The 144,179-nt window shown below is 46.5% G+C and overlaps 1 protein-coding gene across 7 annotated transcripts; it reads left to right on the top strand.

The window, feature by feature from the left end:
• The first annotated feature begins 66,169 nt into the window (after positions 1-66,169).
• nlgn3a (neuroligin 3a) lies at positions 66,170-143,757 on the top strand. 7 transcript variants are annotated; one of them, XM_076162871.1, is made up of 7 exons: positions 66,170-66,620; positions 67,713-67,772; positions 75,099-75,158; positions 83,206-83,355; positions 109,759-109,944; positions 133,516-134,305; positions 142,899-143,757. In XM_076162871.1, the coding sequence occupies exons 1-7, from the start codon at positions 66,170-66,172 to the stop codon at positions 143,755-143,757; spliced, it is 2,556 nt and encodes an 851-aa protein (XP_076018986.1). The 7 variants fall into 7 exon arrangements, with proteins under 7 accessions (XP_076018986.1, XP_076018992.1, XP_076018990.1 ...); XM_076162875.1 differs by lacking the exon at positions 67,713-67,772 and adding an exon at positions 74,344-74,357 and having other exon boundaries at positions 66,230-66,620; positions 75,119-75,158; XM_076162876.1 differs by lacking the exon at positions 67,713-67,772 and adding an exon at positions 69,696-69,702 and having other exon boundaries at positions 66,230-66,624; positions 75,119-75,158.
• Positions 143,758-144,179: the final 422 nt, after the last annotated feature.

Genomic DNA, 144,179 nt, shown 5'->3' with positions numbered 1-144,179 from the left:
CAAAAAGCTTGTGGAGTGTGAGACAAAAAAAAGAGGCTCATACATTATTGCATGAACCTCCAGCGCTGCATTGAGCCGCACGCCCGGGTTCTTATCATCTTTGTGGCAGCGTGTGTCACTGTAATTGAAAGCAACTTGGACAGCGACTCACAGAGCGACTCACAGAGCGGCACTGCAGCTGTATAGAGCAGCCTTATAGTTGTTCTCGCCGATTGCGCGTATACGTCAAAGTGGACGGCCGCCAATAAGCGCAGCACCTTCTGGGAGAGTGAGTGAAGGCTGTGGGTGAGATGTGTTCTGCTCCACCTCCCCACAGGCACATATGCTGCAATATCACATACAAGCGTGGAGGAATAATACAGAATATTAACACTATTCCTCATGCATGGCACCTTGGGTAATTTAGCAGCCGCAGAGACAACAGGAGTCTTAATCACTGTGTTTGCGAGAATCCAAATGACGGCACCTGGAGGCACTTGGGGGAAACTCAAGCTGTCACTCTGTGTGCGACGTGTGTTCTTTGATCAAAGTGTGAAAGGTAAAGCAATAGATCAGAGGAAATCATTCTCTACTTTGCTGTTTTTGGCGGCAACAGCAGCAGCGGGCGTTTCGCACGGTTTCTATGGAAACTGTAATTGGGGTGGAAGTTTTGAGACCGCCGAGCTCCTCCCTGATAGCCACGGAGACGATCCCAAGGCAGCAATTAAACGCTAAAGTGACTCCAGCCGGAGTCGGAGTGAGACTAGAGTTTGAACTCTGCCGCGACGACTGACGCGAGGAGTTCGTTTAAGCTAAATGTCCAAAACATGCCTGTCTGTGCTTCAGTTGCCATCACCTCAGGCTTAAGTATAGGATGGGAGGGAGGGGGGTCACCGCACAGAGGGAGGGGAGAGATGGGGCTAGGGTTTGAATCCATCTCCTCCAGCTGGTGAAACGGTGAGGCGCAAACAACATGGGGTCTCTCTGCACTCCAAGAGAAAAGGGCTCCTATACATATTAAACGCAGCCCCGAAGAAGGCGGTGTTAATGTCAGGCGTTCCCCACGGCAACCGCAAAGTCAGGAGCATCTGGCTCATTTCAGCCTTAGAGGAGCAACGTTTGTTTTTTCTTTTAACGCAGAGGCGCAGAGCAGAGGCAGAAATGAAGAGGGAGAACATCTGCATTCTTACCTCAGGTGTGGCTGAGAGACGGAGAGAGAGAGAGAGAGAGAGAGGGAGGGAGGGAGAGGTTTTTGGGTGCCGGCATGCAGCAGTATTGATCCTGTTGACTGTATTTACATATAGTAGAGGTGAGAGTTGTTATGGTTGAGTATTTTCCACAGGAGGAGGAGTTTCACACCTTTAGTTTAATGTTCTAACCCTCCTCCTCTCTGCATGCACGGCAGATAGCAGATTAGAATGGGTGAACGTTTCTCACGTAAAGATGAAAAATGTAAGATGGCATAATGGAGATAATTATCAGGCTGCCCGCGCTTGTGAGCGTGCCACCATTTTGATTCATGCCGCCGCCAAACGTCTCCAACATCATTACCATATAGATTATAATGGGATATTTTGGAGAGATGTCGAGTGATTTGGAGACATGAGAAGAAATGGATGACGGAGGTTAAAATGGCTTTGCTTAAATCTCTGCAAATCCAAATCTTAAGACCCTCTTCTTTTAAAAAGAATATATTTTAATAATGTCCTCACAATCGCAACCCTTTATGTCCCTCGCGTCCGTCACCGTGACAATTGCCTAATCAGCTGATAGCAGCGTGTCAGAATGTCAGCGCGACACCAGAGCGGCCCAAGGATTTTATCAAACCACTTTTTTTAAAGTCAAATCTGTCTCTTTTTGCTTGCGTTTATTTATTTATTTGTCTTGATTGCAGCCGCCGCCAACAATCCCCAGCTTGGAGACGAAACAAAGCCATTCTTAATTTCCAGCGGTTACAAATGCCAGAACCCAAGGCACATGGAGGGAGCAGATAAAGTTGTTATTGGCGAATGTCCTTGGTAGGAGCGGAGTGAGCGCGGCGTAATCCTACTGTGTTATTAGTCTCCCAGGACCCCGGGACTGTACGTTACTATCACAGGCTGGTCCCATGTAGATAACACCGGCTCCATTCACGCTCACATCTACTCATGGCTAAATTGACTGCAATTATCAGGAGCAGGGAGCTTATTATTGCCCTCTTTTATTTGCACACAGACGCCCGCGCGAGGCCTAAAGTTTTTAATGGTGAGGAGATGTTAGCCAAATTGCTAACATGTCTTAATTCCCCGTTAAGTCCTCTGGAAATACAACATTGATCCCATCTGCTTCCCTCTAAGCCCTAATTGACCAGGAAACAATCAGGTATTGTACAGTTTGCACTTTAAATTCCGATATTGACTGGGAAAGTTAGTACGAACTTGAGAAGCACGGAGGGCATTTTTCACATGGTTTAGTCCGCTTCACTCAAGCTTAGGGTTTGCTTCCCACCCTTGTACGCTACATCGGGTCAAGTCACGCAGCAGTGGCTTCGGATTATGGACCAAACCATGCGTACTGAGGGGGGTTGATGATCCAAATTAGCCTTATTGATTGAACCATAGTGGCCTTGTGGTGTTTGATGATATATTTTGGTTTGCATAGAACTTTTTTTCATATGAAACCAAACCAAAGCGAGGGGAAGTTGGGATATTGTAACTATTTCGTCCTTGACTCATACCAGAGCCAACAACCTAAAGAATCGAACAAACAACCCCTTAGAATCATCTTGGTGATATTTAAACTTATAAACGATCAATCTAATGGTCAGTATCGGTGCAATGATCACCAACATCTGCCTCCACCTCTCTCGTTATTCACTGTGGCGACTGCGACTTCAAAGACAAACCGAAAGGAAGCGGCGTCCTCGTCCTGTGTGAGCCGCCAGATACAAGAAACAGACAATGACAGTGAACTCCCCAAAACAACAAGGCAAGTTGGCAAGAGGAGGCAGGGGAACACAGGAGGTACGGTGACCTCCTCCATCAAAAAGATATCACTGGCGGTCTTCTGCTGCGGGTCAGAGCCATAACCTCGCTGCACTCCCAATCTGAAAATATGAAGTGGCCTGTCAGTAATCTGGAGTCTGGAGGGGCACCTAGGAAGTGGAGAGGAGAAATATTATAACTTATCATTTCTGACACGGCTTGTGTCGAAGCATTCGCACTCTCATTTGTATTCCGGGTTCCGAGAGGCTTTTTCTTCTCATTCAGCCATGCGTGGAGGCTGAAAGGGGAAATAAAAATGGAGCTTATCTATAAGGGTGAATTGACAAACCATTGGAAGTCAAGTAACTGGGGTAGAAATGGTAATCGTCAATATCCTCTGGATCATATTACATAGCAAGAAAATCCATCACGGTGACTTTGTGTAATTGCAGGTCAACACTGATCTATTATGTCAATTGAAAGCATAGATCAGCCTCTGTGGTGTGTTCAGGTGCTTCATCCTGTTTTGTGTAAGTGCGAGTCGGAGCTGGCTGACTTGAGCGGTAGAGTCACAGCTCAAAAACAAATTATCTCACTTCTAATTCCAAATGCCGACGTTCAGCATGCATAAAGGGCTCCATCTCTATAATAGGATATTCATCAAAGACATTCCCCCTTTTTGGATATTTTCTATAATCAAGCGGCATGCAGTCATATATTATTGAACATAGACTCTCCTGAAACGGTGCGCCTCCGCTTTGCCTGGGGCTGTGTTATTCCGGCTGACCTTTTGAAAATTTAATCTCTGATTACTTTGAATGGGAGAAATATTGAAAACAGTGTATAGGTCTAATCTGGCAGACTTCTTATTTCATTCCAAAGCTTCACATGTTGGGCATAGAGATGTGAAATACTGCGTTTCTCATTTCTCCATGTTGCTGCTCCAGTCAAATAGGCAGAAGACTAATAGACGAATCTTCTACTGACCTTTGAAAGGAAATATTTATGCGTTTGTGGTCCCCTCTGTTCTGTTTGGTAAAGAGTTTAATTCTAACGTTGGCATATAAGTTAATGCTACAGTTGCTCTTTAAAGATTTCCACATAGCAGATTCTACATAACACATAGTGTAGATGGATGCAGTGCGGTGTGCTTAAAATGAATTATTCAAGCAGGTAAAAACTTGCAGTTTTGCTGATACAACATTTGCAGACTCACAGGAACTGTTTAAATATTCATGTAATTAAAACAACAGGCTGAGAGAACGTTAACCCATGTGAGCATCAATCACGCCGGTCCACCGAAACATTCTCCCTCAGAAGGTGAAACTGGGCGAAGAACACATTTATAAGCGTGACACATGTACTTTTGGGTGGATAATAAAGATAAATGGTGAAAAATTATTGCCGTGGGCATACAGAGGGCCTTAATTGCCCAGTATGAGAATAAATCGGACCATTCTGGTATCCAAGAGAAGCTCCCCATAGGTGTAATTAGACATGCAGCTGCCAAAGCATCCCCTATAGAGAGTCTGCCATGGGTAACGTTTCCTCCCTGTGGACGCCTGGAGAAAGATAATTGGTGTAATGTTCGTGCCCAGTGTTGTGAGCTAATTAAAGCTGGGGGCATCGGCTATCAGATCTCGCAAACTTCACAGCGAATGCCCGGCACTCTGCAAAATGTTTTTAAAATCACGTTTTTACTATTCGAATTTGTCTTCTCGCCGTCTCTCGGGGGACGATGCCTGGGCGGCGGAGGTCCAGCATGGTAATGACTCTGGCTGTGGACTTGTTATGCGTGTAGAATTTGTGTGAGAGACTTATGTATAATTCATATGTAACAAATTTAGTTTTTTGCTTTTTGTTCAGCCAAGCGTGACTCAACATAGACTGCATGTTTCCAACACGGCAGTTTGACCCTGGAAAGAGTCCTGTAGCTGTAAATGAGTCTCTGTCCATGGTGAGCTCACGTTAAACATACAGAAGAGCTTAAGTATCAGCGATACGTCCAACAGAGCAAAGCAGATTATTGGGACTGCTCACATTAATCTACCTGTAACCACAAGCAACGCTCCTAAATACACTCTCTGTGTGTGTGCGTGTGTGTGTGTGTGGGGGGGGGGGAACAATACTGGGCGGATGACAGATGTGTGCAGCTTTCAAATTAGATTGAATCAGATGTTGTCTGATTGGCAGAAACATAAACACAACACGTCTACATTTCTTGATGTTTACAATTCATGGATAACTGTGTGTGTGTGTGTGTGTTTGCATGTAACAAGCAGATGCCACGTTTTAGTAAGTGTTAATTGCTTGAAGGCTGAACACACCATACAATCAAACGGTCCATAATCGTCAATACCGATCAATAATGAATTATTAAAACTGATTGTCAGGGTCTGCAGCAGCACTGGTGGTTTTGAATGAGCTGCAGCGTCGTAGTGAGATGCCCTATGGAGTTTGATTAAAGGCTGTTACACGCTTGAGCTCTCCCATTTAGAAAATCCTCCATGTTCCTTTCACAGATAATTGAAACAGTCGTGACAAATAAAAACAATACGGCCGCGAGTGTCCAGTTTAACCTCGGCGGTAAATTTAGCAGACGCGCCGGCTTAAAAACAGGTCCCAGGCTATAATTGAGAGAGTGATTATAGCATTTATTTTCCAGCTATTGAGCGGGAATGAAAAGGAAACGCCATTACCTCGCCCGTGATTGGACTCATCTCGTCATCGGCGGGATAATTGTCCGTTAGTTGCCGGTGTTTCTAAAGCGCCGCCGACCGAATTCGCTCTAGAAATGAGAATTGCTGCAACTCCCACGTAACACAAACCTCCTAAACGGCCTCGCGATGAGCTCAACCACCCACCCGACCAGAAAGAGCTTCTCACCGAGTATGAAGTACGTTGATCAAACACATATTTGTTTCGCTGCATAAATGATAAATTGCCTCACAAGAGCATTGGAACGTTAAACACAAGAGAGAAAGTTGTTCCTGTGTGTTTTTTATAGTTTTTTTATTAAGATAGATTGGTCACTTCTCCTCTCCTCTCACATTACTGTGCCATGATTGTAAAGGGTCAGGCGGCGGGGGTGGGTCGGGAGGAGGAGGAGGTCTGGGTCTGATATGGGGGGGGGGGTCAGCTCCATAGCTCCACAGCTCCATCGTCCGCTGACCTGATAGCAGGACGACTGATGAGGACGGCAGACTGAGCGCCGCGGCAATCTGGCCTCCACCAGCCGGGGCTCCGTGGTCATCAGCAATGAGATCTCCATTACTTTGTTAAACTGTGCCTGAGAATGCAACCCCGCTATTATGTCAATGTCAGGGAGCTTTAATGCTGATTCATACGGGCCCCACGCAAATACCAGATTAACCTCCCCAGCTGGAAGAGGAGAGTCGAGGGTAGAGGAGGAGAGAGGACAGGAGGGCACAGAGGAGAGGAGGGGAGGAGAGAGGGGATGGATGCAACAATTTTCCATAAAGCAACAACATTCTGTATTTTCTAACATATTATTGATCATCTGAATTCACTGCTGCAGTGATCTAAGAGCTGCAGTGTTCCAAAACTAATCGCCATGTATCTGTTTTCAGGCACAAGCTTTAATTTATTGTTTTATTAGTGCATAATTTAGCATTTTTAAGGGATTTGACACCATGGTTTGGCACGTTATGGTTACTGTATCATGTTCTCTGGTGTCTAGTTGTTCTAGTTGTTTCTTTGAGATGTGTTGGACACCCGCTACAGGAAATTGCATCATACCTCTTGCGTGTGTGTGTGTGCGTCAACAGGCTTGCATGTTGATTGAAGGACTGTGTAAAGCCAGGGAGGGAGATCGTATACATCTAATCAGAAACATGAAGGGAGGAGATGAAAGTTTCTCGCTGGACAGTGACTAGGAGGGTTTATTCTGAGAAATTACCGCCGGGCGAATGAGGGATTCTCCTTGAAAGGCTTGGCTGCTACATCACAGTCGCTCGGCCGCTCAACACGGGGAACAGGATAAGCATCGGCTTAAGCTTTTGGAATTCATTATAAATCTGTGTAGGATGATTTGGGCGCTGGGTTGATTGCAGAGGCCGTCGAGCCGCTGCAGCTTTTATATCACCAACAGCTGCCACTGCTGGTCGTGCAGCAGATCTCTGTCTGTCCTCAGGGACCATTCGGGACCTAATCTTCTTTAAGACATTAATTTCATAAACATAGTCAGCTACTTGTCTGAGCCTGTGTTTCTGTTGCACCTTGAGGCCGTTGCCAAGCGGTCAAGTACCTGGCTGGGGCTTTAGACAAATGAGACAAATTTACACATCATGTTTCTAGCGTGATTATACTCCATTTGCACCATTTGAACATATTGTATCCATACCTGTGTGAGGACACCATTTGTCTTGCCTCCGGAAAGGACATCGGTTGACGTTAAAGGCAAATTCCGGTCATTGTCTTGCCATCGTAATGATTTATGGTGTTCATAAGACGCTACACTTCCCTCACTGTGAACGGCAACACCATCTTTACTGCTTCATCTGTTAGGATTCCCTTTCCTGCGCTTGCTTTGTTGACACGTACGTCGACCAGTTGGCGGCATTAAAACGGTGTAGGACTGTAGATCCTCTTATGCAGCCACAGCAGAGGTGAAGATGAAGCTGCCCTGAATGAGAAAGAGGAGGAGGGAGATGACACACGGCCTACGTTAGAGGAATCAGATGTTAACAGATTAATTATGAGGGGGAAAGGACCTCCTTGATGTTTTTTGGTTGTTTGCGTTTTACATTTGACTGTTTCTTGTGCCTGTGCCACTCAACCTGCCCCTACACATACGGTACCACTGATGTCTGCAACTTCCATATGTCAGTTCTGGCATGATGCAGTGACTTGGAGCAGCTAGAAAAGAACATATCCGACATCAGACGTTGCAGAGGAGAAGGCATATGAAGGAATTTCCTCAGTCAGCGGGTTTGATTTCATAAAAACTCTGATCCCATATCAACTTAGTATCAATGTTACACTCCACTAGTCTGCTGGCGTGTCCTTCCTCACGCTGCGGTATACATTTCAGACAGGGTGAAGCTGATATTGGCAGCGTCAAGTTGATGGAGCTCTTTAATCACTTTTTGAGTTCAGCTGTTGTACATTGATACGGCTCCATCAGCATCTTCTGCTCAGCTACTGGTTACTATAGTTACTGCCATGTTTTGAGTGTGTTTTACTAGCTATCGTAGTTTACATGTCAGACAGAGTTTGCTTTTCGTCGATCACTGCATCTCAATCTGCTTCTTCTGTCAGATTTCATGTTCCTGCCATGAGTGCATAAATCAGGATTGGATACAGTTTGGTGAATCCTGATCCTCTCCTAGAAAGTCTTTCCTCCCTAACACCTAATACTTGTGCTAGTCATTTCAAATTAATTACACATTTATTGGAAGGCTTTTCTTTCCCTGATAAGAGTTCAAGTACACAGTGTACAAAGCACGCCTGCTGCTCTTCCGCACAGAGAAATCTTCAAAGCTCCGATTCCACAATCAAACACAATGAGAGATGGCCTCCCCTGATAGCACCAGACGTGACTTGAACTAATCTGCTACCACAAGAGAAAAAAAAGAAGAAGAAAAAGATGGCTAATATTCCCCGACATGTATGTTGGCACATTTGAACCACTTCATCATTTCATCCTGGTGCTAAGCCGTGGTCGTGATTTATTGATCGCTCCTCTAAACAGATGTGCAGCTGTGTTGTGTTTCGCATTTGATCTGAGCACACTGCGACGTTCGGCCGCGAAGAGGAGCAGCTTCTCCTTCACCCGAGTGGAAAATGAGCCCATAAGAAACAACTCTGCAAACTGCAACTGGCATAAGGAAAGCAGAATGGAACAAAGGCACACACACACACACACAGAGAGAGGGAGAGAGAGTTAAAAAAGGAATTAACAGAAGGATGTGGCAGCAGCTTCTAAAAGCTCAGCAGTGACAATAGATGAAGTGAGGAGTAAAAAGAAGTGCCCGGGTAAATTCACAGGTGTTTTTATTGTAAATAGTGGACCGCTGTGCTGTTTGGCCTGCTGATGAATTTAACAGTTAAAAGGATCTTTAGATATCTGTGTTCAGATACACTCAACCTGTCAAAATCCCATTTACCAGTGAAGTGGAATACTGTGCAAAGTCCACAGCAAGTATGAGTGTGTGTATGTGAGTGTGTGTGTTCTGCAGAGATTTTTTAGCCATCTGGGAAAGAAAGAGGAGAAGTATGTGGTTGAAAAGCAAAAGTTGTTTGAGAATTCTATAGGTAAAAAAAGTTTTCAAACTCACGGTATTTCTCTCTGGCTATTCCCCTTGAAACAGACTGTGTGTGTGTGTGTGTGTGTGTGTGTGTGTGTGTGTGTGTGTGTGTGTGTGTGTGTGTGTGTGTGTGTGTGTGTGTGTGTGTGTGTGTGTGTGTGTGTGTGTGTGTGTGTGTGTGTGTGTGTGTGTGTGTGTGTTGTAGATTCAGTATTCCTCATTAAAGCTGCTCCATAAGTTTGTTGAGTGGAAATTCAGAACCACACTTGTGTAGGATGAATTATGTGTGTATACTGTGTGTACTGAATAAAATGCATTCGGGGCGAGGAAAGTCCTTAAAATAACATTAGTTTACAGAATAATGTATGCAACAATCAATCGGGTCTATAAGTGACATCAATGCACCGACAAATGTAACCTCCATTTCAAGATCTCCATCCAATGCTCTCCGAACACGACTAACTTCATTCCAGTCATGCGGCTTTAAGGTTTTCAGTATTTGACATTGTCCTTTTGGAACTCCTGGTGCGGCCGTATTATTTCAGAGCCGCTCCACTTACTGGGCGAGTCTGTCACAGAGGGTAAAATGCTGTTGCCGAGCGTTTGAGTTGGCTCTTTCCTGCCAGGAGGTCGGCTGACCCGCCGCTCTGTGATGGCTGCCACAGAGGCGTTTCTACACCGCTGAACAAAGAAGTCTCAAAGCGGCTGGATCAGCACTCGGAGTGGAGATTAACATTTTCATTGGTGCTGCATTTGAAAAAATCAGATTGGTGACCCTTTGAGCTCAGCGTGCGTCTGTGCTGAAGTTACTATTTTGATCCGCGCCGGGAACGAGGGCGGGGGAGTGGGCGGACGAGGGATTCAGGGACCTTTTTAGTTTCACTTCTCGTCCTTGTTTTCCCACAGCAATGTCGAGTCCGAAGTTCTCTGCATGTTTCCGTGCTTGATTAATGGAGGGGAAGTTAGCGTAGATTGTGCGTCATGTTAAATGTACACAGTCCTTCCTAGAATATTACCTTTTTAAGATGTTCGTCACAGCTATTAACTTAAACGATTCTTCTTGTTCATTGACCTCTTGGGAATCTGTGCAGGCAAAGAAAAAAACGTAATTATTTATTGATGTGGCTGCATTTATTTTTACGCCGCTGTTCCATAATGGGATGTAGGACGGGAGCGTCGCAGTATTTTGCTCTCTTACACTGTAAGCGTGTGAAGTTACGTGAGATTTCCATCAACGTTTCACGGGCCGTTGAAATCATTTCTTTAACGCACATGGCTGCACCGTAACATTTCCACCATGCTGGAAATGAAATGTTTATGTTTGAAATACAGTGGGGATTACAATGCTGCGGATTAGGCTTAACCAGCTAAGCTTGCCTAATCATGACATGTCAAACAGGATTGGTGAGTGTGCTCAGGTAAGCCTGTTTATTCACATCGCAGTACCTCCCACACACACGCACGCACGCACGCACGCACGCACACACACACACTCACACATACTAAGTTTTACCCGAGATGGCAGCACTATAGGGTTTGGCGAAGCTCGGCTGTTTATCCCTCGCCGCCTTTGCGATTGTGCTGCGTCACCGGCTGGATTGCAACAGAGGATTTTGGAATTTCTGTGTTTGGATCTGTGTTATTAAAAAGGCAAGGAGGTCACAATCAGGTATCTGTGGGGAGAATGAGAACACAGAAGAAGAAGAAGTTAGTGGAAGCTTATCAGATATACAGAATAGAAAGCAGGTGGATTATTTTGTTGAAGTGTTCTAGTCAGTGTCATCGGCGTAGAGTGTGAGTTATGCATAAGTGACGAGTATTATGTAACACACTAGATAATGTAATGGCTCAGATCTATAATCACCTGGAGTGTTTTCAGGCGCCTGATCCACTCAGGACACAGATGCAGAGGAACATTTATTGCTTTGTTATATAAGATGCAGTGAATGCGTCTCTTTCATAATAGCTGATTGTTCCGTCAAAGTTTGTGTGTAAATCCAATAGTAGTGAGGAGAATAAAACACTTTACTAATGTACAGTCAGTAAGATAAAATGGTTTACTTGGTGTAGCGCCCCAAATATTAAATGGTGTTGCGTTTGTGATGGAGCGTCCCATAATGCCTTGTGACAGCGACCAAATAAAAAAGTAAACCCAGCCACCGCCCGCCGTGAGCGTGGTATTTATCTCTACAAACCTCACGTTTTGATGGCACAAACATTCCCAAGTGATGACAAGCGCTCCCCTCCCTCCTCTCATCGCGAACAAAATATAATTTCATGCTGGATTAACTATATTGACCAGCAGTAAGGAAGAATAATCTATGGGCGCGACTCAAGCCCTCCCGGGTGTGGAGATCTTCATCAATTCGCCATGTTTCAACGCCTTTCTGAAGACGAGAGACAGGAGGGGGGGAGACAGAGATATAGATATGAGACGGAATACGAGGCCTGACTTTTGAGTCGTGACCCGAGGGCCGCCGCGTGCTTCGTGGAGAGACATATTATATCCGACATCGCTCTCTACGTTTCCTTACACATCTATGATTCAAATCCACTGTTTTACATTTTAATTGCTTTATTACCATGCTGGTGGTGGAGTACGAGCGCGGGAAAGAATTCCTCCCTTCATATCTGCGATGGTGAGACATCCTCCCGTAAGCTCCGGTTTAATAAGAGGCAGAGAATGTCCACGGCGACACGAAACAGAAACATCCAGCCGTGGTTTTTCAGTCCAAGATGAAATCTTGCAGGTAGCGGAAATGAAGCGTAATGGGCTTTGACTTGGTTCCACGAGATGTTTGGCAGCGGGGTTTGGCAGTTTTGAAGGCAAGGTGGCATTGTTTGGAGCTTCTCTGTCCTTGTTGTGGCTGCAGCTCTCTGGCTCTCGGCCCGGTGAGAGGATGCATAACCTGAGCCGCGTGCCGTTTGGGGCCCCGGACGGCGACTGATTGAGCGCAGACTGTGTTTATACAATGTCTATAGGAGGCGACGCGACAGCAGCTTCAGGAGAGATGGAGCAAATGAGATCATCTTTCATTGCTGGAGTCATTCTTACAACCCTGTGTTTCCTTAATGGGGGGAAATTTTGATAAGAAAGGTTGTTTAAGACATCAAAAGTTAAAGCTGGAGCCGTTTGAATGACTCGTGTTTGTAGTTTATGCCACAGGAGCAGCGTGGACTGTAAGTTACTGCAAAACGCTGTCACGCTTCCCCAGCTTCTGCATTTATTTGTCTGAAAACAGCTTGACTTTAATGGTCGCCTATTTTTAAACCGAAGCATATGTTCAGTGCCAAGTCAGTTTGTGGCTTACACGTAGTCTGGCTCTAACAGGACGAGCAGATGTCGGCGTTTGTCATCGCGAACCTCCAGGAAACGGCGAATTAATCGGCAAGTTACTTAAATAAGTTAAAGTAGCCAAACCAATACTGTTCTCCATATCAAAATCATCAAATCTTAACTTAACAAATCAAAACATGTTACTTGTTTGGTGATAAATCATGTTCATCGATGTTTCAGATCAGATGAAGTATTTTACATTTTTACCATCAAACCGTCTGAGTTTATGTCGCGTTCAATTTGAAATCTGCAAAGTAACAAGGAATTGCAGTGGGAGTAAAAAGCTCAATCTCTATCTCAAACGTAGCTGAGCAGAGTCCAATAATGGAAAATTATCTGGAAATTGCTCTTGAGTACCTGGGTAATTGTTCTTTGTTATCTTTCACCTCTGAGAGAGAGAGAATAACTTCAGCTGTGTTATTATGAAAACCTATGCATCATTTTCTGCTGGGGGATTCTCAGGTTGGTGTCTGCTGGTCCCGGCTGAATGATTGCAGCGAATGATACGATGTTATGATACGTTACGCCACGTAGAAGTTCATCATCATCGTTTCGCCGTGAAATCGTCAAACGGCTCGTCTTTGTCGACACGTTCGGTCATACGTCTCTTTATTCCGCCGCATGGGCGCTCGTGCAAAATCATGTTGATAGCTCGAAAGCAGCCGACTTCACACACCGTAATGGATCATGACCGTTAACTGGCAGAGGAGGCAGGACGGAGAATACGCGCAAATTAGCATCCCCTCTACCATCGCTGACGAACCATTTCCATGATCGCCAGCTGCTCCCTGTACACCTGTCGAGCTGAAGTCACAGGCGTGGTGTAAGCCGCGGTGGCAGTCCGTGGCTCCGTGCCCTCCCATCGCTCCTCGTTGTCCCTGGGTTTCTGCTGAGCTGACAGGCGGGGACACGCGGGCCAGATGGTTGGGCCCCAGGACCGGAGCTCGGGGTTTACAAGGCCACCTCAAGAGCTAATATACAATCATAATAAAAGGGGCGATTTAGTGAGAGACGTCCAATCAGTCTGAAATACACAAACAGCTCTCTGCATTAACAGCCTTGTCAAACTGAGCCTTTTATCGAGACACACCCGTTGTTCTTCAGGAAGCTATCTGATACATTTTTATAGACAATAAGATAAATAAACTTAGCTGGTATTGAGCCGTTATTCCGGTTCATAGTCACTCTGCTGTTGTAAACTCCAAATGGGTCATAACTGGTCCTGAGATGGTTTGTCCAATCAAATTTATGGCTGCATTACATGGAAGTGGAGTCGGTGTTCAAGCTGTAACGTGTTCATTAAAGTGCAGTTAAAGGTTGAGTCCTCTCTTGACTCCACCATGCATCACATCGCCCGGCTAATACCTGTGCTGTTCTCTGCAAAGACCTCATTGCCGGGAAAGCGAAGAAAAAGAAGGAGAAGAAGAATCTCTCGTAAATAGCTTTAAACGTGGTTAAAGGAGTTGTTTTGTTGTGTTAATTTCCTCCGGCAACGTTTACCAATGACAACAACGCGGATTGTGCAAACGAGCACTCGGCGTCGAGGGGATACTGATGGAAGCCTATTGTGTTCGCTGTATTTCAAGTAGGTGTAATTTGGCAAACTTCACCTCACTTGAAAACACACATTTTCTCTCCCATCTTCTGTATTAATAATAGAAGAACTGCAACTCTGTGGTCTGACTCTGGAGACTTGAGTCGGCTTTAGAAATGAAGGAAAACGCCAGCATCTGCCTGCCCCGGGTCAAACTCATCAACATGGTCCACCTTGATGAAGGGGGATCTGAATGCTAATGTAGATGTCCTTGAATCACTTAAATCTACTTAGGTTATCTCTAATGACGTTGTGTTAATGCAGTAAAGTAAATTTTGGGCTCCTTTTTCTCCTCATCTGCTTATTTAACCTGGTTTTCTTTGTTCCTTTGGATGTGTGTTGGTTTGTGTTCTGGATCCACTTCACGTAAGCGTTCAAGGTGGATTGTGAAGTATACGGAATACCGAAAACTGAAACGGTGTATTTTTTTGTCATCTATATGTGAGCTTTCTGCCTGACTGACACGTTTACTGCAGTTAAAGTCGCCGTCTGCGTGCTGATACTCTCTGTCATTTCTCTAAGTCGCGACTCGCTTCCTCTGGCTGCCTGTGCTGATGCACTCTGTTTCAAACCACAGCCGCCACGCGGAAGGTGATGTAATATCAGCTTTTTGTGGTTCCGTGCATTGGAACGGTATAATGGCAGCGCTGCATACATTTTTCAACTTTTACATTGGCTGATTCAGAGAAATGAAAGGAGGCTTTGACACTTTTTTTGCACACAATGCAGAAAAGGGATCATCAGTCTGAGGTAGTGGAGGACACAGCTTGGGAGGATTTCCAAAAGTAAGATGAAGGTTTGTGAACACCAGGGTTTAAAACATACCACAACAAGAGATATACAAGATACAAGATACAAGATGTGGGTTACATGGTGGCAAAGTTGAACCTGTGCAGACACTGGAGATAACGTTCCAGTCATGTCAGCTGGTCGCTCCTCTCTGTATTCCGGTCCATGTTTTACACTTGGCCTCCACTGATGGTTTTGCAGCCTACATGCGCTGGTTCATGGTTTCAGTTTAAAGCTGTTAAAACCCATGATAGCTCTACCTACCAAAGGCTCCGAGGCACAATAATAATAAATATCTTGGACAATCGATTCATCGGTTATTGATTGTTAAAGAGGTCCAGCAGTCTATTTAGGAAATTGCTTAAAATTCGACACAGGCTTCCCCTCAGGGTCCAGCTGATGTCCTTCATTTGGGTTTGCGTTTGCTGCCCGTCCATGAGGAAAGGCGTCTCCAGAGAGCCGCCCAGAGGAGACTCTGTGCACAAGGCCAGTAGAGCATGTGATAGATCCCCGAGGTGCTCTGTGGGAGAGCTATTCATAGGTTCATAGGACATCCCCCTACACTCCCACCGACCTACGCCCTATTAGCCACCATCCACACATGCGCGCACCTCTCAGGAGAAGACAGTCAGCGGTGATTTTGCATTTCAGGGAGGAACATTGAGTCATTCTGCTCATGCCTCCAGATCAGCCAGGATGACTAAAGTTTGCAGTCTAATATAAACGAACAGCGGAATCAATTCTAACCCTGTCGATGTAATTTAATATACATCTGAAGTTCAAGGTTCAATCTGACACTGATAATTAAACATTTGTGAATGTAATAACCTGTCTCTTTGATACATAGATGTCTAATAAAAACACATTCCATTACTTCTGTCTCAGAGGATCACAACTCACAAATCTGTATGCAGCACACATGTGCAAAGGCTAGGGGGGGAAATCTGATGACACATCTCATCCCCCTTTCTCTGTTTGTAGAGCTCCCCGAAGGCAGGCGATAGAGCATGCCAGGAGCCACTGGAAAATCTATAAGAGGTTGTGTGTCCCAAATGTTATTTATTGTATTTTCTTAGAGCCTAAAGTAGATTTTTTGCTAATAAATACGAGCCCCCTGTGTCGAATATCATATTGTCTAACACGCGACTGTGTTAAGTCGATAAGCAATTTGCATTCCTCGTATTTATCCATAACAGCAGCGAGGGTAGATAGTGCTTTGTAAGTGAATCTTTGCCCTTAATTTCCAGTGCTACTTAAGATCATTTTAGTTGTAAGCCAGTAAGCATAATTTCATTGCCATTTTCACACCAGCTATGCAAATGCATTTTCTCTCAGAATAGAAATGAAATTAAGTATGTGGGGTCTTTTTTTCAAACAACTACATTGAATAAACTGGTATGCATGTCAGAACAGAAAGGGCCATACGAGGAATAAAATGGTGCAAGAGAAATAAAGCTAGAGAGAGGAAGAGAGAGAGAGAGAGAAAGCAGGATTAATCACTGTTGCCCTGCAGTCCAAATGATGCGCTCGCTCTGCTTCTGTCCTCCTGAACCGGAGCCAAGGCGAGGAACGCTCTGTTTGCATTTTACTTAGCAAAACCCACACAACATGACTGCCTCTGTCTAAAGCACATCGAGGTCAATCTATGTAAAAGGCTTTTAGCGTCTCTTCAATGTCTTTTTCTTCCCTTTAACCTTCAAGCAGAAAATAGACTGTCTAACGTGACGTTAAGTATCATCGCCAAAGCCACCCTAAGGATCCCAGCTGGGCGGTGAAACTCTTTTAATAATCGCACCAAATGTCATCCGGTGCCATCGTCTTAGGAAGTTAATTTATTGACCTCAACATTTCTGTTCTAGAAATGTCTGTTGTGCTTTGTAAGAAAATTCTTTCATTAGGAAGGAATTGATTGGATGTCGCCTCCATTACCTTCTGGCCCTTCAGTTATCAGTGGACATAAGACTGATAATCAATGGAGCAGTATTCAGCCGTCTACTGACTCCTGTCTAGGTCTGTTACATTTGCTTAAAGAATCCAATTTATTTGAAAACGCCTATTAATGGAGTTTGGGGATTCTGTGTGATATAAAATTAACTTTGTATTGCTATAAGATTACAAACATGCCTGTGAATATGGAAAACATTAGTCATCTATCTTCTATAAAACCTGGGCTGTGTATTCCAAACTGCAGGACTGTCCGTTGGTCCATTAAACTGCAGATAGAGAGAGGCTGTAGCATTCAGCCATCACACATTTTGTGCAGCAGTATATTACTTTCTTTACTATGCGAAATGCAGGAACATATGTTGAGTTACTGTCTGATTCTTTCCTCGCCTGGAGCCCCTGTTAGATCTGTGCCAGCTCAAGTCCTTGAACTACCTTTGCCTGAATCCAAATTTAATTGAGCAGAATTCTGGCGCCACTTCACATGACATCACTCACTCTCATATGGTACACACCACTGTCTCCGTCTGCGTTAGAGCAGCTAACTGATTCTACTCGAAGGCATACTTCTTCATCAGGAAATCATAAAATTACTTGGTGGTGCTGAGCCAAGTAAGAGCAAAGGGTATAAAGTTATAATATAATATGTCTCTCCATGCAGCGTCAACATAAGTAGATATTATCAGAATACTAATAATAAATTATGATAAGATGAAGGAGCACAATAGGGAGCAGATCCTTTGGTGAGGTCAGCCCACACGGTGATGAAATCCAGCAACTCAATAATTAAATATATCATTAACACAATAAATCTCGGAATAGAATTATAACCGTGTATTGAAATACAACTTGTAGTTGATTATTACGCTGGCTAAGGTTAGAATAATTTGTCTGGGGAATCTGTTAGTAATGACAATCCTAACCTTGATGTACTCTTCTTGAAGTCCAATTAAGCCTGTGTGATTGCTCATATTGTTACCACATGGAAATCAGTCGCTGCTTTTTCTGCTTCCATTTCTCATCTTCATACTGCAGCTGTGATTACAAGCACACTAGGCTGCATCCTGTAGTATCATTGTCATTACAAAACCCAATATCAAATTTCATTTTTAGTACAGCCTACGGTAGAGTTTGCCAGAACATTCGCTAATGTGTTTCTGTGCCAGTGTTGTCTATATATCTACATCTACCCATATATGGTTGTATGGTAATTGAACTATTGGGAATTACATGGATTTCTGCATTAGTTACTCACCAAATAGGGTCTGCTCTTCATCTAAGCCACAAACAGACAAACACAATCTGCTAATGTGATGTCAGATGACATTGAGATTGCATGTGTGGGTTGCAGAGTTGCCCTGCTGTAGAAAAGCCACACAAAGTCTGTTCGCTGACAGACTCGGCTGTTTCCAAGAAAAAGCTGCCCGTATTAACCAGAAACCAACCAAAATGTGTTTCAGATGAGTAACAGACACAAAAGACAATGCTAAGGAATCATCTGTAAAGCCTGGATGTTCATCAATCCCCGGGAAAGCAAGTTGTCTGCAAATGGAGGATCTGCAGTATTGTTGTTACCCTCCCAAGGGGCGGTGGTTAGGTGGTGAAGCATTGAGGTTTGAGGTTGTTCAGCCTCCTCAGGCCCTGGACAGTGGACTCAAATGGGCCCAGTGAGGGTTGAAGTTGGTCTAATGGTGCTTAATGCAAGTGAAATAATGTACTACTACTTACCAAAGGAACTAATAATGTCACACAATATATTAATTTGACATTTTTTATCACAAACTCAAAGCTGCTGCTGAGAAAAATGGCGCCATTGCTGTCACACTGTGCTAGCTTAACAGCTGCATTGCTATGTAAACAATGGCATCAGGGTCGAGCCTACTAAGTAGTTTACATAGACTTTAAGTTAAATTGTACCTTTTCTTATAGTTGTGAAATGTGATATAGTGAATGGGACATCTTTTGAGATTTTTATATTGACGTCTTGTCACTTTTCAATAGGAAAACAAAGCTACATACACTCAAGGTATTGGTGTAGCTATACAAAGTGAAACAGCAGCAAATACTGTAGTTGCCTGGATGACCAGTCTGTTGTCAAGATCAGCTGTTGTATTTTCGAAGGTAATTTCTCATAGAATTCATTGAATCGTATATACCGTATAACACAAAGAAGAAAATTAGTGTTTCTGTATGTCCAAGTCTGAGTGCTGACCTTCAGCTGCTTCAGGAGCTGCTGACGGCTGTTTGTGCAAGAAACCACAGAAATATTGATGAACTGCGGAAGGTTTGTAGGCAGGAAGGGTCTTGAAATCCTCCTCACTGTTGTGCCAGTCAGATCACGAGCTCCAGGAGAAGTATGCTGGCAGTGATTCATCCTTCCTCTTCCCGCCGCGGTCTGGCTTCCCCTGCTCACAGCCACGTTGGCATCACAGGACACGCTTTTCCCCCCACAGTCCTCGGCGGGAGTTGGTCGCCTGGTACCTGTCTGCACATCAAACCGTGTCCCTGTAGCTATCAATCAATCACCAATCAAGTTACAGAGTAAGAGTGTATCTAAGGTAAGATTGAGTCAAGTCAAACCAGAGGCATTGACGGGCTTTATCGACTGGAACACTTTAAAAATCATTGGCCGTGCCGTGTTTTGTTATGTAAAACAGTTCAGTTTAAAGACTTATGTGAGCGAGAATACTAACAAAGATATGATGGATTTGATAGATTCCTCCATTCATACCGTTTATATCATGCAGAGCAAATCCAGCCGAGAAGACAAAACTAAGAGGAGACACACACACACACACACACACACACACACACACACACACACACACACACACACACACACACACACACACACACACACACACACACACACACACACACTTCAACACACACACACTTCATTCCTGACCACACAGAATTGGATGTACTCTAGCATAATCACCATTTTCCAGCTGGGTGTGACATAGAGGACCTTCAGCACGTGTGTGACCTTCACGTGAAGACGGATAGCTGACTCTCACACATCAGAATACCGAGCTGTGACAATCTCTATGACTTTCCTTTTGTAATCCAATGAATGGGAAGCACCCTATCAAGGAGAAAACCATGGGAGTATACGACACAAAAATGGTGAAATTGCAGGAGTGTTCTGGTGAATAACAGGGTTGACCAAGAGGCCAGGCGTCTCTGAGCAGGGCCGTGTTCCCTTCATTAATGCTTAAAAAGGACAGATTGGCGAGGGTGGAATGTGACGGCACGGCATATCCATTCCCATCACTCTGTCATGCTCGTTTCATGGCAGACTGGGGCTCAAACCCATCAGGACATTATCATTCAGGTGTAGCCGCTGTCTGCATCAAGGACACGGACATTATCATGAGAATGAGTTGTCAGCTGACATAAATTGAAACATTGATATCCGACCTCTCCCACTTCTCCTCATTCTGACTTTTCAGGCTTGATCTCGGTAAAACCGTCCAACAGATGACAAGCAGTAAGTGCGGAATACAGCAAAATTATTTACTCTCACGTACAGTACCATCAGTCATCCCATGCTGAGGTTGGGCACAGCTGTGCTAATGCTATATAACTCACATCCCATCATTGTGCTGCAGACAGACAGATATGAAATGTATATTGGGCACACAAGTATTCCAGCTCTGTGGGTGGGAAATGCTTTCAAGCAGTTTGGCTCTGACAGAAGGCGGCCTTGTGCTATTAGACCTAAATGTAAATTACAGGTAGGCGGTTATGCTTCTCTGCTTCTCTGCAGGCTACACACTCTCCACATTAGAAGCCAGTGCCATCTAGTGGTGGGATTCAAAAGACAATTCCTGCTTGTGTTTGAAGGGTCCACTTCATTAAAGATCACTAATGACATTCTGACACGGTTTTTAATGTGTTCTAAGTGATCCGTACTAATCTATGCTGTTCATCAGGTGCATCTATCTGTCTTGAGAGTGTGTGTAGTGGAGCATATGGAAGGTTTCTCCTCCTGCTGAGCTGTGAGATGTGTGTTGGTGTGATTCCAGACCCCTCTTGTAATGGCCGTAGTGCTGAGAAACAGCTTTTCACAGATGGTGCCGATGATGTTTTGGAAGTCTCAAACCCCGTCCGCCTTTCTCTTACTGAAGACGTGAACCGAACGCTTTGATGTGTTCGCGATTCTGCGGATTTGTGAACTCAGGAAACCACTCGGCCGTGCAGCGTTCATCAGAGCAATTATATTTTGTTTTCCACAGAAGTGAGTCACACGAAAACAGCTGCGTGTGTTGTTTGTTGCAAATTCACAAAAAAAAAGGAGGGAGACGGAGAGACATGACAGACGTGCACATCTGTGATCCATCCACAACATAAGATCAGCTGCAAAGTTGAAGATGAAGTTGTCCGTGAAAAGTTTAAAGGGATTTTAAGCCCTGTTTCGTTTTTGATTGAAATAAATATTAATTGTACAGAGATGCGGTTTGGGTTATGGGCAGCGAGTCACTCAAGACAGACAGACAGACGGTATCGCTTTGCAAATGGAAGGCTCAACTTGTTTCCTTTTATATTCAAACTACTATGTGGACACTTGACAAAGCACAGTTCCGATGAGGTGATTCAGTGGTCAAAGTCAAAACCATTTCCAACTGCTGAGCGCCGATCTGTAAAGTGCACCCAGATATGTGTCCAGAAAAAGCCTTATAATGGAAACTAAAAGTGCACGGTGCCCACTCGCTCACGTGTCTGCCGCTCTGCTTGAAGCTGGAATGAAGACTGTAAATGCGGGGATTGATGGAGCATTATGAGAAACTAGCACTCTTAATTTGCTTGTAGAAATGTGACAGAAAATAAATTTGCATATATATTACTATAGCGCCTGGATATAAGTGGCTTGGGCAGAATTCAAACCGGTTCAGCTACAGGATTGAATTACATACTAATTGAATCCATCAGTAATGTTTGAACGCATTACAGATTGAATGGTGATTCTTGAGTCCTGCGTTGCCTTTGGTTTCAGTTTGTGGTTCTAATATTTATGGCTTGGTTAAGTTGCTTCTGCTCTGTTGCCGTCAAGTTGACCTCTGCCAAAATCGCCGTAGCAACCTGTGAATGGATGGATACCATGTGGATTGTTCTGTATTCATGTATTCCCGCCTCAATACGGTGTCCTCATAATTGCCAGTTAAGTTGAATTAATCTTAAAAGCCTGGTGAGCATAATTAGTGTGATTTATTCTTTTTTTTCTCGTTGAAATATTGTCTTAGGTGAATTCTTATTTCTCTTCTGCTTTCTTTAATTTGTACTTCAGCATACCCTAATGAATTTGAGCAATGCGGTTAGAGTAGTCACTTAGACACAACAGCCTTCAAATAGAGGCAATTATAAACATGTAAGCTCTGTCTGTTGGTTGGTTAGATTCATCGCAGGATTACTGAAAAAGTCCACCAATTTCGACAAATCTTGGCCGAGAGATGAACCCATTAAATTGTTGGTATGGATCCAAATCCAGGGGTGGATCCAGGAATTCTTTAAAATGGTTGCTTATCACTGCAAACGTCTGGGCTTTTGGTTTTTGCAATTCCTTCAAATTAATCCAGCAATCTCGATGAAGGAAGCAGGCATATTCTGTCCCATGATACTGTATGTGAGTGTGAGTGAATGCAATTTGGTTGTTTGTTGTTGTTGTTCTCGTCATTATCATGGTCATTACTTTCTCTTGAGGCCAGTGTTTTATCAGAGCAAGACTAATTTTGTCTGGGCTCGCTCAGCTATGGGGGAGTTATGCGCTCTGATTACTTAAAGTTGCTCCTATTTCCTATTAAGGAGATTACAGTACACATTAGACCTGTAATTCCGGAGTTTTAATAGAAACCGCCCAGCATCTCCTCTCTCTCTCTCTCCCACGTCCCATGTCTCTTATCATGCTCTCCACAACGCCGCCTATTGTTCTGCTGATGATAAATGACCACAGGGGTGGAAGCCAAAATGAGCTCCTTCTGAGACCACACGGATGCCACACTTTCAATAGCTCTTCAGAAAGATTCATTACAGTAATTAAAGTTCTGTTTTCTCACATTCTTCCTCAAAAGTCACTCCTTGCAATCATTCCAGACTCGCCGCAAAAACAAAGCGATGCTGTAGTCCTGTCTGCATTGGAAGTGGGTGGCTGGACTGGTTGGCTATTTTTATCTAGGTGGACATCACCAGCTTGGATAATCAACTTCAACAGATTGCACTCTAGGAAACAAATTGCTTCATTTAAGCAGGAAAATGAATGAATGACAAACACAGCAGAGTGCATTTATCAAAGCTGTTTACATGAGACACAAATCACGGCTGTTGGATTCACTCGCAAAATAGCTTTGTTATATAACTTATCATTGACATGTTGTATTTACTCAAAAACAAATCTGTCAGATGTACTCCAGATAGATTCAATATGTCACTAAATTACAGCTGAATGAAATTAAACTCGCACTAGCAGTTCATGCATGACAAAGGTTCTTGCGTGTTATACCCTGAGATTGAAGGAGCAATAGATGTGATGGACAGTTGCACTGCAGCTGGATATCAGTTTAATGGCGTGCTCTGAATTAGCATACTTTTGAACATTAGAACAGGGGCTATGTTAGTCAAATGGGAGGGAAAAGGAGAGAGAAATTGCAGTTCTGCCTGCAGGTTATCAGAATTAATACATTCATTATTCTACCAAAGAGCTTATTTGCCTGTGAATTTATGTTGGAGATGAAGAAAGAAGAGAGGGAACCAAAAGTGAACATAATTTAAAATGTGGAAGGATAAAGCAGCGATTCTGCCAGCAAAGCAAATGAAAATCTGTAAGTAATACGTTTCAGTTACACCTGCAATCAAGCGGCAGTAAAGTTCAAATTCCTTATTTAATATCATGTAGTTTTGAGTCAATATCTCATATGCTAATGAAGCGTTTGTCACTGTTTGTGAACTCTTAGTAAAAGAAGGGCAGTGCTCTTCATCTCAAACTCCTCTGCTAATAATAACAGTAATTCAGGACAGTTAAAATTCAGAACGTGAAATTGAAGTAAATGAAATTAATTTGGCTTGAAGCACGACTGCTGGAACAAACAAATCCTCACAATAACACACTGAGGCTTCATCTGTCTTGTTGACACCTTTGTAGTACCAAAGTTGTGTCGTTCCAGTGCTGGCTGCATTCACCGCTCTCTCAGGCTCCCCGACGATCTGTTCTCATGGTGTGCGGTAACCATAACAATTACTGGGTACCATCACAAACCCTGTTGAGATGATGGTTTAATATGAGGAGCGTTGCTGCACCCCGTTTTTCATCCCCACTGACCCTCACTCAACACAGATTGTGTGTGTGTGTGTGTGTGTGTGTGTGTGTGTGTGTGTGTGTGTGTGTGTGTGTGTGTGTGTGTGTGTGTGTGTGTGTGTGTGTGTGTGTGTGTGTGTGTGTGTGTGTGTGTGTGTGTGTGTGTGTGTGTGTGTGTGAGAGAGAAGTTTCTTGATCTTCTTCCTGCCTTTGTCCTTGAGTTTTCTCCCCCCCCATTCCAACACACACACAAACTAGAGCCTGAATCCATAAGAACTTGAATGCTGGGTGTGTAGGTGCAATGGAGACGCTGATCAAAAGAGACTGAAGGTCAAATGAAAATTGTGCCGCAATAGATCTGCTTTCCAGTTCGTTCCAAACATTTCAAAGAACAACGAAATCTACAATTTCCAACAGGTGCACGATGCGAACTCGAGTAATTGCCGTCGGAGAAGCGAAGACTCGGATGATTAGTTTCTCCACTGGGACAGAAGATAGCGGCTGGGTGAGAGGAGTATGAGCATGTGTAAGCGGCTCCCATGCGGGGAAGAGAAGCGATGTGGGATCTGAACGTATAGCTCCCTAACCCTACAAATCTACACAGAATACACACCGCCATCATCTAACGTCTGTACTGTTCACTCGCTGAGACAAAGACATCAGTTCGACGCCGATTTCTTGGAGTTTGGCAGCGTTTTCTGCTCGAGCGAGAAAACCAGATTTTCCTGTTTTGAAAACAAAAGCTTATCACTTTGGCAAGGAGATGAAAGAATAAACTCTGTGAATTGGAGAGCGAGCGAGTACGCTTGGGAGAATTCAACAAAAGTCTCCTCACTTCCCTGGAAGGCAACACTAAATCCGATTCCGCCAGGACAGCCGTATTTCTTGGATTGTGGTCCAAACTGTAATTTGGAAGGAGCCCAGTTGTGTCCCTCACCAGGATGTCTTGGCTCCTTTCGGCACAGTTTCAAGGTGCAAAATGATAATCTTCTCATCAAAATTAGATTCATCCTTTAAGCCACCCCAGATGGCACTAAACTCACATACTGCTAGTTTCTTACAAATGCACAATATTTTTTCCTGCAGCCTGTTTGCTCTCCTGGGTCCTGAGGCTTTCCGGCTACTTTAGTGTGTGAAATGATTCATGAGATACCTGAACTTCTATCTACTCTGTGGTTTAACTAACTTTTTTGTTAAGCTTAGTGCGACTCTAGATCTTAGCGGTTATACTGTATGTCAGCAACCACTTCGTTATTTTGGTATTTTAAATCTAATATGACGTTGTCCTATGAAACGAATGATTGACCAGGTAGATAACTTGTTGCTCTGCCGTTTGCCTGCTTCGTGCCCCCTAAGCGGTTGAAGCTCTTTTATAAGCGGGGTGTTTTGGGCAGAAGGGGTTTTGAGCCTCAGGTAGAGCGCCACACACCTGACACAGCACATTTGCTTGAAAATATATCTGACACTGAGGGAGATTCTGTACTTTCAGCCGTAAGTTGGCTAGGCTATAAATTGCCTTTTGTGAGACAAGGCCCAAGCTCCATTACCCTCAGTGGAAAACCATCTCGTGGAAGCAGTTGTCACCTTGAGGCTAATCTGTTCTCACCACTGACAGCACTCCCTCTCTCTCTGACTCTGTCCCCCCCCGTCTCTCCTCTGCTGTCTCCCCTTTCTATCAGTCTGACCACTTGCTCTGCAGTCTGTTTAGATCAAACTGCTCCAGCAAGCATTTCTGATTTTCAATCAATTTCAGGAACAGCAACTTTCACTGTTGACTGCCCGTCTGTCAGGCGACACGGCACCCGCTGCTTGAGGAGATGAAAGCTGAATCCATCAGGGCCACAACCTGATAGAATTCTCCATTTACATACAAGTCTGAATTCCACTTCAACCCTCTGTCAGCGCTCTTCCCTCCCCCTCAATACTATTTTAAGTATTCAGCATATCCAACCTGGTTTAGGTTGGCCTAGATGATAGAAATTCCTCCTGCTGTATCCCCTGCTTGTATGCTAACTAAGCTTTGACAGCATTGTCCAGGTCGCATCACATCGCTCCATGTTTCAGTGCAGGCACCCTGAATAGACACCCTGGAGATGTGGCACAATATTGTTGCCCTTGATGTATTAGACAGACAGATATGCTGACCAGCAATGCCCGAAGAGATAGTTTTCTTATATAGCATATAGTATTCGTATATACCAATAAAAAGCCGGAATATACCAGAGGGAATATATATATATATCCCATGAAGTCTGGGAATGTCTTTGGCTCACCCAGGAGGAGAGAATGTGACTCAGATAAACCATAAACTGGATGGATAGTTATGTTTATGTGTCTTCACTTCCTAACACCCTGCGTCCTCATATGTGGACATTCTATTTTTCCGTCCCCACACCTTATACTGTATACAGCTGTTGTTGTAGCTAATGTTTGTAATGATTGTAACATATTAACGGTTTAAACTGCAGAATTTATAGCGTCTTTGTTATTTTCAAGGCTCACTTGTATAGTTTGAGTTGGGAGCCAGAAAAGCCCCTGTGTATCCGTCTCAAGGCCTCTGCATCGTAAACAAGCTCATACACACACCTACTAACTTAGTGTTAATGCAGCGTTAATGCACCACTAAATCCCAAATTACATCATACATTTAAATATGACTGAGCTCATGTGACGGAGGGTGTTTTTATATGAAACGCTTAGGTAATGTCAGAGTAGTTAGCTACTTAATCAACCAGACTGTGTGTCACATTAATAAAGCCCCAGAGAAGTAAACAAATGTGTTTTCACTCTCATTAGGACTATTTCCACACGACTGGAGCCGGAGGAAGTCGTGGGTTAATGACGTGTAGATCATAAGGTAATTAATTAAACACGACTTAGAATGAACAAACCCTGAGATTCTGTGGACAGAAATGTGACTCAAGGTGTTAAAGGGACGGGAACCCACATGAGTCATCGCTCTGTTCAAATCTCCCCCAAGCTTATTATAGGATTTAATTAATACAGATTGTTATGGGACTGTTATGAACGTCTGGTAAAAGTTGAGAAACAGAACTGAAAAGGAGAAGATAACTTAAAGAATATAAGATCAATCACAATCTGTTTGTCCACCTGGAGCCCCCGTACGCGGAGATGTTCACTTTTTAGAGGATTATGAGCAGAAGAAGAGGATTATTAACAGAATCCTTTGTAATTAGCTCCTCTGGGTGGAAGTATTAAAACTATACACTTCACAGAGGAAGTATAAGTCAGGATGATTGGCAAAGAAGTGAGGAAAGAGGAGGAAAACATGTTTACCTGATGGAGACATGATCCTGTACGGCACGTTGCTGCCCAGGTGACTGTCACACCCCAGAGTGTCACGTCCTTTTATAACATGATGAGGTGAGACGGAGACGTATCACTCCTCCCGTCCCCTCTGCTCACACACTTAGCAGTACCAACTAACCGTCTCTGCCATGAACGAGACTTCTTCCTCGCTGCTGGCCGTCAGTTTGTATCTAAACATCTGCGCCTCCTCCAAGATCCTCCTAGTGGTCCCCGGCTTTGGCCTGAACATCTTCATCCTGGCCTCCCTCGTGTCCTGCCTGCTCAGCCAGCGAGGCAAGATCAGGAGCAACGTGGCCATGTTCATCCTCGGCACCACCAGCTGCAACCTCCTCAATCTCAGCCTGTGGCCCCTGATTGTTCACTGGAGGAACCACGGCCGCTGGCTGCTGGGTTCCTCCTTGTGCGAAGTCATGGTGAGCGCCAAACACCTGACGAGCTCGGCTTCCTTCCACTACATCTCTCTCATTACCTTCTCCTTTTACCTGACGGTGGTGTGCGGCTGCAGGCGCCTGGTGAACAGCAGGCTGTTTCTGGCCCTGCAGCTTCTCTTGCCTCTCCTCCCTGTGGGGATAAAGGAGCTCAGTCTGTGGCTCTCTGGTGGCCGTGTGAAGCACCTGGATCCTGTCAATCTCACGTGCTTCTCCTTCATCAATGATGAAGTCGTGAGGGTCCTCTTGCTGATGAAGACCGCTGTATTTCTGCCTTTGAACCTGTACTTTTACGCTCACATTCTACACATCTACATCCAGAGTGCTAAGGTGATGCAGAGGAGTCAGACGGTCAATATGCAACTGGCCAAGATGTTCAGCATCATATCTCTCATTACCTTCAGCGCACACATACCAGGTGAGTGAGTGCCTGGACTTTGATTTAACAAAGTTGGGAAAAATCTGCAGTGACACTTGATTGTTTATTTATGGAGTTGTCTTAAAAAAAACGATTTGATTTACATCCAATCACTTAGCAATAATGAAACGTTGGTATGCGATGTATGATGATTCCCAGCAAAATGCAATCAATGCAATCATTTCACAATCATAATGCAATTTGCATGCAAAGATATGAAAGCTGTGTTTTGACCAGAAACATGCATTTTCGTATTTAAATTCTGCAGCTTGGGTCATGCATTGAGATTGTTCAGCTGATTTGAATTTGTACCCTGAAGATGCAGCTTTGTTTATAACTAAATAAATATATAAACAAATGAATGAATCAATTTATTTAATCTCTTGGTACATTCTGGATTTAATTTCTTCCTCAAGCTGCCAATCTGCAACAAAACATTTAAAAAGAAGTGATTAGCCGAAATGAAAGAAACATCACCCAGAGAACGTCTGACAGCATTCTTAACACAACAAGTATTTGATGCTGCAAATTGAAGTATTTCCCTTTTTATTGTCCTGGCATAAGGTCGAGTGGAATTTGTTTCTAAGCAAGTGGTGGCATAAATTAATAATAAATAAATAAACATAAGAATATTGAAAAGGGAAAGAAAAGAAAACGGATGCAGGTTGTTAATACGGTGGATAGAATGCATATGGAAGTTAAAGACGTATCCGTAGTTCTGCACTGTAACAGTTGGACGGTCTCAGATAAAGGAGGCATCATAACTGTGTGATGTGTGCGGCTCCTGCAGGTGCTGTGTTTGTGCTGGTGGATCAGCCGGCGGTGTCTCAGGAGACGGTCAGGGAGCTGTTGCTGGACCTGCCTTTGCTCTCCAGCCCTGTGATCCTGCTCTGCATGAACAAAGAGCTGAGGAGCCAGTGTGTGTTGCTGATGCAGCGCCGGCCTACCGCCCGTTATGCACCACAACAGTTGAAGCATTAAAATAGGAAGCCATTAGTATGCGTTAAGTTAATGCACAGGTGGGGTGTTGGATACTTTAGTAAATAAGAAATGACCTCTGATGTGCTGACTAAGTGTCTTTTACACTTACATCATCATTGTTATTATTGTTATTTATTATTATTGTCCAGTTTTTGCAACCTTATCTACTCTATGCATATAAAAGATATATAGTGGTTATGTAGTGACATCTAGTGGTGGTTTAGTGGTTTAGCGTTTAGTTTAACCCTTCAGGTGTTTGGCCATACATAACAATAATAATAAGACATATAGACAACAGGCATAATACACATTTAATGAAACAATGTAATTAGTTATTTATTCATTATTAAATGTAGGCATTGTTTACTGTTAATGTGTGCACATTGATCATTCCAACCTGTAGCTGATTGTATTCATGTCCAAGCTTAGACTTTAGTTTTGTAGATGATCCCTGGACATCATCATCATTACAGCCTGAATAATGTGGCTTTAAAGGTTTAAGACGCCAGGCAGAAGGAATCCAAGCAGACCAGATGCAGAATGGCACAGATCTGATTATCAATACCACCTTTGATCAGTAGGGGGCGCTGCGTATCCACCGCTGAGACTCCTGGCTGCACTAACCGTCTGAATGATATTCATTAATCTTCATGATTGATTCAGTGAGAGGGATGCAGCTCTGGATAATGAACATGCATATTTATGAGCTTCTTAACTCATGACTTAGATAATCCAAGCATATACAAGTTATGTTTCCCCAGCAGTGACTTTCCCTTCATTTCCTGGAAGCTTCTCTAGGTCACCCACAGCATGGAGCTCCCCCTGCATGACCCTTAACCCCGGTAATTTCCCCAGGGGTCCCCAATGTACAGGGATGCATATAGAAAAAGGTAATTACCAGCATCTGTGGCTACCCACATATTATGTTCACGAGATGAACCACAATTAACATATTACTCACACACACTTTCATGTCGAGCAGGGAGGATGACCGATGCAACGCCGTGCTGCAGGAGTGAACACATGTAACTTAATGGAAAATAAGATTCTTCATCTAACATGTAATTGTTGTGTGATGGATGTCTTATCCAACAGCCATATATTGCAGTAAGGGACGGTGAAGGAGAAGCATTTGAATATCTACATTCATCTCATGCACTATAGAGATTACCCAGAATGCTTAGATTTCTTTTCCTGATCTCCATAATGGAGTAATGTACACATGAAGCCATTATTTCCTTTGCCTGTATTATCATCCCATGTGAGTAATATGATAATTGCTGTTCTAGTTAAGACCGAATCATTACCATGCATAATGTGTGTGTCGGTGTGTGTGTGTGCTGTATATGTTTACCTCAATTTTCTGATTCATGGAGCAGTAAAACTTGTTTATTCAAGTAAGTTGCGATCAGTGAGAATGATTCCAGCACAGACTGTTTAATGTTCTGCTCTTCTGTATGTTGCACCAACTAACATGATTGCAATTACAACCACAGTGTGTAATTATGTCTTCATGTATAATTATACAAAATTTCTTCCTGTGCTGCATTATATAATATCTTTCTTTGAATCAAAGAATCATTTCAGTCTGCAGCAAGTGTCTTCAGTTGCCTAGCAACTCCAGGCCTGGTGCGGACTAATGCTGTCTGGTGTGTGGAGGTAAATCGGGGGGCAATCTGATTTTAAAATAGGTTGCATGTAGGCGAGGGTCAAACTTTGCCGTTGCTGTCGGTCAGTTTTCCCAGTCGCTGTCGGATTCTCGCCTTAAATCACAGCGTATAGCTCACCGGGGCTAAGTGTGCTACTTAGAAGTGAGATTAAGAGACTAAAGTCCAAGGACAGCAGATACCATCTACTGCTGGGAAAGTAACATTTAGCTGCTAACCGTGTAGAAGAAACCCTACAACTTCTCCCAAATGGTGAAATTAACCACGCTTGGCACCTGAGCTTCCAAGTCCTGCGGATCTGTTCATGGTGTGAAATTCTGCTTTGAGGATTACAGCCATGTCCTCACTCTGTGGTATATATAATTACAGCAGAGGCTCTTATTCCTCACGTAAAATAAAAACTCCTCTCCAGGTTTCCTTCTTCTTGTCCGACACGCTTCTGTAAAACAATTCCACATCGCCTTCAGCAAATCGGCTTCTCTTTTCCACAGCTCCCTTTCTCTGTTCATTAATGTTTCATGCCTGATTTTTTACTTTGATAGCATATGCACAATGTATGTCATGCTGCTGGATGCAGGTAGCATCACAGCGGCTGGAAATATCAGAAACACGCCTCGGTCCTTTTATAGAGAGACTTTGTAAGCTGTTACACGCTTCTCTTTTTTCCCCTTCAAATCCTGACAGATGTGTCGCTGCGAGTTATGAAACGCGCTTTCTGCAAGAAGAGACATATTTCATTGTGATGTTAAAACTCATCCATCCTACCCATCACACCATTATGAAAGAGCCTGCTTGCGTTATCAGACATGCCATTCGCATTTCCATAGGTTGTCACGCTTTCCATCCTGTCCGGCGATGACAGGCTGCAATTCCAGAGCTCATGCAAGCTGTGATGTGCCACCTCAGAGTTTTGATGAAAGCGGGATGAAGCCGCATTCAGACAGACGGGGAAATGAAATATCTGCACAGGATGACCAGATGTTCAGCTTTGTACCTTTTGATTCCTGATTACTTTACACGACTTTGATGGACAAATATCCATCTTGGGAAACCAGGCAGCACCTGCTTGGAGCCACTGTGTTTCCTTCTATAGTCGCCCTGCACAGCTGCGTGCTCGGAAAAAACAAATCTGTAAACGTACACAGGTTGGATTTGATTACTAATTGCGCGAATTAGTTTCAGTTGTGCATGAATCTGTTTGCCGAGCGTTTCGTCCAAGTGTCACAGAGGAAGTAGGGCAGCATAGAAATCAGCCGTGGCCTCACTAAGGTTTAACAATTAGATGGAGTGTGTTTGTGTTTAGCAGCGCGTCTCAGGCCTGGCGGGCGGAGCAAATTGACGGCGTGGCGCTCGGGAAGGGAAAAGTCCCGGCTTCTATCTTCCTCTTTCATCTCTCACTCTTTTTTTTTTCCCAAAGCTTTTTTTCCCCGACGCATTTGCTCTTTGCTCTCCTCTTGCCCTGAAAAATCACTTTGTCACATAGCGACGCATCATTTCACATGCTGAATTTTTAAAAACTGGAACTGGAAATCCTTTCTGAGCATGCAATGTCCATTAGGGGGAAAAAATATTCATATGACGCCGCTGCATTATTTATTGCTTAATGAAGAGAAATATCAGCCCCTCACGCTCTCACCATTGTTACCTCACCGGTACTTCCCCCCCTCTTTCAGGAGTCCAGGTTTGGCAGATACAGGAGCCGGTTGTGGCTTCACTGGATAATCTAGAGTGAGAAATGACTTTTGATCACATAGTAATGGGATTTAAAGTGCCCTCATTCCTCCATCACCTCTGGAAGATTCACTTCATGGAGGTCCTCCTCTTCAGAGGTGCTCTGTGCTCCGTGCTCCGCCTTCCCTTTCTTTCTTCCCCCCTATGCATTTGTGTTGCTGTTAGATTTCGTTGAAGGATTTTTTGCTCTTTGGGGCTGACGCACATGAATAACTAATGAGGTATCAAACACTACACTTCTCCTCTTCCCTATGAGCAACGCCATCGCTCGCTCGCCGGCTCGCTGATGCACAGCAGACTAGCTTGAAGGGCAGAGATGCAATATCATAAAAACACAGGCGGAATGTAATTTTAGGGAGACAGGAAAATATCTGAGAGCATCATGCTAACGCCGTTATTCTGCAGACCATCATGGCCGGTGAGCATAAGAGCAGACGCGGCCGCATCAAACGCCAGAGTGTGACGGAGGCGTTCCAGGCGAGGCTGAGTCTGATTGTGTGTTGGGTTCCGGGAGCTTTGTGTCTCTGTGTGGTGTTTTTTTTGGCGCAGAGGGAGCAGATGGAGACTTTGCAGGTGGGAAGAGTGGAGCTTCTGCTGCTGGTACAAGCAGAGTGAGAAGCTGCTGCTGCAAATCTGCCTGCTTGTGTCCCAGACGCACCGGGGCTCCTTATATCACAGCACTGAGGGTGATAAATGGACTCTGCAACGGCGACACTAACCAAGTTCATGGTTCAATGATCAGGTCACCTCCCTCTCCCTCTCTCTCTCTCTCTCTCCCCTCTCCACTGTAGAAATCCTAACACGCCCTCAGCTTTCCTAAGGATCCAATCAGTCTGGATCTCAATTTCAATTTAAGCGTGTTTGCAGTCTATTTAGCATATTAGGGTAAACACCAGCGATAATAAGCGTGTTAAAGTTTGACCTTTTAAGCGCAGATCAACGTTCCCACTCATGCTGCTGGTTCTCTGCTGGTGCTGCGGCCTCTCCGGGTCACACGGAACACTCCCATCTGCTCGTGAATGAACAGTAGATAAACTCTCTGCTTTGTCCAAAATGAAAGAAAAGCCGAATCATTTCATCTGGAGTATTAATTAAAATCAGATTTTCTTTCAGGATTTCTGGCCAATTCTTTAATTGCCTCCAGTCTTTAATGTGTTTGAGTGTTTGAAGTGAGTTCAGTTATTTTTAATGACCTTGTGAGAACATCAGCCATCCAAATTGAGCCGATTTAAGTGGCTCTCTCCTTTCTTCCTGCCCTCAGCTGTTTCCAGTAGCATCCTGTAGCCCCTTACCTTTGTTTGTGCATCTGTCCCTGTGGTTCTTTCTTCACTTTGATAAATAATTGACACGCTCCTCTACTTTGATATGTACTTTCATGCTTTCATTTTTTTCCTTTTCTCTCCTGCACCAACCTTGTAAAAGTCTCCTGCCCTGCTCCCTCTGAGATCAGAGTGCAGCCTCGGCACCGGGACTGATTTCACGGTGACAGCCTCTTTAATTTAATATTCACATATAGATCGGTCCATTTTTGTTTCCAGGTGAAAGGAAAAGGAAGAGGAAAGGAAGCTGGAAACTGGACCCAGGCGCTGGTAAGTGCGCTCATGTTCATGTTCACTCATTTGTACCTGGTGCGCTGCGTAATGTCGCTGCAAACAGGCTCTTTATGTGTTTGTTTGCTGGGATGTTGTTAAACTGCATATTGCACATCTACAGCTCATAACATTTAGTGTAATGTTGACTGGAGTTATGTCGGCTCACCGGGGCCTCATTCATTCCCCGCTGCAGGCGGGAAACATTTCTGAGTGAGAAATCGCCTTTGTGCAACATTTGTGCTCCGTCAAGTGCTTCATTTGAATAGATTTGCCTGATAAATACCTCCTCCAAGCGTCGATTTCAAATCAATTTCCTGTGAAATCCTTGCTAATGTTTGGATTTTTCTTGTGTTAACGTCACAAAATGTCTTTGATGCAGGCGAATTAACGTCTTGTTGGCAAAATAAGGCTGGTACAGCTCCGTCCCTGTGTGCTGACATTGTGTGTATTTATACATATTTGTGTGAGTAATTGCTGGCAGCGTCTTTGCTTTTCGCAGCGTCGGCCGTTATGCTTTCGTGAGTTGAACCTGTACGTTGAACGGAGCGAGCGAGAGAGAGAGAGGGAAAGTGTGAAAGACAAACGGGAATGAAACGAGATTTAGCTCTTTCTTCCCCACTTGTGAGGCCTTGCTGCTCATCTGGTGGCAGCGCTGACAGGAGGGAACCTGCTAATTAGTTCCCTGTGTAAAGGGGCGGGGCGCCAAGAGTCCCCAGCTGTCACTACTTCCAGTGATAAAGGGGGGGAGAAAGATGGCGGGGTGCGCGTGGGATATAATGCTCTAATTTCTGCTTTTATCCGTGTCGAATTGAGAATCCATTTTAGCTCCTGCACCTCTATGTAATTAGCCCTTGTTCACCATTAGATCAATACATGTGAGTGAAGGAACCCTCTGTTCACCGCCATTACCGTGTGTCTGATTATGAATAGGAAACATTCAAAAAAAGCACCACACACATAATTACACACTCTAAGGAAAACCCCACAAGAGGCCGACCCCCAATAACAGACTTTCCCTCCCGAGCGCTGCTCCTCCACCGCCGCCGCCCCCCGTCTCTCTCCGCTCAGCTCGATGAAGACAATTTGACACAGAAGTGATTATGCGTCCAAGCTCGAAAAAATGCCAAAGAGGAGCACAAACAAGCCGCAGATTCATAAACAGGTAAGTGAAAAGTGATATTCTGTTGAAATGCAAATTCTTGGAGGGTTTTGTTCCAGAAGCATGCAGGGTGAAATTGGCCTTTACGCACGCCAGCATACTAATGTGTTGAGGTAGCTCCACCTTCAGACCGCCCCCAAATAATGCCGGCATTATAATGGACGCCCGAGTTCACAATGGCAACGCATACATTTGCATGGGATGGAATTAGATATTCCCGCTCTCTAAGGTGAATGCGTTTATGCCTTTGGCTCCCTTTGCAAGGAGACAAAAGCCGGATTTGTCCCCCTGGCTGAGGGCTGGAACTCAAGTTTGCTGTGAGAATCTAAGCCGCGCCTGATAAAGTCGGATTGCTCGGCTAGTTTACTTCATCCTGTCGCCGTTTGATTTATATCTGTTCCTTTCTACTGATTTCCCAGACTGTAAAAATGCTCTGAGATGAATGAAACCGGGGACGCCGACGCGCGCACGTGTCCGTAAAACATACACACCATTTGACACGGAGGCCAGAACCATTTATTCATGTACTCAAGCAGAGACACTCCTTGTCAATAATCCGGCTGCAGTAAATCACTCACATCTCGTCCAGGAACGCCGCTGTCGTCTCTCGCAGGCATAACGGAGGAAAACAAAACAGCTGGCGAGGAGCTGGAGCGCAAGTTGAGCAGCAACACAGTCAGCCCCTCATACCATAACATTTAACTCCAAAGGTGGATTTTAATCAATTGGGCATCACATGGGGTCTCTGTTGCAGCTCGCAGGCTGTAGATGCATATTTGTCTCGGTGAGGCGGCGCCACGATTGGCATTCAGTTGAACTCCCGGCAGGATTTCAAGCAATAAATATGGAAATCTGAGCATGAGAGCCAAGCTCTTGTCTAGCTGCTTTTTGCCTATTGCACAGTTTAGTCAAGTATCACTTCAGCATAAACAGACCGGTAGTAAACAGTAAGATTGGAGCTTTCGCAACTGGCAACTATTTACTTTCGCGTCATCACTTGGAGCTCATTTTGCACGTAAAGATTCAGCGCTTTGTACCGTTTGTGCCGTCCTGATCACCGCCTGTGTGTAAGTGATCGCGTCTGGCACGTGAGATAGTCTGGGGAGGAGAAATGGGATAGAATGGCGCACATTCAATTTTGCAGGTTCCATTCAGCACAGACACAGAGATATAGATGAACCTTCCTCTCTCTCCCGCCCTCTCTCTCTCTCTCTCTCTCCCTCTCCCTCTCTCTCTCTCTCTCTCTCTCTCCCTCTCTCTCTCTCCCTCCCTCCCTTGGGGGCAGTGACACGGTGCCCTTTTCCCTGCTAACGCTGTTCAATTGATTGTATCGCACAGTCTAATAACACAACTCCGTGGTAAACAGAGGTGCAGCGTATCTGATGAAAACATTTAAGGATACATCAAAACTCTTTGTTTTCCTGGCCGTTGTCGAGGGGGGAGTGTGTGTGTGTGTGTGTCGGGGGGGGGGGGGGTGTCTTGATTTGTGAGGCTACCTGGGCCAAGTGTCTGAAGCCTTGTTCAGTAATCAACCTCTGCCTGAGACCCAATCACAGCTGTAGGAGAGCGTCTGAAAGCGCAGGAAGAGCGGCTCAACCAGGCTGGAAATGGAGGCCCAGGAGGAGGAAGCACCCAAGGTTAGCAACAATATACAGGGAGATTAATGTGGGCTGACTGGACGTGAACGTGTGAGGGAAAACATGACGGGGTTCTAACCTTAAAGAATCCTTGAGAAAGAGGAGGAAAAAGCAGGGGTTTGTGAGCGTTACAGCAGCTTAGTGAGCACGTTTGGGAGGGGAAGGGAAGCCGACTTGGCACCAGGTGTCAGGCCGGTGGCCAGTGTTTGGTTCTCCTGCTGCATTTGGATCCATCCAAGTTAATTTTAGGGGTTTGACTGGCTGTAGTTTGCAATATGCACTTATCCTGAGGACTGCCAACCCAGACATGGCGTGTGCGCGTGCGTGCGTGCGTGCGTGCGTGCGTGCGTGCGTGCGTGCGTGCGTGCGTCTCTGTGTCTCTCTCAGCTGTTTCAAGGCCGCCGAGCTATTTCGTCGAATACAAAGGAGCAAAACAAACTAAATGAGAAGATGAAATGACCGTAAAAGTGTACATTCTTCATAATACTTCTCTCATCCTGGTTACAGAGGATCATTTCACCGTAACAACATCATGTAAAACATCTGAAGTCTCATTTTAAGTCTCACCAATATTCAATCTTGGCACTAAAGGGAATAAGAGCAGATAATTATGTTGTTGAAGCTCAGACGGACGTCACTGTGCCAGTTGTAATGTAACAATGAGAGAAGCAAACAGGCGGCATATTGCACAACATAAAGCAGCCAGTATGATTTTTAAAAGTGTCCATATGAGGCTCTAATTTTGCAAATGTGTGTTTGTTCAGCACTGGACATCTGTTACAGAGAGAACAGAAGCTCTCAGTTTGGTCCATAGTAAACAACAGAACAGAGCCGAGGCTTCACGTTCATCTGCAAATCACGCTTAGCTACAGATAAATAAATAAAAAAGAGAATCAAACGCTGCTGCACACAGCTGCTGGTATTATCGATGTTATAGCTTTTGTTTAATGCTCAATTCTGTGAAATTGCCGCCGTTGGTGAGGCTACTTTGAATCAGATACAACTTGTGGATAAAGCCGTTAAGCAGCAGCCAAGCTACTTTGCACAAAGCTACAGTGTAGCTTCTTCATGGGGCGAGATTGGATCTATGTGCTGTTGAAAACAATGTTTAGTTGATTTGAAAATCTGTATTTCTTTGTGAAAAACTGAATTTGTTTGTACACTATGAGAACAAAATTAGTGAAAGAAGTAGTTAAGCTAATAGCTTCACTACATGTAGCTATCTACTCCCTAATACTGGAAATTACTCATGTTTGTAATGAGTTCAAATGTTTCTGAACAAAAAACACACTTTGCTTTATAATTAAAATGAGTAAAAATGAAAATCTAGTTTGAAATATGATATACTGTATAACGTTTTCAGCTGCTGGTGTGATCATGGCAGAGTGCTGCGTTTACTGCCTGCGCGGTATCTGAATCATCGCATATATGTGAGCACTGAAGCGGCTCTGATTCGGGGAATTCAGCCAATTTCTGTAACATGAGTGAACCGTCAGTGATGCAGTGAGGATGCATGTGCCTTCATCACCCCGGGGGGCGGAGCAGGGTGCCGGTTTAAATCCGATAACGCAGCTTTTACGTGACTCAGATGAGGCGTTTGCAGCACCACAGCCGGTCGGCATTGAAAGCGTGTGTGAGGCCAGTTGGTGAGCGTTTGAACTGTGCAGAAATATCCTGGAAATGAATAGACGGAGATCTTCTCCTCTCATATACCAAAGCTTCCACACGTCGCACCATATTAGGTTCTTCCTGCTTCTGCAAACGCATCAGAAGTGATAGCGTTCCCACATGCGTGTATCTCTGAGTGTCACTAAAGAGAGATCGTCCTCGGCACTTGATAAATTCTGACAGAATTAAAGAGATAAGAGTTGTAAATAAACCTTTTTCCCCGTCGTCTCTTGATTACGACTCCCTTTTAAAATCCTTATCAGTGCAGACAGATGGCCCTCTGCTCTGTGATGTTCGGCCCGTGTGAAGCTGTCTGCTTTTCATAAGACACTCATGCAGGGACAGACTGGGACTGAAACACGTCCCTGACCTTTGCCCTTTGCTGTTTTCCACTCTGTGTCATCTCTAACTCGGTGTTTAATTAGAGCCGCACACCAAACGCTCCCCTGAACAGGCGCAGCTTGGTGGCGGTGCTGAGTTACCTCTCCATTTGAACGCTCACACCATCCAGCACGTGCCTCCCTCGTGCCGCTGACCTGAACAGATGGCGTCCGCCTAGAGAAAACACAGCAACACTCGCTAAAACAGAGCAGCGATCGGCAAAGAGCGGTAAACACACACACATGCGCTCGTCACAAGCTTTGGCTGTGTCGAGGACCGAAAAAGGAAAAAGGTATCGTGGCGTCTTTGCCAGCATTTGCAAGCTGTTCAAAGATGAAATTAAAAGTTTGGGCCTCAGCGAATGTCACACACACTAACAAACTAACAAACAATGACTTTAAAGTCTCACTCTGCACAGCATTTTCCTTTTATAGCATTATTTTTATTTCTGCTAACTAAGAGGACATTGTGTCTGTTGTTGTGGTTGTTGTTTTGAAATCTCTCAGAATTTGCCCATTAATAATTTCACATCATTTATTCCAGTCACGTCTGCAACCCTCACACTGTTTTCATATATATGTGTGTGTGTGTGTGTGTGTGTGTGTGTGTGTGTGTGTCACTTTAAATGTCATGTTAGATGTTAGATGCGTGTAATTGGCCCCTGATAACAATCTATTGAATTTATAACCTCGACCGCTGCAAAGAATGTGTCAGTGAAGCATAGATTGATGTGACAAATGTTCCGTGTGTGTCGCAGCTGGTATGTCTGTATATCCTGTATATGTTGAGACGATTAGAGGCTCGTCGTGCGTCCTTACCCCAATGTTTCCTTTCCTGCACACTTAAGAGCGTTTCCACAGCTCCTCTGCCATCGTGCGTATCGCCTCCTGATCATCGGCGGATAGAGATCAAACGCCGCAGCTGCACTTTACTTCACTGTACGCCGTCCGTGTTTACCGTGCATCCGTGCGTCCGGCCCGCTCAGCCCTGACCACAGCCTCATTACCAGGCTCTCACCAAAACAAAGCTCTAACCAAATGAGACGTTTCAATCATCTACATTTGTGTATTCAATAAACAACAGATTAAAGTGAACTCTGTTTATTAATTGGCTTAAAAAGCGCAGAATGCTCCATATTTCAGGTCTCCGGGGGGAAGCGCAGTGACTGACTGTCTCTCATTCTGTCTGCCAGGCTGCAGTGTAATAATGTTTTTATGGATGATTACAGCGATACAGCTCATGCCCAGATTTTAAAATGTGCTGAACACGATTATGTCACGTTGAAGCATGGCGGAAGAAATGAGGAAATTTGGGTGAACTCGGCGGTTTTAAAGTTCTAAAGGTGCTAACTAGATGATGAGGAGGCAGAGGAAGAGAGAAAGAAAGGAGCCGTCGCGTCAGGACGGTTACAGGAGGCTCGGGATCGATTAGTTATGCCACAGATCAATATTTTTGATCCCCCCCCCCCCCCCACAAGTGTGTGTGAGAGAAAATGTGTGAATTGGCACCCGGCTGGTTTTGGGCTGTGAAAGTGTGTGTGTGTGTGTGTGTGTCTCTCTCTCTCGCTCTCGCTCTCTCTCTCAAAGGCTTTAAAGAGATCCAACATTTATCTGGCCTACGAGCCTCTTCTTCTTCTTCCTCGTCTCTTTGTTATTCATCAGTGCCACCAGGAAGTTCGATTTGTTGTGTTTTGATTTTCAATCGGTTGCGTAAGATTACAGTTTTCAAGAATTTGCCAATAATCATACAGAGCAATTAGTTGTGGTGAGAGTAACGATGATCCTCCAGGGTCCTGGTGCTGCAGGGGTGAAGTGTGAAAGTGTGAAATGAAGTCCAGAGGAGTGTGAAGAGACATTTAAAAGAAATAAGTGTTGCAGCAGGAAACACCAGAAGAAGAAATGAGTCTCAATGAAAAATTCAATTTATAAATAACAAAGATGAAAGTTGTAACTCGGCGATGCAGAGAGTGAATGTTATTATCTGACTTCATGGAGGAAAACAACCGTTTGCTTTCTGTTTCTCTTGTCATTCTTCACAAGTCTGTTTACTTGCACAGTCTTGCCTTGTGACACGGGGTCAGAGGTCACATCAGGACCCTGCTTGATGGCCCAGTTACAGTAAAACCCGACCTCATGCTGTTTGGTAAATCTAATAGGTCTAGTGCTGATGATGATGATGATGATGATGCTGCTGCTTTGTTGTAGTGCTGCATTAGTTGAATTATCATAGCACACACACACACACACACACACACACGCTCCTTCCTGATGTGGAGTTAACATTAATGTCACTTAGCTGACATTTGAAGTGTTACAATTAAACGCCCACTCTGTTTGAATGGAGACCATTTCTGTTCCCTTTTAATGTTCAGCTTGTTACAGCAGCCTGCTGGGTAATGTTACCTCCGCTTAAGTCACGCCGTACATGTGTTCTTTAAATAAATATGAAACGGCGGCGCGGAGAAAAGACGTGCATTAATTAAATCAAAGCTTTGATGATGCCGCTGATGAAAAGTACATCTGCTGCTCTTTGTTGTTCGCGGCGACGTCGTCTCAATTTGCATCCACGTTAATATGAGAGCAAATGGAGAAATGAAGGTTTTTTGTGGCGTCACCTTACAAATTGTCGAGGTCTGATGGAGTAAATGGGTTAATCATGACGTTATGGAGTTTGGTCCAGGACTCAGACTGCAGGCTGCTCTGTAGAAACCAGGAGAGATTGATTTTTGTGTTGTAATTATTGTGTGTGATTGGACGGTTTCTGGTTTCTTTGGTAGGATTCAGTTCTGCAGGTTCCTCAGGGAGCAGAGAGTTGTGGGATAGTTGTGTTCATGCAGGTGTGGAGCGGCCGGGGCAAATGAACCAGACATCAACAAACAGTAAATAAAAACGGTGATTAATCCAGGCGAGGAAGAGGCCCAATATATCCAAAGTTGCTAAATTGGAAAAAGCGAGAGTTGATTATGGCGTCTGGGAGGTGGAGCGCAATCAAGGGACGGAACTGTTTAGATTGAAGACGTGGCACCGCCGCCGCTCATCCAAACGGCTTCTTCCACTTCCTAAATGGCCGTGTGGGAATAGCGGCCTGCATTCATTCATCCCCCGTGTGCCTCCATCCCCTGGTCAAGCTCCAGAGTTTGTGGAATTCCATAGATTCGACCTCACCTGAGCCGGGAGCGTTTATCTGCCAGCTCCAGCAATTACCCCGCTCCTTACATCGCTGCTTATCAAACATATTGCTCATTCCCCACTGATATTGATGTGAAACAACTTCATTACCAGCTTTGAGCAGGTCTGTAACCATAGAAACACCTGTGGCTATCATATATTTTCTCGAAACATGTTTATATAAATGAAAGTAAGCATGTCCTTTTACTAATTCAAATGTTTTGATTTGATTTCCTGAAACGTTCTACATCCCGGGTAGCTGTGTATATGTAACCACACGTAATCTGCCCTTTTCTGCCGCTGTGACTAATCGAACATACGAACACAGAAGCAATCAGCAGCCGCCGCACGTAAGCACAAAGGAGCTACAGGATTTTCAGGGTCGCCAAAGCGGCATCACTCTAACCAGCGTCGAGCTCCACGCCGTCCCAGGATGCAGGTTCAGGGCGAGTTCACCCTCTAAATTTAGGAAACGCCCGCCGTCTCCCTAACGGATCGGCTCTCCGAAGAAGGAATGGAGTCATCGTTTTTTTTTTTTTTTTCCTCCCTACGCGGGGACCTTGATGACGGACAAAAGAAACCGCATTGGCATTAAAAGTGACAAGTGGGCGAACGGAGCAGCGGCTACGGTGAAATACACCCGTGGAACCTTCCCAAGCTAATTAATCAGAGGCGTAGTAAATGTCCAGCAAACCGGCCCTCTCTTACTGTAAAACAGGCTGTAAACACACTGCAGGTGGCTGATCGGAAGCTTTTCCCCCCCAGTATTCCTGAACGCATTTCCATTTTCCATTTCGCTTATACACCAATACCTGCTGAAGGACAAGGAGGCGACTCTGTGAAACTCCAACTGTGTCCTAACGACGGCAAAGTAATAAGCTTTAAAAAAAAATAGGAAAACACATGGGAATAGCTCACACACACACACACACACACATAGTGAAAATGGCGGTTCTGGTCACATCCATGAAGACGCCTGTTTTCCCATTCTGTGCTGTTTCTCTCCAGTAACTCCGCTGCCACACAGACGCCGTTACTGTTGACGTTTACCGCCGCCTCCGCTTTGCTCATTCTTATTCATTAATATAGATTCTTTATGAGGCGAGTTGAGATGTTTTTGCAGCTATTTCTCCCTTTTTTCCCGATGCATCATGGCTGTGCACTTCCATTCAATATCTTTTCACCCCATGAATCATCTTTATTTGCCCGCTGGTACAAAATCATTTCCCTTTGGGCATCAACAGTTTCATCTAATCCTATTAAACTCACTCTGCTTGATCTGTTCATGGTGCCGCTGATTGTTCCCATCCTGCACCTCTTTCATGTGAGCAGGTCCATGGCCGGAGCGGTCAGAACCCTCGGCAGGCCACGGGCGGGGTGAGAGGAAGGTGTTAGGTTGAGATTGGGTAACGTGACCTCCACACACACACACACACACACCCCGGAGCTCCGCCCGGCTCAGAAATTTAGGAATAACGGAGCCACTTATCCAGCTCAGGGATGCGTTGGGGGTCCTGAGTCGGGGAGGAAGTAACATCAGAAATTAAACGAGGCGATTCTGGTGGAGAGACGAGTCGTTCGCCACAAAAAGAAAGGAAGTTGGACTTGAATACAAAACGCCTCTGCCCAGACGACAATCTCCGTTCAGCTGTCAGCCGCACAGAGCTTGTCGATGTACAAGTAAACACATCAAAGAACTTACTTTCAATTATTCCCACAAATACGCCGCATGAATATAGAAGCCAGTTGTTTACTTCATCATTTCGCCGACTGTATTGTCATGTCTTACTTGCTTGTTTCGGCTTCTTTCACCCCCCGCTTTTTAAGTTTTTGGACCCTGAATGAATGCGTTACAGGAAGGAAATGGTAAACAGACATACCGACAACAAAGAAACACAAAGTCCTGATGATAAATTACAGCTAAATTACATGTAAAGGCCAAGCAGAGGAAATGGGCTCTCAGCATGTGGTGGAAATGTCAGCGAAAAGGGAGCGGAGGTGCGTTTGTGTCGGGCTAAACGTTCGCTCCACTTCCTTATCTCAATTATAATCGGATGTTGTAGACAATAGATTGGGTTTAACAACAGGTAGTCACACCAGATTAGGTTGCTTTTATTTCCCGAGAGTATTCCCATAAATACCGTCCATCCCCAAGGACTTCTTCACACATATCTGGAGGCTTAATGCAGCGTGAAGTTCCCAGTTTGTCCAGAGCAAAGCTGTGATGGAAACGGACCTTCTCTCACACAGGAGGGGGGGCGTGTCTGAGCCCACTGCAGCTGCCTGTCAATCAATCAATGCAGATCAATCAGCTGGACTCAGAATAGTACAGCAGGAACCAAAACACATCATCACAGTTATTCCACATTATGTCTAAATATTGTTTCCAAACGTTGGAATCCTGAATCCCAATTATTGATTTGTTTATTTGGAATCAATCGGGCTTTAGATGGGGCTGAACATTACTAAGACACTTGATTGATTAAAGATTAAATGTCCAAACATGCACTTTTAATAAGACATTTAATAGGAGTTTAGTATTTATCTGTGTTTTTTCCAACATTACAGACTAAATAATTCATCCTAAAAACCAACAACTGCTAATCAAACAATCCAATCATCATTATTTGTCGCTGTAATCAGACAGGATTTTGACTTATTCCGCATTTTTCTCCCCCCTCAGTCTGGAGTGAAGTGCAGGTGAATAATGAAGTGGAGCAGTTTGTTAATGACACGTGTCCCCTCGGTGACCTTGACGACTGTGGGAAGTCCATTATGTCTCTGCCCGGCCGGCGAAAGTTGGGACAAAAGACGAATGAGCCGGGCGAGGAAGCTCTAAAGCTCTGATTGCCTTTAGTGCCACTGTGCAAACTCCAAACCTGATCCCCTCTCTGCTCTGATCTGCAGCACCTCCATCTAGCTCACACACACACACTTCTCCTTCTTCTTCGCCTCACAATTCTTGATGCTCTTAGACTCCCACCCCTCTGGATCAACTCTTAGATGGTGTTATGGCTCTAACAGGAGTGATTGAGTGTGTGTAGAGTCGCTGTAGCTGCTCTGTGAGGGAGGCAGACAGAGCAGCAGGGCTCGGCCACATCAATCCTCTTGCTCCCTCTCATGTGTGATGCGTGTGCCCTTGGTTACCTTAGTAACTCTCCCTCTGCTGTACCGGCTCCAATCGGCGCTCCCGAATATCCAGCCGGGAGCGCGCCCGCGTCCGCGTCCCCGCCGAAACCAGCTCCCGTGTTGAAGCCCCCCCGCCCCCCCCCTAAAAAAAAGAGTCCAGGGCGAGATCGTCCGAGGAGCGCACCCGGGAGCGGGAGGAGAGCGAGGTGGCGAGAGAGAGAGAGAAAGAGAGAGAAAGAGAGAGAGATCTGCGTGTTGTGTTTTCCTTGATGAAGAGAGAGAGAGAGACGGAATGACAGCGGAGTGAGGATAACAAACTGGAAGGTCATTTTCCTTGAGAAGACCCGCACGGCGGAGCGGATATGTGGACTACACTCGGCTGCGAGTGAGGAAGACGCGGGGGTTTTGGGTGAAGCAGCGTCCCGGCGCGTGTTTGTGTGTTTTTTTATTTGGGGGTCTGTTTTTTTGTGAGGAGGCATGGAGGGATTAACATCTCTACAAGGCAGGTGAGTCACTGAGGAGCTGGAGACATGGTGAAGGCTGGAGGGTGTGTGTTTGTGTGTGTGCGTGCGTGGGGAGATGGACACATGAGGCTACTTCAGATCAGATGAGATTTGTTGTATTTGTGTAAAGATTCTTCTTCTTCGCGGTGCTTTGTGATGCAGCGCCGTCGCAGCACGTCCACTTCTTCCTCTACGCGTTTTCAGGAGCTTTTGCGACTTGAGTCTGTTTAAATTAAATAACCAAGCACTGGACTGACCGGTGTGTGTTTGTGTGTTTGCGCGTGGATGTGTGTTTGTGTGTTTCGTCGAGGAGCAGAGGGTCGCTTGTGATCTTTGTCCCTTTGCACTTGTTACTTGTGCACAGACCCACATCTCCATCTCCTCTCCTCCTCTGGTGGAGATGTGATGGAGCGCCGTGTGTGACGCGCAGGCTTCTTCTGTCTTTCTCTCTCTGTGCCCCTAAAATGAATGAATAACCCCGGCAGTGTGTGAGCCCGCGGCGTGTTAAGTATAAACTCTAAACTTTAATGGGAATCCAATGAATTGCACAGTCGAGGCGCCCACTATAGCTACCAGAGCGGAGATGGATAGTTAGTGGCTCTGTGTGTGTGTGTGTGTGTGTGTGTGTGTGTGTGTGTGTGTGTGTGTGTGTGTGTGTGTGTGTGTGTGTGTGTTTTTGACCTGTGCTGCGTGGGGATACCCATTTCCCATTTATTATTCTTATTATTAATAATAATTTTCATGGATTGATTTCCTGGTGTGTCCCTGTGTGTGTGAGCGGTTTCCTCCACTTAAAGCCTCTGTGCGTATAGATTCTGCTATTAGAGCCTATAGAGTTAATATCTCTCCTCTGTAAAATTGCCCATTTCACTCAACAGCCTCAGATCGGTGCTGGTGTGGTTGAACTCCACCTCTTTGCCACATATTCCCTGCTTTTCTCATATAAATTACCACTTTTCCCATTTGTATAATGCCTCAAACCCACACACACACATTCACACTGGCGGTGGAGAGAGAGAGATACAGAGAGAGTCTTGCTCTGCTAATCCTGAAGGAATCAAACTGTCTTCCAGGCCTCCACTGTCTCATTCTTCACATCTTGAGATTCGATGACACATGATGCAAGCCTGTAGAGATAAAAAGCGTCATTGTGGTGTTTGGCAGAAAGAATAATTAACCGAGTGAGAGGGTATTTCCGAAACGGGAAGCGGGAAACGAGAATGTCAAGCAAGAGTTGTCATGGTGATTGGTTGAATAGGCAATGTCCCTGAGACCTAAGCATTTACGAAATGGTCCAACCTTTAATTTGGCGTACATATCACAGCAGTGATGAAAGAAGGCCTTAATGAGTATTAATGGGCACATAGAAGTCTTAGTTTGTGTTGCCTCCTTTTTAAAATCACCCTATTAAATTTGATTAAGTCTTTTGGGCTTTGGTTTGATTTGCAGGCAAATTGTGTTCATTTATTATATTGTCTGTGTCTCCTCACTGTGAAGGATTATGCATGCTACCGCTACTGCTGCTGCTTATGAATTCTCTCTCTCTCTCTCTCCCTCGCTCTCTCTTTCTCTGGCCTCTTCTCCTCGTGTTTGCATTCCAGTCCAACACTGTGCAAAATTTTCACAATCCCTGCTGTTTTAATATTCCGTCTTTGCCCCTTTTTTTGTCTGAATTATTCTAAGCTGTAACAACCACGGCAACTAAACCCAACACCCGCCCACTTAACACACAAACACACCAAGTGGACCCACGTAGACGTTTTTTCAAGCGGTAATTCAAAATCACGGCACGGGGGGGTTTGCCACTTGCCTCTCCAGTCTGGATGACGCTGAGGGAAAAGCTCAGCGGGCCTCCCTGTCTGCTGCAAAGGTCAGGAAGGCTTTGGTCTGACCTACGTGAATACACCTGAGGATCTCATAGCTCCACTTAACATGGATGAACCATTCATTGCCTTTTTTGCAAGGCTTCCTTTTCTCCTTCTCCTTCTCCAGCCTTCGGTTTTTACTCGTTGTGCTGTTGTTATTGTCCTTCCAACCACACACCGATATAAAGGTGTGTGTGTGTGTGTGTATTTGTGGCAGAAAAGCAGAGGAAGGTTATTTGTCTTTTCTAATATTCTTCATTGTGTTTGACAAGTTGTCTTGAAGCCGGAGCTGCATAATTTCCCATATGTATACTTCTGACCTTCTGGAAATATGTCCTATCATTGCTTTTCCCAACCTAAGAGAAGGCTGTCATCGCAATAATTTGCAATGTCACACATACACACACACACACACACACACACACACTGGCAGAACAAAACAGGCAGGCCGTTGTGGTATATTTATAATCCAGATTCGATTTTACCACAGCGCCAAACAAACGAGTGAATTCCATCAGCCTCCATGGCCGATACTTATGAGGACAATTTAGAAATGTCCTGCCAGACAGGCGCATAGTTTAGGGACTCACTTATTGTGCTGGTGCAACAGAGGAAAATCATTTAAAGAGAGAATTCACCCCTTAAGTTATTACCACTTTAAATGTAAATGCTCGGTAGTCGTTTGGGTTTGTAATTGCTCGACACAATAGCGGCGGCGCATAAAGCTCTGGAAGCTGACGAGGCAAAACGCAGCGCAAAGCCAAGCGGGTGTGTATCACCAGGAGGCAACTGATCTCTTCCATAATCTGACCATCCATGGATACACAGCGGCTAATGAAACAGGATGAATTTGTCTCTTCGCGTTTGCTCGCTGGATGCGCTTTCGTTAGCACAGATCGGCGCCGTTTGGTATAGAAGGCGTATTTTTAGAAACGACCCAACAGTTCACTGGCTAACTTTGTGTCACATCCCTTTAAATGATGAATAAGTCATGCAGAATTTGCTCATCTGTTTCAAAATGAAGAATTGCATCTGGCCCGGGTATCAATATAGGCCTCGAATCTGCATCACATAACATATTTAACAGAGATTTTACATTGTTCGTGGCCCAAACACATCTCCCCCGACGACCAGGTTTCCCTGCCAAAGACCAATGTCTGCCTAGTAAACAAGATTCCTTTGGACACCACCATTCTAACTGCAAAACAGATGTCACACAGTATGTCTGTACTCCGTCTCTGCCAGACCTGATCTGTTTATTATTTATTTATTAATTAGATCATTTGCTCTCATTGAACCAGGCCTGCAGAGCGGTCGTGGACACAGAGCGTCACACACAGAGTTGCAGCAGCGGCGGCAGCAGCAGCAGAGAGGAGCTATTTTTGATTTTTAGTCTTTTTTTAAAGGAGAAGAGGAAAGCTTTTAAAAAATGCATCAGATGGAGAGAGAAAGGCAGGGGTGGACTGTTAAGATGGGGAGAGATGCTCTGAAAGGCAAAGCTGGCCAATAGGTTTACTTAAGGCTTTGCTTGGATCTCACTCAGGAGGGTCAGGCCACTTAAGAAGGGTTATGCAAATGCAATACATTTCATTTATTTGATTTCTTTTTCTTCTCCAATTGTTCGAATGCATTAGCAGATTTGTTCCACGCACTGGAATCCTTTTGTGCCGCTTTTTAATTGAGCGCTGAAAATGATGAAATCGTCGGCATCGCCAAAACAGAAACGTGGCTGTCAGCGACGCCTCTCTCTCCTTTGTTTGCCTAAAGCCATATGAGTCAAAAGCACGCGTTTCTTCTTTTTAATCCGGTGAAAATATACATATCGGTGGATTCCACGCTTAAATCCTGCGGCTGGACGTTCCCGCCCAGGTGAAGTTGATGTGGTGGAGTGCGGCTTTGGCCTGTCACTTCTCCTGCCTGGCTCCTTATCCGCCCCAGCCATCACTAAGCCTTTTCTGCCCTCATTTTCTTAACGTAGGGGGGAGAGAGAGCAATTGTGCGGGTCTGGCAGGACACGGAGGCGAGCCACGTCTAATTCATGGGGTAAATTAGTGGAGATAAGGCCTGAGTCAGTACCTCCAGCCTACTATAGATCCCCCGGGGCAGCCTCTTAAGGAGCTTAGTAAAAGCCTGTCGCATGAAGACATGACATGGAGCCGGCTAAATGGGCCGTCCATCAAACTAATATTTATATATATATACGGGTCACTGTCATTCATTCTTTAATCCCATTCAATTAATTCATTTCATTTGTTATTTGAGTAAAAATGCATCAGTGTGAGTTTTTGTGAATAGGAAAAGCTCCGGTTTCAGCAAACCCACAAAACACTCAGGCTCAGTCAGAAGAGCATGTTGTGTTTGACTGTGTGTGAGCCACCCAATCAATAATGAATGCCGCCTCACCCATAGTTGAAGAGCAAGAACGAGCTCCTCCACAGTCTCTGGGTCACACAAACACACACACACACACACACACACTCACACACACACACACACACACACACACACACACACACACACACACACACACACACAGGGGAAACAATTAGCGGCCGCCTCGCTAAATATCCACTCGTGCACAATTCCCGTAAATTTTCTCCCGGGTCCAACGCCGCCGCCGCCGCTCAGGAATTACACACGAAAGGCAGGGCTACAAAAGGCCACGTCAAGGCCCTGTGATATATGCGGGGGGGCCATGTGAAGTGGAGAGCAGGGTGACGGATAGGACACCAGTCTTGGGTGGGTGTGTGCGTTAGCCTCATAATGCTGACAGATTAGAGATTTAAATATTTTAAATCTGGCCGAGCACATGCTGCTGGTGATGAAGAGAGTGGAAATGACTGCAGTAATGCACGAGATTAATAGAGATTCTCTCTCTCTCTCTCGCTCTCTCTCCCCCCCCCCTCTCTCATCACGACTCGGCCCCTGGTTAGCCACCGTGTAACAGCTGCTTTGTGTACTCTTCTTGTTTATTTATTTATTTATTTGATCTTTTATTCCCCTTTTTTTTTGCTCCCATGCCTGCACAAACACACCAGTTGCTCATTTCTGTTACGTTTGGTTTTTGCCAAATCAGTGCTGATATTGTGCCATCATCACCATCAGTGCTGATCATGTCTCTCTCTCTCTCTCTCTCTCTCTCTCTCTCTCTCTCTCTCTCTCTCTCTCTTTGTTATTCCGTAACATTCTCTGGATTATCCCTTGTATAAAAGCGTCCCAGCTGGCCGGTTGTAAACGATGTAAACACTACATTTTCTGTACATTTCATTTTTTCTATATCCGAGATGAAAAATGAGCGACTTGAGCGACACGCGGTTGCCACAGATGTCATCTGTTTGTTGCTATGGCTGACTGAGGGGCCGTGCGGCTTTGCCTGTTTAACTTTCATGGTACCGTTTTGATCATCGGACACCCTGATGGACGTAAAACGTTATGTGTGGCATAAATGTAAAACAGGGAAAGAATGATGGCTCAGTCATTCGGGCTTGATGGATGGCAGAAGGAGACGGCGATGGGCTCCGGCGTGTTCTACTCTGTGTTCTCCTCATGTTCACATGTTTGTGTCTCCCGGTGCTTCACATCGCCTCCCACATTACAAAGACTTGCAAATGAGGCAGACTGGAGACTAAATCGCCCGTAGGTATGCATTTCAGTGTGCGTGCTTGCACCTTTGATGGCCGCCCTGTTTTCTGCCCGCTGCATGCTGGCACGGTTATACTCTTCAGTGAGCTAAATAGGAATGAAGAGGTAAAGAAAATGCATGGAACGGATCAGAACCCGGGAAGGAGCTTATGTCTAATTCCATCTATCGATTCTTGTAAGAGTGCTGTGTTCTCCTGCATGTGGTCCGTTTGAAGCCCTTCATCTCAGTAGGACGGTACAGTACCTGCTTTCAGACCGGAATATTTTGGTGCTTACACGCAGACCTACTCATCACTGTAGTCTATTTATATCGTTGCCAGTTTGGCACCGATTCCCGATAGCCTTTCAGGACAAAGGAATTGCTCCATCAAGCTCAGGGTCCATCTGTGCCCATATTCCTCCCAAAACGGCGCCTTCCTCCACAATTATAGCCTTCCTTCCTCATCATACCATCATCATGCCATCGCTCTGTCTGTGTGAAAACAGGCGCCAGGAAATTGGCTTGATATTAATCTGATAAAATTACTAAGAAGGGAAATTAGACTTGGGGAATTTTCTCTGGCAATGATTGCGTTTTAAAGGCAACATGCACACGTCGTAATAACCTTGGAGTATTTAGCCATCGGTTATTGGGAGTGATTCTGTGAGGGCTCACGTCAAGACTCCAGATCCACGTCCCCTCTGCTGAAGCTCATTACACTGATACAGATCCAGATTCACCTGAAAATCTGGGTCATTACAGAAATAGCACTGAGGTGCGCCGTCCCAAGATGACAGCTCTGATGAATTAGTGGCTCTAGGTCACAGTGACAATGGCTAAAGTAAAAAAAGAAAGGGCGCTAAATGAGGAGAGGAGCTGAAGATGTCGGCGAGTTCCTTTTTACGCCGTCAAAGGTTTGTTTTTGTGGAGATTGTGGGGACGTGAGGATTGCGTAACACCGCAGGGATCCTTGGGGCTTTTCCAATCCTTTAAGTAGCCCAGATTTGAGGGTTTTGCTAAAAAAACTAAAATTGTATATTTGTAGAACGCAGCGTGGGAAGAAGCACTTTATAGCATAAATATTAATTCATTTTAATCGTCTGTAGTGTTTGTTTTACCTGCAAGCAGATGTTTTCTTGCATGGTTGCATGGTGGAATCCTTGGGAAAGCAGCACAAGTGTTTGGGCTCTTCAGGCGCTGCCGCATGCCGGTTCTGGAAGCGCCGGGGCTTTCGGTTTCCCCTCGTAGTTGCTTTTAGCTGGAGCTCACCGTGAATTTCAACAGGGTTTAAGTACAGGTGTTGAATGACATAATAGTGTTGGGCAGTTCAGCTTGGAAAAAACTGAAGAGCGAAATGATACTGTTGGATAGAAGCGGTTCGCCGTGAGTAGAAGCGATGGAGAGGGGATCAGAGAGGATAAGAGCAAGGACGGAAGGAAGAGGTGAGATTGAAAAGAAACAAGAGGAAAATGGTTAGGTTGGAGAAAGGTAAGCTAGGATAAGCTGTTTGACAACGGAGCTCAGGACTGGAGGAAGCCAGTCAAACAAAAGCCTGACAAGTTTTGCTTTATTCATGCAGTGGACATCCATCTATTTTCCTTTAAGCAACACACAAACAACAGGCAGAATATAATTAAGTGAACGGCATCCTGGAGTTCCTCCTCTTCCTCTTTTATCTAAAGATTTCCGTCTTTATTGAGCTCGATCTGCCTGCCGAGATGAAAATTACTAAATGATTCAACATTTCCTGACACCCTGGAATTCGCTGGCATTCTCATCTTTTATTTTCTTTAATCGCGTCCTCTTTCAATTCAAACCTGCTTCACACACACTTCTGCCGTTTTAAAATTCAGCAGACCCAACTCCAAAGCAAACAGTGACAATAAGTGTTCATTATTGGGGCTTTGTGGCAGCTCGGCACTTAATAATGTTAACTAATGGGATGTCGAATACAGTTATTTGCTATTGCTGTTGGTAGAATATCAATCACCAAACTAGAATATTGAATTTGCATCCTATAAGCCTCCTCTGGATTGTATGACCTGACTACATCTGTAATCAGTTACTGGACTCAAGAATTATTTGTTTTAGGGCACAAAAGGTGTCAGAAGCATGAATTATGTTTCAGAAGAGTGCCAGCTGTTGCACTTGACTGGCTGTTTGAAAGATTAGCAACCATTCACACCCACACATACACACTTCACCAGCCCAATGATGTAGCCAACAGAGCCACGAGGGATGCAAGGCCGACATCAGAGCTCGCCTTTGTTGGAGGATGTCGTCGGGAAGCAAGAAAGGCGAAGACGTCTTAACTGTGACGTGCAGCTCTTCCTCAGGGACGTTTTTACTTAATGTCTCTCTTATTGATGCTTTGCTGCACAAGAGGGACAATCTGCTCGATCACATGTAAAGGTCCTTCCAGTCAAAGGTTCAGAACAGAGGACTCTAGTGGGGAAGAAAACCCCCTTGAGACAGATGTTTAGTGTTTGCATTTAATTGTTCACCGCAGTGTGAAAGGACTGGAATTGGGTTAAATGTGTTTCCGTTTTAAGCTGAGGCTTTTCACCCCTGTAACCTTGCAAAACAAAATGGTGCCAAAGATAAAAAAAGCAACCCAAACAGCACAGCATGGATATACAGTTGTGTCGAACGGCTCATAGAGGATATTTATGTAATCTTGGGGCACCAGGGCCGACTCAAACTGGACTTAGAGCCGCTGTTGCCGAGAGAGGCCCAAGGACAGTAGCAAATTTTCTAAATCCCTGGTAGACGCTGAAAGTTAAGACAAGCAATGTTGCAATAAAACAAAGCCCAACCCATTTATCTGCGCATCCCACACAACCCCTGGCCCAGATTTACAGCCCCGGGCGTCCGGCACCACCAAATCTTCTGGCAGCCACCGTTGCAGATATCGACAGAAAAGAAAAGAGATTCCCACTTAGGAATTCTAACCTCCCAAAACAGGAGCCAGCGCTTAATGGTTTGAAATCCTATACGAGGGGTTGCATTGTATAACGTGGCATCACTGTAATCAAATGTGATGTTGGCTAAATAGTTTCTCATTGATTTGCGTGCCTCTCTCTCAACTTGTTTAGCAAGTATACAGGTGATGTGTGGCGTTAAGCGTTTTGATTAGAGGATTGTTTGACAAAGCCTGGTCTTTGCGTCCTCCGGAGACAGAGCATAGCCGCGATTCCATCAGAAGTAAAATGCCTGATTTGAAAACAATAAAAACAGATCCTCTCTCATCACCAGATCTAAAGCACTTAATCCCACACAGAGGCAGATCCATACAAACCTTTTCTTTGTATCCATTCAAACGGATTTCCTTCGTGGCGCAGGTCTGCATACCAAATTACAGATGCTCACCTCCAGACGTAGGGGGCAGTCTTGGCTATTATGCCCCTATTTAACCTATTCTAAGGTTGCGGATCGATCGAGGAGAAAAGTACCTGCTCCTAGTATGTTGCATGTAGCATCCACGTGTACGACATAGGCGTGTTAAATAAAAGCCACATGTCATTGCCTTTACATTTCCAGCAACAAACATGTCAAGGACAACACAGCAAACCAACCGTCTGAACACACACACACACACACATGGCGCCACACAGGACACTATGGCATGCCAGCCGTTGTGTTGGCTTCAGGGGTAAATATTTGTAATGGTGATGTGCCGCTCTGACTCTGAGGGCGTCGCTTTTGGCGTCTATGAAAATTGTTCGAGCCCTTGTCACAGGACATTTTACAGCCTGCATGGAGGGAATTCCATTGTTGTGATCTCTCCCCGTTGAAGCTCCAAGGCTCTTCAAACAAACGACAGCAGCCGTCCTCTTGTTTGGTCCATTCTGTATTCATGCCTGGTTAAAGGAACACAAAGCTGTTTTTTTCCTGCGAGCCCCTGCTAGTTGCACTCATGTTGGCACCATTCGGGCACAGAGGAACAGTTTTCAAAGTGTCGTCGTTTAGGGCATTGGTTTGGATGTCAGCGGCTAAATGAATAAATAATGCGCCCTCAAGTCACATTTGATGTCGCGGGATCTGATCTGACTTTTTACTCGAACTAGCCACCATCCAGATGTTAGCAGAAACACACACACACCCTCAGATGGCGAACTAGTTCATAGACGTTGCTTGGCATAAGATTTAATAAAGCGGATGAGGGCTTGTATGTGCGTTCCATGTACAGCCTCCCTCTGGTGCCAGATAGGCATAGAATAGAGAGATAAGCGGTAGAAGCTCTCTGTGTGTGTGTTGCGTGTGTGCAGTTTTTGAGGAAGTGAAGACGACCGGAGGCGAGATTTGCTTGCAGTGTTTGGACATGGCCTACTTCTAAGCACTCGGTCATTAAAGCAATCTTCCACTCTGTTTAAAGTGCACAAATGGGATTTTAATTTTATTCTGTGTCTTGTCATTTAGCCGTTCAGTGGAGCTTACCTAGATTCAGCGCTGTGGTTTCTGATGGTGTCTATTAGTGGTTTGCATAACATTTCACAGGTTTCCGTGGTTTCGGAAAGTGGCGACATCCTGTATGTGGCGCCTCGCTGCGTGACCTTGAGTGACCTCGGTAAGCCGCAGTGTCTGAGGCGTGAGGATGTGTGTGTCTCTGTTCTGTCCTGGCCCAACTCTTGGTCTTTCCTAGTGCTTGTATGTGAGTGTGAGCGTGTGTGTGTGAATAATGTCCTGCAGGAGACACTAAGTGCAACGTCTAGGACTCAGGCGTCAGCAATAATACCAGGGCAAGCTCTCCTCTCTCGTATCCTCTGTGTGCAACGGCATGGGAGATATTACAGCATTAGAACGCATGAATTATAGCCATATTGTTAGCTCAATGTCAGGGGACGTAGACGTGTCTGTGGTCCTGCCGTGTCATCAGTCAAAAGCTGGGAATGGACATGCGGGGATTAGGAAATGTGCTTTTGGTATATCGCTGTGCATACTGTTTTGGACGCACGATGATAAATTTAAGCCAATTTTACTGGATAATGCTGCTTTGAATTAGGATGCCGTATTTGTCACAAACAGCTTCCCGCCTGTGATGTGAAAAGCTGCCACGCTGCTATCATAGAGGCAGGTGAGACTGACTATTTTATGTCATGGCAAATGGATCTGTGCATTTTCCAAAGATAGAAAAAAGAGAAAAGACCAAGCAGTGCAATAACAAAGGATGCATTACCTAATAGATTTGGCAGAAATACAGCATGCAGGGCGGTCTGATAAAGCTAGGTTACAGTACTTTAATCAATCACTGAGAACACGAACCAATTTAGGAAGAAGCCTGACATTCAAGATAGGCTTTCAGACAGGATTAGAAATACTGAATGGAGAGCAGACATATCTGCCAGGGCAAGCCAAGAGGACTGCTGTCAGGGCGCAGTGTTCCCTCCTCCATGTGTGATATTGAGGCATGTCCCCGCCTCTCTCTCACACACACACACACACACACACACACACACACACACACACACACACACACACACACACAAACCACCCAACCCTAGCTGTATTTAAAAAGTCCCATTCTTTATTACCAATCCGGTCATATGACAGATTGCAGATGAGTATTGGTAACAACACAAAGTGCTGGCTGCTTCTGTTGTTTACTCTCTTCCTTCCAGAAAGGAGGCTGCCATTTCAAGTGGTCCTCAGAGCACATCACCGCTGGATATGCAGAGTTGATGAGTAATATGCGGAATATCAGCACAGGCTGTAAAAATGCACTCAGAGGAGATGAGAGTGAGATGCTGGATTTCCTGAACGATGAACTTGAAGAAACAATGGAGAAAAAAAACACTGGCTTTGTTTCGCTCCAAATGCCCTTTGCCACTGTGTCCACTCTGTCTTGGTACTCTGTGACACACTCCGCTGCGGCTCGGTCCTGGATCTTTGCTCAATGTATTAATTTCGGATTAGAAATTTTCTGAAGCCTCAGGGAGCCCCTGAAGTGAAAAGAGATCCCTTAGCCCCACAGCTGCAGCCATATCCTAACCGGAATCAATGGGCAAAGCAACCAGAGGCTGTGATGGTGTTGGATAAGAAGAGGTTCAACTGTGGTGATTGATATCACCTCACTAATCCCTCTACATCTCCTCTAAATCCACCTTGCTGATGCCCTGAATGGGACTGTAATGCAGTGAATTAAGATTTAAATGCTCAAACGTGTATTTGCAGCGATGGTCATATTTTCTTAATGTGGTTGTTTGTTTTTGGACAGTAATGAAAGCAGTCACGATAATATATTTCTAATATGCATCTTATTAATGGCTGATAGTGGCAATATGTTGCGGCATATGTGTGTTTGGTCTTTGTTTATGCTGAAGAGGAAGGTCACCCCCTCATTAGTGCAGCGGCATCTTTTTTTGATGTTGTGATATACATAGTAATCAAGTGTGGCTCCCATCTGTGTTCACTGCTGACCTTTAGTTAAAAGCACACCAATGTTGGGCTCTGGTACAAAACTTAATTATGCTTTCATAAGACTCCAGCATCATACACAGCGGACAGACCTAATTTGTCCTGTTGTCATTAGGCTTCAGTCTGCCTGTGCTCTGTGTGAACAGGGCCCCACATCATAGTGCTCATGAATCCATTATGCCTTTTTTTCTAGAAAAAAATAAATAGATGCAGTGCGTCTTGCCGTGTCAAGTGCACTCATGTACATCTCAGCTTTCAGCGATGTATTCAGAAATCCTGCTTGTCACACAACAATACACTTTGGCACCTCTCGCATCTCTGCAACTACACCAGGCATTTGCATGTAAATAGCATCATTCTGTGCACACTGCGTTTGGCATTTGTGAAAACTCTGCAAGGAGGCCAAATGGTTGACGTCTTTGAAAAGAAATGTCTAAATAAGGCCGTGTGTGTTTATTATCGCATAATTTTCTCACAATCGTTTTTTGGCTGAATTGGTCACCGTTCACAATGAAAGACTGACTGCTCTACACAGTCTGAGTGGGAAAGGTGCAGGTACTGTATGACGCATTAGATATTATAGGATTATACAGATATTCTTATTAAAGTGGCCTCATAGAAACGGTGTGCTCTATATAGAACTTGCTTGATAGTGCTTTTACCTGGATGTGTACGATCTTTCATTTTGCACATGACTGTAACTGGAAACGCAAAGGCACCTAATGCTATTATTAGCTCATTAATTTAATAGTCAGCATCTAGGTCACGTCTCTACTTGGTTTATGTGTGATTCTGAGGAGCCCCTTTACACCAAATGATAAAAGCTGATCCTTCCATTTTCTCCGAGCACTGCAGCCTACTTACCTTAAATTAAAGCTGCTATTTAGCTTATTAGGCAATGGAAAGATTCATTTCCTCAGCTCACATACATCATCATAGATTATGGCACATGCACGTGTACATGCATTAAGCTAGACTCAGTGTAGCTGTGCTCTTTTAGCCCAATATAATTTCTTTTCAGATTGTCTTTATGAAATAAGAAGATAAAAGCGTGGTAATAATTGGAACCAAATTGTTCCAAATTAGCCCATATCATGATTTATTAACAAAATATGAAATGTTATTGTTTGGGTTTTGTCATTTGTTTCTTTGTTTTTTGTTGTCATTTTGTCACTGAGAACAAAAGATGATGCTCATTTGTTAATGTTAACAATAATCCCTAAACAATATGTAGACATGTGTATCTAGGTATAGTTTATTAGGATAATATGGTAAAGGAATACAAAAATGGTATTATCAAAGTCTTAAATATAATTGGGACTAAACTAAGAAAAGAGGATTTTGCCCAAATACACAAATAATAAGTTATTTTAATTTGAAGTTAGCTTGTGTCAGCTCGAGGTAGCATTCTTCTTGTTGATCGGTACCATTTAAGTCCATCCAAGAAAAAAAGCACAGTCATAAAATTATGCAGCTTTCCAAAAGTGTTCATGACTTATTTATTTGTAGAAAAATGTACGATTCATTGGAGAACATTCCGTCTACATAGTTAACATGCTAAATTCTTTGGCAATGTGTCTCTCACTGATGCTAATGGTTTGATCTTGAGGTTAGCTCTGTGCTCGAGCTCCTAACAATCATCTTTACACAAGATGGGAAAACAGTCTGAATTGACAAAGAAACATTTCCTAATAAACAAAAATCTAACAACAATCTTTTATTTTTAATGTTCTTTGCAAAGAAGTGGAATAAACGAGCCTAAACACCAGGGTTGTGTTGTGACATTGCTTAAAGTCCCCTGAGGCTGTTTAATGGGCAGGCTAAACTCAACATTAGCAAATATGATTAGTTTGTTATTAAAAATTACATGGAAGTAAGAAAAAGCTGCATTGGTTAAGTAATGAGTAGCACAAAATATTGTTCTCTGTTTTTTATAGTCGACTTCAAAGTTGAAAGTGGCCTTAATGAGTACAGTTACTCCACATTTTGTAGTGACGCCGCAACAACTTGTTTTTATTGTAAAAAATTTATTATTTCAGATTCTTCAGGACAAATTGATATCATTTTTTTTATCTTTTCCTACTCAAAACAAATTCAAAATGCAATGGATGAAAGCGGTGAGTTCAGTGCCTTTTGAAAAGCTGCACGGCTCAGTCTTGTCCTCTTTGTGCCTTGCTTTGCAGGGTTTATGAGAATACTTTTGTTTGTGTTTTTAGTTTTCATTACGGGGAAGTTTCTTCAAAAGAAACATTTATTATTGTAGTGTAGCCGCAGTCGCTCTGTGTGCAGCATTTTAAGGACAAATTTTATAATTGTAACTATCAGGGTCATCTTCAACAACGCAGGATCTTCTGAGTTTAATAAGTGGATTTGACACTGGCTGTAAAGTTTTATTTAAGGACATCTGCGTTGTCTCCAACCCACATTAAAAGAGTCAATACCAGCCATAGCAGCTGATCAATCTAATTTTTTTTAGTGCAGTGCCAATGAACTTGGAGACCTGATTGTGAGAGATCAACTCCCTCCTGTAATTACCAGTCAGACCTCAATTAACTCACAGCAAACCTTCAGTTCAACTCTATATGTTTGTAAAGTTAATGGCTTCTTTAATGAAAATGTTTTTTTCCTTTCATCTCTGCTTTTGCTTTGGTGCTTGTGATCCACTTGGATCCATGTTTAATGCACTGCACTGCGTATTATCAGATATATTAGTTAAAATCACATACTCTGTGCACATTGCATTTGATTCTGTTTGAAATGGAAATGATCTATTTATATTGAATGAGATCCTCATTAGTCTCAAGCCATACTCTGTCACTGTAAACGTTCAGGCAGAGTGATATTTCTTTATCTATGTGTATATATATATGTATCTGCTCTGTGACAGGTCGTGTTTAGACCAAAGTGCAGAGGCAGAAGTAACACACAGGTTGGAAAGTGATTGTCATACCCTTTTATTTGCTTTATGCGTGGTACCATACCAGTGACGCACAGTTTGCTTGCACTTGCTTGAATTTTATAAGGGATGCATCCCAGAAGGCTAAAAAATCCATCCTCCTTTCCACTGTAAGCCAGAAATTGATGTTAGTGCTGCCATGTTATACGTGCTGTCGCCACAGTGCAGGAGATGAGAGAAGCTCCTTGAAATATCTCCTGAATTCTCTCAGGTTTGCTTAAGTAGATCCTGTCAAGAAATTCAATAAAGTTTCACATGTGCTCACCAGGTACAATCAAAGAGCTTGTCCTTTCCCTGATGCAAAACCAACAGCTATTGGACTCAGATTTTCTTATTTTTAATGTGGTTATTAAGTATCGTGAATCAATACCCCCGGATAAAAAGCTTTTTGCCGTGTATATGTCATATAGCGTTTCATTCTCATGCAGGAGGCCGACGTTGATTGTGCTGGAATTCACTTTCTATTCTCTCTGCGTCTCCTGTTTTCAGTTCTTACCCCTTATTTCCAAGTTAATTTCACATTACAGATAGTAGAAGTGGTGTTAATGCTTTGACTGACATAGCCTATAATGTAAGAATGGAGCAATAGGGAATAGTCTGCAATGGATACTGTCAAATGTGCAGGATAAACAAAATCCTCACTTTCTCTGTCTGTTGTTTTGTGTTTCAGTCTGCCTTCTTTGTTTATGGTCATTGATTTTGTCATTTCTGGATACAATAGACTTTTGCTGTCTTGTGCTATATCATGTGAAGCTCCCAGAAAGTTGGGGTTGCGTTGGCAGGTTAATAGAAATCGCACATAAAATGAGCCGATCCCACACTGCAAATGCCATCTGTGGAAGCTGGGATAATGAGTTTGCCATGTGTAAAGCCTTAATGTGTTTACATATGGCTAGATTAGAGACGGACGCAGTTCTCGCCCCTGCGGTTTCTCCGAAAGATCCCTGAGGGCTACGTGAGTGATTAGCCACTTTGAATTTTTTTTTCACTGGGATTGTCTAGTGGGACTTTAGAGTGGATCAATAGGAGAAAGGATGATGAACTGTTGAGGAAATTTCATTCTTTATCGTTTTGTAAATGTAAGCTCCTCCGTCCTTTTTCTTCAATTCAGTCAGTCAACTGTAATTAATACGCCTCCACCTCCACCTCCGTGCTCTATACAGGCTCGCTCAATAGAAACAGAGGCGGGAGAGGTGTATGGATGGGCCCTCTGCCTGTGTTTGCAGCTTTACAATCTCTCTGGACTAGAATAGAACACAAATCAACATGTGCTCACCCAGAGTCTGTCTTTATTTGGTCTTCTAAGCTTACCTCTCTCTTTCCGTGCTGGTAACGCAGCTGTCGTACACTAACTAAAGAAGACCCTGGCACCGCGTTTATCTACGAGGTAGGAGAATGGCTGGGAACACACAGTGCAGCCTAACATGCAGCCGCAGCCGCAGCCGCAGCAGCGTGGCTACCATTCCTCACCAATTCTCTTATTCCGTCTTTGTGGTGATTAGCAGTCAGACTGTGTTGTCTCTTTGTCCTTGATTTAATGCCAAATCCTAAGTAATAATGACTGCATAGGCTCTGTGTCTCTCTGATGAAGAGCAAAGCAAGAGAAGAGTGGCTCCTCATCTTTCAGTGTTATAGAATCGCAGGTCACCAGCACGAGCCTCGGTTTGGTTTTGACATTTTGTGAGCGCTGCTTCTGCAACATGCCAATCTCCTTGATTTAATATGGCACGCTGTTGTTCGTGGAGCCCCGCAGCTTATATAATGAGGATGCCTGAGAGAGAGAGAGAGAGAGAGAGAGGGGGAGAGAAGAACTGCGGTACTCATTCAGTATTGATTCTGCCACATTGAGATCCATGTTTGAGATGAACACGTGTAAGCAGAATGTTCCGGGTACATTTTCCACATGATTGTTACACGTCTTGTTCGTAGTGAGCAATGCAATCACAAGTTAAGGGTCTGAAAATGGAGCCTTCACAGGTTGTTGTCGTTCTGCGGCACAAAGGTGAAGACACTAAATTGAGTTTTTACATTTGCTTCTCACATTTTAATGAGTTCAGCTGAGGTAACTGCCAAGCTACACTACGTTCTGTGTCTCGCCCATCTCACATCTATTTTTTTTTTTCCTAGCACATTCAGCCCGGCTTTTAATGTAACAGCATTCGTAATCGGTGATTACACTTTCTCAGGTCAGGACGGCTCTCTCTCTCCATTTGAAGTTCTGGAGCACTAATGTAGTTTTGCTGCAGACATGCTGCTATAATAACAGAGCGGGGGGGCGCATCAGAAGATCTATCTCGTTGGAACTCTTATTGGTTCCCTTTTTGTCAGAGTCCATTCAGCCGCTCTCTAAGGAACGTCACGGCGTAGGAGTGCATTTGGCCGTGTGCTCAGACTATTATTGCGATGCAGAGATCTCGCTGCTGTCGGAGAACAAAGGGTCTTCTTCGGTGAGTGTACAACAGCTGTGGGCTTAGAAAGAAAGAATACAGCCTATGTGCTTTTCTTCCCAGATGAGGACAACCTACACTGGCAGGCGCTGGGCTGCTTTTGAATTATGATAAATAGCATTTAGACCAGCAGGATTGAACATGTCCTATTAATCATGGGGCAGGAGAATTGGGGAGGAGGCTGTTTAACGGTGTGTACTTGGTGGAGTGCTGTCTTGCATTAAGGGCTAATAACCTCCCTTAGAGTCAGCACAGCAGCACACCTCCTACCTCCCCACCCATCTCCATCAACCCCAGTTGTATTTATTACAGGCTGCAAGGCCACGGTGATGAGACGATCAATATTTCTGGGATGATGAGGGAGAACTCGTGCAATCTCTCTCTCTCTCTCTCTCTCTCTCTCTCTCTCTCTCTCTCTCTCTCTCTCTCTCTCTCTCTCTCGCTGTTCCTCCCTTGGCAGAGCTTCAGCAGGTAGAGAGATCAAAGCAGAGAGGACCTCTGAGATGCTGTTGTAGGGGAGACTGATGAAGTCCTCTGCGCAGCGTGTCCTCTAAACACACACACTCCATCACACTGTCCTGTGTCCTTGCTATGTCCTGATTAAAAAGTTTGACCTGATGTATTTTATCTCAAGTAGAATTAGTGTTATCACACATATTCTGCCTCTGCTACGTGCAGACCCAAACAGAGGAAATGGATGCTGTTTGAAATCAAAGTCTCCACGCGGGCCCTCTGAGACGGAGACATGGGGCGAAGCTCCAGCATGTTCTCTGCAAGTGCTACAGGGAACTTTGGGAGCTGGAAAGCCACTTTGTGATTGAGACTTTTCCAGCATTCTGAAGTCTTTGCCCCCAGTCCGACAGCACTGCACGCCTGTTAGACCTCAGATTGGATGTGGATGGCTTTTCATGTGTTATCGCTGAGCAGGTGCTTGGTCTGCCAGAGACCCTGAGCAGAAATGTCCGTCACCCGCATTCCATTTACATAAGCACTGGGGAAAGTGAGCCCATCTATAGTGTATGAGATGTACGTTTCTGTGCGTTTGTGATATGAAGAGGGGGACTTCCACACCAAATAAGAAATGTTGTGGTGGAATCCACCAGCAGGCTTTTTGCTGATCCATGGTTGCAGCAGATGGGAATAGCTGCCTGGTGATAACAGCACCTCGAGGAACGTCAGGATTGCTTTCTCTCCGTGGTTAGTGGCCCTCCAACGGCTGCTGATACATTATAAATCATTTACACAGTCATTTTGGAATGCAATATCCTCCTCTAAATGCTGGCTTTTCTTCTCCATTGTTATTAGAGCGAACGGTGCGGTATGTGTCGAAAAGCTGAGGGGACCCTAAGCCAAAGAAATTGAAAATTGATCAGGCAGCGTGGGAAGGTGTTGTAACTGGCACCACTGGTTCGCCCTGGGACCTGTGATTAGCATTTACAGGACCGTCACTGGAAGCGCCTGCAGCCACGCGCTCCTCTGGCCTCTCCTTTCTTCATCTCCAAACCTAATCTTTTCTAAGAGCAAACAAGGGAGATGGAGTAGAACATTAATTCCACCTGATACATATCTGCAGGGAGGTGCGGGGTAAATGCTGCGCGGCATCAAACGTTCAACTAACTTTGTTGAAAGAAGTACTCAAGCCTTTAATGTAGATGAAGAAGTACTAGAATTAACATATTGTATCATAAGTGCTCGCCGTAAAAGAGCGATCCCCGTCAGCGTTAATAACAAAAAGCTTCAAAATCATAATGGATTGATTGATTTTTTTTCTAACGTTAAATTAACACCGTAATCAGGTCAAAGCCCACATAAATCAACATCGGTGTACTCCAAGTAGCACACCCAGATTATGGCATCAATTTGCTGGAGGGTGTAAAGGATCCATCTGATTACATTTGGTGTAAGCGCCTGCACATTGTCCTTCATCTTGAAAGTAACTTCATCACGGCAGAATCCTGGCATAAGTGCAGCACAGGCAGAAATCAAAGCCTAATGCACAGAACGCCAATGCCAACGCGTCAGGTTTTTGGGGATCTTTGGGAGGATTGACGGGTTACGTTTCAATTCTCTGGTGTTCTTCTGTCGAGATAATGTCAGAAACGCATTCTGGCATGATTGATAACCGGTAACTACAGCTGTCAGATTACTGTGGAGCAGTAAACAGCTCAGCGTTTCCCTCTGTAGGGTAGCGGATGGGCACAAAATGGAAATATGCAAGTAAAACACCAAAAAGAAGAAGTCGGTTTATGTTCCATCGCTGAATGTGAAGACTTTGTCATGTTGTTTTGTTCCTGACTGACTAGCTGACTGACTGCTGTGGTTTTCCTTTGAAACCCTTATTTCTTCAGTGTAAACTAGTAATATTAACGTTGGCTAAGAGATTAATAACCTGCTTACACGTGATGCTTTTCAGGTTTCAGCTTTCTTCGTCGTGTTCTTAGATTTTTCTCAACAAGTAATTTGAATCTTAATTGCAGTATCTGAGTCCGGGGCTGGTGCTTGATAATGTGGATTGATGGCAGTGCTCAGAGCTCTGTCATGTTAATGTGAGCTGTTTTATATCCAGACAGAAAGGGACTCTCAAGTCAGTAAAAAACGACTAAAATGGGAGCAAACTGGTGGGCCGTTAGGAAGCTGTCATTAATTTTCCTGTCCTCTTCCCTTGCAGCACTGGATAGAAGATCTGACGAGCGGAGAGAGGACGGCCAATAAACGAGGAAGGAACGCACGACTCCCGACTGTTTCTCTTCTTCTTTCAAGCCGCGGATCCTTCCATATTCCAGCTCATGACCGTTCCCCGGGTGGCTGGACTGCAGGGCTGAGCGAAGGGACGGGAAGCCTGTGTTTGCTGAGGCCACGGCCCAGCTTGTATGTTGGTGGCTTGCAGGTTCACACACTCGCAAGGACCATGTGGTGTTTTCCGAGGAGAAGTCGCCTCGCCGCGCAGAACTGGCATCTCAACGTGTCCTTATGGGTATTAAGTTTTTGCTGGTGCTTTGCCGCCGTCAGAGGCCAGAACTACAACCCCACTGTGAACACGCAGTATGGGAAACTCCGGGGGGTCCGGGTGCCCCTGCCCAGTGAGATTCTGGGGCCGGTAGACCAGTATCTGGGCGTTCCTTATGCCGCCTCGCCGGTGGGAGAGAAACGCTTCATGCCCCCCGAGCCTCCTTCCTCCTGGTCGGGGATAAAGAACGCCACCCACTTTGCGCCCGTCTGCCCCCAAAATATTCACAACGCCGTGCCAGAGATCATGATGCCAATATGGTTCACCTTCAACCTGGATATTGTCGCCACGTACATACAGGATCAAAACGAGGATTGTCTTTATCTAAACATCTATGTTCCGACCGAGGATGGTGAGTGTGCGCAGTGTACGAGCTGAAACCAGCCCTCCTCCCCCCTCTGTCCTCCCCCCTCTGTCCTCCCTCCTCTGTCCTCCCTCTATCTCCTCCTTTTCTCCAAGAACTTGTTTCGCCTCTGTAATTTCACAAAAAGCATGACCTGTTGTCTGGCGCATGCCGTGTCTGTTGTCCATCACCTCCAGCCTCCCATCTTGACTTGATCGCTCATGTAGCCTTTTCATCAACTCTTCCCTTTCCATGCCACTGTTAGAGGTCCCTCTTTTGTTCTTATACAAGCCAAAATGTATTACCAAAACTATATCTAAATGACTTATTAATGAGACGGAGAGACAAAAACGAGTCATGCAAGGAGCCTATTGGACCAACTTGGTGCACCTTCCTTCCCTCACTGTCTTGACTGTTCGGGGGATATTAGCCAGTAGTGATTACCTCATCCTAAGTGAATGATCTACTGCAGGGTTGGTGAAATATTCTAACTGGTACACGAGAGGCCTGTGGCATCAGCCTGACCTATGTAAGACCCCTTACTCTCCTGGTTTCATCCAGTTTGTCCTTGCACAAATCAAATTGCTTTTGTGTAAAAGGCAAACACAGATTGACTAAATGTCTGAAAATGTTAGATGTTGACTAATACCTGACGGGAACCCACACAGGGAAATGGGCTGGAAATGTTAATTTGCCTGTAAGAGCATCACAATGTTATCAAGTGGATGATGCCGAATGATGCTTGTAGTAAGGACACGCTTGTCAACTGAAACCTTTTGTAGAGAAACAGTGACGGCTGTGTGGCTGTAATGGGTCTTATATAGAAGTGCATGTGAAAATGGGCTTCCTGTGTCCCAGGATGCAGCAAATTCATTCCACCATTTTGGAATATTTCTGCAGCAACACACCCCCGATTACTTCCTCAACAGGTCCTCTGTTGTTCTTGATGTTGATGACTGGGAGGGGCGGGACGGGGCGGGGGAGGGGAGCAGGTTTTTACGGGGTTAAGGGGTCTGACTCAGTCTTGAGTTGTTTGCATGTCAACGTGCGATCTGTGCCAGAGCTCGCTGTTATTTTGTAGTTTTTCCATTCATTTTACAGTCAAAAGAATATCCAAGGAATGTGCCAGGAAACCCAACAAGAAAATGTGTAGAAAAGGAGGTATGTAAAAAAATACTACAACAAAAAAAAAGGAAAAAGAGCGGGATATGAAAGAGTGAAAGCGAGAGGAGAGTGATGGCTGCCATCAGCATCACTACCGATCCGCTCCCAAACCAAAGTGCTAATTGGAGTGAACATGGAACTTGTGCCTCGGATCAACGTCGACACGAGCGTGAGTGACGAGTGAGAGAATCTGCTTCTGCTGAGTGTGTGTGTGTGTGTGTGTGTGTGTGTGTGTGCCGGGCTGGGCTGGGCATCATTAAAATGTCATTTTAATTCTTTAGTCAAATGTTGATTCTCTATTCTCGTCTTCAAATCCATGTAACTTAAAATTTACCCAATTTTCTGAGGACATATTTATATATTTATGTTAGTACAGCTATTGTATTCTTCATATTGCCCTCCCAAGCTTGTGTGTGTTTGTGTGTGTTTGTGGTGAGAATGTGTGTGAAGGAGTGGAAACGCCTTCACATTACCCCAGGTCTCCAAAGAAATAATGGAACTTTGTCAAACATTGTACAACAATTTCAATGATCTGTATTTTATGTTTTCATATATTTTTGTAACAAAGTCTTGTAAGATTTATTTTATATTTTCCCCGTTTCCCAACTGTTGATTGAATCAGAAGCATTGCAACTTTTGAAACACCAGCACATCAAATTTGAGTTGGGATGCAAAAAAGAGAGAAAGAGAGCGGCGTTTGCTCTGGTCTCCGGCTGCTCTGGCGGCAGTTAAGATTACGGCTTATTGGACAAATCTGTCAGACGCGACACCTGAAAGCGTCTCAGCTTTGCTGGTTGATTAAATTTACACTAAAAAGCGAAGGGGCGTCTCTTTCCTCAACACGTAACTCACCATTGTTTAAATAGGAAGAGATGTCTTCTAGGCACGACAGCGTTCCTCTATCCGTGTGGCAGATGTACAGACGCTCTGCCACACAGAGCAATTACAGCCGCAACCGCTACCATCTCACTGCCGGTGACATCACACGGTTCATTTTCTTAACCGGCCTAGAGGCAGGAGAGGCGCTCAGAGGAATGGTGCTCATTTCTCACTGGGCGGTAAAGATCCGGCCCTGTTGCCGTGGGTTTGCGGCCCCACTCTGTCAGCTCCCACATTCTGCTTTGGTAAACCAATTTTGCTTGAGACAGACTGGACCCCCAAGGCAACTGCTTCTGAATTAGTCCCAGTTGTGGAATACACACAGAAATATCTCTTTAATATTCCCCTTCCACTTGGAATTTTTCAATTATCTCCCCAATGTTTTGGTAAAGAGAAAGAGGTTTATCTGAAGTTTCCTATGTTGGTTTCAGGGACACACACACTGTTGTGCACAGAGGTGATTGTTGCAGAGCGCCTCTGTTGCTCTGAATGTAAACGTTGTCATTTCAGTCTCGCCGCTTCCTGGGAACTCTTTCTTTCAATTGCGGCGCTTTAACCGCTTCTAATATTCGGGGCTTATGTTGAATTAGCAGTGCAAATGAAGCATAAATGATCCTTTGCACTGTTCAGCGCGCAGCCTTTGAAACATACTTGATGTTTGCTAAGCCTTTTAACGCAGGACGTCTTGTGTGATTTGATGGCTACTTACTAATAGTTAAACAGTTCGTCAGCGTTCCTTATCAGTGTCATTTCAAATGTCACATCTGTTTTATAAAGTAAATACTTGTGTTATTCTCTCTGTAAAGTATTTTGTAAATCCTCTAATAGAGCCCTTCTTTGTGTAGTAGAGTCATACACACACTGTGTACATGCAGCAACACTAACAACTCCATTACTAGTTTTAATTTATGATCTGTACTTTTGTGAACACCGTCCCTCTGGAGGAAACTGTGATTAAGTTAACAAAATGAAGTTTGGTGTTTGACTCCTCATGAAACATTTTGGTGATTGTTGCCAGGCAACGCTACAGAACTTTTACAGGAACAAAGTAAATGGCTGTGTTACCTCTGCTACCTCCTTTGTTAGAATGACGATGCCTGTCGAGAGAGAACAATACATCGGCCATGAACCTTGTGCAATACTGTGATTGTTGTTAGATTTGATTTAATTTGACAAATGGTTAGAGTATTATCGTTTATTCAGGTTAGTGCTTGTTTAAAGATAGAATACTATCTAACCATTTTACTTTGATAAAAAAGATTCTGTATGTCAAAGAATTTCCTTCTCATGGAACGATTTTCAATGGAGAACTTGTATAGTATGGATCCTGTGGTATGGAGATCCTCTGGGCATTGTGCTGAGAAACCACACAATGTGCCGACATCAAAGATGTGGCTCATGTTTCTACTTAATATGGAAGGAAAGCCTTTAGACCACAAGTGCCCTGACAAAAGATCAAAGACGGACTCATTCTGGGAGAGAAGGTTAGAAGGCTCAAACAAAATCGTCTCTGCATAGTAGATCTGCCATCTTTCTTCAGTAACCAGTTGCTCCTCGGTTTGCTGGGAGGCAACTTTGACAGCGCAGGGTTAACTGTGAATACATTTCATTTGAAATTTAGTAGCTCTGCTGGAATACTAAAAAGCACAGGGGCTCATGCTTACTATTCCAGTTCAGCCTCGCAATGTCCAGGCATGAAGTGGACGAGGTCACGTGGAGGTGGCCTAAAGTGCAAGATCAGCGCGATAGGGCGCTGCTCGCTGTGAAGCTGCCTCTGAGTGAACATGCACGGCACAAAGCTCTGATGGAGCCGGAGACACTGGAGCCGCGGTTATATCACTCAGTCATTTTCTGTCTGGGAGACGGAGTGAATGGAGTGAAGAAAGGGGTAATGATGTGCGGGGACACAGCTAAGCACTATTCAGTGTTAGAAAGCTAGATTGGCTGGAGACGGGTCAATTTTGTGAGGACAAACTCTTATGAGGTCAGACTTCATCTTTATAAAGAGTTGGCGTTGTTAAATTCATTGACAATTGTAAAAGACATTCGTAAAAATCGGATCCTTTTTACGAGGTCCTCGTTGTGGCGTTCAGGCGACGAGGTGCTGCTGTTTATATAATATTCATACGAGCCTACTCAGGATTTTTACAATAGATCCCCTTGCTGCTGGTGAAAGCTGCCTATAGAGTCCTTCACTGTGGTTTAGAGAACTGATTCTGACAGGCTGACTGAGCTCAACCCTCCTGACCTCTTTCAACCCTCATCATCAGCCTATTTGAGATAAGTACGGCAAAAGCTGTTGTAGGTTTGGGTTTGATTTGAAGCACTCAACTATCATTCCTATGCAGCTCTCTCCGGCAGCAGGCTGCCATGTGTTACACAGCCTGGTGCCAGTACTGAACAGCCAGATCAGTTGCCAAACCTGTAGATTAACTACCCGAGCAGAAGCATTGGACATTTTTTCCTCTTACCAGATGACCTGCAGGTGTTACGAAAGCGAGAGGAAAGTGAAAGAGCCCCAATCCTGGTTAGAGCGTCTGGGCCATGGCAGACAGTAACACACCATGGAAATCCTGTTGGCCGGCCATCTCAACCCAGCCTGGAGGAAGGAGGGAGGGGCCGCTCCTCCAGCGCTGCGGTGGAAATCTGTATGCCGAGCAGAGACGGCAAAAACTTTCACAAGATGACAAGAACAAATATGGGCCTGTGTGATTTCCAAACAGGGCAGATGTTTCCTTTTGCTTGACAGAATAGTGCCTCTGTGGAATGTGTATCTGGGATGGACGCTGACCCCAGTGAGTGAAGGCTGTGGGCAGCCAGCGGCGGAGCCATTCACGCCGACTTGAAATGCAAGTCGCGACTTAAGCAGGAAGTTCCTATTCAGAGGCCTCCTGCTGCAGTGCTGTCCAGCTTCCACTCTCACCCCAAGGCTCAGTATCTCTGTTCTGTTCTTTGTTTATGCCCAAACTGGAAGGAAGAGAGAGAGAGAGAGAGAATGTTAGACCCCAACAGCTTGCAAAGGCCCGGAAATGAGCAAAATCTACAAAATCAGATCTTCTGGTATATCTGGCGTTTAGTGAAATGACATAATGAACTCTTGAGTTTTCCCATTTTCTTTTTACATAATGCAATGGAGGAAGCACAGTGGGTTTCTAAAACCAGTTTCCCCTGACACACAGATAAACAGAATCCCACAAGAGAGGAAATACAATTGGCCCAAACTCTCATACACTCAGAGGGTGATCAGTCATTTGCAGTGGTCACTTCAGTGTTAAATTCAGATTGATTCTACCTTCGCCACAGGATGAGAATAATTCCTCTGAATTTAAAAGTCATTCTACCTAGATGAAGGCTTTTGAGGCTTTCACAGATTGCATGAATGCGTCTGGAACGATTGCGCGGTGTGTGTGTGTGTGTGAGAGAGAGGTGAAAGGAGCTTAGAGCCGTGTGAGTCGTGATTGTGTTTGTCAGATAGCAGAGCCTGATCACTTTCCACCTAATAGGAGAAACAAGTGGTCCACGTCTCCATCCATTATCTGGCCCGCAGACGTGAAACAGACATCTTGGCTGACTTTTGTTTGGTTTTTATTCGGGGAACAGCTGATGCACAGTGTGAGTTTTGGATGTCCTTTACCACAGGATTACAGCCTCCTTAACCTTTTAGCTGCATTCTCCATCATTCTCTCTTATGTGTCCCTCCCAAGCTGTTCCTTAACCTCTGCACCGGGAGACAGATTGAGAGAGATACAGCGGGAGGAAAACACGGAGAGCAGACAGGGAGGGGAGACGGGAAGAGAGACGGGAAGAGAGACAGATCATCCAAAACTCCCAGAGAGAAAAATGGCCACTTGAGGATTAGAGACTGAATATAACTGCTCTGAATTGTCAAGGAAGCAACATTTCACATTTCACCAAGTCCCTTTTCACATTTTGACCTTTCTGATATTTAACTCCAAGGCCCATCTATTGTCAGTGAACCTGGCAAAGGCTGGCCAGTTAACATTCAGCCCCTCCACCATGTATTGAGTGAATTGTGGATTCAGTCAGGAAGTCTCTTGAGTCTCTGAGCTCTGTGTATATTATGTGTGTGTGTGTGAGAGAGAGTGTGTGGGTGGGTGAGGGTACGCATGCACATGCTTTGGGCTCTTCATGCAGAATAGAATTCAATGGCTAACTGCTCCACAGCCCATTTTCTGCCTCTCTATGCTGTAGAAATGTTAAATTTCCCCCCAAAAAAATCCCATTTATATAACAAGCAAACCCATCAAATGTGATTTTCTTTGAACCGGATTTGATAAATGTGACAGGTTTCTATTTTGCTTGTCAAGAAAAAATATGAATAATAGCCGTTATACTTTTGAAGCGATGCAAATTACGACTCCTGCAATCTGCCGATGCAAAAGGAAACATCTATAATTCATTGCCGGCGTATTTTAATGTCACGGAGTTTCACTGCGGCGGCGTTTTAATGCAAGGTCAAATGTGGGCCGGATTGCTGAGTCATGCTCGTGTCACAGGTTTGGAAGGTGCTGTTATTGATCGATTGACACGCACTCAAAAACAACACGATGCAAACTGACGGAGCTTCACTGTCGACACCTGGCGCCCGATCCATGCCTGTCCGAAAGAATATCACTCAGGACCTTCAGCTCGTGTTTAGCATGTCAATAGCACAGCGGGCGTTGGAATAAGCACAATCACACTTTGGCTGTAGAAAGCCTTTGTTCTGTTGCTTATTTAGTCGTTTCTACAGGTGGTCTACACTCTGTACTTCTTAAATGTCGGTATTTATTTTGCAGCCTCTTCCTTCACCATGCATGGGTGCTGCCGCTGTGACATTTGTTTAGCTTTGAAATTCCAATTTTCTAACGTTATTGCACATATCGAGTACGGGAACATCCATAATCTAAGCAATTTATACAGTATGTTGCTCACAGATCAATAAGTTATTGTGCAGAAGATACACATCGATTTTGCAAGAAGTTTCTAGTTTTTCACCGGCCAACTTAAAGTTTAAGAGTGTTTCTTTTTCGTGATGTGGCGCCGTTAGATGGAGGGGTCACACAGCAGCACTGATGGCTCTGCTTCTGTTTGAGCGTCGAGACGAGATGAGAGTCTTAAAATGTTAAGTAGGACTTAAAGATTGCACGACAGCACAGGTCAGGTAATCACCGGGCCCAAAAAGGTTCTTCATGTTTAGAGTGTTTGCTCAGTAAATGTCATAACATGAGGCCCATTATTTTTCTAATTATTATGCAAAATAATGGTGTACAGGTGCACAGTTAGTTTATTATATTTCCCGGTGTATAATTGGAGAATTTAGTGTGTAGAATGAGGCGTTAAGACATCTATATGGCTCATTCCCTGGGGACCAAGAGTATCCATATAGTGAGCTTATACAGTTTATCTTGTGGATAATTTGGCAATAAAAGTAACAGAGGTTGAAAGAGATCATCTGCATTTCTGTGAATTAAACCGTAATCGGCTCATTATAATTCAGAGTTATGCTGCATAACATTGGAAATAGGATGTTGTGAAAGAGGTCACATAGGTCAGGGGGGTTCATCCTCTTGGGACCATGGAAACCCTGCTCGTTTCATTGTAATCCAGGCAACAGATAGCTTGTGTGCAAAGGGGAGCAATCCGACTTCCCCGACGGTACGCGAGAGAAAGACCATTGTGGTAATAGATGGCAGGTCAAAGGTCACTGAAATCATTAGCATTAACCTCCCAGGGACCAGGAATATCCGCAGCAAATTTCAAATTCAGGCATTGGTTTTTGAGGTAATGTTCCATGAACCAAAGTGTTTGTGTAACAGGGATTTGAGCTGACAGTTGCGTGAGATGAAAGGCCAGGGAGTCGAGCGAAATCACTGGCATTTATGCCCTCGGGACCAGGAGTGTTTGTACCAATTTCATGACAATCTGGCCACAAGGTCAAAGAGGATGAAATAGCACGATGTGTACCAAAGTGTTAGGACCAGACACTAAATGCTAAGACAAGGGCATCAAAGTGTAATTATTGAGTGTTATGTGGTGAGTGGTGGGCCAGGAGGGGCCACCAGCCTGACGTGGAAAGTGCCGGTGGTGTGTATGACTCTGCTTTAAATCTGCCACAGTCTCTCTGCTGTGTGTTGAGTTACACTGTATACCCCCAGCCTGTATAGACCTGCTACAGAATTACATAATCAAATTGTACTTTATTAAATAATGTTCCTATTATTTTACATGCTGTGTGTGTTGCTGCCTGTGACTCCTCTCCCAATGGAGCTAATGTATTCAGATGAACACAGTTCTTCACATGTGGTCTGAGATGATGATGATGATGATGATGTACCTTCTTTTATTGATTATTTTTATTGATTTTTCCAGTCTGTGCCTTGCCACACGTGCTATCTTGAATTTCCCTGTGCCTCTCTATGTCTCTCCCTGCTTCAACAACAGGGGTCCACGCAAAAAAACAGGGCGAGGATTTATCGGATAACGACGGTGATGAAGATGAAGGTATTTTCCACGGTGAACAAAGATGGTGCATGAATTCTTCCAAGGTTTCTTCCTCCGATCATTTATGTTTGTTTGGGTTTTTTTGGTTTATTCTTTTATCCTTTTTAAGTGCCGATGCATCATCATACAACACTGTCACATTATAGAAAGAAAAACGTTACATCTTTGAGAATGAAAGTGTGCGAGTGATTGTGAGGTTTGACTGCTATCCCATGTGGTCCTATGTATCTATTTCAGCAGTGTGTGTGTGTGTGTGTGGCTTCAAAGTGGGGAGGGACCCCGCAGCACATCAAACTAGTGTTGAACTATTTTAATATCCCACATAGTGACTGGAGCATCTGTTATTACACAGGCAGCGGTGAGAGTCCCTTCCTCAAGGTGTGGCCGGCAGCTGAATTTAAGGCGATAATAGCAGAGGGAATGCGAGGCAGCAGTGTCATATCAGACTGTCCACCAGGTCTGCCAGCAGATTTAGATGAGGAGTGTTAGTTCAGGAGTGGAGAGGATTAGAGGAGAGAGGTGTAGAAAAATGGGGAGTTGGTGCTCTGCAATCACATTGTTCACTTTCCGTATTTATCTTAGGATGTTCCTGGCTCGGGGTGGATCTCTGCCCAGATTAGAATGAGACAATTCCTGTGCTGTAACAGAAACGGCTTAAGTCCTTTGAATCTAAATCTAACCCTTGTTGTTGCGCCGCCCTTGTCTTCCCTTTGCTACTGTAGGTGAGGTTATGGCGTAAAGCCTTTTGATTCCGGTTGTTCTCCACACTTGGAGTCTGCTACCTCAGTTCAACCTATTCGAACATCATACCATGTATGTATTAGGCCCTGTTGGTGTTCACATTGTAGTTAAGGAGCATTGTGTTAACCACCAACGCTCTCAGTGATTCTCCTTCATTCATTTCCCCAAACTTTCTTCCGTTATTGCTCTTCTCTTGGCGTTATTCTCAGCTGTACAGACGTCTGAGCTGCTAAGTTTTACTCCTAATTATACCGCACCAACGTCTTCTGATGTGCCGTTACCGCTGACTAATTGCTCCTCATTTGTTCAAGCTGTGATCAGTAACGTAACAAGTAATACTCGTCAATCCTCATAAATGTGTGGTAGTAGAAGTGCCGCACACCAGCACATCCAGTAATCGGAAGTTCTTTTGTGCAATGTGTCTGGAACGAGCGCTGTGTCGTCTTATTTAGCCGACAAATGAATGTGGTGGTTTCATAGGCGTGTGGTTTCAGTCATTAGGTGTGAATCTCTCAGGACGGAGCAGAATGTGGGCCGCATTAGTTCTGCGGTGGGTTCTGAACCCGCGTGAGCCGGGTTGGCGGCCGATCTTTCCAGATGTTTAAAGGTCTGTAGCGAGTCTGCTTACTTTTTGCCAGTGGGCTCTCTTCTCAAATAGATGCCTCACGCTGGCATTGATCACAGAACAGGAAGCGTTGCCATGGCACCACTTTGACACACAGGTGTTTCCTTATTCAAGCCCAGGGCAAGCTGTTGCAAACGAAGCCAAATTGCCTTCAGTCTCTGGCTCTGCTGTGCGAGTTTATATGCATGCGTGTGTGTGTGTGTGTATGTTTGGCTTCCTTCAAGAAAGCCCACATGTTAGTTTATGTAGCCCCGAGTCAGTTCAGAATTATTGACAAGTGCCAATCCCTTTGTCTGGCACATCTTTGCATGCAGCGCAGTGTCTCGGCGTGTTGTGCGAGTGGAGCTGCACTGAGAATCTGACAAGTCTATTCTTTACAAAGCGAGACTAATGCTATTTACGGAGCATCACCGTAGAAGCACAATACGGTCCCAGCTGAATCCCTGCCACAGCACTGGAGCTAATGCATGTGTGACAGAGTTGGCCATCACTCCCCAGACGTGATCCAGAGGATTTCCATTGTTCTGGTGAATGTGGCTTTTTTTTTTGACGTGTCATGGTGCAAAACACGAACGGGGGGCTGAAGGACTCCCCCCTCGTCTTCCTCACTGTGCTCCTATGTAGCGGAACAGACAGAAGAAACCACAAAGTCCTTCTAAGCTGTTTTACTTTGGCTCCAAAAAGTGTTATTATCATGGGTAACAGCATTCTTCCTCTCTGAAGTTACGCTGCCGCATGCATTTCCGATCAAAAACAACGATTTGTATTCACGCTTACCGACGAGTCGAATCAAAAAGCAAACTGTACCTCCTCTTACCCACAAATCCTCACTCAGTCCAGAGAGCTGCAGCCTTGTCTGGTCTCTCTGTCTAACCCCCTCCATCTCTCAGTCTGTTCATCCCAGCATTACCCTGCTGTCTCAGTTGGCACTCTGTCTATCCTGAGCTAATTCCTCTCCCCCCCCCTCACCCTCCTCACCATGTTTGAGCCGTCTTCCTCCCCTGGTATAACCCTCTTGACAGACTCGCTCTTAAATTCAACTTAAATAAGCTTATTTAATTGCCAAGGCAGTGCGAGGAACATATGTGTTGTAGCAGTAGCACATAAATATAAATTCCGACATAAAAAAGGGTATAGACCGTCCAATAAAATCATTCAGTTTGGACTCGGAGGTCAGCAAAATAAAGCATCCAGCGAGGGGTATAATTAGGTTTTTATAGATGTGCTTCTGCCTGCTGGCTGCTTCTACGGCTCTCCGTCTCTCTGCGTGCGCGTCTATCCGTCTATCTCCATCCCCAGCATCTGCCAGTCTGTCTGAGCAGCGGTCAACCCCTCAGCTCGCCTGGAGTGCATTCTAATTCCACACAGCGCTCCCTCCAGCAACGTGCCGGCGCGGGCCAAGGCGCTGTGATTTACCCCCGGCCCACAATCAGGACTCCATTTTACAGACGCGGTTATTGCGCTGTAAAAGGATGCGCTGGGCTTTCAATGGCCTACCTGCTGTTGTTAGATAAAGGTGGGCATGTAAATAGAGGAAGTGTGGCTGCGGAGGAGCCGAGTCTCCCAGGTGGAACATGGCAACGGTGCTGAGCTACCGTGCCCAGTGTTAGGCTGAGAACGACAGGCGGCCACGCTGCGTCTCCAGAGCCGCTCACACTGCTGGTTCATTGATGAGGCGTGTGTGCGTGTGTGTGCGTGTGTGTGTGCGTGTGTGTGCGTGTGTGTGTGTGTGTGTGTGTGTGTGTGTGTCTCATTTGGCTCGCCGAAACCTTAACTGTAATCAGGGGGAATCATGCACCGCCTCTGTGTGTGTGTGTGTGTTAGTATGTGTGTGTGAGTGTGCACTCTGCTCCATAAAATCAGTGAAGCTTGCACACGTACACGCATGTATACCAATAAGCAATGCCTGCTACCAAAACACAAGAAGCAAACAGGGAAGAAAACTACCCACAAACACTCTGCACATGCTCGCACACGTGTACACACAAACACACACAGGCGCACACATTCTCGCACATCTCGCTCTACCCCACCCCCACCCCAGAGATTCTGTCACTGGCCGCTGTGCCAGGCAGCAGAGCTGAGCTCCACCTGCCCGGGTATTACCATTAATTCCATTGTGCGTTCCTCGCCGGTTCTCCAGTCCAGCGCGGCCCTCGGCTTGGCTCGTGCGGGCTGCAGAGTGGCGGGTCGCAGCCGAGGCAATTCACACACCAATCTCGCCATGCTGCCACTATCCTATTCTCTCTGATGTGGCAGGGATGTGGGGGGATTTCTGCCCCTTGAAGCCCATTTGTGTGGAGATATTTGGCCCGCCGCTGCTCAGCCTCTCAGGGAGATAAACACTGCTGCCTCGCGGCCGATTCGCCAGGGCAGACGTTTGAAACGGACGAGCCGGGCGGCCGCTGTCGTCTTTGTATTTCTGTCCTTTACTCTTGAGTGGCACAGAGGAATCAACAAAGCTAAGGCGAGCATAAACGTTTCGCTTCTCAGAATCTTAGATAATGGAACAAGAGCCGAGACGGATTTTGAATTACCTCATTTACTTTAGTCTTTTACGCTTTGCTGGGCCCGAGACCTCTGTGGACGTGTGGCTAACGGGGCGTGTGCACGTGTGTGGGCGTGCACGTGCGCCTCGTCAAACCTCTGGCTTTGTGCAGAATAAACCTCAGCTTTCGTAGCCTCCACTGAGGACAGAAGGCTTCCAGGAAAGACTAAAGGGTTAGTCTGTCACTCTGGGGGCAAACGGTCTTAGAGATGACAGCGCCTCTACAGCTAACTGCTCTCATCTATATCCAGCCCTGCTCGAGGGGGCTTCTGCTAATAGCCCTGTAGGCCTTTACCTCTCTCTCTCTCTCTCTCTCTCTCTCTCTCTCTCTCTCTCTCTCTCTCTTTCTCCGCCTCTCTCTCTCTGTTTTGTCGCTCCTGCCATTTCACAGAGGCGGAGCAGCTTCACGGCGTACGCGAGCGCTAGCACAGCTGTCTGCTCCGTTACCAACATCATATTAAATGCAAAAAAAAACACACACACACACATACACATACCAGCCGGGGGAGGCAGGATGTCACCTTCACACAAAGGTCACTCCGCCCATTACGTCGACTACAGGGATGTCAGGATTGGCGGGTAAAGGCACACTGAGGCTGAAGCTAGGCGAGCCCCGTTTCCACGCTTCTAATGCCACGTTGAGATTTCCCCTACCTAAGACATGCCTCAATTACTTGTAGAGATGCCAAGTTTTCTAAGAGAACACGGCAGATCTTGACATACCCTCCACTCTCAGGCGCTCTCTCTCCTGCCCGTGCCGTCACTCCTGATAATGTGCAGCCTCTGAAACTCTGCCGGCTTAAAATAGCCATGCGCTAAAAAAAAAGAAAAGCTACGCAACAGCTATTTTTCTTTTCTCCAGCTCCCTCTTTCTTCTTCTTCTTCTTCTTCTGTCTTCCTCCTGCTCCAGCCCCCTTACCTACAGTGACAGACGCTGACACTTCATTTGATTGTATAAAAAGAGGAAGGTGGGGGGCAAGCGTTCAGAATGCTGCCGGTGATTTGTACAATCGGCACAAACCAGTGAATAATTTGATTTAATTACGCTGCCCGATCTTTGGCATGCAAGCGTGGCCATTAATGGACTTGTCATGTGTGAAGCGTGAACCTTGGGCTGACACGGAGCTCTGCAGTAGGGTGCATATCATAACCCGCCACATCAGGACGTCGTCAGCTCCCCCGTCCCCGCCCCCCGCCTCCGCTTCCCACCTCAGTCCTCGCTGATCGCCGCTGACAGCCACCATGTTTTTTTCTCAAGTGTTGACACAGGGAACGCCGGGAAATTTCCTCTACTTGCCTCCCCCCCCCCCCCCCCACCCGCCTCACCGTCGAGTGTCAAGGCTGGTTCTGGGCCTGAATGGAGCGCTTATATGCCGTATATATGACAGGCGCTTTCCTGTGGAAGGTGGCGAGTAAAGGAGCAGCAGGAGAGAGGAAAAGGAAAAGGAGAAAAGGTGGCAGTACTGCAGAGAGAGAGAGAGAGAGATGGAAGGGGACATAGAGGCCCGGGCCCTGCTGATGGGATTTGCTCGCAGCCGGATCATCATCAGCGCCGGGCGCCTCAGCTTAGGCTTGAGTCAGACTCGACCTCCCACTGACACTCCAATCAGCCAATCATGCTGCGATGCATCCACTGAATGTTATGCCCTCTGTTACAACCTGAGGTTTATAGGTCCTTTTCTCTCAGCAACCTGTTAATTTAGTCCGGAGGAAGCAGAGGAACCCGTCCTTTGTTTGGCTTAGTTGTAAGCATTTCCTCCGCCTCCAAGTGTGTGCTGATAGCGTGTGTGTGAGTGTGTGAGGCTGATGGGGCATGATGTCACTTGTCTGGTTGAGATTATTATGTGTGCAAGCAAATGATGTTGCCCACTCAATGTCACATTTCTCTTTATCCCATTGCATTACACAATTTCCTTTTGGATTAGTTTTTTTAATTTCCAAAATCCAGAGTTTCCTTTTTTGTTCTTTATCCTTTGAACCCGGTTGTGCATGTGATTCTGTCGCAGGTATTCAGGTATGTGCTTTAATAATGAACATGTCTCTGCGCCGCTCAATGAATTTGTGTTTGTACCTTTTGGAGAGGAAGTGAATGAGGACGCACCCTCTCTCTATCAGCCACTGAGTGACCTCTAAACTCACAGCAAACCATCTGAGCTGTGATCTGATAGGTCAGGAGAAACTAGTGGCGTCATTGCCCCCCGGAGCCGAGTCCAGATGTTCATGTATCCTGAAAGGGTTTTTTGTTATTTATTTTTTTCCAATTAGGTTCTGTAACATAAACGTTTCCTCCGACACACTCGCTGGCACTGAGCTCCGTATATCACTTGTGTGTGTGTGTGTGTGTGGCACATCCCACAGCAGATCAAGCAAATAAATAGATTAGACACAAAGTAGAGCTTCAGTATCTGGTGTTGCTCTCCCCAAAGGGATTTATCTGTTGTCATGGAGACGATGTGAATCAACAAAAGAGGTGACTGATAGCATTGACATGACTAATCTGTTTCTTATTTCTGCCCCCTGCTCCTTCCTTCTCTTTTCCATCCTCTTTGTATCTGTGGCTCATGCGTTTGAGAGGCTTGTGTAGGATATTGTTTTGCTGTCTGTCCCCCACTTTCCCTCCCTGACTGGACGTTCCATGCTTCCTCACCCTATGCATCCCCCTCCTCCTCCTCCTCCTCTTCCTCCTCTTCCTCCTCTTGTCTCAGATAAGTGTGTGTGCGTGCGTGTGTCAGCTATAAATCACATTTCACTGTGTAGCCTTCTCAGATACCAGCCTGATAAAGGAGGCCGTAAATCAGGCTGCATCATACACGTGTTATTGCTTTGCTTTTAAACATAACGGGGCCATGAATAACCAAGGGAATAATGGGGGAAGCAGTGAATCAATGCTGAGCTCTGCTAAAGGGGTTACAGGGAAAAATACATCTCTGCAAAATGCATTTAAGTAGTTGTCCTCTGTGTTCAGAATGCTAATGTGATGGATTGCGTAATGACGAGCAGCGCCCGGAGATGGATGCAGATTAGGTCATGCAGGAAGCCGTCTGCGTTTAGTTTAAGGATTATGAATTTGTGGCTCTCAGTCACCACGGCAACCGGGATACAACGCCGTCCTTTTTTAATTCCGTCTCTTCCCCCGTCCCTCCCTCGATCTGGTTCTCGACACCGCCGCTGAGTTTAAAAAAAGGACGAGATGGAGAAGAAGAGGGAGGGAAACGGGGAGAGGATCTGAGGGAAAGAGCTACAAAGTGAGGGAGGGGAAGGCGAGACTCTACATGGAGACAGAGGGGAGCAGGAGTGAGAATGAGAGAGAGAGAGAAAGAGTTTCTTGTCTCGTCTCCAGGCTCTTGCTAGGCAGTCAGTAATTCAGTGTATTCGTTGCACAGAGCCGTTTCTTTCTTCCTTCCCTCCACCTCTGGATGTGCATTATCCGGCTTGAGTGTCGCTCTGGCAGAGTATCAAACCCTAGTTCACGGATAAAATAAACAACGTTTTTAGGAAACTGGAGCACCGTCTTTCTTTTTACTGCCGCCCCTCCTGATGCCAAGCGGCGGCGGCGTGCACATAAATTGCAGCGCTGAGAAAGACCTGTGTAAAAAAGAAGGAGGCGAGCGAACGGTAGCCTCGTGTAATTAGCCGCTGTGTTTTCCCCTATCGCTGTCAAGCCAGATTAGCCCGCTCCCCGGTTTAGGAGACGTGTCAGAGTAACGCTGTCTTTATTCCCCCTAATGGTTTCCTGTGTGTCTATATTGGGAAGTGGGCCTGCCTCAGAGAAGGCAACACAAAACCAAATGCGGCCCTAATATGAGCTAAATGACATGCTGCTTTTTCAGCTGAGATGGCCAATTACTATAATAGAGTCCAACTCAAGAGTTTCAACATAATGAGTGGACATTCATTTGTTTCCCATAAAGGAAATGCAACATAATATGCTTTCATTTCCATTAGTGGGCCAGCAGACTGTGTCCCTGCAGCTGGTATCTGGGAGGCGACATGTCTCGTTTGTCTGTCTGTTTGTGCTCCGGCATTCTGTCTGTCTGCCTGTCTGTCTGTCTGCCGTGTCTGAATCTGAGCTGACCCTTGATGAGAGCAGGAAGACAACAATGTGAATGTGTTAATGATGGCCACTCTTGCAGACATACGAGACACCGGGGCCAAGCCTGTGATGGTCTACATCCACGGAGGATCCTACATGGAGGGCACGGGCAACATGATCGATGGGAGCGTGCTGGCCAGCTACGGGAACGTCATCGTTATCACTCTCAACTACCGCGTCGGCGTCCTCGGTAAGCAGCGCTCTATCTTCCTCTTCCTCTCTGCTTCTTTTTCCCTTCACCTCCTTCTTCAAGGACTCGCTTTCTGGGGCATCTTTGTAGGGCAGCGAAGTGTAATGAGCGCCGCTGATTGCCACATACACTCTCAAGTCAGGCGAAGGAGGAGGGGGGGAAATAACACACGGGCGGATATATGGACCGCTCCCTCAAAAGCAGTAATTGATGTGCGCTGAATGTGGGTTTGTTGTTACGGCTGGGGTGTGGAATAAATTCAGAAATTATTGTAATGAGGTTGAAAAAGTGATGAGATGGGCGTGATACTTGAGCGAGAGAAAGAGAGAGAGAGAGGGAAAGAGAGAAAGAGAGTTGCAGTTGGTTGCAGATACACTCACTGCTGAATCCTCTTTCAGACACTTATGTGTGTGTGTGTGTGTGTGTGAGAGAGAGAGAGCGAGGCAAGGCGAGAGAGAGAGAGCTCCATGGAAACAGCTGCAGGAAAGCAAAATGGAGTTTGTTAGCACACCACCCGAGCTCTCCACCTCTTCCATCCATCTCCTCTGACGCAGCTGATTTCCCTCCTCTCACATTTTTTACGTTTAGAGCGGCTGTTAAAAGGCAATAAACACTACGACTGTGCAATGATGTTTCCCAGGTTTGTTTGTATTTGTTGTAACTACTGCCTGAGCCTCAGCCTGCTCATGTAAGAAGCTGCACTCAGTGTTGTCCTCCAGCACTCTGAGCTGACTGCTGTGGTTGAATGGGACGACTCCCATTTATCCCCAGACTCCGGTTTTGATGGAGATGAGAGCGCTACGGCCTATCGATTTTGTCATCAGGATCGCTCGCCTTGAATGCGTTGTGTTTCCTGGTGTCATTTCTGTGCAGTATCATTTCGAGCGTGGTAATCAACCTCCAGGGTGGTAAGATACTGTCAGCGGAGCAGGCCGAGCGAGGGAGCAAGCAAGCGAGCGCCCGGCCGGCCGGCGGTTTAAAGCCGAGCACATAAGCCAAACACAGACTCATGATCATATTTCTTTCATGGCACTTCAATTATGAGTCAGATGTTTCTCCTCTCGCTGCAGCGTTTTGCTAAATGTCATTCTACATGCATGCACACACACTGCCCCCCCCCTCTTCCCCCGCCCCCTCCACATCCAAACACTACACTCAAGTCCCCCAAGCATGTGCACAGGCACACACACACACGCTTCTAAGCATTATCACAGACAAACACGGACAGGCATACACAGTGAGATACGCGCAAAAAAAACAATCCATGCACCCATAGCTGCGGTATTTACACGCACAAACTCGTAAGCTGAGGCACACACAGATACACACTACATGGGTGTGTGTTGGCGCAGCAGCTCTCTTGGTGAGCTTCCCAGCAGCCATTCTGAGGAACGAGCAGAGAAGAAGTGATGCATGTAGTGGAGCGATAATGTCCATTGCTATAGCATTATGGTCTGATAATCTCCCCGCGGTGCAGCTTTAAACTGTTATTATAGACACACACTGCTATAAACTGCAAAAAAACAGAAATCCAGACCAGAGAGGAACCAAAGCATGATGGGCCAATTAACACTGAGCCGTCTGAGGACTTTAAGCCCTAAATTATGAAATGTGATGTGCTACTAACGACATGACAACGCCAGCGCTACAATGTGTGTTTATTCTTCAGCTCGGGTTTAAAAATAAAAATGTTTGTCACTTACAAATTGATCCTTAATCTGCTATGATCAGCATTAAGTGGAGTGGAGTGTTATCGTACATTAGCCGGCGTATTCAAAGTCCATAAATGCCACAGTTTATAATCTCACATCACCATTGTCATTCAATAAACACAGACTTCAAATAGAGACTGTTCTATTATTATTATTATTATTATTATTGTTATTGTTATTGTTATTGTTATTAGTAGGGGTAGTATTATTATATACAACCTTATACAGAACATTAATGTTAATACAAAATGACATTATGGAGATGTATAGAGTATATGATGAAATATGACAGAAACAAATTCATACTGATTTAATTAGTCTCCTTAACTTAAAGGGATGTGGGAATCACTGGAAGCTGAGAGAATTAGACGAGATAATGAATTCAAAGTGAAACAAGACGAGAAGCAACTTGAGCTCGGCTTTCTGACACTAATAATCGCCCCCCATCCCCCCGCCCCGCCCCCAGTCCCTGGGCAATATATAGCATTATTAATGTTTGTAACACACAACACAGCCAGTTTGACTATGAGACTACAGGCAGATGTGATGTTGCACCAACAGAACCGTAAGATTGTTGTATTTTCTAACATCTGACATCTGAAATATCAGATGTTGAACTCATCATATATTGTTTATAATAACACTTTAATCACACAACTGTTTGCAGTATTTCAGGACTTAAAAGCCTCCCGCACATACGTTGTAGAAGGGAAAAGTCATGACACGTCTAATTAACCTTTGGAGAGAGATGGAGACTTGCGTGGATTCTATTCTTGCTTGGAGTTGTCGCTTCGCCTCCATTCCTGTTCCAATTAAAGAAGAGTCCACTAAGTTTCTAGAGCCACACCAGCCCCCCGCGGTGCTTGGCTTAGCGCTGTGATGATAATTATTGCTTCAAAGGTTGAGCCACAACACCCATGAGGCACAGATTTGAAACTTTCATATCGCAACCTTTCGCTCCTCAGATGAACATGAAATGTAATATTTAATGACTTATAGATCCATTATAGAACCATTACCACACAACGTCATGTGGAAAGTGTGGTGCACCTGTGTGTCTCTACCTGTTGGCCCAAACGCCACAACCTGCTGGGGTGAGGGAGCTGAAGAACGTCAATGTGTTGTTGCCAAATGGAATCTGGGAGCTCGTCCCTGCTGCTGCATCGATCTCTATGTGCTGTGAGGGAGACGGAGAAAGAGCCGTATGTTTTTTGTGAATTCTGTGCGTTTTCCAGCGTATGTGACTTGTGCTCAGTGGTGTGGTGCGTGTGCGAGCACGTGCGGAGTTGCCGCGCCTTTCTAATGATGTGTAATGAGTCTTACTCAGAGGGGAGTATCTTGTATCACTGCTCTTTACAAATATAATTACTCACTGGCTCTCTAGAGCATGTCAATTTCCCAGTCCATTGGGGGGGGACTTAATTACTAGTTTCCAAATGCATTAAAAATTAACAATGGCTGCCTCACTTGCCAAAACCCAAGGTGAGACTCTTCTTCTCAGCCAGCTGCTCTGAAAAGAGAACGGTCAAGTGCAGTCTGAGCCCGTGGAGAGTTTTCACCTCTGACAGGGTTTATTTATGACCTTTGATGGCTATCTCCCCTATCGCTCTGATCTCAAACCATTTCATAGTGGAACCGTCATCTCCGTCTACCTGAGCTGGATGGAACTCGGGCCTTCAAAAGAATAGTTTTAGATCTGATCGGAATAACCTCAAACTATGAATGTGCTCTCAGCTGCGGCGGTGATTCAGCATTGATCTCTGAATTGTATTCTTTATGCGCCGCGTCGTAAATGGTGTTGCTCTTTTCAATTTGCTTACCTAAAGATGGTGACTTGGTAATGTAGCCGGGGAGTTGGGAGGCTATTCTCCCGTAGCTGCTCCTGTCACTGCACAATACTGTAGTGTGCTGTATGTTTATACAGTAGTTTAACTGCTGCAGTTTAAGCATAACGACTAAGCACCGCTGAGACCTCAACAGCTCCCATTATACTCGTGCACTCCTCACGCAGTACTTTAGCTGCTCATCTGGTCACTGCCTATATGAGGTAAAAGCTGATTGATGAGTATGGCAGTGACATTTATTTGCTTACCGTGCATGTGGGGAAGAATCGCTTTAGCTTTGTTATACTGTAGATGTTTGTGGTCCCAAAAAACATCCAGAGCCACGGCTGTTTTTCAAAGGAACCTGCAGTGCGGCGAGGCCAAATACACACAAATAAAGCTATTCTATAGCATGAGCACGCCTCAGTAAGTGTTCCAGTCAGGCACATCTGAGCAGAGGAGTTCTCAAACAGCCAGGAAAAGCAAAGGCAGACTGAGTGCATCCTCTTCATCTTCTATTATCAGGAGGGGAGCTGAGATGCATATTTACTTCTCTTACTTCTTTTCAATGCCATTTGGATGAATTCATCCAAATTAAGCAGAGAACAAAAACATTTATTCATCCTATTAATGTCAGGGAGTGAGGGATTGAAGTAATGGTTTTCATGCTCCAGTCTGCAGCAGCTTGTTGATGTTGCTCTGCTACAAATCACTGCCAGGAAATTAACTCTTAAGCCGCTCTTCCCAGACACACTGCAACAAATGTCTGGCACCGCAAGACAGGGCAGAGATAGGAAGCATTGTTTCTAAGAGCTCAGCTTTTCACCGCCTCCAAGAAGAAATTTCCCTTCTGGCTTAAAATGTTGGAGAAGTATTGATTAAAACTGAAAAGGGATAAATACTCAGATGGTCTGAGCCCCTGGAAATAATGGAGGATTTGCCAAACAGCACTTAGACAGTACACATATTTGATGACTTTTAAATATAGCAGCATTCAGTCGTTTGACGGATCAATGTCGTTAACTCGTCCTGGCTTTGCTTTGAATTGTATCATCTCTGAAAACAGTACAGCGGCTCGTGAGTGCCTAATAATCGGTAGTAGTGCGTTTCTCTTTTCTTTGCTCTTTAGAGAGAATAGATTGTCAGTTGCGGAGTGCTGGGCTTGATTGGCAGCCGAGCCATTTGAGATGCTGGAAACCTGCCTGATTGGAAGGCGGGAATCCAATCAAGACTAATTTTGTTTTAACATACTGGTGGGAAGGTCCAACATCTGAAACTTTGGGAGAAGATGCTTAACGGCATTGATTTCCTGCACTATTTTCTTGGTGGAAACTATATATTTGCATTGTCTGGTTCATTAGACTTAAGTAATGAAGTTTAACAACTTGGTGGAGGTTTTTAGTAACAGCTGTTGGTGTGTATTTAAATGTTTTTGTCCTGTTTTGACTGATCAGGCAAAATGAAAGAAATGAACGATAATGTGAAACAATTATACCTGCATCATATTCTCATTCATCAACTGCCCACATTTGCTTGGAAGTAGACGTTAGCAGCAGTAAGGTATGGATACAGTTTGGCACTAGATGATTACTTTCCAGATTTTCTTCGTATTGCGTCAAACACTGGTGGATGTTTGGGTCGAGCAGCTGATCTGAGTGAAGCAGGTCAGAGCAGCTTTGTACGGCACCAGCACATTACACACAGCTGATGTATTTTTCTAAAGAATTTGTCCCTCTTCTTCCTCCTGCACAAGTACAAACAGCAACAATGCTCATTACTGCATAATTCATAATAGAAAACTGTGACTTGAAGAAATCAATGTCTGCAGTACAGTAGAGCTTCACTTTGCAAAACAAGCTTTGCTGCCCTGAGATGAAAACGTGTTTGGATGAGGAGTGCGTTCACCAACAACAGTAAATATGCATTACAAAGACATCAAAGCGCCAAGCAGACAATTGCTTTCATCTGGCCAAAGGGTCTCCTGCAGCATCTCATGTAAAAACGAAACACTTCAGACGCCAAAGACGGCGCTATGAAGTGCACAGATGGAACTGAGGTTCACCGGGAGAGAATGTCAGTGTCAGGGTTTGTGTTTGAGATGCTTTATTGTCGCTTGTTTGACCTTCACTGTATGTGACAGATGCTTGGTGATGCTCTTATTCATGTCATAAGTGTTGTTCCTGTTGTTTCTCACGCCAGACAGCAATGATTCTAGTATTTACCAAGCGGCTATCTTGCTCGCGCCCGCCGTGTCATGCTACAGCAACAAGGGATGACATTTCCATTTCCACCTCTGCAAAATCTGACTTAATAGTAATTCAGAGGCAGCGCTGCAATTTCTATGTGTGCCACCAGCTGCCAAAACTTTTGTCATATTCTCAAGTACTCGAGTAATGGAGTGTATCTGAGTGTGAGAGTCAGATAGAGGGGCTAGGAGGCAATTCATAAGGCCACGCATGCAGGTGGCAGGTGTTGTCAATGCAACCACCAAGCTCCTTTGTTCACCTTTGGTTTATGTGGTAGATGCTAAACTTGCGAAGGAGGAATTTACAGTTTTGTTTGAATCCCTGGTCCTCCTCTTTGCATTCAGACCGAGATGGCCTTTTTAATAGCCAGGCCAGTAAATCTCCAAATATACGCTCATCATTATGTGACCCGATGTGCTTAGTTGTGTTTGGACTGGTTTATCACTGGTAATTGAAAAGTGACCTTGATTATCAGGGATATAAATTGAAAAGCCCGACCCGCAACCTTTAATGTGTCGTTGCGCAGCATTTTATAGCGTGGTGACAGTGGAATGCTGAGCTGTTCTAGCTGATGTATTGCTAGCAGGGCCAGGCTGAACTCGGATATCAGAATATGTCTGTAAAGATTATGCTGCTAAAGCCGTACACAAATAAGCTATACTGGTATTGGATGCAAAATTAGCTGCATTAGTATCCGAACCACAGTACATTCAGAGGCATAAATGCTGCAGTGAAGCAATACATTCTGGGTAATGGGGAAGGAAAATTACTGTTTTGTTTCTTTGCTAAGAAATCGACGCAGGGAGCAAAAAATCAATAAATGGAACCTTTACATGTCATTGTATAGAATCTCTGAACAAATATTCCATCTTGCTTCAGTAAGATGTATTGCGTACCCCAAGGTGAATATTTGTGTTTTTGAGACTTGGAAACTTTAGTCTATTCCCAACTCATATTGGGCTTCTTGTTTATATAGCCTGAAAGATCTATCTGGAGTGATTCATTGCTTGAACGCTTTGTTTTGCTTTGTACTGTGCTGGAGCAGCGAGTGTGAGGCTCCTAATGGCAGCCGAGCTTTTCTCCTTAGCGCATTTGTCCTTGAGGGATTTCTAACTTCAAAAACCGAAAAAAGCACAGGTGCCTCTTCTTCCTGAGGGCAAACGACACACACACACACAGGTAAGAGCCTAATCGAATGGAAGGCAGCGTGTACACCTACCAGATTAGCTCAGCACGCTACGTTTGATCACTCAGACGAGGACAGAAGTGAGTCGATCTAAAACTCCCCCTTCTCTGGTTTTCGCTCACTCTCAGCAGCTCTGCGATAGGTGGAGAGAGAAAGATTAGAGCACAGCTACTGCGAAAGGGAGGAAGGCGGTTAAGAATTGCTTATCATCAGGTGTTCTGAGGCAGGGATGATGTGTGAACGGAGATATATTTTGGCCAGGTAGGTAAAGGGTATTTGCTGCTGGTCTTGTAGAGACATTAATCATCGCTGGGGCAACGCATAACTGCCAAGGTCAGCAGTCCTCACAAGTGTGGGAGGCATTCTCCACAGCGGCCACCACATAGAGCTGCTAGATAGGGAAGAGGGAGGAGGACATGTGAGTACGGGCGACTGTGGGCGATGGGTGAGTGGAAATAGAAGGAAAGATTGAAGACTTGGTGAAAATTTATAGAATAATAGATTAAATGGAGAGGGTCATCGAGGGTTACACACAGGAATGGACGAACGCGTTAAACCATACCGTGCTTTAGAAGTACAGTCGGTGACAAAGCATGTTTTTAAATGGAGCAGGAATCTGAACTCATAATAGTGAGCCTGCTGAGTGAAAGAATGAGCTCAGCGTGACGAGATACATGCAGGCGGAGTCCATGCACCTGGTGACGGTCGCAGAGAATAAAGGGTTAATGGTGCTTAAGTAGGAGTTTGGGTTTGTTAAAATAGGACACTAGGGGCGGACGATGCCTGGTTTGGGAGAATCGTGACTCTGATGGGCGTTATGAGAGACGCCATGCTGCTGCTGACGTACAGTCGCAGATATACAATGGAATGTTCCGCGTGGTGTGTGTGTGTATATTTAAAGCAAAGTGTCCACCGAAGGGCCATTATAAGCAAATAGGAGCCGTTACAAGTATTACTGGTTATATTAAATGTCGGTTGGGTGCCATCTTTATCCATCTTTCTCCTATGAGAGCTAATATCAAGGTCGTGAGTGGTATCCAATGTGTCGTAAACCCATGGAAGGTCCATCAGGCGTGTGGGCGGGAACTCCATCTTAGCCACCGGGAACAAATACACTCTTTCCTTCTGGTATCTAGAATATATCCTTACATTCTGTACTGAGAGGAGTCGTGGCTGCGATCCAACCGGGTCCTAACTTTATCTTCCTCGCAATTTAGAAGCCTTGATTGGTATAAAATTGGCCCAGGCGGGATTTTCCTCCATCTCCTTTGCCCATCTGTTCTTTTGAACTCCGTGAAGGAAAATCCGGAGAATTAGAACACGCTGAAAGGGCTGTGTTGTTGTAAGCCAGCTTAGGGGAAAATGTATGTGGGTGTAACTGATGCAGTGATGTGAGGGGGGTTGTTGCTCTTTCCGTCCCGGGTTGTGGAACAGTGGACCTGCTCTCTACCTCACAATGATACTGCAGCGGTCTCAGCAGGTTGCCCCTCCAGTCTCCATGCGCTTTATTGAGTTTGTGCGTGAAGGCTGACTGTGTCTCTCATCTCACCTCAGAAGCTGCTGGAATAACTAGAGCGAGAGCTGTGTGTGTGTGTGTGTGTGTGTAACCCCACCTCCCCCTGCGCATGTAGAAGTCTGGTATGGCTGCCCCCTCGTCGCCGATTCTGTTTTTGATCGAGGTCTTGTTCACAAGTGAGGGCAAGATGGAGCGTGAAATTGATGTGGCGTCTGCAGCGATACGGACACTGTATCAAACTGAGAGGTGATGCCTGAAGGCAGAGCTCTCCATCGACTGGTCAGTCTATGTTCCAGCTCTTTTCCTGTGGTCATGAGCTCCAGGTAGGGACTGAAAGAATGAGATAGTAGATTCAAGCGTTTCCATTGAAAGGAGCCAGCAGAGGCGGTGTAGGCATCTGATCGGGATCCTCCAGGCATGTCCACTCTGGAGGAGACCACAGGGCACACGCTGAATATCTCTGGAGGATTATATATCCGATCTGGCCTGGGAATGTCTCTGGATCCCTCAGGAGGAGCCGGAGGATGTGGCGATGCAGGAGAGAGACACCTGGGCTACTTAGCTGAGCTTCTTCCACTTGGATAAGCAAATAAACGGTTGAACGAATAGAAGATAACTCATTATCACCACATCATTACTGTTTAATACAAAATATATTGAAAACAAATAAGAGAAAGACTCAATTAAGTAGCCGTGTGAAGGCGTTGGGCCTTTATTACTGTCCTTTACTGTTTTTAACAAGCGTGCATAAACTACCTCATGAACAGCTTCATTGAGATTAGTCTGTAAAAGTGGAAAGCTGCTTTGTTCCTCGCAGGCAAAGGAATTTCAAGGCATTTTCCGTAAATATCACACAGGACCGATGTGAGCATTAGGTGCTGCTGAAAGCCAGTTTCTCATGAATAACAGCGGTGGAATGTTTTGATAAATCCTGAAAGTCTTGTTGGAGTTGCGTGGCTTCAGGTGTTGGCTGACATTCTCTCTACGGAGCTGCCTGTCAAACCAACGTCGGGCCTCTGGAGCGTCATCTCTGCCTCTTTCGCTGATATTTTTCAATAGCACAATCACTGCACTTGAGAATCCTGCCTCTCCGCTGCAGTGGGAGTGTAATGATAAAAATCCACATCCTCAGTTTGCACAAAATAGCACGATTTCTCCTTTGTTCCTCTTATGTTTAGACAGACATGAGCAGCGGTGTGTTTTCGCTGTATTGACACGTGTTTAGTGCTGTCATTGCTAACGGGATGTACCGGCCGCCTTTTGGGATCCATGGCGATAGATTGGCAGCTCTCATCTGGATCTGAAGCGTGACGGGTCCTGCTCCCATATATTGGCCAGGAGCCCATGTGATTTGTGACCCCATGCCACTTGTCCTTTACACTCAATGGCTACATGCTGGCAACTTGACCTTTCCCATTAACCCCGCTGCGTCGCTGTCATTTGATTGCCTTTGGGTATCCTGTACACCAGAGAGCGTAGCGGTGGGGGGGAGGCAGAATTAGTTAGCTCCCTTACCCCCAGCTATTTGAAAGGGGCCAACAAACAGACTGAACCAAGTGCTAATAGCTATTTTCCGTTTTCAAGTCTCCCTTCCTTTATATTCTGCGCTGCTGCTCATTCCATAGGTGTAGAACTGTTGATTCTTGTTGGAGATGTTATTTGTCGGCAGTAAAGTTAATCAGTTGGCATTGTAATTAATCTCAGTTTGCCCTATAAGTGCTTTAAAAGATGTTCAAACAAGTCTGAATGACATCGTTTTGATAGAACAGGCGTCTGTGTCGGCGCTGCTCGTAGGCGATAAGTTGTGTTTGAGCAGGAAGAGTCAAAGAGAATGTTTTTCAAAGAGCAAAGTGTGTGTGTGTGTGTGTGTGTGTGTGTGCACGTTTGTGTGTGCACGTTTGTGTGTGCAATCAATCCCAGTCAATCTATGTCACACACCTTCCCTGTGATATTATTCCTGAATGTTTTTAGCCTTATCCCACATCCATTACGTCTTTATCAAAACTGTTGTCGTTATCTCCCGACTCTGCCACCTGCCTTCACTCAACCCGATTCCACCGAGTGCCGAGTCAGCAGCCTTCCATGAAAAGTAATCCGCCGCATTTCCCCCGATGGACTGTGATATAGCATCTTTGCGCGCTATAGCACAAGCTGCAGACTGTAGCAGCCAGACAGCGGAGCTTCCACTCTGTTAAATATTCTATTTCAAACAAACACCATCAAAACAAAACCCTATCAAATTGCCTGATTATATTATACAAGCCGGTTACAATGTTTTGGATTCAGAGTAGAAACGAGCCATTTGCATTTGTGAGGAAGGTGAAATATCAACTCTGTGCTGGGAGCTAAATGATGCAGCTTAGTTGTGCATACTGTTTGCATGTTTACTTGTTTGTTGCCCTGTCAAAGCCGTAATAGCTCTGCATACTATATTACATAAAAGTTGGCCAGAAGACAAATTATAAACTGTTTTTGCCTTGCAGAGTTTTCCATTATTAAATATAGAGATGTGGAATGCCATTCAGATTACAAATGGGTAAAAATGCAAATGCATGCTTTACCCCCCCCCCCCACACTGTCTGAATCAATTGAACAAACCGGCGTGATATTTGATGGCCTGTGAGCCCCAATTATTAGAACAATATTATGGCAGGCTAAGTCAGGGGCACTCCGGCGGAATTCCAATAGTGTTTGGAAGCTATTTGTGTTGGCGCTTGCTAGTCCTTCAGGGGCTGAAGAAGGGCATTCAGCTCAATAACTCAATTCTTAACAATTAGTCTCCGACGTGTCCCCCAGAAAATAGATAGAAAGGACTCTAGTGGATCATATTTTCCCTGGTATAGAGATTATTGTTTCAAACGCTCGCACAGCTCTGCAGAATGAGCTCTGCTTTCAAAACATACTTAGCATTTGATAAGATCACAGTTGATAAGTAGTTACTTCTTCTCTCAACACTTTTGCTGGCTTTTATTTTGCAAGCACAGCATTGATCCCATCTCCAGCACAGTGTCCTTGCTGTGTTATGCTTGTTCTTTAAGGTCACCAATTCTAAGCATCACTCCTGCAACATGGGAAATAATGGACCGCATCACTTGCAATTATGAGGGCGTTATCCTGTAATCGGCGAGGGCCAGACGAGTCTGGGATCGCGTCTCATCTAACTGGCTGTGCACTTAATGCTTCGCTCCCTCTCTCTCTCTCTCTCTCTCTCTCTCTCTGTCTCTCTCTTTCCCTCTCTCCACACCTCCTCAGCCACGGACGTGCAAAGGGGTGACCTTGGACCGCGGCCGACCTTGCTGCATCACCGCGGCCTGATGTTATTAGATTGGCCAGGAAGGAGAAAGGTCGAGAAAGCATACGCAGTCCATCTCAGCTTAGTTTGGTCTCCGCTGCATTTTCAAGGGGACAGGGAGAACAAATACAGCTGTCTGAAGGTGTTTGACTCTTGTGCGTGCGAGGTGTGTTCGCGTGCGCGTGTGTGTGTAGGAGCACTCATGTCTGTTGAGCCACATAAAAGCCATTGCTGGTAATGGCAGACAGACATGGAGGAAGCACTCGGAGTCGGCTGTTCAGGGGGGGAGCGCTCCCATCATGCCTGAGGGGAGAAACCTCAGTCAGGTTCTCCTTTGGGTCTTGATGGTCTGATTGTAAAGAGGTCATAGTGTTGTAGAAGAAGCCCCTAAGGCCAGCGATAACAATTAGAAATGTTTATGTGTTTCTGGGTCACTAGAGCACAGTTTCAAGTCTGCGAGTATAATTCTGTCTCCCAACTGCGAAGGGGAGAGGAAGTGGCTTTAATGTGGCTTTATTGTAATTGAACAGCTTCACAATGTGACATCTCTGTGAGTTTTAAACAGGTTTATGCGTGCGACTATTCCATCGTTTTTCAGTCTTTTACTTCAGATTTAGATCGCTGTCTCTCTCCCGTAGGCCAACATTCGACAACAAGCCGTGCTGTAAATCCAACAGCAAACACACTGCCAAAGCATGAGCAGTAACCAAGTGACAAGTAAACTAATGTAAACATGGCCAGAATTCCATGTATGCACCGTACAGCATCTATGTAGTAATGTAAGTAATATATCCCAACTAGACCTCGGAATTCCATAAATATTTGATGAAATCAAACATATAGGCTCTATAGACTATGTATTATACAAGAATATGAAATTTAATCTATTGTTCCCGTACGACTGCTGCATGCCTAATGCTTGCATTGGAGCTAAATTGCCACAGGCCATATACCTTCCTACTCTGAGGCAATGTATCCAGTGGTTAATATGGCAGCAAACAAGCTCACAATGCTTGACAGAGATTAAAGTGGACAAGGATCCTGAGTGGCAGAAACGCGGTGAAACAGATAATATTAGTTCCAATGGTGAATGTGTAAATGCTTTGGACCTTGAGTCCCTTTACTATTAGTTCAGATATGAACCGTTTCATTCTTTGACTAAAACAATCAAAATCACTGGTGTTGGAATGGTGTTGATGGTTTTTTCCCTAGATACTAAACACATGAAGAATGAAGAACCTGTCTCTGGTTCACCTTAGGATCTGTCTTCATGAAATATGAAAGGGCATTTGCGGGATGAGTCAAGCTGTGCCTGTGATAAGTGGATCAAGCTGTTATGTATGAGTAAGAATATGGCCCCATATGAATTATCCTGAGTGGTGTAAGAGCTGCATCAAAACACATTATCGTCTGACTCAATAATTTTACAGGGTTGTATCATGGCAGTCAAACTTGATCATGCACCCTCATCACTTTAGGCCTGAATGGTGCGTCACTTATCTCCCCGGCCCGTGAAGGCGCAGCTCTGAGTCTAACCCAGTATGATCTGCTATCCCAGTTCTGCCATCTAAATGCAGGCGGCTGCTATGGTAACATTTTTCATGGAGGATTATAAAATGCTGACTGCACACTCTTACATGCTGCATTTGCATTTTAATGTAAAGCTCATTTACAGTTACTAACAATATCGCTGTGGTACAAATTACCTGCAATTGGCTGTGGATAAACAAATAGAAAGTATTTAATATGTAAGGGCTTTAAAATCCCATCTTTTTGGGGCTCAAAACACATTTTTTTGCGACAAACTAATTATGGTCCAGTGTCACTTAAGTGGTGGCACCAGTGTTTTAATGACCCCCCACCACCACACACACCTCCCACACCTCCCCTTCTGTGTTGTAAAAGGCTAAATTTGCCTCCTCTGGAGCCAATTTAGCTAAATTAACGAGTTAAGAAAGGTCATACTCACTTTTACATTGAAGTTAATAGACGGTGCAATTGGATTGCTTTCTTATTTGCCGAAATCACGAGCGAGACATTTTCACACTAAATAAAACCAAATATTCCGTCATTATATCCGATCATATCTCCAAGGTTCAAAGGTTGCTCAGCCAGAACCCTCATGTATCCCATATCTTAATGCTATTCCTCCAAATGACTCTTTAAAATCTCTGCATGTTTGGCCTGCGAGCTGCCTCGTTAACTTAAATAATAAATGAATTGCACGGGTAATTATGAAAACCACTCACAAGCGAGACTAATGCTTCTCCTGGTTTAATTAGCGGTAGAACTGCCACTCAACACTCTCGTCCATGACAATCTGAAGGACGCAATCATGGATTCGCAGCCTGGGAGATGAGAGCGGGCGCAGACGCCGTCCACCGTACAAACCTGCAGCCGCTGCAGTTATCGTGAGCTTGCAGCCACAGGTAGTGATGTTAGTGACGGCGAGCCCCATCACACAGTCTGCTCCTCTTATCCTCCTCGCCTCTAGAGAGGAACAACAGTTATCCACCTGTTTTTTAAGTGCAGGAGGCGTCGCAGTGTAGTTAGCCTGTCAAAGACGAGCAAAAAGTATCGTAATCAGCATATGGCTTAATCGCACCACAGAGACCATTAATAGACATTAGAGAGCATTATCCATAGCACAGCCTGTTAGTGGACACTCAAGTGAAGGAACAGTGGAGGGGTGGTAGAAAAGGGGGGTTGATTCAATCAACACAATTGGCTTTATATCCATTCTGCACCTGCTAGCTGTTTGCTACTGATGCTATCACAGAGCCAGAGGGGCGACAGGGGGCGGCGGCTGAAAAACAAGATGGCCTGCTAATAAGATTCTGAATCTCCTGTTTTCCTCCTATATATTGGCATCGTAGTTCTGTCCGTAATCCACCTTGTAACCTCTAGGCGAGCTGACTTTGAGGAATACAGAGATAACAAGAGAGTGTGTCACCTTTAGAGATGGCGAGCGAGGCTGCTAGACAGCCAGCGATGCCCAGTCAGACTGAGGCCAGACTGAATCGAGGTGACATTGGCCTTGGCTACCAAGAAACACTGCAATGCAATCTGTATAATGAGTGGTTTTCTCTCCGAGTGAGACGGGCTTGTCGTTCCATTCATACGTCACAGCCTGATCCTAACGCCATCCCTCCCAAGTCCAGTCAGCCCTCTCACGCCCGAGGGAAGGGGAGGGGAGATGCATCAACAAGGAAAGAGAAGGAGAAAGTGTTCTGCAGGGGGGAAATGGAATATACTCAGCAAAACAGATTCAGCAGCAGCTTTGATAATGATATTGCAATTATATTATGACCATATTGAGTAAAGGAGGAGAATTTAGAGATTTAAAGCAAAAAGAAGCATATTTTTCCATAATGCAAATGTGATACCCTCTGCTCCTCTGCAAACTGGTTACTCCCAATTCCTTGATGTGTAACAGATATCTGAGCCCGTGTTGGTGTGTGAGCGACGCTTGTGCCTGAGATAAACCCATAGGCTTATGGAGCACACGGGCGCCGTTCAAACATATGAACTCATAAATGTGCGCCATCAAATAAAGCAAAAGAGACTCAATTAAGGGAAGAGATCTGGCGGGGATTGCATCAAATTAGGTGAAAGACGAGCCGGGTAATGTGGAGCATGTAGCAGTTTCCATCCAATAACGCTAAGAGATGCCCTTGGAAAATGGCGTGTGCAGCGATGCTCTGCTGATAGAGGAAGGAGGAGATCAGAGTTGCCGGGGCGAGGGTCATGTACGAGTAGAGCGACAATATCTCCCGACAACGCCTCTTCTTATTTTTGCTCTGTCAGCTCGCTCTTTAAAACACGGATGTCGTATTTAATCAAATTACCTGTGAGAGCTCCTCGGTCTTTTATTAATTTATTGAGGGGGGTGGCGAGGTGAAGGGGCAGGGAGGAGCTCTTTTGGGACAAGAGCGTGTTTGCGCTCTCTGAATTGTGAACCAGAGAACGCTGAGTTAACACGAGCTGACATGCCAACCGCCCCGCCGCTCCACTGCGAGAGGACCAGTGAGCTGTTTGCTCGCGCCTCATTAGGGAAACGGTGAGAGGAGCCATCAGATACGCCGAGACGGGGAGCTGGGTCTGCCGTTCAGAGAGACGTGGTCGGGTTTGACTGGAGATGGGTTTGAGTCTCAAAAGCTGTTAGGTTAAAGGATAGTAGAGCGTTCATCCAGTCATTCAGTCCACTCTAACTACCCAGAAGGAAAAACAAATGTTCATGCGAGGGGTTAACCTGCACAGAATGCACTGTGACAGAATCCAATCTTCCCAGACCACACACACACACACACACACACACACACACACATGTAATTAGTACACACTCCTGGGACACATTCCGGACATTTAACCAAACAAAAAACACCAACAACTTCAAAACAGCGGCCCCATCCTGCCTGATTAATAAAGTTATGTTGAATAAGTGTTGTGACTCGAGTAGAAGCTCCTGGAAGGCAAACGAGTGAAAACACAGGAGAAAAATAAATACAATTTAAAAAGAAAAAGATATTCATTATTTTTTAAGATTGATGAAACTCCTCCACAGAAACAGAAGCTCTGATAGCCTACAGAGCTGCTTAACCATATTCAATCAGAGCGCCGGCAGCTTCCAGAGGGCAAGAACACTTTTTTTCATGTAAGGTGTAAATGGAGCCACAGAGTGACGCAGAATTAGTGAATCTTTGAACCATAACGATGATTTATTCAGGGTTTAATCATGTCGCTCTAAGGTTAACACCTCTGATATAATCTAATATTCCATCAATGCGGACGATCTGAGATGATGAAACGTTAACATACCGCAGTGACGGCACAGGCGGCGGAAATATTCACATGATATCCTCCCTTAACACCACCCTTTCATTTGCTTTCTCCTTCTCTCGCTCCGCGCTCTGGCCTTTGGGTCTCTCAGGTGTACAGTGCGTCTGGACCCGCCTATAGACGGCTCGGAACAAAGCCGCGGTGACATTTTATCTGACGGTGGCTCCTGAGCCGCGCTGCCTGAAACTGTCGGGCAGATTTCAGCACGATGAGTGGTGGTGGGTGGAGGAGGGGGAGGAGGGATGAGGGGGAGAGGGAGCCAAACAAACAGAGGCCTGGCACAATCTCCTATCGCCACGCAGCGCAGGCGAGCGCCACGAGACGTCTCTGGGGATCACAGGGAGCCGAGATGAAACAGAAAGCGAGATCTAACCTTTCTGTTGTTGCCGGGACCCAGTTCTTTTAGTGCGGGTAGATTAAAAGGAGGAACTGCAAAGTGAAATGAAAAAGGAATCGCGTCAGCCGCTCGAACAAGGAGGCCGTTACTGATGGGGGGGGGGGGGGGGGCGGCGGGAGGGGGAGGTGGACGGAGCAATTTCAAAAAAGGGGAAGAAAGAAGTAAAACAAATATTATTGCACATGGGCACAAGTGTCTTTCACTCTACAGTGTATCACCTTTGTGTTATATGAACAAAACATGATAGGCACACTCCCCCCCTGCCCGCTGTAGAAGTGTTATGGTAATCATACACGCACACACACACACACACACACACACACACACACACACACACCAGTATCAAAAGCTTTTCATCCATTTTTCATTTCCCACTGTTCTCAGGGTGTGAGAACAGGCGTGTTTCATCAACAAAAGAATCTGCCAAGCCAAGCAAGACAAGACAAGCACCCTCACAAGGTAGCGGGTAATAAATTCTGCATATGTACTAACCTGGTGCTTTCCTGTTCCTGTGAAACCAAAAGACAATCCAAGTGTCGACATCAGTGTATCGAACACGCCGATCAATACCAAACCAAACACTCCTACAGATCCTCCCAGAGTCGTTCCATTGGGCCATCGCCTCATTTTCCGCAGCTGGTGCTAAAGATTAGACGGTTTGAACGATATATAGTTGTATAGTCTGTATTATTTTTGGAGTATATTGTATCACTTCGATCACAATTCACGAAATCGTCCCCCTGTAGAGCATCTGCAATTACAGAGCGGCTGTATAATACACAGTGGAGTGCTTTATTGTTTTTCTCCGTCTCCAGACTTTGGACAGCCTTTAAAATGACTTTAAAATGTGCTAAGTGTTGATATCGAGCGTTCTAATTAATGCTGCGACACAGCGAGCGAAGTCTCTGGGCAACTCTCGCGCCTCGCTTTACGTCTGGAATTAAGGCGGCAGAATGCTCGAGCTGGAGTGCCTGCTGGAGAGTCTGACCAAAATAACCCCGGAGACTACAGAAGACACAAGATTCCTGTTCAAAACATCTACCCACTTCCACCCACTCTGAGATTTCCAAGGAAAGAAGACACACACTCACTCCCCCCGCTAAGACGGCAGGCTTTTCACCAACGGTTGAGTTAAAAAAAAAGTGTATTAAAGCTGTCTGTAAGTCGGAAAGCGTTGTGGCAGATGAAGCATATCGTCACCTTTCACCTCCTCGCGCTTTCACGGGCGGATGAAGCGATACCGACCTCTGATGTTAACCCCACCCCTCTCCCGGAGGCTCTGATAAGACGAACCCCCAACTTAGGCTCGCAGCAGCCGAGGTTGAAACTCGACCTGTCCCGTCCTCGCTCGCAGCCGAGTGGATCCTCTTTCAACATCCTTCTGCGGTGTGGAGGAAAGAAAAGGAGGATCACAGCAAAGCCACAGAGAGAGAGAGAGAGAGTGATGGAGATCAGGAAGTTCAGAAAGCGCAGGAGGATATGGAAAGGAAGAAGGTGCTGAAGGAGGAGGAGTATGGAGATTAAGGGTCTACACCGGCACGGAGCGCCGGGAGGGAGGAACGTCTACAGTTGAGTGAAGTGGCAAAGTTCACCGTGGACGTGTTGGAGTTTAAAACTGGGCTCAGCACCTCCAGTTAGTGGTGTCAGATGTTTGAGAAAAAAAGACCAGGAACCATTAGTTAGTGGTGTCAGGCTTTTCAGAACAAGGCCGGGGTGAGGGTGAGACTCTTTATACCTGCGCCTGTCAGAGCTGCGGCTCTCTGTGACGGCTGCCGGAGATATTGTACCTTTTTCCACATCAGAGATTAAATGCAGGCTGTGAGCACGGACTCAGAGGACCGGGTCACGTTGACGTCGTTGTGGCACTTCGTCAAATCGATGTGGGGAAATACACGAGCGGCACACGGTGTTTAGTTCATAAACACACCCAGCATCACTGCCAGGCCTCGCTAACTAGCACACAGGCCAGAGACCTTTCCGGCGCGTATCTGAGAATAATGAACGGTAATGATCGGCTACGGGGATTAGAAGTGTCATAATTGAGCGAGATTAATTGAAGGTGCTGCATGGTGTTGTGCCGGCCTTGTTAGAAGCCTCTGATAGGGTTTGGGGCACCGACGGGGGTGTTTGTGGCCAAAGTGTACGTGTTTGTGCGTGTGCAACCTGCAGATTGTGGGTTAGGTGGGTTGCTGTGAGGAACTAATTGAAATGAGAGGCGATGTGCGAGTCTCAGCCAACGTGGCCGGTCCATTTGTCAGGGTGACATCACTGCACTCACACCCCATCCATCTCCGCCTGGCGCCACAGCACCATGCTCCTCCTGGTGATTAATATCCATACCTCCCTCGCCGTGCTGGATACAGCCCCCGCGCCCCTCCCACCCACACACACACCCCCACCTCAAGCACTGGCTCTACACCGTAGACCTACACACACACACACACGCAAACAAATATATACTCTCACACACTTTGGGACGAGCTCCTCTTCACTCGCTCCCATTTACTTTCTAATACACACACACACGCACACACACGGGGAGCACAGTGCCAAACCGTTCACACAAACAAGCATAAACTTCCCTAATTGTTCTACACATAAATTGTCCTTGCACTTTTCGGAGGAGTAAAGCCGGCCAAAGATGTTTTACCCAAAGCATCATTCATCCACGACACATTAGGGACCCAAACAGATGTTTAAACTAAAATATCGCAGTTGCTTGATTTGAACAAATGTTCCTCTGGTTTTTCGAAGCATGAGAAGGCAAAATTCTGCAGTTGGAGAGGAAAACTCTAAAGTTCCCGTGAGAATGGTTCGACCAAAACTGAGCTTATTTTAGCGAGCTTTCAGAACGACTCACACCAGGGGAGGAAGAAGGAGATGGGCTTTGAACATCCTCTAAATGTTGACCTTACCTCTGTTACTCCATTACACTGATGTGCTTTGATAAGCCGCGCTCTGATCTCCTCTATGATATCACAGCTCCAACCTCCCAGAGCGGCGGAGGAGGCGGCGGCGGCGGCGGCGGCGGCGGCGGCGACGGCGGCGCTACACTTCCTCACCACGCCCACAAATGACATCGCCCAGGACGGCTTGATGTCATTTTTCAAATGGAGTGACTCTGAACCGGCGTCCTGCTACAGAAAGCAGAACACACTGCGTTCATTGTTTCATTTGGAAGAAAAATCACAACAACCAAAAAAAAAAAGAAAACGCTTTAATCATAGGAAATGTTTTCTTGAAGTCTCATCTTCACAATGCATGTTCTTCCAAGTGGAACCAAAAGCAACCGCTGAACCCTGCAGGTGTGACGTTCCAACACCTCCCTCTCCTTCTGCGAGAGTGTGCAGGTCCACCTCCGCACCAGCTGTGAGATGCAAACCTCTCCTTAATGTAAAAGCCTTTCCCTGTCTCTTTGATGAGACAGCCTGTACAACTCGCCCAAGGAAAGATGCGGGAAGGATACGCGGTGGGAGAGGGAGGGTGGGTGGGTGGGAGAGAAAGAGAGAGAGGTGCAAGGTAGTGAAAAACATGCAGAGGCAGAGATGGAGAAGAGAAAGAGATGGCGAGAAGAGAGAAAGACAGGAGGATCATGGGAGAAGACGAGACACCAAACCGAGCGCAGGCAGCAGCAATGTCGCCCAATACGTGTTAGATTGAGTGGCGCTCAGACGCACGGGGGGGTCGTGCATATGCAAACGGGTCATTTTGTAGTCGCTGCCAGGTCCTTCTGTTGTCCCGGAGCTCTTTGACGAGTGTCGCCTGACCACAGATCAGATTAAGCCGCCCTGAAGTCTCATACAGGACAGCCGGACAGCTGCCACGTGCACCACCGCCAACACGCGACCCGTTTCCCATCCAGCCCCTTTGTGTGTTTGTGAGGGTCCTGCGCTCAGATCAGCCTTATATTCCGTTACAGCGGCTCAGTGTGTGTGATGCGTCACTGCACAGCATGTTTGGCTGCTCGTGCTGGCATACCAGTAAAGCTCCATTATTTAAGTTTTAATTTAGCACGACATCAAATAACTTTGACGCTATTCCAGACGAGCTGAACTTTTGATAATTACAGATTCATGCTGAGGCCAACAGGAATCAAGGCCTCATGCATAAATTCCTTTTCACTGCATTTCCACAATTATGACAGTCATTCGTATGGAACTAGTAATTTGTAGAAGCAACAATCACGGATCCTTTCTCTCTCTCTCTCTTTCTCTCCCTCCTTCTGTGTGTGTGTGTGTGTGTGTGTGTGTGTGTGTGTGTGTGTCCTTGTGTGTATGACTTCTAAGTGTGTATTTTCTCTTGCACCGGAAACAAGGATGTGGTGGTTAGTAAATAGGCCTTCAGTGTTCAGGCGGCCATAAAGGGCCTTTCTTGTGTATGCTAGCCCTCTCTCTCTTTCCCTCTCTCTCTCTCTCTTTCCCTCCCTCTCTCCCTGTTCTCCGATCTGATCAGCCATGCCATTGGTCAGTGAGCTGTAAACAGGAGCTGTACGGCGATCCAAGTGGCAGTCACCTTTATTCAGGCCCACGCCTCCCTCCTGCCCCCTCACCACCCCTCTGCCTCTTTCCCTTTACACAGACATTTGTGTGCATATGTGTGTGTGTGGGGTGGGTGTGGATGAGCGTGTGTGTGTGTGTGTGTGTGTGTGTGTGTGTGTGTGTGTGTGTGTGTGTTTCCAGCATGCTGAAATCTGCGAATGAAAAATCTTGTGGGAATGAGTCCCTGTGTGGAGGATGAACTGCTGGGTATGTCCCCCTGCTCATCGTGAGCCTGACACACAGGCCCTTTATGTGGCTGTGTGGAGGGAGGGTGGCCCCCCCCTCCCCCTCCCCCTCCCTCCCATCCACACCCCTGAGGCTCCCATTCAGCTCAGGCCTGGCTGGGGGGGAAGTTGAAGCTCTTTTGTAGTGGGTGGGGGGGGGGGGGGGGGGGGGGATTCTTAGGGGAGGCTGTCAAGGCTGCGACTGTGTGGGCCTTTATTTCCCCAGAGAAGAGAAGAGGAAAAAGATAGAGAGAGAGCGAGAGGGAAAGAGGGTAAGAGGGAGATGAGAGGGGGGGGCGGGGGTGGTACCAAAAGAGAGTTTGGACACAGACAGCCTTGTTAACCAGCACCCACAAAGGGAGAGAGAGAGGATGAGAGGGAGGAGGAATAAGGAGCAGAAACCCCCCTAAGTAAAATTGAGAGACCCGCGCAGAAAAGCCAAAAAACTCTCCCTCCATTACGTCACTGCTGTTATCCTCGTCCACTTCCCTCCACTCCTCCTCCTCTTCCCCTCCACTCCTCCCTATCCGCTCCCTCCATCTGTGCCTGTGTAAGCCCGCTCTTTAGCTCAATAACAAGCTTTTGCCCTCCCCTCACCCCGTCCCACCCCCTGCCATTACTTTACACACATTCCATTATCTGTGAGACGAGGGCTAAGAGAGACGTCTCGGGGCCGGAGCGATCATTATCGTCACCTCTTTCCGCTACGTTGTGACTTATCGCCTACTGTATGGGAAACAGACATTTAAATCATAATCAATAGGACGCTATCAATGCCGAGAGACGCGGCTAAAGGAAATCGCTGCCCATCACCGCCACGGCTCAGCTGGACTGAGGAGACCTTCAGTTTACACCCAGATAGTGATGTTCCACATATTGATAACAGATGACCACTGCGGGGAAATGCATTATGTGGCATCACGTTCATGCTGGCCCTGTTTATTTATTTATTTATCTATTTATTTATTTACTTGGGGGGTCTCTCTGTGACATTCAGCTAATGCAGTTTGTACACGTGGTACTTTGCAGCTGCAGTAACCACAGGCCAAAAGACTCAATAACACTGAGACTCCCAGACAGGAACTTGACTCAAAAAAACAGTCTTTACTTGCCAAAATAGGTTCAATACCCAGGTAATCAGTCAGAGAGATCTGTCAAGGTTCAGGGAAACGAGCAAAGATTGAACAAACAGGAACATTAGACACGAGGAAGGTTGCTGGAAGGCTTGACAAACAGGAAGTGGCACAAGGATAACGAGGGACAGGTGCAGCCGATCAGGACAGGTGAAGTTAATCAGGACAGGTGCAGCTAATCAGGCCAGGTGAGGCTAATCAGGCCAGGTGAGGCTAATCAGGGGCGGGGCTTATGGTCAGACAGGTGGGAAACACACACACACACACAAGGGCAGGAAGTGATCTGAAACGAGAGCAGTATTCCTCCCGGCCTGGTGGATGAAGCTGAAGCGTGACGGCAGCAGGACGGTGTCATTACATTAACTCTGTATACATGAACTCACCCGGCCGCCCCAGAAGTTTGCTAAGGCGGGGTCGTTTCCCACGGCGACAGCGTTTCTGTGTGACAAGGACACTGCGTACATGTGCAGCCTGACCTGGCTGAGGTCAGCGGCGGGGTCGTGTCGGAGACGTGACTGACATAACAAATCTCTTTCTCTGTTGCTGCAACACGGAGAATGAACCGCCGCATGGATGTCCATACACTGAAATAGCAGCATGTCAGCGTCGGACAAAAACGGCTTTGAAATGCAAAGACGCATCATGTAATCAGTCGGGGACAAATTACAGCTCTAACATGGAGAGAAAGAGCACAGAATCACTGTGATTACCTCATACACTTTGTTTCTGGGGAATAAAAAAACACAACTCTCATGTGGATGTCAGGCTGATGTGTGTAGGCAGGTTAGGCTCCATATTTGGAGCTCTTTGTTTCAGCTATTGAGACAAGATTGAAAAGCTCAGTTTCCTCACATTATTCCAAGCAAGAGTTGTAATTAAGATAACCTTTCTATCCAACTTTATACATGCATTCATGTCGGACGAGACTGCAGAACGCTAAACAATGACAGAATTTCCCCTTTTCACATCTAATTCCTATCTTAATTTTTAGTTATTGTGACTCATTTATAGGCAAAACGTCCCACATTTCATACATTTTGTTACATAACACTTGAATGCAGCACGTACATGTATCATCATCCAGGAATGTCAAACGCATTTAAACAAACCCAATGAAATATTAGAAGTTCTGACCTGCAGCCAACACTCCCAAGGACGTGTGTAGGTGTGAGCTGTGAGCTGTGAGCCCATAATGTTGGTGCTCATCAGGGTCCATGTGCAGCCAAAGCCCACGCAGCCCAGATCAGCCCGGGATCAAACATTTAAGATACTGGAGAAGAAAATTAAAGGTACAGAATATTAATTATTGGAGTATACAGTCATATTTACTTCATATCTGAGGGGAGCAAACAGAGCCCGGCGGGGTTGCACAGGTTGGCAAGTCACGGCCCTGGAATGTAAAAAATGTAAAGAGCGCCGGCGAAAACACAATGGTCTTCCGCAAAAGTAAAAACGGAAATAACCATGCATAAAAACAATTACTTTGCTATCTTAATTGCTTTCCAAAGAAAATACTCGCCGCCACCTTTCCAATTAAAACATAACCAGCAGCTATATTAGATGTATTTTTAAATGGCGCCCGCGGCGTGTCTTGTTGTCTAAGATATTGGATTCCACCTTCTACATTTTAATGACCAGATTCATTTAAAGAGGCAGAGGGAGCGCCGCGGCTCAACACAGGAGCAGAATGACGTCTAGAAGCCTTCAGATGTGTTTATTCTGCCGGCCAGGACAGCCCAGCCTCCATCATTTACATGTGGCCGTTTGATTACGCCTCATGTTACCACATTTAATTCATCATATTCGCTATATCTTCTTAATTAGGGTAACAGTAACACGGAGGCCATTTTACACGCAGGTGTTCTCACATTTGCTAACCCGTGTGCGATCCGCTTGGTAAATGAGGTTGATTCTGGGCGAGTCACGTCTCCACTCGACCCAGCACCCCAGAGAGGGCTGCAAAAACTGTTGTCCTTTAGTGATGATGAGCACAACCCTCATCTCTCTCTCTCTCCCTCCCTCTCTCTCCCTCTCCTTGTGTGCCCCTGCTGCCCCCTCCTCCTCTGGGATGCGTCTGAAGGGAGACCATCTGTTGATCCATTTGTCATTGCGTCACTCTCCCTGTGCCGCTGCCTCTCCCCTATCGATAATCAGGGCTTCGCCTTTCACTCGCCCGCCCTGCATGTCGCCACCAACAGGCACTCAGATGAAGCCAGCGCACGCTGTCGGCACGGACCAGGAGGTCGCGGCCTCTGTTAGTCTGCAGCTCAAACACCGAAATGAAATGATCTCTATACATATGCAACATAACCTCATAATGAACCCGAGCAGCTGCTTTCTAATCTCTGTTGTCTAAAGTAAATCATCCGCGCGCTGACAAAGCTCTCACTGGTTGACGTCACTTGTCTCTTTCTTTCGCCGTTGCCGTTGTAAAAACTATTCTGTTTCCCCACAGGACTTAAAACACAGAGTGCTTATCATTATGTGGAGGCACAGACCATGAAATAGATGTAGGAAACGACGCTGAGATGTTGAAGGAGCATCACTATATTGAACAGCGGAGTCTCGCACGCCTTCACCTCCAACAGATTTGTTACTTCTGGAAATGTCCGTCAATGTTGCTTCTAAGCGGCGGCTTGCTTGGATTCCACGCGTGTCTCCCGGCTGTCACCTCACGTCCAGGTCCAGGCGTTTGATGGACACAGAGTCCACCGTGGGGACTTAAGGGGGTTTCTTGACTTTGATCTTTCTCGCGTGACTCTTGATTACCCATCATTCAGCGGGGCCCAGGCCCTGGAGAGCTGCTGGGAGAGGGTGGAGTGTTAACATGAGCTCTGGTGTCCCCAGGAGAGACTCACTGTCCAACTCTGGATATTATAGCCGATTACAGAGACACGGCCGGGAACTCAGCTTGATGTGATGCGTGTTGATTGTAATTATTCAGCATTGAAGGAGGGAAGTCAGGTGATAACCAGGTCACCAACGATGAGGAGGTTTTGCAAATGATTGTCTTTCTTATCACTTCCTGGCCTCTGTCCATCCCTGAAGTTTTCATGGATTTGTCAGATTTTCATTAGGTGCTGCTCAATACATCTGATGATGGGTGTTCACCCTGGGAGACATGGCATTGATTTCCCATAAGGTGCAGATGACATGTGGTCACACACGCTCCTATTTTACCAACAGCAGTGTCATCCAATAAGTCACGATCTCACCGCTGCTGTCCTGCAGTGTGATGGCGTCCATACCAAACTGGGATGAGGTCGCTCTCTGCACATCACCTTTTGTGTCGCAGGGGCACGTGGAAAATTAGTTTTCCATTTCTTATCTGCCGTCTGTGATGTTGTAGATATGTGGACAACCAGATTCTTATTTGGTCAAATGTGATTTATTTCTCATTATCTTCATTCATTTTCGAGTTTGGTTGGCTTCCTGTCGTCTGATCTTTCTGTAACTCCTTATTAATCTGTATTTGTGTGTGTTTGTGTGTGTTATAGGCTTTCTAAGTACCGGTGACCAGGCTGCTAAAGGTAACTACGGCCTCCTGGACCAGATCCAGGCTTTGAGGTGGATCAGCGAGAACATCGGCTTCTTCGGCGGCGACTCCAACCGCATCACCGTGTTCGGCTCCGGAATCGGGGCTTCCTGCGTCAGCCTGCTCACGCTCTCCCACCACTCTGAAGGTAAACGGGAATGTGTGTGTACAGCTGTGCAACCTGTGCCTCCTGATGTGCTAGACAGCTTGGCATTAGGAAGTGATGAGCGTGTGAGTTATTTATCTTCCATGTAGTCTGTCTTTGCACCATGTACCAACTAATTAGCAGGTGTTTGCATTTACATTCTTTATTTTCATGTTTACTATTCTCTGAAATGGAAAGTCTAGTGCAGCGTTTAGTCTTCGCACGCATCTCAGGTTGCTTTCAGACCAGCGAAGGTGTAACAAAGTGTCAAAGCAGCATAAGGGGCTGCCTTGGTGTGGGCGCGTTGCTACAGGCGACAGGTAAAAAGAGAAAATATGAACCATTAAGTCCAGCGTGGAAGCTTCTAAAATGCACAGACACCACATGGCGGTTTGTTCTGCCGTCCCGCATTTCCACCAGCGCGCTCTGCGGTGAGCGCCTGACGTCCCGCTGCTTTGCAGATGTGCAACATTTGTCTCAATCTGAAAATGAAACATGTGGGTGTTGTGTTTTATTTGTAAGAAGGTAAGAAGGGACAGCGCGGAGAGACAGGATAGCCCCGGTCCTTCCTAATGCCCGTGAAGAATGATGTTTATCTGCCGGCTCGTCTAATGCAGCTGCGGCTTGATTTACCGCCCGTGTTGGCCCGTGTTGGCCCGTGTCTGTCCCAGCAAGTACAGCGTGCGTGCTTAACCCGGACACGCAATCAACATCCCTCATAAAGCTCCTCTAATGCATCATTGAGTTAAGATGGAACCCCGCCGTGGTAGGTGAGTTCTTGGAGGAAGCTCCCGAGCTCCTGCGGACGAGCCGCTGCGTGGAGAACCATAAAACAATGTCAGTCTCCAAATTGCATCCTGCGGAGCCAAATGGACACCGCATCATCATTAACCCAGAGTTATTACAGTCAGTCACGTATTCATCCGTCACGTATTAAAGCCGCCTGTTGTTTCCCACCTAATTGACAGCGGTGATGTATCTGTGACGAGCCATCAGGATATTGAAGGGTGTTTACATCTGTCCGCATTGTGTACATGTGGGTAATACTCCAAATGAGAAATCTTAGCCACTCTCCTCGCCGCAGGTTGTCACTCTTGCATGGCGTGTAAACAAGCTGCAGACACGTCACTTTGGACACACATGACTGCAGATAGAACACAGGGCTTTTACGTTACACGGCACCGCATCTCATTAAAAGAAACGACTCCTGCGTCTGGCTAGAAGATTTGTCTTTGTTGTAGATGTGTGAAACTATTAATGGCCATAATTGACTCCACACACACACACATATACAGAGATACACACACACGCTCACAAATCGCTTTCTACTCTCCAAGCAGGGTGGAATCTTTGTTGTTGCGTTTCAGATGTGTGGACCACCGTGCATTTGAAAGAGGTCACTTTGTGCTGCACGTCTTCCCTCCCCCATTACGGCGTCGGGAGGATTTGCGATGTGTTTTGCGTTCTCCAATTTGCATTAAAGTGTTACTAATTGCCTAGATTTCCTCTGATGAATTATGACTGCTTTTGGATTGAATTTTTACCATAAATGCCTTTTTTATTCATACTCCATAATGCTACGCTCCATGTAGCATGTTATTATACTGCCAGTGAAACCATCTCCTCTGCCTTCCCCCGTAAATTGGATATTACCGGGTCTGTTTTTTTTCCCCCCTGAATGGAAATGTATACCCCACTGATGGGAGGGAGAAAGAGAAGAGCAAAGTAAAACTTGAGGGATCCTCGGAAATTGAAACAGGAAGCATCCTATCACGCCAGGACTCTCGCTGCGAATGTTCAAATGTTACCAATGGCATTCAGATTTCACACAGTCTCTCTCAGAGCTCAGATTGTTATAATTATATAAAGTTTAGGGCTGGAGTGGGCTGCAGGATGTGACAGGAAATCCAAGTGAAGCGGCATCTCTCTCTGTCTCTCTCTCTCTCTGCACCTGCTTTCACAACCTCCTCTCCACTCTACCCCCCCCCCCCCCCCCTCCTCCCTCTCCCTCTCCTGTGGTCTTAAGGGGATTGAAACGAAAAGTGGTGGGATGGCTCGGTTGCCGTGACGACGCCGTAAACAACAAAGAATTCCAAGTGCGCGGATCTGCATAGCGGAGAAGATTGAGGGAGCAAAAGTCCATAATCAAATCAATCCCACGCCGTGGCGTTTGCACACCTGGTTTCAGGTGGCGTCACGTAATGGATTTGTCTAACGATTTCCTCTCCGTGTCAGCAGAATGTTGGGCCCTATATTGAGTTTCCTACTTTACACTCTGAATAGGAATTAAGTCAGACACGAGACTGTAAACAATGCGTGGTCGCTCCTCCCCCGTCTCATGATTCTGACTCGCCCTAAGAATAAGAATGCAAATCTATTACTCACACGCCGTCTCCAGAAATAGAGGCAGTGTTGTCACGGCGGAGGTGGGACGTGCAATTTCTGCTGCAGAGTTTCAGTCGGGGAGGATGTGATGGCAAAGGGAAAAGGATTCATATGTCTGCACGCACCCAAACACACACAAATAAACACACATACAGTATATGTACAGCCAGCCACACAAACACACACACACACAAACACACAAATATTTTCTTTCACCTGCTGCTGAGACGCGGGATAACAAGGCCCAGCTTAGAAATAAAGGAAATCAGCATTGACACACTGTTCTGGATCTCCCTGGTGTGTTGCTGTATTTAATGACAGTATTCCCGCTCTTACTGTACACAGTCTGTCATCACTGCCTACAGTGCAGAGACTTTCTATCTGGCAGGCACTCCTTTTATGCCTGTTGGTGGCAGAGTGACAACTTACTTCAGATGCTCTGTGCTCCTCCTGAAGCCTATTTAATAAGCTGGTTCCTCCTATATCATCCCAGCCCTGCGGCCCCTCTCTGTGATTGCCTGCTCCCGTGGCCTGGCCTGGGTGGCGTCTGAATGTGGGCGTGCCCGAGAGCGGCGCTCGCAGGGTTACAATCTATCACCCAGATCCTCCCCCTTCTGGTTCACGCGGAGGCTGGCCTGGACATCCTCTCGTGACGGCCGGATTTGAGAGCGCCGTCCCTCCGCGGCCGCCTCCATCTAATCTCACCCTCGCAGCATCCATCTGTCTCCCTGCCTTCACACACTGTAAAAGTGTGCGAGGGACACGCGCTCTTTCCTCGTGCCTGCGTGTCTCTCTCTTTGTCCCCCTCTCTCTCTCTCTCTCTCTCTCTCTCTCTCTCTCTCTCTCTCTCTCTCTCTCTCTCTCTCTCTCTCTCTCTCTCTCCCTCTCTCTCTCCAGGATCGGCTGCCGAGTCTGCAGCATGTGTGGTGTGTTGCTATTAATAAGATGGCTGTCTTGTCGACTGTGTGGCACGTAATCTAGCTGCACATCTGAGACTTTGGAAGCAGAATGGTCATTAAAAGCACAGTCTCTCTCAGCGGGAGAGTTTTTTGACCAGCCTATTAAATGTAGCTCAACAGTTGAGTTCCCGCAGAGGGAAATCTCTCCTCTGTCGTCTGTTTCTTTGTTTCAGACAGAAAATGGCTGAAGAAGTTCAAAAGCGAGGACATTAGCTAATCCTGTATGTTATTATCCACCTGCCATCTCACAGGGAGTGATGGAACTTGCAGATTTGTTTTTTTCCCCTTTTCTGGCAAATCTGGATGATACAGAGGTGAGCCGGCTTGGCTGCACACCGACAGAATACCAAGTAGCTAACGACTCAGGCATGTTACGCTCAGCTTATCGCGGTGAAGATGCAGCATGTGTCTCTGTGCACAAACTTACAGTACGCACGCTGGATATCTGTGCACGAATCCCAGCTGCTGCCCTAACATGCGTGCACGCTCCTGTGTACGCGTGGGGGAAGGGCTAGTTGTGGAGGCGGTGAAGGTCGTTGGGTTTCTTTTTTTCTCTTCCTGTAAGCAATCAGGCTAAAAGCTCTGCTTCTGAGGAAGTGCTCCGCTTTTAATGGAACGTCTTGGACATTAAAGACAACTAGTGTGGAGGATCTCTCATGCCAATGTCAGCTTTCATTTTTATTAAGACTTCTGGGTTATTGAGAACCGTAAATGTGCATGTTAAATGCTGGGGTTTTATTACGGCGGTGCAATGAGAACCAAGGCCTTTTAATACACGGCATCATCTAGAAAACACTGAAGCCTCTTGAACTGTGAGCTCTGAAAGAGCAGCGTGACAGGTGCTGTGCTCTCAGCAAAGAGTAAGAATCCATTTCAGTGTGAAGGATAGTGAGAGAAAGTGTGCTTTGTCGGGTGTGAGGACGTGTGAGGATCAGGAAGGGAGAGCTTTTTCCTCTCTAAGCAAACGTGACAAAATAAGTTATTAATGGACACGTTCCATTGGAGGAAGAAGAAGAATCTGATTCATTCAGTCATGCAAAGTTCCTGTGTGATGCCGCAGTCGGAGGAACTGGTCTATTACTAAGCAATTTCCTATAGTTGATAGGATGAGAATCTAAGGCTTCCATTAGAGTGCCTGCAGTGTGATGCAATGATTACATTCATTGTCCCTTAGACACAGAGTGCCTTTTCTTTATAATCAAGTGTGGTCGACCATGTCCAGTCAGTGGCTTTGTTCTGACTGGACAAATTATCTGAAGGCTCCATGGCCGGGAAAAATAAGCTTTCAGTGCCCCGAACCTCCACACACACACATCAGGAAAGCTGGAGCTGATGAGGGGCTGATGGACTTCTGCACACCTGAAGTTTGGACCTTCTGCTGGAGAAGATAGACTGATAGAAGTACATCAATACACTAGTAATGAGATGAGGGTCAACACATTTCCCCCGCAGAGTTCATTTAGGAGAGAATGACGCGTTGGTCCGTCTGTGTATGGAATGCGTCACTCTCACAGGCTTCACACAGGCGCGTTGTAGCTATGGGTTACTGAGCGAGATGAGGAGGCCACAGCTGAGCTTCACCTTCAAGAAGATTCCTCCCATATCATTCGTTTCTCTGAGTTCTGGAGGTTAAATGTTGTAATGAATGCTAGATATTTGTGGAATTCAATCAAGTCATTCATTGCCTTTGATCTTTTGTCCTCTCCAAATGAGAGTTTCACAGAGAATTCTTCAATTTTACCTTAATTTTTTCATTCAATCAATCGTCTTTATTAAGAAAATGAAGGATATTTATGAAATTAATTTTCCTTTCACCAAACAGCTTTTTTATTCTCAACATTTTGTGACTTCCACCCCCTCTGCTTCATTCCATTTTTTCATTTTTTCTTTAGGTTTTTCTTTCCTTTGTACCACATTGTGAACCATTTCCTCTCCTGTTTCCAGGACGGAACAAATTTGGTTGTCATGGCGCCGTACTGATTTCGATTCGCAAATAATTGTACATGACGACTGCGCTGCTCCTGGCGTGTATTTAACTGGTGGACGTGTGCGGGAAGGAAACCAGACTGACAGCATTGTTTATTGCTTCTCGCATCAATCTGCCCACGTCAATCACGCTGATACGGCGATGTCGTCGTATGATTCTATACCGCTGTTGCCACGAGCGCCTAACCTCTGACAATCACTTGACACGTACACGCGGGCTTTTCGCCGTCCTTTGAGGCAACAACACAACACAGATACATGCAGTAAATGCTGCGGTAATGTGATGTGCGGATGTTGCTGAGGTTGTTGCTTTTCCTCCAGATACCCACACGTAATCTCACCGTAATGAAAACGCCTCCTCCATTTACCCTGTGCTCCAGAGAGGAGAAGGAAGGCCAGCAGGTCATATGCATGCAGGCTGTGTGCGTTTGCGCCATACATCAGCGCCTTAACTGTAATGTTACATCTGGCTTTGACCTTTGAAAATGACACGTGCGGGTTTCCTCTCAGAAACGAGACCCCTGGGACGTTCTCCTCCCGGAATGCCCAACAGGCCCCGCACAGCCCCACCCCCACCCTTATAATGTCAGCGCTCTGAGGTCTCACTCACTCGAGCTGCTACCCATCTGCCGTCTGCGTCGTCTGCCTGGTTTCTGTGGGGATCGGGTGTCCGGCCGTCCGTCCATTAGCGGTGGATCCTGAGCATCAAATGAAAAATAGGCCCTTCGCGAGTACGGGTGCGATAATGTCACGGGGAAAAGGTAGCTGCATATAACCACAAACCACAGCCCGGGGATGTTATTCATACAAGGAGCAGCTGCCATTGTTGTGCAAATGGAATGTGCTTGAGAAAAGCGGGGACAATTGTTGAAAGTTCAATAGAAGCCATTTCTGAGGCGTCAAAGCCATTCAGCGGTTCAACAGTGTAAAGTTATCGGCGTGTTTAGGGTAACAGAATGGCTCCATTTCCAGGTTTTGATTTGATGTTATGCTGAAGGGTGTCTGTGCATCTCAGGGTGTGAAAAGGAGGCCTGTATGGAAGACGAGAGGAGGCCGATGCCGCGCCTTGTCAGGTGCCGTATTCTTCCACCTCGATTGACAAGAACGATAATTAAACCGATGGGATGGCGTCTCTGCGGGGCAGGAAGGCTCGTATTTATTTACGCTGACTACTCCTCTTTGTTGTCTGCCATATATCGAGACCTTGTGTGGAAAGAAGCAAACAAGTGGCCTATGTGCCATTTCGCTCTTTGAACAGCAATGCCTTTGACTTTGGACAAAGGAGACAAATTGCTTTATTTTTACAAAGCAAACATGGAGGATTACTAACCCAGTAAAAGGTATTAGTATGTTTTCAATTTGAAAGAAATTGAAATTGGCCTAATTTAGAAGGCAAATGTCTTTCTCTCTCTCTCTCTCTCTCTCTCTCTCTCTCTCTCTCTCTCTCTCTCTCTCTCTCTCTCTGCGACCCACACGTTTGCTAAGACGAAATGAAGCCAAAGTTGCATTGAGCAGGAGAAGAAAGACAGGAAGCCCTGCAGAATAACAGGTGCGGCTGTGTTATTGCAGCAGGGACGACTCCAGTGAGGCTGGATGGACATTCAAAGCTGGCTCTCCACAAAATGATCTCCCGCTGGGCTGTCCATCAGACGAGCGGCGCTCTACCTATCCCCGGCGAGAAGCGAGAAGCGGACGAATGAAGAATTGATGAATGGCTCAGAAAAAAAGTGAAGGCGGTTCATTCAGGCAGCTCGGCCATCCGTCCGTCTCTGCTGGCAGGAGGCAGTTGGGCCTGTAAAGGAGAGGGAGTTATAGATGTGAGAGGAAGTCTGCAATAGCTCAAAGAGACTCGTACAACGTCGATACGCACAACTCTACGAACGAGCCACATTTGACACACACACCAGCAGTCTGGCCGATGTTTTTCCCCCCCGATGATACGTCGAGACTCATCCGACGACGTACGGGCGAAATAGGCCTTTGGAAGCTAACGGGAGCTGATGAACGAGGCGACTACAGAGCGTGTCAGCTGTTGATGACCCGTAATTCCCCCAGTGAGGGCGCTGGCGAGTCCGTCGCTTCAGGCGGAACGCCATCGATGAATCACGATCTTGATAAATCATTGTCGAGGGCGCGTTCATACGTAGCGTAATGGACATTGGCGGCGGCGGCGGCGGTGGCGAGGGAAGGATGAGTGCAGCTTCTGTTCTCTTTGAGGTTATCAGCCTTTAGATCAGTCACACAGATAGCAGCAGCATCACTTTGCTCCCAGACTGTCTCGCCCCTTTCCTCCCTTGATTGGTCTAATGACTTTGCGTCTGTCTGTCTGTCTGTCTGTCAGTCTGTCTGCTTGCTACCCTCGCCATGACTCCCCCGCTCCTCCAGCCTCTCAGACATTTTCTCATAGCAGCTTCTTTCTTTTTCCACTACCCACCCAATCTCTCTCTCCATCTCTCTCTCTCTCTCTCTCTCTCTCGTTTTCTCTCTCTCTCTCTCGTTTTCTCTCTCTCTCTCTCTCTGTCTCTCTCTCTCTCTCTTTCTCTCTCCCTCTCTCTCTGGCACCAGTGTAAAGCATCCATTATAGAGCGATGCATGGGTGTCTGTGTGAGTGGAAGAGAGGGAGAGAGAGATGGAGAGAGGGAGAGGGAGAGAGAGAGAGAGAGAGACTTGGCACTCCTCCTGCCCCACCTGCAGAGGAAGCACTGACAGCTGAGCACTGGGGCTCATCTCTCCCTCCGCCTCCTCCGCCCATCTCCACATCTCTACTGACCTCCCTCCTCCTCTCACACCTTCTCTCCCTCTCGCCCTCCCTTTTATTCCCCGTCGTTCCACACACACACACACACACACGCTGGCCCAGTTTCCACCACCACTCCCACTATTTCCCCGCCGCTATCACGTCCATCTTTTGGTCGTTACTGTCTGCCATCTTAACTCGTCTCTCCTCCGATTATCCTTCAGCTTTTTTCCGCACGCGGTGTAAATTATCGGCGCGCTAAGCAACAGGGCCGGCTCGATGCGCGGCTGTTATCGAATGGACCGCCGCTTTCCGTTGTTTCCCTGGCAGCGACGGCGGTGTAATTAGCTGAACTTTGCCCTTTGGAGATGACCGAGAGCGCAGTGTGTTTACTTGTTGTTGTTGACAGCTCAGCCCTGTGTTTAGCCGGGTTAGCGTGCGCAGCGATCCTACATCTGTTTAACAGCGTTTAGAGAAATGAGCTCCATGCTTCTGCAGGAGCAACACACTGGCTGCTGCGGAGAGATTGGGGGGAAAAATGTGATTTATAGACTTATTTTGATGACATCACCCGCAGTTGCAGACTTCTTCTAACACAGCAAAGCGAGAACTCCCTGTTCCCTGTAATTGTGGTCTAAATGTATCACCTACACACAGACGCACACTGTTGATTTACACTTTATTATTGCAGCCGCTCAAAAAATGTGTTTGCGCCGGTTATAGACGGAGTGTGTTGCTGTGTATTTGCATCGACTGATAAGAGGTTTTGCATAAGAAAACACCACACCGGTTACTTTTTTACACCGCGGGGCAAACTCTTTACGATTCGCTCGGTCAGACGCTGTAAACACATCATGCGAAGATTGAAGCTCATGTACGCCATCTGTACTCCTATCAGTGATTTAATGGCCATGCTGTAACTGTCTGCAGCCTCTGTGTGTGTGCGTGTGTGCGCGCGTGTGTGTGTGTAAAGGAGCATGTGCACGTGCAAGCAAAGACACTCAATCCGGGGCAATGCGAGTGTATTAGCCCTAGCTGTGAAATTTGCATAGTCTGAGCAGAATGAAATCCCCAATGAGTGGAACGTCAGGGAAACATGCTGACTGGCTCCAACTTCTACTATAAAAGGGTCGACATTGTGCAACTTGACAAAAAAGACTAAATCTTTAGCTCTCGGGGCTGCGAGGCAGCAATAGATTTTGAGCTCAGGGTGGTAACACAAGCTATAGATCCATCCCAGTGCTAAAAGACTGTGACACACCAAATCAAATGCCACTGTAGGAGAACGGTTTGCCAGCTCACTATTTCACCACTTGAGGACATTTCCTTCTCTTGCATTGGGAACTCGTAGCATCCGAGTCCAGACTGAGCATCCGATGAGATGCGGAGACTTTCTTGCGGATCTCAAAACTGGAAATTCCGGGAAGAAAGCGATGTAGCTCTTTGGAATTTAACGCTTTGACAAGACAGAGAAGTGCAAAACAGCTAGGATGCATTGAAAAGCTGTCAGTCTGAGGCGTGGGATTGATTATTCTGATCGTTTGTAGCTTTTGTTATGCCCGTACTTTGTGTTCTGGTGTAGAAGCGGATCAGAGAATGGAGTCACTTAGCAGTAAAACAGTGAAAGATACTGACTACCTGCTTTAACAGTCACACAACAGAAGATTGAACAGGAAAGGAATTGCTGAGAAGTTGTTAGAGTGTGTGTGTGTATGTGGATGTGCAGCTGGTTGTTGCTGTGAGTGACGGTGGACTTGAAGAACCCATTGTTGCCCCTGGTGCTGTCCAGTGGTCAGCACAGGAGCGGCTGATGCTTTCAGCTGAGGCTTCTAAAGTCACCTCACACGCCTTCACGTTCGATCTTAATCCAGGGATCACTCCGAAAGGCGTCCCGAGCCCTCGTTAGGCCGGAGCGACTCTAACAGACTCGCCGTATAAATCCAGACCAGCGCCGCTTCCTGATGGACGCCGACGCTCCCGCAAACTAGTTTGAGTGAAGGCTGTTTTTTGGAGGAGGATGTTTGTTTGTTCTCTGCAGTATTTCACATCTCTGACAAAACCCAGATGGCACGCCGCTAATCTTGATCGATGCCCACGACTGTGAACAGCGCTCGCACTGTAGTGGATAAAGACACGCGGGGATGCATCCTGAGGATTTCGCAATAAATAATCAGGATGATCTGTGTGTTTTCCATCCTGAGAACACGGAGCTGCAGAACGAACGGCACAGTGAGACTCGTACAAATGTCTGCGCTGTCGAAAAACGTGCGCCAGGCGTCCCCTTACAGCCAGGATCTAATTGGCGCCTGGGTTTCGCGGCGGACGTAGCTCCTCCGCACAGACTCGTCCACGAGGCCTGCGAGCTGGCCGAGATCCTCGCCTGGGTATCCGCTGGCTGTTCCTCCTGCATGTCCCGGGACTCGCGTCTCATCGGTGAGGGCTTCATTAGCCGGGAATGGGAGGTGGCAGCGGAGACAGAACAGCTGTTTAGCTAACCACTCGCATTGTTAGCCAGCCTTCGCCGTATGCCTAACTGCCTCTACCCGTCCCCCAGCTGATAATAGAAAGCTCATTAGGAGAGGGGAGGGAGGCTCGACGGGAAACAGCGCCACTCCGCTGCCGCACCGCCGGCTTCCTGCGGCCCTCCTCTCCCTCCGGCCTCCATTAAAGCTGGATATAGAACAGACCTTCCCTCTGTGGATCAACTACATGTCCCGCCTATCTCCACCTTTCTCTCTGCAACCCCCCTGGGAAAGACGGCGTTACCCGGCGTTGTCCTCGGAGACAACAGACAGCCACCAGCAATATCTGATCGTTCAGCCTTCACCCCCCCTCCCTTCTCTTCCCCCCTCCATCCCCTTGTCTTCCTCCGTCTCCCTCTCTCATCCGACGCTTTGTATTTTGTGACCAGCCAAGACACTTGCAGAGATACTGAAAGATACAAGATTACAAAGTCCCGGAGGACAGGCAGACGATACCTTTAGCACTCACAACGCCAGAGAGAGAGAGGGAGAGAGAGGGAGAGAGAAGGGGAGAGAGTGAGAGGGAGAGAGAGAGAGAGAGAGAGAGAGAGAGAGTAGCAGAGTATTTTTCTTTTTTCTTTCTGTGTAAATTTCCCCCAAGCGGTATGGTGTTAAATTATTCAAACGGTGTAGATTGTGCTGCTTTAATTTGTCAGGAGCCCAAAAGCACAAGTCTATTTCTGTGTGTCAAAACTGATGAAGCCAGTGAGGACGATGGAAAACTGCGACATCGGAGCGGCACGGTGCATATCTGATGGCGTGCAGCGAGGGGAGCAGCTCAGCTACACGCGGATCCAAAACGTCGCCACATCCTCACGAGCCAAATTACAACCCTAGCTGCAGAGGGTTTGTTTGATTCAAATTCAAAATAGGCAAACATTTGAGAACGGCGGCGCTTTGTCATCTTAACAAGAGGAAGTCGCCCGTTTAGAGAGACGCGAGTGAGTAAGTACGCAGATATACGTCGAGCAGCCACACACACATCTGTCACGTAAAGGCTTTCTGGAGTAGCAGAGTTGAGCTTCTAACCTGTGATTCATAGTTGTGCGTTTCTGTGGACAGGAAGTCTCTAAGCTTTGATCTTGGAAGCGTCCCTCATTCTGGCCGCGAGCCTGTTTGTAGTTCTAAGGTGCAAATTTGCAGAATCTTTGCCGACGCAGCCAAAGGAAGCAGGATGGCCCTCTAGGGGGCACTGCACTGCCCTCTCTCTCCTCTAAAGCAGCTCCCCATCTACATAAGGATGATGTGTATGATGGCTGTTTCTCCTGTGTGACCCCGCATGTCGTCATGATTCTCTTACTTATTTATTTATTCATAAACAGACACATTTAAACAGGTGGCAGTCATAGCAACAGCTCCAACTTAACAGATTATAAATCCCCCATCTTTCTGTTGCAAACTGTCATTCCCACTTACTGGGATGGAAGCCCGGAATGATGCACGGTGTAGTATTGGCAGTTGTTTCACCGCTGCCAGTCTCAGTGCATTGTGGGAAAGAATGTCCGTCGGTGAGATATGTGTCAAATGTTGTGACGTTAGTTGCTGCTGAATACGTGTTGGATTGACATTGAGAAAGTAGAGCGTGCCAGAGTGTGGATGTGATACGGCCCAACAGACAAGCACTCTAACTCACACACACACACACACACACACACACACACACACACACACACACACACACACACACACACGCACGCTCACAGTCATTCATTTTCCCAGAGTCACATCAGTACTTCCCAAGCAGGTACATTATGAGCACACACACACACAGACACACACAGCTGTAGCCGCGCAGGTCTCATCCCATGAGACGCTCCGACTGTCGTTGCAGGTTAAAGCCAATAAGCTCAGATCCGCTCAGCTCAGCTCCACACATATGCAAACATAAATGCACACACACATACATACACACACACACACACACACACACATAGAGACTCACGTGTGTACATGCAAATTGACACACACCCACGCCAGGAGATCTCATGTGGCTGCAGCTGTGTGCCTACTGGCTCTGACAGCAAGAGACACAACGGAGAGACGAGGAGACAAAGGAAGATGGGAAATTGACAGATTGCGGTGAAAAGCGTGTTACCATGGAAGAAACAACAAAAACACAGCAAAGAAAACTGCACTCTGACACGACCATGATGTTTTTTCTCCCCCTTTATTATCTCTCTTCCACCGCCTACAGCCGCTTTGAATGTAAAAGTCTGATACTTGAAGTGCGGTCGGCGAGGCGTTAAGGCGGCGTCTTCTCCTAGGAGAGCTGGAGGAGAAGTTCAACACAAAGCAGATGTGGACATGCGTAAGGACACACAACATCAGCAAACAGAATGACAGGAGCGACTACGCGCTCACACACACAGATACACTCATAAGCAGTGAACGGGTGTCTGTGCAGGGGAGGCGTCGGCCCCCAGCATAGAGCCGCTCACGCCGCTCTGTCCTTGTACCGGGACCTTGACCTGTCACTCTAGGTTCTACTCCCTGAACTGCCGCTCCTCTGTGAGCCGCAAAAACACGATTTAGGGTATTGAGGTGGTGAAGAGACGGTCCGCCGCCACGAGTTTGGCCTTTTCACAGCTTGACAGGTAGAGATGCTGAGATGGTTGAAGTGGTGTAGTGAGAGGTGTGTGTGTGTGTTGGTGAGGGACATGCGGCGTGCAGAGGAGCCGGACGCCACGCCAGACGTTTGCGGTCTGGTCCAGAGTTCAATGTGATACATTAGCGTTCCAAATGGAGACTCGGCAATTGATATTAATTACTGGCCCATTATGGTTTGTGACATTGTTCTGTTATCAGTCGGCTTGACTGGAATTAACTGTCACATCTCAATATCAGCCAAGCGATCTGTTTGTTTTATTGCTGAGAGGCTTTCATTACCACGCGCCTATCTTAAACGCCGTCCTTGCGATTGTCCGCCAAGCGAGACTTTGACACGTGCAATTGCGGCAGATTGGTGTCGCGCCACACTTATCTTGGGCGAAGTTGGAAAATATCAAAGTAAATGTCAAAATAGCAAAGACTTACAAGCAGCGGGGATGTATTGTTGACTCCAGGAAATAATGCGTCTGCAGCCGTATCGTGATCTCCCGGGGCTCATGTATATTTGATGGGGCCCTGCCAGATGTGGCCTTGGATGTGTGGATGTGTATCGGCAAGCAATCTCTCTCACTGAGCTGGCAGAAATTAGATTTCATCTCAGACCCCCAAATCTAATACACGGGCTTATATTTACTCACAGTTGCAGAGCATTGTAAGCCAATATGACCCTATAGAGGGGGCGGCGACGCTCTGCAAAATACAGTTAAATGAAAATGCTTTGAGCAAACTGTTCCGAAAGCTATCAAACCTTCTTAGCTCCGGTCTCTTGCTCAGCGTGTAGTTGTCTCTCCGTCGAATGAGGCTTAAGCTGTATAGATCAGTCATAAGAGCATAAAAGTGCCACCGGGGGAGATTGAGGAATAACATAAGGTTTCACTTTTAGGTTTTCTCTTTCGTTTCAGGTTCAATAGAAATCTAATTATTGTTGAATCGCCCTGACAAATCTACATCAGGAGCGGAGGGGGAGCGCTCGATATCCAGCCGGGGCCGCCTGTCGGGACGAATCGCCTGATATTCTGAGCACACTCCAGCCCAACAAGCGCCTGCTAATTATGTTTATTTGTATCGGATTTAATAGGAATTCTTTTGTTTACGGTCTCTCGCGCAAATTTCTGAGAATCAATAGGAAGAAAAACATCAATCTGTGGGCCGAAGGGGTGAAAGTAAAGAGGGGAAACCCAGAGGAGGAGGAGGAGTTGTTGTTGCGCTCGTTCCCAAACACACAGTGAGGTGCAGATGTGCAGAGCGGCAGTTAGCATGCAGACTCACATACACTCTGGGGACGACAACACCCACCCGCAAACCACTAAAGGAGAGACTTCTTCCCTTTCTCTTCTCCTCTCTTATCTACCCTTCCATGTCCTCCCTCCTTTCTCTCCTCGCTCCCCCGCTCTGACATAATGAGAATGGATGCGGGTGCAGCTTAGTTCATCCATACGTCTGTCTGTTTGTTTTGCTAAGACGCATTTTTCTAGTTTGCGACACCGATAAATGTGAAGTCAGCACCACTTTTGTTCCCGAGGAGGCAGAAATGAAGCTCCACCCCTCCCACCGATTGATGAACACTTGGGTCAACACATTTTTAATACCTATTACTAAAGTCAACATCTCAGCAGTCAGAGCGTTTCCTCATCAAAATAAAAACATTTGAATGGATCGCTCCAAATTGTTTTTACAGCCGATCGATGCCGAGCGGCCGCACGCTGAGTTCAAAGACGCTGCACAAACGCCTCCTAACTCCTCGTCTCCCCGCATCCTCCTCAGCCCGCTTGATTTATCGGAGCTGGGTTTTCAGAATCCTCTCGTGCCGGCTGGATGTTTTTCAAAGCGTTTTTTACAGCAGGACATGTCATAACCCAATTGTCTCAACGTGCACTTACAGTAAGTGGCCGCGGCGGTTAAAGAGTCTGCCACAGTAATTGACTCGATGGGAGTTTACAGTATGAAGCACGAGGCAAAGGAGCGGTATCCTCTTCACTCTGCACACACACACACACACACACACACACTCTCGCACAAATGCATTCCTCTATACAGATTCAGGTTCAGGTTTTGGGGGGGTGGAGATCCCTTCTGGGTCCAGGTCCCGTCTCAGGCCTCCATCTGTAAGCATGGAGACCTGACTGCATCATACATCCTCTGTATGCATGCCGCGCAGCCTTGAAATAGACTCCAGTATCGTGCGGTCGCTGCTGGCACAATAAACAGAACGAGGGAAAAGGTGATGTCACACATGGGTGAGAACAAAACACATACACACACTCACATACAATCACACACAAGCAGAGTGACATAGGCTCGGCGAGGAGAATATGTTTGCACTGTTGGAATCCGGCGCCCCGGCCCGCTCACGCTCATGCTCACACACACACGCTCACGCTCACACACACGCCCGCTCCGGCTGTTAATCAGCTCGGACACCTCTGCCGGTGTGACCGCTGACCCTGAAAGCCATTGGTAATAAGGAGAGTCTGGCTAATAGGCGCAGCGCTGTAATTTGGTGCAGGGCACAAGAATTACAGCGAGTCCAGGGGAGTATTTTTTTTCTAATGTCTCCTCTGGTTCTGCTTCATTAATGGTGGTTTAGATTAAAAGAGTTGTTGATGATCTTAGTCAGAGGGAGAAAAAAACCTGCTTGCTCCCTACGATGTGCACTTTGTGCCTAATGAGCTTCCTGAATTATATGTGTGTGTGTTTGTGTGTGTGTGTGTGTTCTGGAAGCTTTTTACTTGTGTGTCTGTGTGTGTGTGTGCGTGTTTGTGTGTGTGTGTTCTGGAAGCTTAGTACTTGTGTGTGTGTGGGTTGTATATTAAACGTGTATCATGTGTCGCCTTTAGCTGTGTTTTTCTGTAGGCTGGCGTGGGATTGGAGCAGAAAACACTGACGCACAGCTCAGACTGTGTGTGTGTTTGTGTGTGTGTGTGTGTGTGTGTGTATGTGAGCGCACATTGGTCGCTTTTGTACGTTAATCTCCAATCAGATGTAATCAGAGACATAGGCTGTCCCTCTTTGAACTCAACTCAAAGGCTCAGGCTCCCTCCCTCCCACCTGCTTTTGGCTGGGCTGGGCTGGGCTGGGCTGGGCTGTGTGTGTGTGTGTGTGTGTGTGTGTGTGTGTGTGTGTGTGTGTGTGTGTGTGTGTGTGTGGCTCTCTCTCACCTCTTGCATCCCCACAGCTCACCACTAATTCATTTCTACTACAAGACCTCGGCACTTCGACCCCCCCGCGTATCTTTGGTCTAAGTCCATCTGATTCCCTTCAGGGAGTGTGTGTGTGTGTGTGGACTCTTTCGATAATTTGTCTGTCACAATACCCCTCCCTCCCTCCCCCCCCTCCCTCCCACCGTGTCTTTCCTTGGCCCAAAACCGAGTTTCAGTCGTCCCATCTGGCCGTCACAGGCGAGATGCTGCCAGGAACAGAAGCTCTCCATCCTTCCACATTTCATGGCTGAGTTGTCATATTTCTGTCTTACACCTTTGACCCCTTCACGCTACTTTACAACGGCTCTTCTTTTTTATAAAAACATTTTCACGACTGATTTGTATTTTGAGAGCTCCTCTGCTCCCGTTTCTAGGTCCCGGCTGCGCGGCGGGTGTGTAAAAGTTAACCAGGCTTCTGGGTGCTGTTACAGATTACAGATGGGGTGTGAAAGCGGGCGCGTATATTTAGAAAAAGCAGGACTCAGATGTTTTTACACCGTTACTACACCAGCAGCCACTTACACGCTCGTGAAATGCATTCTGTTGTCTCTCCGCCGTGCAAAGCGGGCTTTCAGTGGGGAGCGAAGGCACTAATCATTTCCTCTCAGCACCCTGATGTGCAATCTATTTGCGGACGACGAACGAGAAGGAGTGAGGAAATCAAAAAACATCTTTAACAACTTGTCTCGTCTAATGAGATTAGCAGAGCCGCTTACACAGACGTGACATGCAGATACACACAGATAACCCGGTGATAACTCATTATTCTTCCCATTTCCACACCGGCGCAGAGCGGAGGAGCTGGGCGTTGTTGTTGTTGTTGTTTTTGTTGTTGTGTGTGTGTGCGAGCGGCTATCAGGCCAATCTGAGCTCGGCGGCGGTGTGAAGTGAACGCTGTGAATCGCCGGCTGGAATGCGGCGGAGAGGAAGGCGAGATGGCATCCTCCTCTTCTTCAAAGACTGCGACATTAGTGACACATTCACGAGTGAAAATGGGAAAAATTCACCGTGCGAGCTCTCGGCAGGCGGGGGGAGAGAGTGTGTGAGGGAGGAAGAGGAAGGAGAAATCAATTCAGTGTGTGTGTGTGTGTGTGTGTGGTTGTGGCAACTATCCCAACTAATGTGAAACAAAACAAAAACAGGAAACTGCTGAAGGAGGGGAAGGTAACAAAGTGCAGGAAGTGCATTTTCTCTCCGTGGTTCAGGTGCATATCAGATCAATAATGATGCAAAATTGAGTGATGGAGCTCGTCTGAAACTTTTGCCGGTGAGTGAGTCGGAGGAGAAGTTCCAATGAGTTCATTTCCTATCTCCGATTTTTCCGTCACGTGACTTTGAGTGTAGAAATGAGAAAAAGACAAACAGCAACAGAGGCAACGTGTTTGAAATCTGTGGAGCCGTCGAGCAGCGGGCAGATTGATCCGTGCGGCGAGGAGCGGTGGCCCCTGTTGAGCCGTGCGTGCAGGCGGAGGGAGGTCAGCGTGTGTGTGATGATGACGCCCTGAGTGTGTGGCTGTGAGCGTGCCGTATTGACCGGTGTGTGTCAGGCCGTGATTAGTAGGAGATATCACACTTGCCGAGTTCAGATGCACATCGATCCTAGAACCTTGGCACAGCCTGTCGATGGGGTCATTCCTCTCCTCTCCTCATCTCCTCTCCTCCTCTCCTCATCTCCTCTCCTCCTCGCCTGTCCGAACCCTCGCGGATCAAACTTTTTTCTCTGGCCTCAGCTTACAGCCTGCAGGCGAGCGGTCAGTCCTCACAGAGGTCCAGAAGCTTCAAACAACATTATGTAGGTCTGGCGTCAGTCACGTCTCAGCGCTGAGGCGTCTCTGTATGGACATGATGAAACACGCTGTCCTTCACTTTCAGAGTCCAGTGTACATAAATAATGTAACATCACCTCCTGGGATGTAAAATGGAGTTTTTTTTTTTTTTTTTTAGAATCAGTCGATGTGTTGTCTTTTTTTCCCCCCGAAGTAGCAAGAAGAAGCTTTTTTTTTTTCGCCTTTGACTCCTTTGTTGCATCCCTGTTGGATCAATTATGACATCAGTCCAAACCAAGTAAATCTAGTTTAGAAGGAAAAACAACTGAAGCGAAAGAAGAAGAAGAAGAAGAATCTTTCATGTTCACGCAAGACTCTCACACGTGTAAACACACACACACACACACACACACACACTGCATGGCCATACGTAGCCCGGGGAGGCCAAGTCCAATGACATCGTGCCAGCGTCTCATGAATCCGCCGCTTGGCCTTTTCTTGATAACATCAGCATCGATTCGCCGTTGAGGAGTTAGACGCAGGCTGAAAATTTGAATGGAACGGAGAAACGATGTGGGTGTTGCTTCAGCCCTGCCAGAACAATGTCGAATTATCCGCCGACTAATGCGTGATCAGACCACAGGCACTTGTGTTTAAGTGGAGGCAGGCTGTAGCCATGGAGACGGGCAGCTTCTACATGGTGCTATAAGACAACAATTAGGCATGTTGTTTCATAACAGCGTATCTCCCAGCGGGCAGTAAACATGCCAGGTGCTGGTTGACCTTCGTATCCTTCTCGTCGTTATTGGGAGGAAAACAATGGAGATGAGATGGTAGAGGACGCGTGTGAGGAAGAGGACGAGAGCGAGGAAGAGGACGAGAGCAAGGAAGAGGACGAGGACGAGGACGAGGAGCCGCGCGTTTATCGAGCGTGTCCAGCTGAGTAGGGAAACGTTGCCAACGAGGGGGGACGACGGACGGTCTGCGGAGGTTTGCTTACAGCGAGGAGACGGCGCAGGTAAGAGGGCTCGGAGGATTCAGGCTCGGCTGGGCGCAGACGGGGAGGAGGGAAGAGGAAGAGGAGCGTGCAAACAGGTAGAGAGAGAGATAGGAGAGACAGGAAACAGATCAAACAAAGGATTGAGAACAAGTTTGTCTGAGATGTGGCGGAGAAGAAAGGGGAGAAGCAGAAGAAGAAGAGACGTCCCAGCGGCGGAGTTCTCCCTCTTTTATGTCTAAACGAACACTTTCCGAGAAGATTTCCGCCCCTTTACATATTTTCACCCCCGTTAGCTCTTAAAGTCACACAGCTCGACTGTTAGAGAAATGAATTGCTGACCTATAAAACCAACACCAGGCGAAGGATCAGAACTCTCAAGGTCGGCAAGCAGACAAACGTTATCGCTGGTGTTTGTCTTTGTGGAGTTCTTTAGGACGGCCTGGTTGGGGAGGTTGGGGTGTGTGTGTGTGTGTGTGTGTGTGTGTGTGGAGGGGGGGGGGGGGCGTTGCAGGATGCGTTTTATAGTCACATATATCTCAGGGCCGGACTGATAAAACTCTGCGCCGACGCTTCGGTGATTCTTGCCAGCTGCTCCAGATTACAAAATACAGTCGTTTAAGGTGCTTACGAGCATCGTCACCGGCAGAACATCCTGTTCCGTTAACACAGCCTGAACACACACACACACACACACACACACACACACACACACACACACGTCCCCCATATGTACACTATAAATATACCGGCCTGATGCATCTATGGTTCACATTCATCATCAAAATTCGCAGGAATATCCTGTTACTCACTGTGTCTGTCAAGTTCCAATCTGATATCAGCTTGACAATTATAGCACCTAAATATGTACGTTTAGTATAGATACTGTCCAAATATTACATATCTTAATGTATATATGAGACTTTTCTCTGTCTGTCTTGCACTTTGTATTGAAATACCGGATTGAAACCGAAGTGGAATCCCTTAGATGTGCGAATCAATAAACCAATAATAATGAAGAAACACAAACAGATTGATTTACCTTACGCTGTGTGTGTGAGTGTGTGTGTGTATATGTGAATGTGTGTAAATATATATGTGTGTGTGTGTGCGTGTGCCTATGCGTCCCAAGGTCAAACCCTTATTTTCCACCTGCGATGAATTATCTGCACGGCGCTCTCCCGGTCCAGGTCCTGCACTGCCCAGCCGTTTAATGGGTGTCGAGTTAGGGGGCAGCGCGGTCGAGGTCTCGCGTCCGCCGGCGCCGAGGCGGCCGTGGAGCGACACGGCGGTGTTTTAGCACAGGCCCAATGAGTGATTACCCCGCAGCTCCAGTCATAATTCAGCCTGACCTCAATCTGCCAGCAACACTATGCTTTGATGGATCTGCTCACAGTTTGGGCGTCAGGTCCTCGCATGTCAAACACGGGCAGATAACGATAGGGCGACGTGCTGCTAAGAGACACACAGGAAGGTGATGTTCCTCAGGAGCACGGCGACTTCCTGTTTCCTTAGAATTCCGAAGGATCTTGAACCGACAGAGAATGATTCTAGCTAATGAACGACACCACAGATTTAAACCTCCATCAAATTAGTACGTGTCATCTGTCTGTCTATTCCTCTTATCAATCAAAGTCGGCTCAAACACATCCATGCACACACACATTCACACACATTCGCACACATTCACACACGTGCAAACACCTCCCAGTGTGGATAATTAGCAGATTCCCTGGGTGGGTGAACGAGCCTGTGCTCCTCTCTCGTCTCGCTCTGACCTTCCCCCAGCGAGCCCTCCACCACAGTGGGGCTCATCACACACACACACACACACTCACACACACACACACAGAGCACTCTAATACATATTTATTGGTCCTGTGTCAGCTCGTGTGCTCTGGATTTATACGTTTCTCCGCAAACAATAGTAAAACCTCCGTCACTCTCCGCTCGTTTCATCAAAACGGAAGCCTGGGATAAATCTACGCGTGTCAATCGAGCTCCATCCTCTCCAGCAGCTGGTCGTCCCATCTGTGGGTTTGCACAGAGCACTTGGTTTACTAGCTCCACACACACCCCCCTCCCTCACATACACACACACACACACACCTCTCTGCTCAATTACAGCGAATGGATTTAAAGTCTGTCTGTTAAATCGCCGTGCCGATAATGGGGCGAACCTGTATCGCCGGCGAATACGGCAACTTTTGATCAAAGACGTTAAGAAAGTGGCTGTAGCACCGCCGTGCGCATTAGGATTCAGGGCAGATTCTCCGCGCGGCGACTGGCTGTGTTTGCACGGGCGCAGTCTGAGTCGAGGAGTGATGAGAGGCTATACCACGAGAGTGAGAGGAGGGAGAGGAGGAGGAGGAGGAGGGAGGGATGGCAGGATTAAGCACCAGCCCTCTGTGCTTCCGAGCGGCCATCTTTCATCTTGCGGCTGCTCCCCCCCGCCCCCCTGACCCTCTAATGCTTTCAAGTGGGTGAAACCTTCGACATGTGCTTCCGCTCACCGAGGGGACACAGCGCGGGACGCCGTCCTGCAGAGGGGCACGACCGCAGGACGGCTCCAAAGGGCAGAGGACGCTGGGGGGCCGGCGTAGACTCATGACAAAGAGGGGGGGGAAACGGGCGGAAACGCAGCGATTACACCCCGAAAAAAAAACCCGACTATCAAAATCTCACATGTGCCAGCGCTCAGATGGAACGTTCCAAGTCGCAAGTTGCCACCGACCCGAGTAAAGACGCTCGCCGCAGAGACATTTCACAGTTCTCTCACACAGACACATTAATTCTACTTACTACTTGTGAACAAATAAATGTAAATAGCTCTGTAAATAAACACTTCATCTTCGCCAAGGAGAAATAAACCCCCCGCCGCTTTTGATTAAGGCTACCAAAGTGATATATCTGGCACTTAAGTCGACTGTTTACCTCATAAATACAAAGACTTCAACACAGCCACCCACACTGACGGAGAAATACCACAAACTGCGTCGAGTCTCTCCGCTCGCCTCATGATATGTTGTTGCATTTTCCTCCAGTGGCGGCTGGCTCGCAGGCTCCCACGGTAAACGGGCACCGGCAGTATCTGAGCGCAATAACAGAGGACAGTCAAGTGGTTTGACTTGAGCCGCCGACTTTCAATGAGCTCGGGCGAAATGGCACTCGTGAATTTGACGCCACGTCAGGAGGATGAGGCGGCGGAGGAGCGGCGGCGGAGGAGCTGCGGCTGCGTTGGTTGATGTGAAGGAGGCTTAAGTGAGACGGAAAGTGTGTCGCGTCACCTTTTCTCAACCCCCTAATAAGGAGAGATTATTCAAAGGAACGCCGCGCAATTATTTCTGAGGAAATTATGTTTGTTATTTGGGAATCTGTGGCTGCTGGTGGGAAAAGAATAAATCATTTTGAAGTTCTGACGCACTGCACTGCAAACCCCAAATGCACTGTAATGTGATTGGTGAGAGCGTCCCCTGAGATTTGATTTTCACACCGAACCCCCCACTGCCTTCACCCCATTGACAGACACACACACAGTCTTCTTTGTAGGCTCCCTCTCCAGTAGATGGTGTGTTTTATCTCGGCGGGCCCTTGTCTGATTGCGTCTCATACAAGTACTGATTTGCTCACTTGTGTTATGACATTGTGTGTCGCCATGTTGTGTTTGTGTTGCGTCGTGTTGCGTCTTCAAGTATCCGCAGCTCATTCCTGTGGAGTCAGAGTCGCATTGTTTACAGCCAGACATCTGTCGACTACTGCAATCTTTCAGGATCTAGAAAAACAAGAGTCATAATTGATGCAGAGGTGCTGGAGAAACGTCCGTCCTGCTTGTGTATTCGCAGCGCTTGAGTTTGGTTCAGTTCCAGCGACGGTTGGTGCATCTCGGAATGCTTAATTCAGACTGTGTTCCTTTTTTGTACCATGGAAGAACAAACCCAGAGATCTAATTAAAGTTTTACGTTGTGTACGGTGGAGTCTGGTTTCCGTACTTTTTGCCCGGTTTCTCACGTTTTGTTACAAGCAAGGCCTATAGAGCCATACAGGCAGCATCTGCTCCTGACAAACACACCGAGGCTTTATTACTGCGAGAGCGTATAGAGATGGATGGAGGAGGAGAGGATGACAGAGTGTTGATTCCCTCCTCTGTCTGCTTGCTGTCTGTGAGTCCAGGCCATCTGCACCTTCATTATCACTGCCGCTCTCCTATTATTGCATTGTATAGCAACAAGGACTCGCTCTGTCTGGCTTTTGTTACTCTTATCAAATGTGTAGCTGACAGGCCCCTTTTGATCACCGCGGCAACAAAATTAACAAGTGTCGTGCGGCCGATGCACATAAGTGAATTATCCTCTCTAATCGTGACACGCTAAACATCATCCTGTCTCTCTCTCTCTCTCCTGTGTGTGGTTGTGCAGGTTTGTTCCACAGAGCCATCATCCAGAGCGGCTCGGCGCTCTCCAGCTGGGCGGTGAACTACCAACCGGTCAAGTATACACGTCTCCTGGCGGAGAAGGTCGGCTGCAATGTCCTGGACACCCTGGACATGGTGGACTGCCTGAGGAAGAAGAGCTCCAGGGAGCTGGTGGAGCAGGACATCCAGCCGGCCAGGTACCATGTGGCCTTTGGACCCGTTATCGACGGCGACGTTATCCCAGACGACCCCGAGATCCTCATGGAGCAGGGCGAGTTCCTCAACTACGACATCATGCTGGGCGTCAACCAGGGTGAGGGGCTGCGCTTTGTGGAGAACGTGGTGGATTCGGAAGACGGCGTCTCCGGCAACGACTTTGACTTTTCCGTGTCCGACTTCGTGGACAGTCTGTACGGCTACCCGGAGGGCAAGGACACTCTGAGGGAGACCATTAAGTTCATGTACACCGACTGGGCGGACAGGGACAACCCGGAAACTCGACGCAAGACCCTGGTGGCTCTGTTCACCGATCACCAGTGGGTGGAGCCTTCGGTGGTGACGGCCGACCTGCACGCTCGCTACGGCTCGCCCACCTACTTCTACGCCTTCTACCACCACTGCCAGAGCCTGATGAAGCCGGCCTGGTCGGACGCGGCGCACGGGGACGAGGTGCCCTACGTCTTCGGGATCCCTATGATTGGACCCACCGACCTGTTCCCCTGCAACTTCTCCAAGAACGACGTCATGCTCAGCGCCGTGGTCATGACCTACTGGACCAACTTTGCCAAGACCGGGTGAGTGAAACGACTTTGTCTTACGCTTCATTTAGCATCGTTTACTTTCTATTAGATTGGGTAGATGTTTGGTGTGTGTCGTGTTTCTGTCCTGAAAAAAGCGTCGCTGCCTTTTCCAATCGTTGTACTTTGTCTTAGACAGAAGTAGCAAGACAGAATTCCTGGCTTGGTCCTTTTTAAAAGTACTTCTGCGATACATAAAAGAGGCTGTAAGGAAAGAGGAAACTCTACAATAGATAGTACAGGACAGAAAAGGCATTTTTCAACCGAGACAGTTTTTTTTTTCAGAGGTGTTTTTCGCTTGGACTTCCTGAGTCTCCGTCTGAAAACCTGAGACATATTGAATCTGAGGAAGATTAAATGTTCCTCCACAAAGTGTACCGTGCAGTTCGTGCTTGGCTGACTGTTGGGGTTGGGTATGTGTGTGTGGGTGTGTGTCCCTGCCTGCCAGCGTTTCTGTGTACATGTGTGTGTGAATGTGTGTGTGTGTGCGGTGCTGGAAATACTATCTGCTCTATTATACCGAGGACCGAAAGACACAGAGACTTATCAGCCTGGCATATCAAACTCAGGGCCCCTCGGCAATATCGATTCCTGGGCCTGGACCCAGTCGATCACTTGTGCCCCCGGTGACTCCTTGCTCCCCTCCGCACTCAATTTCACCGCCTCCCCTCCCCCCCGCCCCCCAACCATCACAAAGCTTGTCCATTTGTATGACTGCGAGTAATCATCTCCAACAACTGAAATTTAATTTGACAGTCCCTGTTACCAGAGAAGTATCGATCCCTTCCTGAATGGGATGTAATCTCAAATCTTGTTGTTTTTTTTATCGGCCTCTATATCACCGCCGCTGTCCAATCGGCTGCCATTTACATTTAGTCGTCTGGCTGATAGGCCGACGCCCCCCTCCTCCTCCTCCCCCTCCCCTCACCCCTCCAGAGTGCAGATGGACCGATGTCGGCATCTCGCTGAGGGAAGCAACCGGAGGCCCATCACTGATGCTCTCCACAAACAGCTGTCCCCTCTGCCTGGCAGCCATCTTGTGCCAAAATGTGCAGAGCGGCAATTTGTGGGCGCAGATGGAGTTCTTCTCTCCCTCGCAGCTAGAGACAATATGTATTTTAAATATGGAAATGAAACTAAAGACACCGGAGGGCACACAGGCTTACGCTCGGGGCGGAATGGAGGCTTCTAACATGCAGAAACGCTGTGACCTTGGATGTTGTGATGACAGAATGCCTCAATCTTACCTGTAACCATGTAGATCGGTACGCCGCCATGAGCGGCGGCCCGAACACCTGCCTGGACTCTCACCCGGCCTCGACCCCCGCGAAGCAGCAACCTGAACCAACAAATGTGGCTTTACTGCTGACCTGATATCCGTTTTGTGGGCGTGGGGATTGTGATCAGGAGGTCATTAAGATGGTAGCCAGCCTAGGATCACGTGCGAGGATAATAGAGAGCTCAGAGTGCCGATCTAGAGGGTATATTTACCCGGGCAGCCGCTCTGGGGGCGGGTTCAAAGATTTCCCATGATTGTGAAGTTCATCCTCCTCATTTAGGCTGCACCAGGGGGATGCTCTCCTCTCTCTCCAGCACCAGCTCGTCCAATCTGCCTCTTAATTAGAACCCAGTTGAATTCCTTCGCCAGAGTGGCCCAATCCGACCAACCGCCGCCGCCTCCGTATGTGTACAGCAGCTCATCGCTCCACTTCCAGATGTTGCACAGCCGCCTGACCCAGATCGCTACTTCCCTGCCCGCCCCTCGTCTCTAAGATCGGCTGAAACACGAGCGACATGATGTCTGAGACGCTTGGGCCGCGTGTCAACTGTGTGTATCATCGCGCCGTGTCCCTTCTCCCATCGCCCCCCACTCCTCCTCCTCCTCCTCCTCCTCCTCCTCACCAAAAGCTCTTCCTGTCCCCGGCTCTCATGTGTCATCTTTACAGGGCAAATCCTTTCCTGTGTGCTTTTTTTTTTCCTTCTTCCTCCTTCAGCGTCAGTGAAGCATAAAAGCATAGAAAGAGTGCACGCTGTCAAATCTTCTTAGTGCGTGTGTGTCTGTCTGTGTGTGTGTGTGTGTGTGTGTGTGTGTGTGTGTGTGTGTGCAGCATTTACACCAAGATGCCATTCTTTGCTCAGACTTAAGGATTCTTCTGAAGCTGGGAGGGGATTTACTCTTACTACTTATTTTCCTGGCTCCAACATTTGTTTTACTTATCGACATGCAGAGTTGGCCAGAAAAGTCCCACACACTGTATAATGCCACTGGCACATCACACACACACACACACACACACACTCTCAAACACCCGGGAAGACGCGAGTACAGACGGGATGATTCCAGCTGGGACGGCCTGATGAACCTCTGGGGGAAAAGATCAATCAGGTTTCATCATTAGTGCTGTAAATATGTCGCTCTGTCTTCCCACTTCTGCCGTTTCTTTGCCTCCTCTTTGACTGTTCTGAGTGTGTGTGTGTGTGTGTGTGTGTGTGTGTTTGTGTGTGTGTTTGTGTGTGTGTGTGTGCGTGTGCGTGTGTGTGTGGGGGGTGTAGTTGCGCCTCACGCTGTGCTGGGCCTCACCAGGTAGTTAAATAGCACATCGCCGACTGTCATGTGTTGCATTTTCTCCTCATTTGTTTGCTCTCACAATGACTCCCTCATTACTCTACGCAGGGAAGAGAGAAAGAAAAGAAGTCTTAACCGCTTGTTATAGTGGCGTATAATAAACGTAAAGCGCCTTTGATTTACTCCTTTGCCCTATTTCCTCGCCTTAAGATTCCCTTGTTGTTTCCGATCGAGCGCCGCCTCTCTGCAGGGTTAACTTGCTCTTATGACCTTTCTCCCTGCCTGACCTCATGGATTATCCTCCCTCCCTCCCTCCCTCCCTCCTTCCATCCCTCCCTCCCTCCCTCCCTCCCTCCCTCCCTCCGCCGGTCATCGTCACGGCGAACTCCACCCACACCCGCCGACGCCACCACCGCGTGAACGGTCGGCATTGCGGCGTGGCACAATCACCCCAACCGCCATCTACCTACTTCATTATCCCGGCACTCACTTGATGGGAGATTTGTAGCCAATATCCTGATTTGCATTAGAGAAGGTAAGGAAGTGGTGCTGCTTGTTAAGAAGGCTCTGGATGCCATTGATCGGTGTCCATGCTGTGCGCTGAATGTAATGAGGGGAACTGCAGGGGGGCGGGGTGAGGGAGGGGACAGGAAGCAGATCTCTACGTGCTCATCCTTAGGTGTCTGTCACACTAATGGAAAAAAAAGAAAGTGGGGCAAATACTAAAGAATAATTTAATTTAAGAGCAAAAACCGCCAGAGTAGAATTAAGCTGCCCGACGACCGGAACGCCAGAGGGAGGATGGAGCAATGCTGAGTGAGTGTGAGGGTGTTAGAGTGTGTGTGTGTGTGTGTGTGAGTGTGAGTGTTTTGTTTGCTGCCACTCATCTAATCAGACAAATCAATATCGTCCATAATGAGGAGCGGTGCGGAGCTGCGTCCTCCGATACGCCTGCACGCCCCAAAGTCACAGCGTCTCGCCCCTGCATCACTTAGCCCGCTGAACTCAAGGCCGCCATTATAGTATATGAACCGCACATCACTCTCTCTCTCACACACACACACACACACACCGCTGCATGAAGGGTAAAAGAGCACAGAGTGATAATTCGCCTGCTCTGTGCCCAGGTTGCCCCTCCCCCCTCTCCCCTCCCCCCTCCCCCCTCTGCCACTGTGTCAAGACAAAGTCTCCAAACAGAATTAGTTTGTGTTCCTTATTAAAAATTTACGCAGAAAAAAGCAGCCGGGGAAAAAAAAAAAAGGGAACGTTCAGCCGGGGTGAAAATTACAATTAGGTGCTTAGTTTGCTTTACCTGCCGAGCAGATAAACAACTGCAGGGGATGAATTCGTTACGCGGGGAAACGGCGACAAACAATGGCAGCGACTCTGGCTCCAACTTTGCATATTTCTACCAGCTTAGCAAAATGAGCATCAGTGCCACCGAATTAATGCGTCGCTCCTCCTCGGCGTAACCAGCAGCCGCACGAGAAACCCCCGACTCAGAGAGATCTGGAGTGTGCGGGGGTGGGGGAGACGGGGGGGGGGGAGACAGGGGGGAGGGAGAGATACATTCTTGTCTCTCGCCTTAGGGCACCCAAACGAGTCTTTTCAGATTTGGTGATGGTTGGGTCTATGATCATTCAAGCGCTTCAAATTACATCAGGATGAAAAGGGGAAGGAGGTACACGGGGAATGAAAAAAGTAAATGATATTCATTCTTTCCCCCCTTATCTACCTTTTACATCGCTGCTCACAGATAGTGTTTGGAATAAGTAATGAGCTCCGGTCCCGCTGATGTGTCAGCTCAGGTGGCTCGTCACCTTTATAGAACCAGTGTGAGAGCTCTGTCGCCCTGCGTAGAGCTTTGTGTGTGTGCGTGGCGCCGCACTCCAGCACGAGATGCGACGCCCGGCATGTGTAAAAGCCCCCGGAGGTCATTTTGGCAGGGATGAGACGCCTCGCGGGGACACGGAGGCTCAAGCACGCACGCATGGATACACACAAACACACAGGTGCTGGTGGTGATGGACAGTAAGACGAAACACACACACATGCAGAGGCCCAGTCAATCACACACACACAAACACACACAGAGAAAACACAGGGATTGCTGTAACACGCATGGTAGACCAAGATGAGCAGGGGGTCAGGAGGTCACGCTGGCGCTGAGGGGGAGAGAGGTTTATAGAGCCCGGCACAACTACAAAAGCCATATGAACACATCAGGAAAAATCAGAAAGGGCCATTAAAACGTTTGCTTTTACGGGCGTAATAATAATCCCAGCTCCTGCCGATCCAGCCACGGCCGCAACCCACAACCCTCCGGTTAAGTGGGAGGTCAGACGGCGAGGAAGGGCCGTCAGCTAATGCAGGAGAGGGCCGAGCCGTTTGGACTCCTGACACGCCGCTCTGCTCTGCTCTGCTTTAATCACCAGGCCGCTCTGCTCTCCTGTTTGAATGTAAAACGATGCGATGACCACAGAGTCTGAGCGAGGGAGTGAGGGAGCGGGCGGCAGTGGCGGTGGGACTTAATTTGAGGCCGCCTGGTGCGTCGAATGAGCGGGCAGAGCGGCGCGGACTCCTCTTTATGCTCGTCCATCAGCTCCATTTCAGGCCACCAGATTTGCTTTGACAAGTGGAGATTACGCAGGCGTGATTTATCTTCGTCTCTAATGAAGATTCCTCACTGTGTGCCGACTCCTAATACGCCTCAACCCCTGGAGATCTGCAGGTCTCCAGCTCTATTAATGACTCATCATCAAGTTGACCTTCCAGCCCTGTTACCTTCAGTCAGTCTGTGTCTCTAACTGTCCAACTGAGCAGCCTCAGCAAACACAAGGAGAAGAAGAAGAAGAAGATGATGATGATATTCTTATAGTATTACATGCCTATGTTTTCTACGTATCACACTGTGATGATGTCATTATATCATTTTCAAAGCCGTAGTTGCTGTTTTTTGTTAGATTGATTTGCGTCGTTCAGTGGTTAAGTTGGCAACACACTGTGGCACACGCCTCACACACACTGGTAGCAGTAATCACACACAGCTATTGCAATCAATCATACGGCGCTCAGGCGTTGTTATATCTGCCCCTTGTAATTTATGTATAGAACTCAGGTAGACTGTCACCTGCAGAGAGTTCTGTGTCGACTTCCGAACCGTTTCTCCATTCCGACTGGTGAATATAGGAACACCACAAAGCGAGTGGAAGTAACATAGACATCACGCGGCGGCATACTACGTCGTCGGCGTACACGCGGCGCCGAGAAGCCTCGCAGGCTTCCACGCACGGAGCGGCGCGGGCGAAGCTCAAATCACCTCCGGCTCCGACGCTCCAGGCTCCACTTCAAAGCCAGCCAGCGTGAGCAGCAGCGGAATTGTTCAAAGGAATGTCGACTGTTTACTATTGACTTTGCAACAATTATCCAAGCATATGTGTGTGTAATTAGATAAGGCAGCCAGTTGTTCTCTAATGCGGCAAATCAAATTAACTAAAGATGCCACATTGATTTCTTTGTGCGCCCTAAATTATTCATCTTCACTTGTGCTGAACTCAGCCGGCTAGCCACCAAATGGCTTCTCTGACTTCCCCCCCTGCACACCGCCGCTCCCTGGCTCCCCCGCTACACGCCGATTTGTTTTCTGACATCCACTACCAAAGCTCCTCTTAGATATTTCTGCCTTCACCATTCAGCAAATTGACCCTCCTGAGATGAGAGTGCTAACGGTGTTATGGAAATTCCTGGAATTCCCATTAACTCCGACATCACTGCTTGTCAACATTGTGTGTGTGTGACAGGGCGAGCTGTGGTGGAGGGGGGGGGGGGGGCATGTACGGTGCATGCACGGTGCATGCAGACGTTCACATCTCAAGCGGCTCCATTGACATCCTGTTCTCTGGCACGTCGCGCGCAGGGAGAATCAATATGACCTTACCCCCACACACACACACACACACACACACACACACACGCACACACCCCTGCCCGCTGCTCTGAAACTTAATTACTGATATTCAGCTACAAAGTCATCATCGTCTGGCTGTCAATATTCATCGGGATCATTACGGGACTAATAAAAGAGGTTATTTACGGGGAGAAGCTGAGCGGCTACACGAGCCAGAGAGTCAATGCAGTCATCTCAATCTGCTTTACCTCTCTCTCTCTCTCTCGCTCTCACCTCGCTTTCTCTCTCCCTCCCTCCCTCCCTCTCTCTCTCTCTCTTCCTCTCCCCCTCCTCTCTCTCTCTCTTTCCCCTCTCTCTCACCTCTCCTCAGAAGCACTGACCTGAAAAAAAATAGAAAAGAGAAAATTGTCAGCGGCGAAACGAGCCGTGTTGGGAGGACGATGGAGGGTGAATTCTTTTGGCAAAGGCTTTTAATTCCACCAACAAACACAACACACACACACACACACATACACACATCAATAAAAGCTACCTCATCCCTAAATCCCCAACTAAATTTGAACTTTGCTTGCCACTGACATGCTGCACAAACCCACTGAGGGGAGATTTCATGACATTTACTGAAATGTCGTGCAGATTGTCGCCTCCTGCGACAAAGCGCTTTCTTTTCTTTTTTTTTTTCCAAATACTCCACTCCAACGTCAGCTGTTGTATTCTCAAGGCCGCACCATCATTCTTCCACTTCTTTCTTTCTTTCCAACAGAAACTCATTACCGGCGTATCAAAAGCACACGGCGCGTACGCCACGACTCCCGCGCCCGACATTGTGCGACGCCGAGCGAAAGGCGACGGGGAGCCGCGTGATTGCGGGAGATTGCTATATGTTAATTCTTCCAATAAATCAATAGAGTCACTGTAATTGAAATGGTCGGCCATCACGAGCGCCGACCGAGTGATGGGAGCTGAAGAGTGAAACGGGGACGCCTATAGATCCAAAGCAGTACTACACCCAGCCCTCTCTCTCTCTCTCTCTCTCTCTCTCTCTCTCTCTCTCTCTCTGCGTCACTACCTCTCACTACCTCTCTCTCTTTCTCTTAATAACCACACACACACGCACGCACATGCACTCCAACTCTGCAGTTCCCTCTTAGCGTCTTGATTAATATGGTCCACTTTATATCAGTGCACTGGATGCCCGTGCACACTGTGCCGCTTTCCCCGAGCAATTAGCAGAGGGGCTCCACCAGTGTTGGATTATCAACAACAAGATGCCCCCTGACGCGACGCCCGCAGCCTGCTGACTTATTCATACGTGTTTACTTTAAAAGCCTCTGCCCTGCTTTCGGTGGGTGGCCTGGTGAAGCAGAGAGAGAGAGAGAGAGAGGGGGAGACTGAGTTGTCCAGAAGGAGGCATAGATGGAGTCCTGCTACCTGAATGTCTTTGATGAATGCTCTCTAATGCACCGTTTTGCAGTATATGTGAGTTTTGCGGGCTAATGTGGGCAGAGATCGATACGTGTTCTAGGCGTAGACGTGAACCTCGATTTCCTGCTGCTATTTAAGGTGTGTGTACCTTTGTGGGCAGCGGGGGAGGAAGTGCTTAAAAAATGAAATACCTCGTTGTGGAGTAGAAAGAACCCGCATTAGGAATTCTGCTCCGGTAAAAGCAAATATGTGTTTGGCTCTGAAAATGTGCTGGAGCATGAAAAGTAAAAGTGGTCATTGTGGAGGAAAGCCTCTGTCAGAGCGTTGAATAGTTGATGCCTGACATGTATCTGCCTCAGGTTAATGTTTCATTAATGAGCTCAATCTGCTAAATTAGAGACGTGAGCGTTTCCCATCTGTATGAACTCTTATCTTAGGGAAGTTTGAGTAGTTTAGGGGGAAGTAATGAAAATTACTTAGTGAACTAATAATAAAGGTCCAGATAATGTCTGCATGTTCTGTGTCATCACACTGTAGCAACAATTAAACTTTATTTCATGTGGAATTTCAATTAAATTTTGACTGCAAACTTGAAGTTACAGTCAGCAGATAAATGTGTTGGAGGCACAGTTTGATTAATTGAATGTCAGTATTTGATTTAATACCCTATCATTATCTCTTCTCCTCTGCAGGGATCCTAACAAACCGGTTCCCCAGGACACCAAGTTCATCCACACCAAGGCCAACCGCTTTGAAGAGGTGGCCTGGTCCAAGTACAACCCCCAGGACCAGCTGTACCTGCACATCGGGCTGAAGCCTCGCGTGCGTGATCACTACCGAGCCACCAAAGTGGCCTTCTGGAAGCACCTGGTGCCGCACCTGTACAACCTCCACGACATGTTCCACTACACCTCCACCACCACCAAAGTGCCGCCGCCAGAGACCACGCAGAACACCCTGTCCACCAAGAGGCCCAACGGCAAGACGTCCTGGCCCTTCAACACCAAGCGTCCGCCCATGTCGCCGGCCTACAACAGCGAGGACAAAGATTCCTGGAACGACGACGAGGAGGCGGGACCTCTGGTGGTGGAGAACCCTCGGGATTACTCCACCGAGCTCAGCGTCACCATCGCCGTGGGCGCCTCGCTGCTGTTCCTCAACGTGCTGGCGTTCGCCGCTCTCTACTACCGCAAGGACAAACGGAGGCAGGACTCGGGCCACGGGCAGCCCAGCCCGCAACGGCAGACTTCCTCCAACGACATCGGCCACCACGCGCCCGAGGAGGAGATCATGTCCCTGCAGATGAACCAGACGCATCACGAGTGCGAGGCTGGGAACAGCAACGAGGGGGCGCTGCGTCTGGCCTCGCTGCCCGACTACACGCTCACCCTGCGGCGCTCTCCAGACGACATCCCCCTCATGACGCCCAACACCATCACCATGATCCCAAACTCGCTAGTGGGGATGCCCAACCTCCACCCCTACAACACCTTCACAGCCGGATTCAACTCCACCGGCCTGCCACACTCCCACTCCACCACCCGCGTATAGCTTTAAGGAGGACGGGGGCAGCGGGCGTAGGAGGAGAAGACGAGGAAGAGGAGGAGAAAAAGAAGGAGGAGAGAATGAATGAATGAAAACAAGCAGGGGGAGAGGATTGCATTTTATAAATATGACGGAGGCGGGCGGGGCTGCGTGGGGAGAAAGCAGGAGTGAGATTAAATGTGAAGAGATTTAACTCGACTTTTCCTACGAGGAGAGCAGCTGAGAGCTCTCTGTGGATCTCTGTGGATGTCAAGTTGTGCAGAGCTGCCAAAATCAAACTGCTTCCCCTCCCCTGACACGGCGGGGGGTCTTTCTGCAGTGTTCTCTTTCTGTTTTTTTTTTCTAAATAATGATTTTAAAAGCCTTTTTAAGCAGACTGAGGGGATATATCTACCTGTTTTTTTTTCTTCTTCCTCCCTTCCTCCCTT

The sequence above is a fragment of the Genypterus blacodes genome, unplaced genomic scaffold, assembly GCF_046128005.1.
Source record: "Genypterus blacodes isolate CSIRO-AG114 ecotype Tasmania unplaced genomic scaffold, CSIRO-AGI_Gbla_v1 ptg000128l_1, whole genome shotgun sequence".
Classification (NCBI taxonomy): domain Eukaryota; kingdom Metazoa; phylum Chordata; class Actinopteri; order Ophidiiformes; family Ophidiidae; genus Genypterus; species Genypterus blacodes.
This window is presented reverse-complemented; position numbering and strand designations above follow the sequence as displayed.

What these genes read in the sequence shown, in the direction of transcription:
- nlgn3a (XM_076162871.1), top strand. Translation starts at nt 66,170, where the DNA reads ATGTGGTGTTTTCCGAGGAGAAGTCGCCTCGCCGCGCAGAACTGGCAT. An exon ending in GAAAATGTGTAGAAAAGGAG is followed by an intron (nt 67,773 to 75,098) that starts GTATGTAAAAAA and finishes CTTCAACAACAG; the next exon opens with GGGTCCACGCAAAAAAACAG. An exon ending in CTACCGCGTCGGCGTCCTCG is followed by an intron (nt 83,356 to 109,758) that starts GTAAGCAGCGCT and finishes TGTGTGTTATAG; the next exon opens with GCTTTCTAAGTACCGGTGAC.